The sequence below is a fragment of the Phodopus roborovskii genome, unplaced genomic scaffold, assembly GCF_943737965.1.
Source record: "Phodopus roborovskii unplaced genomic scaffold, PHOROB, whole genome shotgun sequence".
In the NCBI taxonomy this organism is placed as follows: Eukaryota; Metazoa; Chordata; class Mammalia; order Rodentia; family Cricetidae; genus Phodopus; species Phodopus roborovskii.
In genome coordinates this window covers 17,936,095-18,038,448 of record NW_026125281.1, presented here as the reverse complement: position 1 = coordinate 18,038,448, position 102,354 = coordinate 17,936,095, and the positions used below count along the sequence as shown (strand labels likewise).

The 102,354-nt window shown below is 42.3% G+C and overlaps 1 protein-coding gene across 1 annotated transcript; it reads left to right on the top strand.

Annotated features, from left to right (window-relative positions):
* The first annotated feature begins 7,191 nt into the window (after window positions 1-7,191).
* On the top strand, window positions 7,192-97,118 carry Rgs20 (regulator of G protein signaling 20). Its single transcript, XM_051197783.1, has 6 exons — window positions 7,192-7,529; window positions 32,421-32,735; window positions 82,945-83,099; window positions 88,217-88,300; window positions 93,793-94,027; window positions 96,742-97,118. Exons 1-6 carry the CDS (start codon window positions 7,362-7,364, stop codon window positions 96,928-96,930), a joined length of 1,146 nt encoding a protein of 381 aa, XP_051053740.1. The 5' UTR covers window positions 7,192-7,361; the 3' UTR covers window positions 96,931-97,118.
* Window positions 97,119-102,354: the final 5,236 nt, after the last annotated feature.

Sequence of the window (102,354 nt, the reverse complement as noted above, 5' to 3'; positions counted from 1 at the left end):
GAGCATAAATGGCTCACAATAGCTGTAACACCAAATCCCACCCCAGCATAGATGACAGCTCACACAAGCTGGGGACCTGGATCACACTGCATCATCTGCGGGCAGCTCAACAGATTAGAGAGTAGCCTTTTCAGGTGACTCTGCTCTAAATCTGTTTTAGGCTGTGTTCTGCTTCTTTCCAACAGTGAGGCTAGTCTCAGTCTTCTCTGCAGCTTGTCTTGTCTCAGTCCTTTTGTGGCTCTGCTCCTCTGAGAGAGACTCTGAGCTTGTATTTGTTACTCAGGTGGGGAGGGGCCTCGTGAATCTGGTAAGTTTCAGGTACTTCCTGAAGTTTGCCTTCCTGTTAAGGAGCTTTTCCTATAGAATGAAATATTTCAGTCTCAAAGAAATTGTTACACAAAAGCAGATCACTATTGTGGATCAAAGGATGTGTAGCTGTGTTGGTGTTTGCCTTCCTCCTCTGGTAGTATGCACAGTACCTTCTGGCACCTTAAACTATTGCTATCTGTGGGGGTGAGCCACCAGCAGCACAGGACTTCAACAGGAATCCATGGAGTCAGTGAGGCTAAACTTTTCTATCTGGGGGAGCTAGGGGAAAAGACACTCACAAACTCTTTTGATTATTTCCTTCTTTATTCTCCTGTTTCTTTATTCTCTCTCTCTCTCTCCACTTTATTCTCTCTCTGTGTCTCTCTCTCTCTCTCTCTCTCTCTCTCTCTCTCTCTCTCTCTCTCACTCACTTTTAACAGCTTTTAAACCCCCAAAAAATCATCCAGGCAGAACAAGAGTCAAAACAGTTGTATTCCACTTCTCAAGAGAATGATTATAGGGAAAAAAAACATGTTTTTCATCTCCCTCACATGATTAAACATGTTATGTATTATACGTGAAAAACAAATTATCCCAAGAACCCACATTTATACCCAAGCAACTTGTTATAGGTTAACTGTGTGGACAAGCAAGGTGTTCTTGTCAGGTCTTTTACTGGCAGGGTGCATTTTGCAGTTACAAACAAAGGGCCAATTACTTTATTACTTATCTTGAAAGGTAATGTTTTAAGGAATCTTAAAGGAATTACAAACCTAAACTTTCATATATGAAAAAGAATTAATCAGCTCTACTTTAAATCTTTAGGGTACATAGCCATACATTAATAATTTTTGTACCAGGAGATTGAGGGCAGAAATGGTTAAAAGGAATTAATCCATCACCTTTGGTTATCAACCAAACCTAGCAAGGAGAGTATGTCAGTCAGTAATAACTGGGCTGCTTTGTTCTTGTTCCCTGACCTTAAGCAGCTCTTCATTCAACTATGTGCCTTTCTAAAACTTTAGATCATCTCCTTGGGGTTTTTCACCTCAAATTTATTTAACAAAAACATCTCAGTCTAACTTTGTTGTTTTCAAAGCTTTGTTTCAGCTGTGATGCACTCCAAGACCTGTGACCACATCCCCTGACATTAAGGTCAAAAGAATTTAAACTATCTGGGCTACTAGGACTCAACTGTTACTGCTTAACTTGAGAAACAATCCATGCAGCTCCTTAGGTGAAACTGACAGACCCTGGCTGTGAAACATATCCTTGTATTTATTTTTATTCTTCAAAACAATCACTATTATTATCAAATTAAACACTACAGCTTAGGGAGGGGTCATCTTCTTGAGAATTCATGGGTTAAAATGCCCAGTAGAATGGGATGTTTCTAAGAGATGAACACACACTAAATTACAGGCAGTGGAGATCTCCCCACATCTACTCACACCATGCTCAATACCAGAGAAAGACATCTTCAGCAAACACGTAAAGGCCCGGAAGAAACATATAAAGACATTCCAGGTTCTGGAGCCCCATGGCCTAGCATAAATGAGATTGCCATATCAGAGGATTGATTCCCTTCTGGTGGACTGATACCTGGAACTTCAATTGCAACTCACTGCTCCTCTGGCATGGCTACTGGCAGTAAACACAAGTCAGTAAAGGTGAAGGCTTGACTTCTCTATATTCAATTAGTTGTATTGTCTTCAGCAATAGGACCTTACCATCAGTTTGTAGAAAGTATATTCCCAGTAGCTGCAGCAATGGCCTGAGTTGTTGGGGGCTTTCCATGGGGTCCCTTTGGCCAACAACTCAATTAGATGTAATCTTAGCACTAGAGGTTTCATTTAGTGATGAAAGCTGTCTAGCTGTGGATTTCGCTCTCCTATTATTTGGTGACCCCATTTAAATTTGTTTTGATTTGTGCATATTTAAAAAGCTCTTACTGTAGTAGGTTTCCACACAACCTCTCAAATGGCCCTTAGTGTTAGCTGTCCCTCTCTGTACTCCCTCCCTGCCTTAGTTAGGGTTTCTATTGCTGAGAAGAGACATCATGACCACAGCAATTCTTATAAAGGAAGACATTTAATTGGGGCTGACTCGAAGGTTTAGTCCGTTATCGTCAAGGCAAGAAGCATGAGAGGATGCAGTCCAGCACGGTGCTGGAGAAGGAGCTGAGAGGATGCAGTCCAGCCCGGTGCTGGAGAAGGAGCTGAGAGGATGCAGTCCAGCTCGGTGCTGGAGAAGGAGCTGAGAGGATGCAGTCCAGCCCGGTGCTGGAGAAGGAGCTGAGAGGATGCAGTCCAGCTCGGTGCTGGAGAAGGAGCTGAGAGGATGCAGTCCAGCTCGGTGCTGGAGAAGGAGCTGAGAGGATGCAGTCCAGCTCGGTGCTGGAGAAGGAGCTGAGAGGATGCAGTCCAGCTCGGTGCTGGAGAAGGAGCTGAGAGGATGCAGTCCAGCACGGTGCTGGAGAAGGAGCTGAGAGGATGCAGTCCAGCCCGGTGCTGGAGAAGGAGCTGAGAGGATGCAGTCCAGCATGGTGCTGGAGAAGGAGCTGAGAGTTCTACATCTTGAGCCACAGGCAGCAGAAGGAGACTGCCACATTGGACTTAGTGTGAGCATATAAGGCCTCAAAGACCACCTTCCTCTAAAAGGCCATGCCTAATCTAACAAGGCCACCTCTCCTAATAGTGCCACACCCTATGGGCAAACCACCACACTTGCCCACCTCTCCTCCCCACCTTTTGATCCTCCCATTCCAGTCTCCCTCACCCCAGACCATGCATAGCTATATATTTTATTTCACCCTTCCTAAGAAGAACCTTCCCTCTGATCTAGTCCCTTACAGTATGCCTAACCTCTGTGGCTATATGGATTGTAGCCTGCTTATTGAAGACTTAACCAGCTAACATCACGTATAAGTACATATTTATCTTCTGAGTCTGGGTTACCTCACAGAGGATGATTTTTTTTTTCTAGTGCCATCCATTTACTTGTGAATTTCATTAATTCTTTTTTAATAACTGAGTAATACTCCATTGTGTAAATGTAACACATTTTCTTTATCCATTCATTGGTTGAGGGACATCTTAGGTTGTTTGCAATTTCTGTCTATTATGAATAGAGCAGAGATAACATGGTTGAGCAAGTTTCTCTGGGGTAGGATATAGAGTCCGCTGAGTATATGTCCAAAAGTGGTATAGCTGGATCTTGATGTACATTTATTCCTAGCTTCCTGAGGAACAGTTGCATTGATTTCCATAGGGGCTGTTTTACACTGCTGTGAGCAGTGGATAACTGTTTAACTGTTCCCTAGCCCACAACTTTGTCCACACAAGCTGTCATTTGTTTTGTTGATACTAGCCATTCTGACTAGTGTAAGATGAAATTTTAAAGTAGTTTCGATTTGCAGTTCCCTGGCGATGAAAGATGTTGAACATGTCTTTAAGTGTTTCTCAACCATTTGAATTTCCTTGAGAATTCTATTTAGATCTCTACCCCATCCTTTTAGATTTGTGAGTATTTTATGTGTTTGTTTGTTTGATATCCCTAGCACAGTTTTTCCTCTCTTCTCTCCTCCCAGTTCCTCCCCCTCCCCTCCCTTCTGCCTCTACCCCTGCATCATTCCTCCTCTTTTTCTATTCAGAGAAGGGAAGGCCTCCCAAGGGTATCAACAAAGTTCAAGTTGTGGTAAGACTAAACACCTTGCCTTGTATTAAGACTGGGCAAGGCAATCGAAAAGTTCTAAAAACAACCTTGTTTGCTCAGCCTTGTTTGCTTGAAAGTTCTACAGTGGGGTGGGAGAAGAGAGTGTGAGGGACAAGCACTTACATTTCCCACCAGAACACCTGATGCACAAGCATCAAACAGCCCCTGCTCAACTCTTCACCTTCCACCGGAAGTCTTTTCCCTGAAGCCAATCCCCCTTCCTCCCAGTATGAAGCTAGGGACAAAGGGACCTCAAGGTATTTGTTTTCTGTCAATTGTGAATCACTGCCCTTCAGTACTGATGCCCGATATCTGGGTACTGTTGGGTTTTTGTTTGTTTGTTTGTTTTTATAGATATCAAGCTTTTTGTTTGCTTCTGTGTGGAGAGTAAATCAGGCTACTGTCATTTTGTCTTGACCAGAAGTAGAAATCTGAATGTTCTTTTGAAAAGAAATCTAAGGGAAAAGTTTTTGTGTAGGAGAAGGAGAAAGTGACTGTGTACTAGTAACAAACTCCCCAGAAAACTAAAATAAAGTTAACTTAAATATTTTAAAGAGTCAAGAAAATAAGCCTGTTGTATGGAGTACATGCATATAATCTCTGTGCTCTGGGGGTGGAGGCAGGGGGAACCAGAGTCCAAGGTTAGCCTTTGTTACATAGCACATTAAAGGCCACCCTTTGCCTTTAATAAATACAGCTAGCAAAAAAGAAGAAGGAGGAGGAGGAGGAGAAGAAGGAAAGCCTGCTTTATTCCCAGGGAACAACTGACAAATTAGATTCTCATCTAAATATCTAAACATATTCCTCATCTTTGTTCCAGTCCTCAACCAGCCTTCACCCTGCCTTTTCCAGCATCATTCACACCCCACACTTAACAAGATACTGAGATTTTAATACTCCAGCTCCTGCTACTGTTGGAGTCCATGTCATAGTGGGTGCCTTGACAACAACAAACAGATGCAGATGGCCAAGATGTGTGCATCCTAATAAAAACCATGAGGGTAGAGATTTGAAGCCAATACCTGAGAAAGCAAATATGGGAATCCTTTCTTCCTGTAACTTCCATTAATAACTTAGCAGCTGTGGCCTACGGGTTGACTGTGAGTGAACTGAAGTGGGTGACATTAGAAGAGGTGCTCTGTCCGTCCTAATGTCCCTCCTTCTACTCACATGAAGGGTCTTTCCTCAGTCAGCTTGAATTCAAGCCTTGGCCTACTATATCACATAAGAGCATTTTATACACATTGTTATGCATTTGAGCAAAAACTGAATTACTGTTCACTGAGCTTATCTAAGTCCTCGGTGAAAGAGGGGAACAAGGGAAGCAGAAGGACATGGAAAACTCGCAGTTTACAAAGAAGGAGCTTGAGTGACTTTTGAGCTGCAGGCAAGAAAAGTTCAAAAATAGCCGTATGATGGTGAATATTGTCAGTTTGACACGAGAAATACACAGAAGATGACCTTGGCTGCTGGAGAGACGGCTCCGTGATTAAGAACACTGACTGCTCTTCCAGAGGACCTGGGTCAGTTCCCAGAAGAGCTCACAACTATCCGTAACTCCAGTGGCAAAACACCAATACACATAAAACAAATGATGGAGATGATGAACCTCTTGGCATGTCTAAGAGGGAGTTTCTAAATTGGGCTAAATGAGATGGGAAGACATCCTAAATGTGGGTGATACTGTACTATGGTCTGGAGTCCTGAACTAAAGAATAATTCAGCCTCAAGTTCTTTGGACACAGGCAGAATACAGTCAATTCTTTGCTTGCTGATCTTCAGGAATATCCTCAGGCAGCAATTTAGGCCTAGCTGATTCCTACTGTAAGCCTTCAATTCTTCTCTATACTGTCATGTTGCTACTGACACTCATACACTATTTGAGGACACGTCTATGTGTCTCATGCCATAAGACAAAACATAACTTCTACAGCAGAAGGAAAGTAAGTGGGCCAAGAAAGTGATCTATATGTCACAGAAGTCTCCAGAACACTGGGCCGTAGAACTGTGTTCAAGTGATAAGAAGCTCACAAAGGGCAAGTGAGTATGTTGCGAATGCCACAGATCAGGAAAGCCAGGGTGCTTCTGTACAACTCAGGTTACACTTCCAGATACTACTGCCTTGCCCAGGGCTGGCCGAGGAGCTGGTCACTTCAGAGCACAGTGGCACTATGCCTCAGCATCTGCAGACAGGTTAAAACCAAACATCACGAATCATGCTCCTCAGTCAGTTCTCAGAGCTTACAGATCCCAGGATTTTCCTGTTTCAAAGAAGGAAGTTTCTGTTGTGTGGGTTACACATAGAACATCAACGACTTTTCATTAATCTCACATTGTCTATAAATCCATTAATAAAAACAAAATGGTGCCACCTACTCAAATTAACCAATAGTGAACAGGGAGAAGAAAGTACCTGAATGCCAATAAGCTTGTGTACATTTCACCATCAATAAAAGACTAAAGGGCACTATGGCCTGTTACCCCAAAAGGCATGTGTCATGAGCAAACACAAAATGCACGTTTATTTGTACTTCCAACTCATGGGTTCTGTAGCCATGGTTTTAATCAACTACTGGCTGAAAATGTATGCCGTAGGGCTAGAGAGTTGACTTAATTGTTAAGAGTGTTTGGTGCTCTTCCGGAGCACAGAAGTTCAATTCCCAGCACCCACATCAGGTGGCTCACAACCACCAGTACCTCCCACTCTAGGGGAATCAGCTATCTATGGTCACAGTGGGTACATACACAGGTGCATACCCACATACAAACCAACTACACATTCATAATTAAAAACAATAACTGCTAAAAAAAAAAAAAAACTTTCTTTTTCTTCTTCCTTTACTTGAGCTACTTGCATGCCGATGTATCCAAGTTTCACTTTAGGGCATGACTCTCTATCGAGGCTCCTCCCCGTACCGGCACAACCACTGAGCAGCAGCTGCACTGGTTTCATGGAAGCTTTAGTTTCAGAGAGACACAAATGCATGAGGCAAAATCAGAAGGGTGCCCTGAGCAGAGGGGACCTCCCAGGTCCCCTCAGATGGCATTCACCACACATTCCCTTGCCTTGGCTTATAGAGAAGAAAATTTAGTTACTCACCTACAGAGGGCAGTCATGACATACGCACTCTACCTGGAATAAAAAGCTAAGATACATGGATAAGCCACTACTGATCCACATGAAGGATCAGCCTTTTGCTTTGCTCAGTGTAAATTTGCAGAAGCTCCATAGCCTACTCAGACATGGCCCAGCATTAGCCAACAGAAGAACAGAGAGGATCCACTGGTGTTGGTAAAACTAGATGACAAGATCCCCATGAAGCACTTGTTGGGAAAATATGCCCAGCCTTTCCCAAGAAAACCAAGAGATCCCCGAGGAGCATCTTCCCAGGCAGGCTACATGGACACCATTGCTGCCTCTGTCCAGAGCAGAGGGGGATTATAATCTCAGTATTCATCAAGCCACAGAAAATAGAGGAGACTATCAGGCTGTGACTGCTGTCAAGGTAAGGTGATCTTCACAATCCCCACGGATGTTGGCAGGGAAAAGTTCAATCCATAAAGAATATAAAGCCACCAGCCAGTTTCAGTATCGTTCACAGTAGATTAGTGGAGATTAAACAAGAATATTTTTGAAACAATCTACAGGAAACCTAAAAACTTGAAAATCACCTGGTGTCCAGTTTTCTCCATCCCAAACAGCTTTCCTTTGCCATTCCTTTCTTGTTTTTTGTTTTATTTAATGATTTGTGGTGTTTACTTTTGTGCTTTTACGCTTGAGTCTGAAGGCATGGCCTCTGCCATGCTAAGCTGGGGCTCGGCCACTGAGCCACATGGCCACAGCTTTGGCTGTTGGTTTGCTTTTAGGAGACAGCGTTTTTAAAAGCAGAAGACCTATACTTAGCTTGTAAAGCTATTGCTATTAGCTCTTGCATATTTTTCTCTGCTATAAATACTATATGTCAGACAATTGTGAAAGAAAAATAGAGGTTTCTTTCTAAAAACATTGCTACAGAATAATGATACATTTCTATAGGGCTATGAATATTAAAGAATGAAGAGGTGCTGTTTTTAAAAATGTATGGCTTCCTAAAGTGAGTTTCCTAAGTTTCTGCCATTCGGCTGTTTTACTGTCTAGAGTGACGGTTCTCCTATTCAGTGCCATATGTTACTCTGCAGAATGTACAGTGTAAGACTGCAAATCCTCTTAACTATTTATAGAAGTATCTCTTAAAGGTTACTGGTGTGGAGAGGAATGGGCATGTGTCAATGCTGAAGAAATAACTGACAGAGCTCAGGAATAAATGACGCAAACCCAGACCACAAAAAAACCTGTCCAAATATGTGAGGGAGCACTGGAAAACTCAGCTGTCTATCAGTCATGGTTCATATCCCCATCATTATGTGTCAGACTCTGCACTTAATTCTCTGCATCATTCCTCTGATGTTACTTTAACTAGTTAACACAAACAGAAGAAAAATGAAAAGAAAAATCAATTCATTGTGAGTCTTTTCCTGTAGAAATAATTTTCTTTTCTGATGTAGGTTACCAGTATAAATTTCTGGCATTCCTATCATCAGCATCATCAACTCAGCACAAGGGTTTTTTGTCATTTTTGGTGTTCTCAGATAGGATTTCACTATGTAGTGAAAACTGGCCTCAAACTCAAAATCCTTCAGCATCAGTATCCTGTCATTAAAAACTTGCACCCGCAACTGGCTAAGCAATGTCACTAAATTGAAACTAAAATGAAAGTATATCATGGGTAGTAATTCTTTTCAATAAATATTTGATCAATTCTTTGAGAATTTCATGTAATATATATTTTGACCAAATTAAACACAAACTCCTCTACTTAACTCCTCCCAGATCTATGCCCAGCCCCAATTTTGTGACTTTTATGTCTGTCTTCTTTTCCCTTTATTTAATAGCCCTCCAACTAGGAGTTCTTCATTAGCAAGTATCTAAAAGTTAACAACATTCAGAGTTCGAGACCAGCCTGGTCTACAGAGTGAGTTCCAGGATAGCCAGGACTACACAGAGAAACCCTGTCTCAAAAAACAAACAAACAAAAAAGTAAACAATATTCAAAAGAGATTTCTACAACTAAAGATTGGATGATACTCTGAAAAAATAGCAAAGCATCTTTAATTACCAACCAATGAGAACATACATTCACAGTGTACAGAAGAACATCCCCCACCCCCAGCTTCCCACCATGATGATCATGAACTAACCCTCTGTCTTAGTTAGGGTTTCTATTGCTGTGAAGAGACACAGCAGCTCTCACAGAGCAAACATTTGATTGGGGTGGCTCACTTACAGTTTCAGAGGTTCAGTCCATTGTCATCCTGATGGGGATCATGGAGGCATGCAGGCAGATGTAGTGTTGTAGTAGCTGAAAGACCTACATCTTGCAGGTGACAGGGAGTCAACTGACTGTGACACTGAGCGGCGTTTAAGCAAAAGCCCACCCCCACAGTGACACACTTCCACCAAGGCCATACACACTCCAACAAAGCCACATATCTAGAAAACTGAACCTGAGGGCCAGAGAAATGGCTCAGAGGTTAAAAGCACTGGCTGCTCTTCCAGACATCCTGAGTTCAATTCCAGGCAACCACATGGTGGCTCACAACCATCTGTAATGAGGTCTGATGCCCTCTTCTGGCCTGAAGGCATACATGCAGACAGAACACTGTACATAATAAATAAATAAATCTTTTTTAAAAAAGAAAAGAACATACCTCTTCCTGTACTTTACTACTAGGCATGCGTTCATACACATCTTGTGCAATTCTACAGCAGCTTTATTTGCAATACTCCCCAAATCCTTTAAAAATGAATGAGGGAACAGACTGTGACACATCAGTATATCACATCTTTGAATATTGTGAGGAAGCCAGAATGAAGCAACTTTCTTTTTTTTTAACTTTAAACACAAGTTTATTACACAAAGGTTGATGCACAATTGGAGGCTTTTCTACTTTGTACACAATTAATCTCACTCTCCACAGAAAGGCTGATTCTGAACTTCTCATCTGATGACACAAGAAGAGTAGAAATGCCTCTGTGACTTAAGCTGAAAGCAAGACACTGGTATATGACAATGGCACTCAGTATCAAGAATGTACAAACATCTTTATTTAAAAATATAAAATACAAATGATATGACAGAGTTTGAAGACTCCTCGTGGAAGGCCTCACCCTCCCTGGGAAGCAGAAAGGGGATGGGATGGGGGTTGGTGGGGGCAACAGGGGAGGACAGGAGGGTGTGGGAACTGGGATTGATATGTAAAACAAGCTTGTTTCTAATTTAAATAAAAATTATATATATATATATATGTATATATATATATATATATAATCTGTAGGTATGAACAATGGCAGCAATAAACCATTATATATTGCCAATGAAAACCATTAACTGATGGTTCCAGTGATCAGTCAGCCAACCTTCTCTCCAGTCATTCTCTTCAGGAGACTTCTCTGATGTTATCAGTGAGGAATCTCCCTTAAGCTTCCCATCACAGTTCATTGCTAAGGGCAAAGCACTATTCTAGGAATTGAACATGCCACCTCCCATACCCCCTCCCATTCCACCCATGCCAGGGTCCTTCTATTCTGTAAAAATTTCTGTCACTACAACTTCTACTGCAGTTAGCCAGGAGGCCATCCCAGCAGCAGCCAGTAAAGCAGTTCCTACAACCTTTGTTAGATCAATGATTCCCTTTTCTACAGTATTCACAAAATCTCCAAGCATAGCATCAAACCCAACTTTTATCAACAATCAAACACCTTCAACACTTGCATTCTCAGCAACAGTTACTGAAGGAATTTTGAATGCTTCTTGAATAATTTCTATACCTATTTTCTGATCTTTATTTGGGATACACCAAAACAGAGAGCAATCCACTCCTAGAACAAAGCCTCCTTCAACAGCTGCTCTCGTGGCATTGAGGGCATCTATAACTACCTTTCTTCTCATTCCCTTCAACATCACTTATCCATCCAAACTTCAGCACAACAGCCTTATGTTCAAGCTGGTTCTTCCTATTGTCCCCAACCCCAGGAGCTTTGACTGCTACTGCCTGAAGATCAACTTTTAGCCTGCTCAAAGCCACTGTGCTTAGAGTTTCTGCATCATCATCTTCAGCAATTATGACCAAGGGCTTCTGGTGAGCACTGGCAATTTCAAGAGCTGGTACGATGGACTAGACACTAGAATTTTCTTTTCACTCACAGAACATAGCATCTTAGAATTCCACATTTTTACATTTTGGAATGTTAATAAAATATTGGGAAATATATCTTCTATCAAACGTCATTCCTTCAATAATTTCCAATTTATCATTCAGGGTTTTTCATACTTTTCTGTGATGATGCCCTTTCTTTCAACCATTTTCATTGCATCAGAAATGTGTCTAATGTCTTTGTCTCCAATTGTAGAATCCCAAGAAATTTCTTCAGTGGTTGTCACAGGTTCAGGCTATTTTTTTTTAAGTTCAGCAATTTTATAGCATCAACAGCCAACATCACACCTCTCTGATCTCCTGCCTAGCTAGCACCTTTACTGATCTTCTCAAAGTCCTCCTTGGCAATAGAACAGGCCAAATCAGGAGCAATGGTAGTACCATGCCCAGCTTCTTCATTTGTGCTATTGGCAACACCTTGAGCAAGTTTAGCATCAGTGATTTTGTATCTAGTCTTTAAATCAATTGACTTTCCAACAGTCACCCCATCCTTTGTTACTGTGGTACTTCCCCGACTCTGTTCAGTAATCACTGTTCTTCCCCCATGGGTAACAGCTACAGCACTGGCTGAAAGGTCTACACATTAAAGAATGAAGGCTCAGGGATCCACAACAAATTTTACATGTTTGGCATAGGGCCAGGTGAGATGAGGAGCCAGTGCCCAGGACACTGGTCTCATCTGGAAAAAGATGATTGGTACTGGAAGTGTTTCTTGGGGACTGCAGCAGGAGTACAGGAGGCTGTCAGTGGCGAGTGAGGGGAGGAAGCAACACCTGATACAATGTATTACAAGTCATACAGAAATCAAGGCAATGCTAAACAACAAGAAGTTAATTCCCAAAGATCGTACCATATTATTCCATTTACATACCATTCTTGAAACAAAATCATAGAAATGGAGAAGACGGTAGATGTTGCCCAAGATTAGAGATGAAGGGCAAGTGGTGGGTAGGGTATAGCTAGAAAAAATGAAGAATGGTTTAGTGGGAGCCTCGTAGTGACAAATCTTGAGTGTCGTGGCTGGTCTACAAATCTAGCATTCGATAAAACCTCACATAACTACATGTACATATTCAAAAACACACAAGTGCATATAATACGTGGAAAATCTGAGTAGCCACTATGAATTGTGCCCATGTGAATTTCCTGGTTTTGATATTGAACTGTAGTTGTGCATTCTTCATAAGGATAAACTGAGTAACAACAATGCATTTTTTAAATAGCAATTTCCTGCACATTTATACTGATTGCAGGATAAAAGGTTAAAAAATAAATCCCACAGACAAGTTAGGTTGATGTTACCAACATGCTAATTGCTTATATTTATCATTGTGGCTTTTCTGGTTATTCCTTTCATTTGAATCCTTGCCCAACTTCATTAAGTCAGTAGATTGAGGCTGTCAGACCAGGTTTAAAAGTTAAAAAACAAGTTTGGAAATACTGTCGGTTACATATGGGAAATCAGGAGTCTGATGAGTGGTGACATGAACCTGGGTTTTTTGACTGATTTCAGTGCTAAACTGATGGTTGTCAAAAGCAATGCAGAAAGTAAATGGGTGCAAGCATGAAACTATGCATTAGAACCCCTAATATACACCTAAAAGCTGAACATGGTTCCATATGCCTGTAACCTCATCATTAGCTGACAAAGATGGGCAGACCCCAGGAATTCACTGCTCAGCCAGCCTATCTGAAACTGACGAGTTTCTCGTTCAGTGATAGACCCTGTCTCAAGGGAATGGAATAGATGGCAATTGATGTCCTTCTCTGACCTCCACATCACATGTAGAGGGGTCCGTACAGGAGCAGGAACAGCTCACACACAGCAGCATCACCAGAACCCTACTCCAGCATGAATGACAGCTTGTGAAGTCTGGACCTCTTCCAGCTTACTGAAGGACTTGCAGGCAACTCAACAGATTGGGGGGGTGTTTCCCTCAGGCAGCTTAACTGGTCTCTGAGCATCGACCCTGCTCCTCTTGCTGTTTATATACCCTTAAATTGGGAAGGCCTTAGTATGGCTGGTAAATTTCAGGTATCTCCTAGGACTTCTGAATTTTATCTTCCAGAATCTTAATGAGGCTCCCTTTAGAATTTACAGGAACATTTCTGTTTCTTTCTTTCCTTTCCTTTTCTCTTCCATCTCTCCTATGTCCCTCTCCCCCACTCTCCCTTCTCCTCCTCCTTTTAAACAGGTTCTTACTGTGTAGTCCTTGGTGCCCTAAAACTCACTGTGTAGATAAGGATGGCCTGGAAGTCGTAGAAATTTGTCCGCTTCTGTTTACTGAGTATTGTAATCAAAAGGTGTAGGGTACCATGCCTGGCCAACTGCCAAGACTCTACAGCCTCAGAGGAAAATGCTAAGCAACTGTGAAGCCAGCACTTGATAGAGGTGGAGAGGTAAGAGCTCAAGACCACCCTTGACTACATAACAAGCTCAAGACCCTGTTTCAAAAGAAGAAAAGTGAAGAGATCTTATGCTTTTGAATACAGCATTCTCATGTTTTTGGTTGTGAGCCTAGCCTTTAATGGCTGAGCCATCTCTCCAGCCCTGAATACAACATTCTCAATGAATCTTTCTCCATGAATTAATTACAAGTTTTCTAACAGGGCACTACCTCCCAAGACCACAAGTAGGTAAGATGAAGCACGTTAATAACCTTGTTGATTCAACAGTTTAACATGTGTTTACACATAAAAATATCATCCTGCACCTCATGATTACATAAAATTGATATAGTTTAAGTAAAAAAAAAACTAAAATAGAAAACAGAGTAAAGGATAAGACATATTAAGCAAAAATAAAGTCAAATAATACTTTTGTTCATCCTAAAAAATTTTTTGTCATATCTCTGAGACTTTTGCTCCACAGCTATCTAGACAATTCTTTAAGTTGGTGTGATATCTAATACATCAGCCAATGCTTTGCAGTGATAATGAAAACAGTGATCAATTCAAAAGTGATTGGCAAATGACAACCTTCTCAATGTCTCATAAAGTGATTTTGTCATGAATCACGAAGATATTTCACCTTTACTGACAAACAGCACGTGCCAGATGTTGAATCGTTGAGTTAGCTTGCTGCTATAGTGTGGGTGTATTCCCCAAACCACGTGTCGGAGGCTTGATCCCTGGGGTGACACTGTTAGGACATGGGGCTTAAGCAGAAGTGATTGATCATGAAGGTGTAGCCATCACAGTCAATGTCCTTGTCACAGGAGCGAGTTAATTATCACAAGAGAGGCTTGTTACAATAGTACCTGTGACTCTCCTCCTCTCTTGCCAGCTTGCTCTCTCCTTTTTGCATCTTTTACCATAACACAGCACAGCACACCAGATGACGGGGCCACAGCCTTGAACTTACTGGTTTCTGAGATCATGAGCCAAAATAAACTCCCTTTCTTTTTAAAATATCTAGTCCACAGTACTCTGTGTTAGCAGTAGATGTGTAATAAGTAGCCCGATTCAGGCAGCTTGTCTGTGTCAGCCAAGGAGGCCATACTGTGCTACAGTAGCAAACATGACATAAACTATCACAGGGAGGTAAGAACCATGGCCTCACTCAGGTATTCCATGATCAGAACTAGGCCCTTAGCCAATCTAATTGTAGAATCGGCTGGAAATGTAGAGAAGACCAAGGTACAGTAAACATTAATACATACACAAACATGCACCGCACCCTCCAGTGAAATCATAATCTGAGCATCTATAAATCCCATTTGAAATTCTGATTGGGACACTGTGAGGGTTAATCTTCACTATCTGTTTGACTAGACTTAGAATCACCAAAGAGACACATCTTTGTGCTTGTCTGAGAGGGTTTCTGGACAGGACCAACTGATTGTGAGTGGTGTCATCCCATGGGCTGAGTTGCCAAACACAAGAAGAAAGAACAAGGAAAAAGCTAGCTGAATGCCAGCATGGCCTTTTCACTGTGTCCTGATCCCCTCAGATATAAGAAGGAGTCTCATGCCCTTGCTACTACAGCTAGGGAAGGCTTCATAAAACCATGAACCCAAAAAGAAACCTGGAAATACAGTTCAGTAGTAGAGTACTTGTCTAGAGACCTTTAGGTTCAGTCTTGCGATAAAATCAATGTAAACACCTTAGAAAACTCATGGTGTGATACAGGTAAATTTTTACTGGGAATTTCATGAATAAATTTTATATAGGTTACAGAAAAGCCATTCCATCTCATTCAGTGAATAAACATAATTCAGATCAAATTTAAACCACTCAGGAATTTCTTTTCAAAACTTCCACAGAATAGTTCATTTTAGGGGAATAGTGAGTCAGGCTCTCCTGTAGCCCAGTCTGGCCTCAAATTCTCTATGTCATTGAAAATAACCTTGAATAACTGATCATTCTGCCTCCATTTCTTAAGTGCTAGGATGCTAGATATATGCCATATTCTATCTGCAAGATGATTTTTATAGCAACTTTACTAAAATGACGGGAAAGGGAATTTTTAAGGTTAAGCAAATATGTTGCCAAATAATAGACACATGGAACTCAAATCGTAGACAGTATTATTGATTTAACTTGGCATTGCTTTATAGCAAACAATACTTTTCCATAGAATATATTTTTCTTATATTATTTTGAATTTGTAACAATAAAAATTTCCAGCATTCATTTTCTAGAGACAGATCCATCGAAATAAAAACTGCAAATGAACTAGAATCATGGATATATAATCTATAAATATTCTTAATTACCTGTTTAAAATGCATATGAATGGCAAGACAGAGTGATGCACAACTTCAGTCCTGCTGTTTAGGAGGCAAAGGCAGAAGCAGGTGGATCTCTGGGATTTTATGGCCACCCTGGTCTTTATAGGGAGTTTCAGGACAGTGAGGGCTACACAATGAAACCTTGTCTCAAAAATAAAATAAAATAAAAGGTATTAGGATATAAAAAATAAAACTTCAACTGCTCCACCCAGTGTTCTTACCTCAGATCCCCAAGAGAAAAAATCTTGTCCAGAGGGGGTGGTTTCTAGTCCTGGGTCAATTATTGATTCAAATTCTATACATTTTGGGTACCTTAAAATTGTTTTGCTCATATCCTACCAAGTCCTGCCTTGGTGTTTGATTTCTTGTATTTTGACTCTATTGTTCATAAGCTCTATAATCATAACTAAAAGAAAAATTCACATGCCTTCCTTGTCTACACTGTATTTAGCAAAGAATGTGTGGATGGGTCTAGAGTCATAGACCATCCCCTCCTTATAGGACATGCATGGGTTATGGGGTTTTGTGTAAGTCTTTCTGTTCTCTTTTGACAAGAGAGGTAGGCAGATCCAGCAGGATATCTCAACACCCAGGAACATAGATACATAGAGAGCAACTTGGAGTTTGGAGTTATTTTCAGCCCTTCCATAGAACCAAATCTCAGTTGCACCTTCAGAAGCAAGGAAAGTTGGCATCAGACACTGATCTTTTCTTTCATTGGTCATATTTTACTTAGCTGTTCTTATACATTGTCACAGTCTTTGCACTTTACTAATAATGTCCATCACTGGCTTCTGTTGATGACAAATTCTATTGGTGAGGCTGTGTCCCCTCTCTACTTCTCAAGGTCCTCACTTTCTAAGCAGTCTTGGTCAAAAGCCAAGTTACAACTTTGCCTTGGACTAAAACCCCAAGCATTGGAGGAAAAACAACACAGTAAACTTTAAAGATGCAGACTCTTCAACTGTTCTTAGAGAACCTGCACCTGTGTGTCCCAAGTCCCATGAGTTCCTGAGAACCTGTAGAAGCCAATATGCTTGGTTTGTAACCAGTTTATATCCAGAAACTGCTGAGTTTATTATCTCTATCTACAAGTGGGTCTCATGCTTACTGAGCACATAGTAGGAACCAAATCAATGCTGATTGATCAATATATTAGTAGATTAAAACATGTTTCCCTGCTTCAACCCCACTGTGGTGCATAGTTTTGTTATTTATTGACTTCTTCAAATTAAAATTGCTTTAAAAAAACTTCTTTCAGACACTCATGTGCCCTGAAAGAAGTTGATGTTAGTTATGAAATCTGAATAGCTCCCAAAAGATGTCATTTCAAAACAGTGTCAATCTCCAACTTCACCAAAAAAAAAAAAAAAAAAAAAAAAAAAACAACTCTTTAAAATGCTAAGCAAAGCAGTCTATTTCAGTCACATCCAACTCAAAGAAATCAATGACTGCTTACAAAATTTTCCAGCATTCAGGCCAGAAAAGGAAGAAAAGCAGAGAATAACAGGCATCTACACAGCCAAGCAAGGCTCCACAGAGCTCACTTCATTGGAAACCACTGGAAAAACTACAAAGCTCATGCATCCTTTCTGAGCCCTGCCTCAAATTGCCCACTTGGAACACAAGAATATCTTCTCTTGTTCTTTCCACCTTGTTTGTTGATTTTTCTGGATCTACCAGCATGAAATTGGAAGATCTGGGACTGTGGGGACAAGTAGGTGTTCCCTTTGGCCTCAGACCTTTTCTGAATACCCATTATGATAAACCTCTTACCTGTGAGGTTTGCCCATGCAACTGTGACAGTTTCTATCCAATATGCTGCAACTAAGAAAAAAAAAGATGAAATGCAGTGCTTTAAAACATATCTACTAAAGGATTACATGCCTGTAATCCAAGCCCTCTTGATGCTGAAACAGGACAGTGAGTGTGTGAGTGTGAGGCCAGTCTGTGGTTACATGTTGATACGGCTCACATGTTCTGATTCTAAATAAAAAGCTTCACCTTTGACCTTTCCCTTTTCACTAGCTTCCTTCCTTCCTTCTTTCCTTCCTCCTCCTCCCCACCAGCCCCCCCCCGTATTATTCAAATGGCTCAATTAGTGAAGTATTTGACATGAGGCCCTGAGCATTCATGCCCAACTCCTATGTAAAGCAAAGACAAAGTGGGCCTCTTGGACCACTCCTGTAATCCCAGTATTGAGGAAGTGGAGAGGAGAGAATCTCTAGGACTCGCTGATCAGTCAGTCTGGCCAATTGGTGAGCTCCAGATTCAGTGAGATACTCTCTCTCAGAAATAAGGTAGAGAAACTACTGGGGAAAACACTCAATTCAAACAAACAAGACGATTTCTTTTCTTTTTTTTAATTATTTTTTCTTATTTTACATATTGATCCCAGTTCCCTCTCCTTCACTCCTTCCCATGCCCCCCTGCCCTCTACCATCCCATTTCACACACCCACCACTCCACAAGGAGGGTGAGGCCTTCCAGGAGGGATCAACAAAATCTGTCAAGTCATTTGGAGTAGGGTCTAGGCCCTCCCTCCTGCCTCTGGTTAAGGGAGTATCCCTCCATGGGGAATGAGCTCCCAAAGTCCTTTCACCAGGGATACATCCTGATTCCACTGTCAGAGGTCCCTTAGTCTGTCCAGGCCTTCTAACTGAGACCCATGTTCAGGGGGACTGAGTCGGTCCAATGCCAGTTTCGCAGCTATCAGTCTGGGGGTCCATTAGCTCCCCCTTGTTCAGGTCAGCTGTCTCTGTGGGTTTCTGTAGCTTAGTCTTGCTCCCATTTTCTTATTACTCCTCCCTCTCTGCAACTGGATTCCAGGAGTTCAGCTCAGAAACAAGAAATTTCAAACATCTCTTAGCATAATGGAACTTTATCTGCCCATTATACTAGCCAACAATTATCAACTTCTTATCATAACATTTCTAAGCTCAATCAGTTAACAAATATTCAATACATAAACAGTTCATTCTACTGTTATTTAAGTTTTTAAGACATGAGGCTGAATTAGCAAAATCTTAGCACTGTTAGAACTTATAATCCAATTGGGAAACTGAGCTCTAACACACAACAGTTAATGCTGTGGTAAGACAAAGCCCAGAAGACAGCTAACCAATCCAGGAGCACTTCCCTGAAGGAAATGAACTAAGCTAATAGGAAAGAGCCCAGAGAAAGGTGATGATGAGTAGACTTCTCAGTCCAGGAGAAGGAACAGAGAAATTCCCGGGAGTGAGAACAGACAAAATTTAGGAACTGAAGGAGTATTAACCAGACTGGAGTTTCACATTCAAAGGAGCAGTGAAAGAAAAAATGGCTCCAAATCAAGCCACTACAGCTCTTGCATGCCACAAAACACTTAGCTAACTTGATCTTAGAAAGAAACAAGAGTTGGGAGTCACAGGATGATTAAAGAAGATAATAGCAAAAAGATCACCATGGGTAGCCGTGGGAAGGGCGAGGATGGACAGCAATGCTGTTAGGCCAGAACCAGGGACCAGCAAGAAGGCTACCGTGATTCCAGCAGAAGGTCTGCAGAAGTCCTAGAGGAGGCGTTCTGCGGAACATGCCCAAGGAGGCAGGTTGGCCTTAAGGGTTCTGTTCCACTTCTCCAAACAAGGCCTAGGCTTTGGGGTATGAGTGTGTTTGGGGTATGGAGAATGGCATGGTGGGAAATGAGTGCTGTGTTGAACCTCAAAATTGAGCTGGTTAGAAGTCATCCTTCCTGAGTGCTTTGTTATTTGGAAGAGGAAACCAATATGTCTGTCTTAGACAGGGTTTCTGTTACTGTGTCAGGAGGAAAGGGCTTCTATCACCAATGGGAGCCGGGTTACATACCTAGAGGTAGTGTGGTCCAGATGAGAAAGTTACCGACTACCAAGCCAAATCATAGTCCTTTATTTGATCCAGATACTGAGAGCAGGCTCTTGCCTCAAAGAAACTGAGCACGGAATCTCAGGGGTACCGTGTTTATAAAAGCAGAAACCACAGTGGCTAGGGAAACCTGGCAACATTTGTTTTGACTGTACATTCAGCAGATACTTTGGGTTAGGGATCTGGGCTATGGAAATTCCCAAATACATTGCCTGGGTGGATGTAACCATTCCTGGGTTTAAGGGCTAAAAGGTGCCTGAGCAGACACAAAATGGAATAAGATCAGAACATTACCTCAGGCACTTTAGAAGCAGGGACTGAATCAGAGGCTGTGGAGGAACAGTGCTTACTGCCTACCTCATCAGGGCAGAAGCCTAGATTCTTGTACACCTCAAGATCAAATCCATGAATCATAAGTGAAGAGAAAGGAGAGGAAACCCAGGTCAAAGACACAGAAAATATTTTTAACAAAATTGTAGGGGAAAATGTGTTCCCTGATTTAAAGGCATGCCTGTGAAGGTACAAGAAGGATACAGAAACTGGAATGGTGGTGGTGCATGCCTTTACTCCTAGTGATCAGAAGGCTGGAGCAGGTGGGTCCCTGTGAGTTCTAGGCCAGCCTTGGCCATAGAGTTGGTTCCAGAATAGCCAGGGCTATGCAGAGAAACTCTGTCTCAAAAAAACAAAGATGGAAGAAAAGGAGGAAGAGGAGAAAAGAAGAATACAGAACATCAAATAGACAATACCAGAAAAGAAATTCCCCCATCATATAAGAATCAAAACACAGGCTAGAGAGATGACGTAACAGTTAAGATCACATGACTGTTCTTCAGGAGGACCCAGATTCAATTCCCAGTACCCACATGGTAGCCAACAACTATAATTCCAAGATCTGATACCCTCACATGGACAATCATACAGATAAACACCAATGTACATAAAATAAAAATAAAAATTATAAAAAAGAATCATAACACTACATGTACAGAACAGAGGATTTAAAAACCACACATACACACAAAGAAATTATATGTAAAGGCATTGCTGTGGAACAATCCTTTTCTACACTATGAATATGTATTACTCTTTGCTTAATAAAAAGCTGACAGGCCAGTAAGTGGGCAGGGAGTTAGGCAGGAAAGTCAAACTGAAAAGGATGGGAAGAAGGAGGCAGAGGCAGATCACTGGAGTTCAAGGCCAGCCTTGTCTACAGAGTGAGTTCCAGGGCTGTTACACAGAGAAACCCTGTGAAGACAGTTTCTGTTCCCCCTGGTCCCACAGCCATTTAGTTCCAAATAAACACACAAAGGCTTATATTAATCATAAATTGTTTGACTGATGGCTCAGGCTTCTTATTGGCTAGCTCTCTGTCAATTATTAACTCTTTCTATTGAACTATGTATTGCTATCAGGCTGTGACCTGCCCATAATGCTCTAGCATGTACAGGCAGCTACAGGGCATCTCCCTGGCAGCTCCTCTCCGCCTTCCTCTTCCCAGCATTCTTTTAGTCTGGTAGTCCCTCCTATACTTCCTGCCTGGCTAAAGGAAAATCAGCATTTATTCACCAACCAATAAGAGAAACATATATTCACAGCATGCAGAAGAACATCCCCCATCAATCTGTCTCAAAACAACAACAAAAATTACAAACCAAATCCAAGAATACATCAAAGTGATTATCTACCATAATCAAGTAGGCATCATCTCAGGGAGGCAGGGATAGTTCAACATAAGTACATCAATAAATTTAATTCAATAATAAACTGAAAGACAAAAAACAAATGACCAGATGTAGAAAAGGTTTTTGACAAAACCCAACATCCTTTCATGATAAAAGTCATGAAAAGAATAGAATAGGATACCTCAACATAATAAAGGCAACTTACAGCAACATCAACCTAAATGGAAAGAAACCCTAAGCATTTACACTAAAACCAAGAACAAGTCAAAGATATCTACTCTCTCCATACCTATTTACAGTCATTTCAATAAGACAACTGAAAGAAATCAAGGAGAATCAAATAGGAGAGGAAAAAGTCAAAGTACCTTTATTTGTAGATGATACGATTTTATACATATAGAAGACCCTAAAAATTATACCAAGAAACATGGTAAGCACTTTCAGCAAAGTAGCAAGATACAATATTAATGTACAAAAATAAGTAGCCTTCCTCCCCCAAACAACAAGCATACTGAAAAATACACCAGGAAAATAGTACCTTTCACAGTAGCATCAAAACCAAAACAAGTACACCAATAAAAATATAGGATAGCTCCAGCCCATCAAGTGAAAAACTTATGTAAGTAAAAACTCTAAGATGTTGAAAAAGAAATTGAAGAAGGTACCAGAAAAAGTATTCACATACTCATGAATTGGTACAATTAATACAGTGAAAATGGCCATCCTACCAAGAGCAGTTTACAGATTCAGTGCAATCCCTATCAAAATCCCAACAGAATTCTTCACGGAAATTGAAAAGAAAATCTTCAACTTCATATGAAAACACAAAAACATCCAGGATAGCTAAAAACCATCTAATTTATACACCTATGATCACCTGAGTTTTGACAAAGAAGTCAAGACTGGAGAAGAGACAGCATCTTCAACAAATGATACAGGTCAAACTAGACAGCTGCCTGTAGAAGAATGTAAATAGAACCATATTTCTCAACCCACACAAAACTCAACTCCAAATGACTCAAGAACCTCAACTTCAGACCACAAATCCTGAACCTGAAAAAAGAGAAGATGAGTAATGGGTTCGAACTCAATGGCATGGGAAAGAATTTTCTGAACAGTACACTGGCATTAAGACCAAACATTAATAAAGCCGAGAAGCTTCTGTGTAGTAGAGAACACCATCATTGCTTGTGGGAGAGCAAACTGGTACATCCACTATGAAAACCAGTGTGCAGGAAGCTAAGAATGACTCTACATCACGAACCAGTTATACGACTCTTTGGCAAAGGATTCTACATCCTACTATAGAAATACTTGCTCACCCATCTTCATTGCTGGCCTATTCATGATAGCCACAAAATGGAAATATCCTAGATGTTCATCAGCTGATGAAAGGGTAATGAAAACGTGGTACATACACAATGGGACATTAATCAGCTTTTAAGAAAAAATTGAAAGTTGCAGGCAAATGGATTGAGCTAGGAAAAAAAAATCATCCTAACTGGAGTAACCCAGACACAAATAGTGCATGTTTTATTTTATGTTAGCTTTTAAGATTGGTATGTGGTTACAATCTAGATAACCATAGAGGTTAGGTGCCCAGTAAGGGACTGGGGGCAGGAAAGGCTCTCCCAAGGAAGGGGAAATCCAATTTAGTATTATGGAACAATAAAAGGGAAACTAAGATGATTAAGTGGGGGGGAGAAGGATAAATTGGGGAGTGGGTGGAAGGACAACAGGCATTAAAGGCCATTTGAAAAACCTATTAGTTCTTGACTTGACTATGTATCAGGTATCAGATGATAGGTTAGTGTGAGACTGTTGTTATCACAGATAGGTCAGTCTTCCCCAGGTGAGGGAGTTGTACTCTTCCCTTGGTCTGTAGTGTTTTATAAACTCCTGGGCCTGATTTCCCTGATATGAATACATGTCATGGGAAAAAATATATATAAATATGAATCTATATATTCAATGTGCTTGCACCTATCCTTTCCATCTTCCACTCTCCCTACTCCCCAGGGGCCCATGGCTTTCAACACTATATAATATATATATATATATATATATATATATATATATATATATATATGTATATACATAGTGTGTATATATATATTATAAATATATATGTATGACCTGTCCAGTCCATATAATGTGACTTGTATGTATATTCCTAAAAGTGCCCTGAACAAGGATGATACCAATAGACATGCTAACATGGAAGGGGAAAAGTCAAGGGGCCTCAATCTTAGAACTACAGGCAACTAAAGAGCTGAGAGTGGGAGAAATAATCTTCTCCACGGTTTGTCAGCCACTCTTGAAACCTCCTGAACTCTTGTATTCATTCTGTAAACTACAGAGAGAGAGACAGAGACAGAGACAGAGACAGAGAGAGATTAGATCAAAAGAACCTGCACTTGCCTTGTCCACATTACTAAGGTAGGTGGAACTATCTGGTGAGTTGCTTGTCATTATAATTACTGTGCCTTGTGAAATTATGTGGAAGGATCCAAATATATTCATTTACATTTCCTACATAATGCATCTGCAACACCTCTTCATTTATTTCCATCCACTTAACACTTATGGATCAGGTCACGATCATATGTCAAAAAAAAAAAAATTATTGCAACAGCGTCCAATTTGGTTTCCTCTTTCCAGAGTATACTTGTTTCTAAGTAACACCAGAGGGGAAGAGAACTTTCTGAAATACAGTCATGATCATATTGCCTTCCTGACTAAATTTTATCAGTGGCTCACTTATAGCTGGACATCCTTCAGGCTCCATACACTGATTCAGTGGCTTGTGTACCGCACCCCCTCCCCACTCTCCAAGAGGCCCAATGACTTTCAATCCTGTTTTGTACTAATGATCCATTTATATCTTCTTCCTACTGGAATTCTGCTTTGAGTTCAACTCTCTCTTGGGACAAACTTCTTGACACTTCTATTGCAGTGACTCAAAGGCATCTCTCAAAAAACCCATCTTTCACAATTTCTTCACTTCAGGAAGCCACCCAGCTGCTTCCTGGGTGGCTAGAAATTAACCTTTATTCCTCTTTGACCATCCTGTTCATTTGATCCACCCAAAGTTCTATTAATTCTACCTCTAAAAGTTGCACTAAATTTATTTTTCCACGTTTTACTAGCCTTCCCTGCCTGGACCATTGTCTCTCATATAGACCAGTGCAAAGCCTGCTCTTTTCTCCAGCCCCCTTTGCCTCATCCCTCCAGTCAGTCTAGTACACAGAATCTCAATCATACCCTGTAATTTGCTTCCTTCAGCTTTTTAGCAACTTCCTATAGCTTTTTTTTTTAAAAAAATCTTTCAAATGATCCCCTTACTTTGTTTATTCTATATAGATTCTTCCTATCCTCTAACTCACCACACCATCATGAAAGATGCCCATTTCCTTTCTTACTCACTTTGACTTCCAAGCCCTTAAGAAAAAATATAGAAGACATACAATAAATAGTGTTGAAAGAATGACTAATGTGGGGTATGGTGGTATAAGTTGATAATACTAGCATTTGGAAGGCCGAGGCTATCGGGGTCTAAGTCAGAGACTAGCCTAGGCTATTCATGGAGAACTTGTGTTTTAGTCAGTGTTCTATTGCTGTGAAGAGACACCATGACCACAGCAACTCATACAAAGGAAAGCAGTTAGCTGGGGCTGCCTTACAGGTTAAGAGGTTAGGCCATTTATCATCATGGTGGGAAGCAGCACACAGCCAGACATGGTGCTGGATAAGGATATGAGAGTTCCAAATCTGGATCCACATGTAGCAGGAAAAGAGACACTGGGCTAGCTTGGACTTTTGAAACCCAACAGGGCCATCTCTCTTAATCCTTTAAATAGTGCCACTCACTAAGCATTGAAATACATGAGCCTGTAGGGGCCATTCTTACTCAAATCACCACATCTTGTCATTGAAGAGAAAATGCAGTGAAAGTGTAGTAGCATGAAACACACCTCTACCCCTCTTACCCACTCCTTGCTTCTGTGTCTGTTTCAGATATTTCTTTCTATGTCCCTGTGCTATGATCCATCTTTCAGCAAATACTAGGGGGAGAATTGTAGTAGGCAGTGTGTGCCCTAAAAACACTCTGCATAGTGACAGCATACATCAAAGTGAGAGAACCCAGGAAAGAGAGAGAACGCAGTGACAGAATGAACATTAATCCCTCCCTTTGTGACTGGAAGTTCATACCTGGAAGAGATCGTTTGTTTCCTTGCTTGTTTGGATTTTTGAAACTAGGAATGGATTCATGCTTTGCATATCCTAGCAAGTGGCTCTGCCACTGAGCTTTATATCCACCCCCTTGCTTTTTAGAGGTGATTTTGTTCATTGCAGTGAAATAGAAGCAACACACAATTCACAGTATTAGCCATTTTTAGCTAAATGATTCAGTGGCATTAGGTGCATTTATCATGTTTTATACCCATCACCATTGGAACCTTTTTTGTTTCCAAACAAACAATAACTTAAGTCTCACTTCTCTCCAGCCCCTAGTAACCTCTGTTCTACTTTCTGTCTCTAAATTTGCCTGTTCTTGGTACCTCATATGAATGGATTCTTGCAGCATTTGTCTTCCTGTATCTGGTTTCTTTCACTTAGCATAAATTGTTCAAGATTCATTCATGTTGTAGCACTTAAGAATCCTGTACCCTCTCTGGTTGAAGGAGTTTTATTTATTTGTAATTCATTTGTTCACTATTTGGTGAGCCCTTTATTAAGGGGCAAGCACTGTTTTGGGTACTATCAAGACATAGCTGGGCAATGGTGGCACATGCCTTTAATCCCAACACTCATGAAGCAGAGGCAGTAAGATGTCTGTGAGTTTGAGGCCAGCCTGGTCTACAAAGGAAGTTCCAGGGCAGCTAAGGCTACACAGAGATACCCTGTCTTCAAAAACCAAGGGAGAAAAAAAACAATAAACACAAGAAAGAAGATTCTTACTACTTTCACAAGTACTTACATATAACATATACATGTGAATGTATGTGAGGTGTGTGTATGGGAGGGTGTGGGTGTGTGATGGACAGATTTATTTTAAGGTTCAGGAAGTTAAGAACACTGGCAACTCTAAAGTCTGAAACAACAGCTTCAAATTTAAATAAGAACCGATGCTGCAGTCTTGATTCTGAAATCTTTAGGACAGGAAAAGCAGACTGGAAACTCCGGGTTTCTGTGTTGCAATCTGGTGGCAAAATTACTTCCTAGGGAGTCTCTCCTAGGCATCTTCTGAATGCATGCATTTTGCTAAGAATTTTTGGCATTGCTTGGGTTGTAGAACCATCACTCTGATCTCTGTCTCCAAGCCTGTACAGTATTCTCCCTGTGTGCAAAGATAGGTCCACATTCCCCCTTTTTATAGAGACCACTCAGCAGAATATGGCCATTCTTCTCCAGAGTGACCTCACCTTGAGTCATTTACAATGACTCTACTTCCAAGTAAGGTCATATCCTGAGGTGCTCAGGATTCAAATTTCAAAATAAAAACTGGGAAGGGTCAGGTCAGCTGATCTGTGATCTGTGAATATGAAAAGTTATTGGACAGTGAGTTTAAAACATCCACAACCAGAGGGGGGGTAGGGCTCAGTGGTAGTGTACTAGTGTAGCATGTAACATGCCTGTGTTCAATTTCCTGCATCAAGGAGGTGGAGGAGGGACCTAAAAGTTGGTGACATGAGATTGTATTTTACTTGAACAAAAATAATCAAGTTGTGGAGACTGTTCCTTAGGAAGTCCACATATATGCTCTACATAAACTTCCACTCTGCTTCAAAAATAATAACCAGTAGGCATTCACTGGTCTGATGAAGACTAGGCCATAAGGGTTAGGAGTTTATTTTGGATGTTGTCTTATTCTATCTTGATTTCCATAACAAAACAAAACAAAAAAAGAAGAAGAATCAGCATTTATTGGCAACTGAAAAGTCCATGAGCTTAGTGCTAGCATCCACCCTGTATCTAGCTAGAGTCTCCCTGCTGTATCACATGACAGAGCATCACATGACAAGATAGAGCCAGTAAGCTAGAATGAGCTCAATGTTGCAACTCAAGCAGTCCAGAGATGCCAGAACCTTCATGATCAAATCACTTTCTGAAGTTCCCACCTCTGAACACTGGTATACCGGGTACCAAATCACTAACACATATACTTTGGAGTGGCACATTCAAACCATAAAAGATATGGAAAATACTCAAACAAAGGCCTCACTTTATCTGTCCTCAGCCCCGCCTTCCTCATCATCATTATTTCCATTATACAACATCTCCACAGCTTCTCCACATAGGCCTTAGGCATGCATACATTTCGAAAATCATCAAATAATATGTGAAGTCAAAACTAATTATGAACTGTAGAAATATTGTTTCAAACCGTTGTGCTTCCAGAGAGAACATGGAGATTTTAAGCAAATGCAAATAGAAGTATGTTATTAATAGTTGAGTGGTCCTTGAATTAATAATAATCTGTGGCTCTATTAGCCATGTTTTATTTCAAGCATCACCTCCCCATCTGCCCAATTATATCAGCACAGGCAAACTCTGCCTTTTTACTTCTTGACTGCTGCCTACTAGATCCTTGGATCCTAGAGGAAGGATGACTTTGATGTCTCCAATACCAGAAAATTTAAAAATGCAACACAGTTAAGCCACAACAAGAAAGAATTTTAAACAAAAGGTTTTGTAGAAAATAGATCACTTCATAAATTTAAAACTAATTTTAAATTCTGTGTTAACTGTTATTTTTAACTCTACAGGTGATTAGCCTATTTTGGGAAAGGGGTAGTTTAATTTGCATTGGATGTTTCCTTTGTGAAATTGTTTAAATGTAAAGAACCTCAGTTTGTCTGGGAATCAGGAAAGTACTGTTTACATTGATTTGAGTCTGTCTTGTCCACTGTGCAGAAAGTCATTTTGATGATTTTCAGCACACAATATGATTAATTAGGTAAGTCAATAGCCAGTCAGCATAGAGCTTCTAAGTTGTCTGATTGATAAAGACCAGTGCTTTCAGGAGTAAGGATTTCATGATGATTCCACTTTTCGACTAATGCTACCTACACTTCAGACTGATGCTTTGAATCTAGCTGAAAAGGCAAACAGGGGCCTCTGCAGTGGGTGATGGGGGTGGGTACAGACAGTAGGGGCCTCTGCAGAGCAGGGGGCAGACAGAAAGGGTCTTTGCAATGTGGTGAAAGCAGATAGGGGCCTCTGCAATAATGGGGGGCAAACAGTGGCCTCTGCAGTGCACGGAGGCAGACAGGGGTCTCTGAAGTGTAGGGGGCAGACAGGAGGGGCCTCTGCAGTGTCCACGAGTGGAGAGTCAGGAGTGGGGAGCAGGCAGACAGCTGAAGGTCTTTTCTGAGAAAGCTTTTCTCAGATCGAATTTTGTGATTGCATCAATACTCCATGGCTCCCTCTGTTCTTGCTGTTGGAGCCTGTAGATCACTATCACCAACACCCACCATACTTATACCTGGGTCCCACCCAGGCTCCCAAATCAAGAGGCTTCAGACCAGGACTAGTGGGCAGGCTAGTCTAGGGAACCCAAGGTGAGTGTCTCAGGATGAGTAAGTGAGTACAAAATTTGTTTCTCTGGGATCTGCTAGGACTTTTATTCTGCCAAAAATTCTTCCACAGCTCCCTCAAAAGAGTTTCTGTGTTGAAGCAGGGGACCGGAGCAAAATGCCTAATGAAGCATGCCGAGGGAAGGGGACTTGAGAGAGACTGGGGAGAGACTGGCTGGGAATACAAGGAGGAAAAGGGAGGCTCGGATTTTCCCAAATCTACAAAAGGCTCTAAACTTTGGAAGCAGTCCAAACAGTCTCGGAAGTGTGCCGCCCAGTGCTGTCAGCATTTTGACTGCATTCTAACTTTCTCTGGTGTGGGCAAGTAGCAATGGTTGACGCTGGGCTCTGTCCAGGTGTAGGTTGCTGGGAAGGAGCCAGACCTGTTTACCCAGCTGCTGAGTACTGCAGTCTAGAGAAGGGTTCTGGGACTGCCCTATGGCCACTCTACACCTGGGGCTCAGGAGCGATGAGCAGGTATGGCCCAAGCATAGTCAGGGTAGCTGCACCCATAAGAACCGCCCAGGTCCTGCAACAAGTGTGTTGGCATGTGTTGAACAACCCCCTCCCATCAACACACACACACACACACACACACACACACACACACACACACACACACACACACGCCTGGAGGGCTATGTCCACTGCCCCTCCCAGGGCAAGGCAACTCTCCGTCTCTGAGTGAGGTGGTGGGTCTGAGTTTCCCAAATAGCTCATTTGCCCTCCACAAGTGAGCTGTTGGCATTTCTCCAGAAACTTCCAGCGCTCATAGTCCAATCCACAAAAGTAAATGCACCATGGAGAAGGCAGGTGCGGGAGCCTGTGAATCTAGTGTTGAAAATCCTAGAATGACCCCATTCCCCCACGAAACGGTAGTGAAGGAAAGCGACACTGTGTGTACTTAAACGGAAATGCAAACTCAGATCAACTCTCTCCCGCGCATACAAACGATAGAGACAAATCAGACAGGGCTGGGCGGCTTCCCAGAAAAGGCCTCATGAATGAGAACGGGGTTGCTAGGTTTCCCTGCCCCCACCCCCATCGCCCGACAATCCCTTCCCACAAGGTTTCCACCGACAAAAGAAAACAGGCTGGCCGAGTGAGTACCCATTCCGGGAATCCAGCCAGGCCCGGGAGTGCCCGCGGCCGCTCCCGCCTTCAGGACCCTGGAGAGCGCCCGCGCCTCGCCCCTGGGACCCGAGCCCAGCTGTCCCTGGCGCTGTCCCCATTGGAGCCCCAACACACTGTCACTTTTATTCCTTGCTTTCCGCCTCCACTTTCATTTTTCTTGGCAACCACTACTCTTTTTAAAACAAGAAAGATTGAACTGTTTTTGTGTTTTGCTTGAGGGTAGTGTTTGGATTGGCAGAGTTAGGTCGGTTTGTAACGACACTACATATTACTGCCCAAGAAGCTAAGAAGGACTTAAAGATGCAGGGTGGCACTCAACTACAGTCCTTATATCCAGGAAACTGAAGTCAGAAAATGGATGGAGTTTAAGACTGGCCTGAGCTACTCAGCAAGGCCTTGTCTCAAAAAAGAAAAAAGAAACAAAGAGAAAGAAGAGAAAAGAAAAGAAAGAAAAAACACAATTTTAAAAAGCAATGAAACTTATTTACAAATAGTTCTTTTTGGCAACCCTACTGTGTATCTTCTCTTTCTTTCCTTCCTCCTTCCCTTTCTCTTCCACCCCCCACCTCCTCCTCTTGTTTGAAACAGATTCTTGGGTTCTCAAATACCTTGTATTGTCCTCAAATTTACTAAGTTGAGAATGATGGATGATGGTGTTCCCACTTACTAACATATGAGAAGTTTTGCTAAGCTGAACCCAGGGCTAGGTAAGCATGCTAGGAAAGCAACATACCAAATGAGCTACATTCCCAGCCTTAGCTGCTGTGCATCCTAACACTCCTACAAAGGCAAGAAGCATTAAAGTTTAAAGATTCTTTAAAGCAAGCAAAACAAACTAAGATCTCTCTGTACTCTTTAGATAGCTCTGGCTGTCCTGGAACTCACTTTGTAGACCAGGCTGGCCTTGAACTCACAGAGAAATGCCTACCCAAATGCTAGGATTAGAGTCACACCTCACCAACTCCAGCCAAAGGTTCTTTTTAAAGACTAACTTCATTCTTTCATTTTACAAAAAAAAAAAAAAAAAAGAGTAAATAAATTCTAAAGTTTCAGTTCCATTCCCACAGTTGTTTGTTGGTGGGAAGGCTATTTCTAGGACCCTGTGCTCCTGAGTGCCACACTAAACATACCCAAGAATGCTATTTGTTAACTACACACACACACACACAGAGAGAGAGAGAGAGAGAGAGAGAGAGAGAGAGAGAGAGAGAGCATGTTTACTTTCAGCCCTTTAATGCCTAAATCTCCTAGGAACACATAGAAAGTGTACGAACTCTAAGAATACTCAGATGTACACACAGACTTCAGGAAAGAGGCCTGCAGTAGGAATGCTTACAAAACCAAACCTCTATTCCACAGAATGATAAGGCCAAGTTGGCTAGCTAGCTCTTTCTCCCAAAAGCCTAAGGCGGGTCTGGCATTCTTCAGCCTCCTGCATCTACCATCCAGGTCTCACTTAACAGCAACCCCAGTAGGACCTGGTAACCAAGTGTATCAGTGCCTTGGATATATAGTGTTTTATTGGAAAAGGACACATCGAGAAGGATTCCGATGACCGAAGAAAGGGAAGAACTGTAAAAATACACCTGTGAACATAAACCTTCTTACACAGGCATGCCACGTTGAACGTGTATACAAACTTCACGGGAGCAGATTCTGATGCACTAAGCAGAAGCTCAAGTTTTGCATTTCTTTCTTTCCTCCTACTCTTTCTTCTCCTTCTTTCTTTTTTGTATTGTTTAGTTTTCAAGACAGGGTTTCTCTGTACTACTTTGGAACTTGCTCTGTAGACCAGGCTGGCCTTGAACTCAGAGATCCACCTGCTTCTGCCTCCCGAGTGCTGGGATTAAAGGCATGGGCCACCAACGCCTGGCTAAGTTTTGCATTCTTTTGGCAACAGCTGCTGGTCCAGGGGCCACAGCGTTGAACAGCATCATTTTAAAGAAGGGGAAAGGTGAAGGGAGACTGGCCTCTCCCTCTTTCTTTTGCTTTCACCGACTTTCTCTTGCATCCTCAAAGTAAATTCTTAAAATGCCCCAGCAAGCGGTCTCAAGCAGGTCACTGGACAAGATCCTAATGTGTTGGGTTTGTTTCTGTCGTTCGCCCACAACCTTCCCACCGTTCGCCCTGCACAGCTCCCAGACTCTCCCGCGGTCCGGACGACGCTCCACCACCTTTCTACCCCGCTCGTCAGCTTCAGGCGATTCTTCTCGGATCTTCTGCGGTGTCCCCATCCTGCTGCTCGCCCGCCACGCTGGGACTTCTCCTCTCAGCTTCCTGCCTGGCCCGCCTCCTGGCTCTCTCCAGTGTCGCTTCGCCTCCAGCTCCTACTCGCGGCCTCAATGGCACTGCCAGGCCAACCTCCTAGGGGTCGTCGTCTGAAACTGACAAGTCCAAACACAGAGTCCAGAGAAGAGGACCCCTGCTCTGGGAGGATTTCGCCGGAGTCCGTAAGTACTGGGGACACCACCAAACCCACCCTCGGCCTCCGGCGGCCCCAGGCTTTCCCATTCCTTCTACCCCCTACTGACTCAACCCGGCACAATGCTGGGCTTACTGGGCTCCCTGACACTCCCACGTCCGCAGAGGCACTAGAAGCTACTTTCTCCCAAGCCATTCATTCCTTGTCTACAGTTGCTAGCAACGGGAGGAAGCCCTCTGACGCCTCCGAGGATCTTTTCCAACTGTGGCTGCAGCTCCCTCCCGCAGCCTGGCTCGCAGAGCATCCCAGCGCGTCGCCACCGCCCGCGGTTGAGTTGGCGCTCGCACTCCTCTGCCCTCTCTGCAGGATCAGGGAGGAAATGACGTGGTGTTATTTTTGTCTCAGGTCACTTTGCTGCTTTAATTTACCCTCCGAGCTCAGGCGTACTGCCCCAGGGGCCCTCTGCAAGGCTTACTCCAGAGCGGGCGGCGACCCTCCCTCCTCCTCTGACTCCTAAGGGAAAGGGGGTTGCTGAGGGACTGCGTGAGACCCGAGTCCAGGCTTAGGTCCTGCCATCCCAGTCGCCAGGTGGGGCAATCCGACTCTGGCTGACCGAACCAGGTGGGACCACCGTCTAGAAAGAGAGAACTGGAGCTAGAGGCTGCACGGAACGAGTTGGGAGCAGAGGTCGGTGGCGCTCAGGGCAGTAGGGACAGTGGCGGGCGTCTGCAGGAATTGTCCTGCAGAGATGGCAGTTCACAGGCGCGACCCAGGGTACAGAGCATCCGCTCCTCTCACGACACCTCCCTTCATCCCCGCGCTGGACCCCGAGCCTCACTTCATTCACAAGGTCCCAGCACTCATTCACTCGCTCTAAATAGACCCGCGCAAGCTAAGGCCAGAGAATAAAAAGAGAGGGCTTTGCAGGAACCCTCAAAGCTCGTTCCGCGTTTCACCCACTCTTTCGGTGCTTCTGGAAAAGAGGGGGCTCTTCTTGCGGGCATTGGGACTAAGGAGTGCCCCCAGCCTGGGAGTGGCTGACAGTAGGAGGCGAGCGGAGGGAATGCCCAGCCCTGGGAAAGAGAGCGTGGAGGCGGAGAGGAGTCAGAAAAGGGAAAGGAGGAGGAAGAAAGAAACGCTCGGGAGCTTAGACCCAGAGACGCAGCAAAGGGCGGGAGGCAGGGAGCCAGCGCGGGCGGAGTAGGAACCGTGCTAGCTAGTGAAAGAAAACTAAGGCACACTCTGGACGCATGCGCACGGCCAACGGAGGCCAGAGGGCTAGAGCTTCCCCTCCAGCTAGTCCAGTGGACCCTGGCCTGGTAAGAACCTGACGCCCTCCCGTTCTTCACTCAGACTCTTCCCTGAAGGCCTGGACCCCGCAGTGGAAGGAACCCGAGGGTGGGCTCGCTCGAGGTACCCTAGGGCGTCAGTCCCTACTTGCCCAGGGGTGAAAGCCCAGGCGAGTCATCTCCCCCTGGGGTTAGTCAGTGCCCATCGTGAGTGGGTTGTGCGTTAGAGGCATGGCAGTGTCTGAAGGAAGGCTCGAACTATCGTGAACAATTATTATCAGACCCACCAAGCAGATGGTCCCGGGTCTGAGATTCAGTGAGGGACGAGAAATGCCATCAAGGTCTAAAGTGCATATTGGCCATGCCAAACATTTTTGGGGGAGCCCAAGCGCTGTCACTGAGTTGGGGGAAGGACGCACCCAGAGTCGAGCGCCGGATGCGAGCAGTTTGAGCGCAGGTGGGAAGGAGGTGGCACTCTGGGAACGCACCACCTCCTTTTCAGAGAAGCAACCCTGGCGAGCCAGCAGAGCTAGGTGGTAAGTGGGCGCTCAGACCGCACCCCGAGGGGTCTGAGGTCTGCGTGCACCCCGGACGTCTGCATGCACCTGACAACTGAGCAGACACGACAGTTGTTTAAGGGACAGGCGCTGGGGCCTTTTCCTTAGCAGGCCTGGGCACTAGATTCTCCACATTCGGAGGAGCGTTCCCAACGTTGGAACCAACCTGGGTGCGGCGGACTGAAGGTACAGGTGGGAAGGGAGAGGCTGCGAGGAGGTGAGCGATGGCTGGGGAGTCCGGTCTTTGTCTGCTGGTGCCCTGGGCCTTGGCAGAATTGAGTTGTTTAGGGACCTCAAGGGAGCCAGCTCCCCGGGACAAGGGTGGGCTCTTTCGGAGATCTGGGTGCGTGGGGATATCCCCACCCACTGCTTACACGAGAGTAGGTAAGGGAGAGGCCTCGGCGGAGGCGGCGCGCGGAGGCGGGGTAGATGTTTGGGGAGAGGTTTGAATGCGCCTCAGGATTTCCACATCCAGGGAGTGGGCGAGCGAGCGGAGGTGGGCATTGGGGAGGGGTGTGCAGGCGCTGCAACCTACCCACCCCACGCGGGTCTGGAGGTGGGGCGCTGGGAGAGGTGGCTCTGTCGAGCTGGGATCGATCGGGAGCTTCCTGCATTCGGCAAGAAGCAGGGGAAACCTGGATGAGAGCAGCTAGCGACACACACAGCTGGTGTGTCACCAGGTGAAGGTGTTTGGGACCCAGCTAAGGAGATTCGGGAGGGAGCATCTGCTGCCTCTGCGCCCCCAGGCGGTGAACAACGCCACAGCGCACAAAAGGTTGTGGTACAGGATTTCTGTCCTGAAGGATGGTGAGGGAAGGGAAATCTCTGTTCCTTTCCAGAGACTTTGGTGAAGGCCTACCACTCTCTTGGGCTTTCCGCCTTCACAGTCACATTAGCTGTCTGGAGGGTTAGGAGACCAGTCTCCAGTCAGTGCTCTTGGTGCTGGCGAAAGCCCATAACCCACTAGCTAGCAGAAACAGTCTGGGGGTAATGGGGCTCCAAATAACCCAGGAAATGTGGGAAGGGGGTAGGGGGAAGCTTCAGCATCAATCACTTCTCACCACCACCTCTGCTTGGTCACTCTACTCTTCTTCAGGGACGCTGATGACAAGGTTCGCTCAAGGCTTACTTTCATTTGCTTCTATTACCAAACAAAGTTCCACATTCACTGAACTGCCTGACAGCCTCAAGAACATCTGTGCTAAAATGACACTTGCCTTTAAGTCAAATACACACTATTTACTGTTTTTATTAACTAGCTTTTGTACGGTTTCATCCCGTATATCTTCTGTTTGTTAATGTGCATCTTTTATATCTTAAATCAGCAAAGTTTACGACTTGAAGAGCCTTCCCTGCAATGTGTTGACTGGTCTCAAATCCCAACCAAGCTGTGTGACTTTAAGTGGTTTATCATCTGTAAAAGGGAGAGTGGCCTACATTTCATAAATAAATACAGTACAATTTCTGCGCTCATGCTATGCAAAAACTAGTCATAGGCCTGGGGAGATGGCTCATAGTTTAAGAGAAGGTGCAGCTCTTATAGAGTTCAGATCCCAGCACTGGTGCTGGCGGGCCGCTCCCAACAACTTATAACCCTAGTTCTAAGGAATCCAGCACCCCCTTGCCTCAGCAGGCGCTGGGCACACTTGTAGTATTCCCACACACGGTCAAAATAAAAAAAAAAAAAGAAATGTTTTTAAAAGTTATTCATACTATTGCTATATTGATTTAGTGGAGTTCAAAAATCTAAAGAAGCGAAAATGAGTATGCATGAATCACTAGTCCCAGCTAAGGAAGAAAAAAGTAAGCTTTGAGAGCAAGAGCGCTACATATTGCCATTCTGTCACAAAAAAAGAAATAAGATAAAAGAGAGACAGACAGACAAACAGAGAGAAATATAAAGATCAGGAACATGAGGCCTATTTTCATATGATATAAAGACAATGTTTTACACACTGAAATGGGTGTTCATTGTCAAAATCATGAAGCAGGAAACGTTTTTGTCTTGCTATTTAAATTTAAATACAATTCATTTAAATTGCAATTCATACAATTATATCACACAGGTATTTGCATATACGCATCAGATGTTAGAGCAATTAAAGGCACTTACTATGCAAGCCTGAGGACCCAGGAACCCAAGAAAACACATGAAAGTGTAAAGGAGAGAACTGACTCCACAAACTTGTCCTATGAATTCCATATGGGCCATGTCTTGAGCACCCCTCCCATGTACTGCATACAAAAAGAAAACAGTAGTGATACATATTTTAAAGAGTTGAGTTTATGGAGGCTGGAAACGTATCTCAGTTGACAGAGCACTTGCCTAAATGTGCAAAGCCCCAGCACCAATAAACCCAGTGGTACCCATGCAGGTAATCACAGCTCACAGGAGATGAAGGCAGGGCTATCAGGTCATTCTCAGCTACACAGAAAGGTCAGAGCCAGCCTAGGCTACATGAGACCTGGCCTCAAGCAAATAGAAAAAGAGTTTGTAAAACAAACACATTTAAAACTTACACAGTAAATCATGGTATTTACAACACATCCAATATTGTCACTGAAATAAGATACTTAGTCTTTTATTTAAGAAGACTTACTGTAGGTCTTACTGTAGGAACCAAACAGGTTAACTTTTCTGAGAATACTAAGAATGCACTCTAAAAGATATTTATCATATAGGATTATGATAACTCAGTTACTTACTCTAGCTTCTTCATTTTATAAACAAGGAAACATACAAAGAGTTTGGGATTTAAGCTATGGGGGGGATGAGGGGGCTGAAGGGAGATTAGAATTCTGACTCTTCTCATAGCTCTCACAAATGACACTTAATATTTATAACTCCTTTCACAAACAAGAGGCCAGGGTGTACAGAGAAGGAAAAACATACAAGAATGTGTTACCTTCTACACCAAGATGGTATTTGGTATTGTAAAGACATGATCACAGAGGTCACAGGACAAGCAGAGGTCAAGCCAGCACAGAATTAAGGTCCCACTGGAGATGTATTTAGTTACATGTTCTATTAATCCCTTTGAGCAGTTTTATATTAGAAATCATTTCAAGCTTTTCTTGCATTAAAAAAAAATCTCTTGCTGGTCTGAAGATCATTCCCATAAGAAAGCCTTTTAGCCTTTAAAATTACACAGGAGATTTTTAATTCTTTCCAATTTTGTGGATTAGCAAGTGAAAGAGAAAACCTTGCCTATTTGAAGATAGGAACTTAGCTAGTGATGTCGAATGTCGGGTCTTAAAAATTCCACTTTGTGTTCCTACTTGGGTATTCTTGTCTGCATTTCTTTGGAGGCATATTCACTATCTGTGAGGAGGATGTGGAGGACAGCTCAAAGAAGTAGCCCTCACAGGAACAGCCGAGCAACTATGTGGTGGTGTCTTCTCTTACTAAGTTATTTTAAGGAATAGGGTGTTTTCTGGGGAAGGTATTTCTAGGAATTGTGCCTACATCCTTGAAGAAGGAAACCATGGTTCTTTCTCGTATGTAAGCTGAATGGGTATGTTGCCCTTGACTTTGCATATTAGGAGGCCTATGTGTTCTTAGAAATACATATAGAGCATTAAGCAGGAGTGATTTTCTAGCATGCTCCCAAGCCAGTTCTACAGAAATGAACTTTGAAATGACATATATTAGTCAAGTCAGGCCACAGTGTGATTATCGTGTGAATCACTGTCCAGGTGGAATTATAAAGGATGGTTTTTGGGACAGCAGCAGGTGACTCACAATGTGAGCATCTATTCAAGTAATCTCAGTGCCATTCAACAGTTAATGGATTCACTCTGAGTCACAGTTTAGCATTTTGTACAATAAGTGTGAGTCACTGGCTACCAGCACTGTCTGAAATGTTCCCTGAATGTTCCCTTGAGCTGAGAGTTTGGGGTTTGGACGTGGCTGCATGGGTTCAGTCCCAGCACAATTGAATGGGCTCTGGCAGAGGCTGTTTACACTCAACTTTGATGACCCTCCAGTTGAAATGCACAAGGTGATATTCTAGTGTTAGGGATTCACAGAATGGACTGCCTTGATTCTAGTCTGTTGATTTGATTGTTTGTACTGGGGATCATTTGTGAAATACGGGTAAGGTGCTACATTGCCCAGCAGTTCTATTTTGCCTCTCCCAGGTTATTAAAGCCAGTTGACTGTTCTGATTTGTAGAGTAATTAATTTAACTCTAAATTGTAAAATGCTTTCAAATTCATATTACTATTTGCATTTAAGAACATTACTAAATTACACAGCAATTAGACTTAACGTGGAGCTATGCCATATGTTTCTCTATCTACAGTGAGGAAACGGGCCTGGGATCTGGCTTGTCTTGGCTTATGTCCCTGAGTGAACCGCCCAGAGCTACATCACACGCTGTGTCAAGAATAACAACATCTGACTGACACTGTGTCTGTACGCATGCACATATGTGTGTGTGGAGTGGTGTATGCATGCTTGTGTGTGTATGTGCGCACATGCATGTGTATGTGTGAGTACATTCATGCTTGGGATGAAAGGCAAGGCCTCAAATGTATTCAGTTGTGATCATCACTAAACTACATCTCCAGTCCCAAATATGAAGCACATTTAACTCCTTTGAGGCTATATGCCCAGATAAAAAGACAATAGAAATAAGCACATTCCTCTCTAACCCTATAAATGACTGGTGACTGATAGTGAGGCAATGAGATTTAACAAGCTAAAAGATTTCTTAATTTCTCTATAGGTTTTGTTGATAATTAGCAATGAAGGGAATAAGATTAGACAAGTGTTTAAAGGTGCATTTAACATTTAAGGGGCTGGGACATTAGCATATTGGTAGGGTACTCACCTAGCAAGTGTAAGGCTCTGGATTTGATTTCCAACACAGAAAAAAATATGAAATTACATTGATGTTTTCTTCATTCATCCTATTCGATTTTTTAAGAGTAGCACCTGAAGTTTTTCATCCTCTGTCCCTGGTGTCCTGAGTGTTGGGATTACAGGCCTGTAGCACTATGCCCATCTGCTTTGTCTGTTTTCTACCGCTTAAAAAGAAATTCAGACCCACAAGCTCTATGGGTTCCCCTTTCCGGGAAGAAACAGGCGCTCACCTGACGCACAGGCATGCCGTCTTCTAATTGCCATGTAGGCCAGAGCTCCCAACCTCAGGACCCCTACATTCCAAATAGCTACTTTCTGTGAAGGCCTTTTCCATGGGATGTACAACACTATTCCCAACATCTACCTTTGTGTGTCTGTAGAACTCTCCTAGCTGTGACAATCAAAACATCTCTAGGTTTTGTCAGGTTTCCCTGAGGGTAGGCAAGAAATCACCCCTGCTCAAGATCAAAATATAGAATATTTCAGTCACCCACACATTAAGTTGCCATCTTGCTTTCTCCGAGTCTATGTTCCTACAGCTAACCACATTCACAGTCTCTTATGTCAGTTGTGCTGAATTCTTAACTTCATATGGAAATTCAAATGGTCAGCTATGGAAAGTTTCTTTTTTTTTTTTTTTTTTTTTTTTTTTTTCTCTGCCTTGGAGTCACTTTATTTATTTATTTATTTATTTATTTATTTATTTATTTATTTATTTGGGTTTTCTTTTTTGAGATAGGATTTCTGTCTGTATTCTCGGCTTTCCTGGAACTCATTTTGTAGACCAGGCTGGCCACAACCTCACAGAGATTAACCTGCCTCTGCCTCCCAAGTGCTAGGATTAAAGGCTGCACCACCAATACTTGGCTACATTACAGTTTTATCTTTGTATTATATCACTTGTTTTCTGTGAAACTCAGAAAATGCAAACTACACATTTATAATATTTGCAACTATGTATAAGATATACATGCATCTGATTTTAAAATGATGGAGATACATGTAATCTCGACAGCTCTTAGGCTTCATTTTATAGCTCTGTGATTAAAAATATGAGGATTGGATGAAAGAAAATTGGGTTTCAAATTTGGTTGTACTTATTACATTGCAAACCTCTAAGTCTGAATGCATATAATTCTCATAACATTTAGTAAGCATATAGACCATGGTCTGTGAAAGCTACTAAAGACTTAGGCTTCCAGCATGTATTTATAATTGTTTTGGCATTGGATCATGCATGACTTTAAACATTTGTGCTTTGACTTAATTCTGATTTGTGAAAATTTTTAAATTTTGTACCATTTAAACATGGTTCTGAGAAAGGTTTTGAAATATAAAAGTCTGTATCCACGATCTTATATCTAGGAAAATGTTTCTGAATAAATTCATAAATTTTGTCAAATAATTGGTCGTTTATAATTTAAAAAATACCCTGAATCTGAAGAATTCAGATAAAATTTAGTTATGGGAAATTACATTGATAATAGTCACTATTTATTGTTTTATGACAAAACTACTTAGAAGCTGGTTGTTGGTGGTGCATGCCTTTAGTCCCAGCACTTGGGAGGTAGAGGCAAGCATATCTCTCTAAGTCCAAGGCCAGCCTGGTCTAAAGAGCTAGTTCTAGGACAGACTCCAAAGCAATACAGAGAAACCCTGTCTCGAAAAAAACAAAAACCAAAACAAAACTTCTTGGAGAAATGCAACACACATATATGTTTATGACCCCAGATAGGAAGACCTTGACAGATCACAGTATGGATACCACCGAAGTTCAATGAACCCTGAGTTATTGAGATCACTTACAGGAATATGGATGGGGCTTACTTACAGAAGCAAAAATGACACAAAGACAGCTGTATCACCAAAGCCCATCTCAGCATGGTGACAGTTCACAAAGCTAGGTATGTACCTGGAGTACACTACACAGTGGGTGATCAACAAGTTTGACCCTGTAGGTCTTAGGCAGCTGGGCTGATATTTTGCTTCTTTCAGACACCTGTCTGTTCTCCAGAGTCATCTGTATAGCTTGGCTTATCTAGGAATCTTTGGAGCTTTTACTGCTTACTCTGGCCTAGTGAATCTGCCCAGTTTCGGGACTTCCTGAGCTCTTTTGTATTGTTTACCTTCCTGCTTAAGGAGCTTCCCTGAACCATGGAATGTTTCAATCTCAGAGGAGACTATTAACACAATATCAGCAAAGCCTTCTTGTTACTGTTGCCTCATGTTGTAGCCAATGTTTATAAGAAAACAGAGTAAAGAAACATTAAGAAAACACTGTGCTTTCTCGAAAGAATATTTCTTTGTCCTTTACAAAGAAGCATCAGTGGGAACCATAAGTTATTTAAATATTATCTTCACTAATTATATAGATACACTTAACTATACATTCAGTTTCCTATTACCAAGATGCTCCGTCCCATCATTCCCTTCTAGTCTTTTGAATAAATTGTGTGACCAAAGAACAAAACAAAAATCACTATGGCGTCATACCTCAACCCTACACATAAATTTAGTGTAAAGGGTATAAAAGAAGTGTGAAAGGGGAACCAAAACTATTCCATATACTCCCTAGGCATATCAAACCAGAACATTCCATTGTCTCAGCCCACAGCAAGGCCTTGGGAACAATGAGGCTTTGGAGGGATCAGGTCATACACTGGGGTTTCCATTCTCCAGTTCTAAGAAACTGCACATCTGCTAAGGAGAGGATGACACGGATGCTAACTGCCAGCCACCTAAAAATAACCCAAATCTATCTAACTGTGGCCCGTGTATACCTGTGACACGACTAGCATCCTGTGCAATGGTGATGTGCTCCCAAATGTCAAGCTAAAATACTCATGTCTGCTTGTAGGCTGACTTATAGATATCAGGGACCTTGTGGAGTTCTGGGAGTCTGGAGATGGTGGTGCATGCCTTTGATCCTAGCATGTAGGAGACAGAGGCAGTCAGATGGAGCTCTGAGTTTGAGGCTAGCCTGGTCTAAACAGAGTGTTCCAGAACAGCCCGGCTAGTCAGAGAAACCCTGTCTTGAAAACAACAACAATAATAATATTTGAAGAATGTTTGTGTCTTAAATTTCCATTGCTATGATAAAACAATAACCAAAAGCAACTTGGGAGAGGAACGAATTTATTTGGCTTACATATCCCAGGTCACAGTCCATTGAGGGAAGCCAGGACAGAAACCTCAAGGCAAGGACTGAAGCAGAAGCCATGGGGGAACACTGCTTTCTTGCTTTCCATGGCTTGCTTAGCTTAGCTTGCTTTGTTATGTATCTGAGGTCTAACTGTCCAAAGACCACCTACAGCACTCTAGGCTGTCCCAAACCAATCACTAATCAAGAAAACTCAGTTAGTCCTAGAGCAGTGGAGTTTACAATTAACCGATCATAACCAGTTACAGATTTCTTTGTCAGGTATGGTGATATACACCTTTAATCGCAGAACTTGAAAGGCAGAAGCAGGCAGATTGCTGTGAGTTTGAGGCCACCCTGGTCTAAATGGTGAGTTCCAGGACAGCCAGAGCTGTGTAGAGAGACCCTACCTCCCCCCAAAAGAAAACAAATGGAAATAAAATAAAAAGGAAGTACCTGACAGACTTGCCTGCAGCCAATCTGATGGATGCATTTTCCCAACTGAGGTTTCTTCTTTCCAAATAATGTAGCTTGTGTTAAGTTGACAAAAGCTAACTAGGACAATATAATACATTTGCACTTGTAGACAAGGAAGTGTGTGTGCATTCATTGGAAATTTCTAGTGGAAAAAAGGAGGCTCTAATAAGAAATGTAGGTTTATTCTAATGTCATGGATTGGCGCTGAAGGTCCCAGGAAGATTAGCATAAGCTAGCCCACACCTTAAGTCAATAAGTTTTTATAGTTTGCGGGCCATTGCCCTTGTATTAGGTTATACCATGCTACAAAATATCTAAGGGAGGCTCAAGAGCATGACATTGGCATTGATTGTGGGCTGGGCAGTGTCAGATGTGGGCCTCAAGTTGGACCAATCATAGGTTGGCCCCTCCTACAAATTCTGTGCAGCCATTACTCCCGCACATCTTTCAGGCAGAACAGATTGTAGGTCAAAGTTTTTATGGCTGATTTGATGTCCCAGTCACACTTCTGGGAGGCTATAGAAGATGGCCAGTTTGGGCTCCATAGCCCCCAATACTAGGAGACTTCACTAGGGCCATTCTCAATGAATTTAGGGAGTTTCCACTGCAGTAGGTTTCTACATTGACCCCCAAGAGGCCCCCCAACTCCAGAAGTCTCTCCCAGTACTCTCTCCCTCTGCCGCCCCCACTATCTGAACCCTTCTGTTCCCATCCCTACCTGCCGCCCCAGTTCACCTTCAAAAGTTATTCTATTTCCCTTCCCAGGGAGATCCATGTGTTCCTCCTTGAGCCCTCCGTAAGTTACTTAGCATTTCTGGGTCAGTGACTTGTAGCACGATTGCCCTTTGCTTAACAAGCTAATGTCTACTTATAAATGAGTACATACCTCGTTTGTCTTTCTGAGTCTGGGATACCTCACTCAGAATGATTTTTTTTTCTAGTTCCATCTATTTGTTCACAAATTTCATGACATTTTTAATAGTTGAGTAGTACTCCATTGTGTAGATATATCACATTTTCTTTACCCATTCTTATGCTGAGGGACATCCAGTTGTTTCCAGGATCTGGCTATTATGAAATAAGTTTCTATGAACATAGTTGAGCAAGTGTCCTTGTGGTATGATTGAACATCCTTTTGGTATATGCACAAGAGTGATATTGCTGGATCTGGTGGTAGGTTGATTTCCAGTTTTCTGAGAAACCGCTATAATGATTTCCAAAGTGGCTGTACAAGTTTGCACTCCCACAAGCAATGGAGAAATGTTCACCTTGCTCTGTATCCTCTCCAGCACAAGCTGTCATTTGTGTTTTTGGTCTTGGCCATTCTGACAGGTCTTGGCCCTCTCTCAGATGTGGAGTTGGTGCAGATCTTTTCCCATTCTGTAGGCTGCTGTTTTGTCCTGTTGATAGTATCCTTTGTCTTACAGAAGCTTTTCAGTTTCATGAGGTCCCATTTATTGATCACGAATCTTAGTGCCTGTGCTATCAGTGTTCTCTTCAGGAAGTTGTCTCCTGTGCTAATGTGTTCCAGTCCATTCCCCACTTTCTCTTCCATTAAGTTTAGTGTATTTCATTTTATGTTGAGGCCTTTCATCAACTTGGACTTGGGTTTTGTACACAGTAATTGATATGAATCTGTTTGCATTTTTCTACATGTCAGCATCCAGTATGATGAGCCCCATTAGTTGAAGATACTTTTTTTCATTGTGTATTTCTAGCCTATTAAAAATCAAGTATCTATGGGTGTGTGGATTTATGTATGAGTCTTCTATTCCATTTATTAACCTGTCTGTTTTTATGACAATACCATGCAGTTTTTATTACTATAGCTCTGTAGTACATCTTGAAATCAGGGATGATGATGCCTTTGGAAGTTCTTTTATTGTACAGGATTATCTTAGCTATCCTGGATTTCTTGTTTTTCCATATGAAATTGAGTATTGTACTTTCAAAGTCTGGAAAGAATTGTATTGGAATTTTAATGGAGATTGCTGAATCTGTAGATTACTTTTGGCAAGATAGACATTTTTACTGTGTTAATCTTCCCAATCCATGAGCATTGAATATCTTTCTACCTTCTTCAGTTTCTTTCTTCAACAACTTGAAGTTTTTGTCATATAGGTCTTTTACTTGCTTGGTTATAATTACCCCCAGATATGTTATGTTATTTGTGGCTGTTGTGAAGGATGTTGTTTCCTTGATTTCTTTCTCAGTTCACTTGTCTTTTGTGTATAGGAGGCCTACTAATTTTTTTTTTAGTTACTCTAATATGCAGCCACTTCACTTAAGTTGCTTATAATATGTAGAAGTTCCCTGGTAGAATTTTTGGGGGTCATTTATGTATACTATAATATTATCTGTAAATAATGATACTTTGACTTCTTCCTGTCCAATTTGTATCCCGGTGATCTTCAGTTCTACTATTTATCCAGCTAGAATGTCAATTAGTATATAGGATGCAAAGGGTTATTTTAATTTTCTTATATCTGTTGAGACTTTCTTTGTGACAGAGTATATAGTCAAATTTTCAGAGTGATACTGACAAGTAGGTGTATTAGTGATCAATGATTATTAATTCCTGTAATTTTGTTGGTGGTGTTGGTGGTGGTGATTCTGGTTGTATGTATGTGTTTCCCTTCTTTTGGTTTTGTTGGTGTGAAGTTATGTATTTCCTGTGTTTTCATGGGTATAGTTAATCTCTTTGAGTTGAAGTTTTCTTTCTAGTATTTTCTATAGGGCTGGATTTATAGATAGAAGTTGTTTAAATTGACTTTATCATAGAATATCTTTTTCCCCTGGCTATGGTGATTCAAAGTTTTGCTGGGTATAATAGTCTGTGGTCTCTTGGAGACTTCAGGACACCTTCTGGCTTTGAGAGTTTCCATTGAGACTTTTTTTTTTAAATCATATCTTCAATTCCCGAGAGTCTCTGTTCTATCCCTTGCATTCTGTTGGCGATGCTTGCATGTGTAATTCCTGTTCAGTCACCTAGTTTTCCATATCCAGAATTCCCTCAGTTTGTATTTTCTTTATTGGTTCTATTTCTGTTTTCAAGGCATGAACAGTTTTATTCATTTCCTTCAGTTGTTTCTTGGCTTCCTTAACTTCAAGGGATTTATTCACTTCCTCCAATTTTTGTCTTTTCCTGTTTGTTTAAGGGATTTTTTAAAATCATTTTTGTCTTTAAGGACCTCTATCTTCATAAAATTGGTTTTAAGGTCTTTTTTTTTTTTTTCTGTGCTTCAGCTATGTTGATTGAGGTCTCACTGTAGTAGCATAGCTGGGCTTTTTGTGTGTGTGTGTGTGTGTGTGTGTGTGTGTGTGTGTGTGTGTGTGTGTGTGTGCCAGATTGCCCTGGCTGTTGTTGATTGAGTTCTTACATCTAGGTGTTTTGGTTTGGAATGATTATAAATCTAGGTGCCAATTTCTGCATTTGCTCAGTTGGGTGGATGTGTTTCTTGGCTTCTGTTTCCAATCTGGTCTTCTGGTCAGAGTTGAGGATCTTCACCCAAGTTGGCGACTGGACTTCTGATGGCTGTGGTGGTATCTGGTTGAACAGGGGGTTTCCTATGAGTTGGAGGCTGAAGTTCCAGTGGCCAGCCTCTGATCTAGCCAGGGGTCCTCCACAGGGATATGGTGATGGGGACAGGGATATGGTGACTGATGGGGGGAGTGAGGTAACTGGAGGCAGGCTGAGCGGGGACAGTGTGGGCAGGCAGACTATCTGTGGTTCTGGTGGCCAGCATGGCCTCTGCTCTAGCGGGGGGGGGGGGGCGGCATTCACTGGAGCTAGAGGATGGAATACCACAACAGGGGAGGGATGATTGGGAATAGGCTGGGTGGACACTGAGGGAGTGGTGGCAGTCTGTGGGGCAGGGGCCTTACCTGGAGCGCTGGCTGCCTGTGTGTCCTCCAGTGGAGTAGGAGCAATTTCATTTTGTTAACAGCTGTATAAATGTTCTGCTATTCTTTATCATTCATCTCTTAAGGTGCTTCTAGTTTCTTTGCAATTTCTGCCTATAATAAATGGTGCAACAATGAACATGGTTCTCTGAAGCAGATGTGGAGCCTGTCTTAGGGTTTCTATTGCTGTGAAGGTACACCATGACCATGGCGTTTAATTGAGGTGGCAGCTTACAGTTTCAGAGGTTTTGTCCCTCATCGTGGCAGGGAGCATGGCAGCATTCAAACAGACATGATGCTGGCTGCAGCTTTGGAGTGGACTAACTGTCCCCCAGATGAAGCTTGGGCAAAAGAGACCTCAAAGCCCACCCGCACAGTGACACACTTCCTCCAACAAGGCCCCACTTCCCAATGGTACCACTCCCTATGGGGGCCATTTTCTTTCAGACCACCAATGTCCTTTGGGTGTATGTCCAAGAGTGGTATAGTCGATCTTGAGGTAGATGTATTCCCAGCTTCCTGAGGAACTGCCACGTTGATTTTCATAGTGGCTGTACAAGTTTGCACTCCCACCAGCAATGGAGGAGTGTTCCCCTATTCCACATCATCACCAGCTTGAGCTATCACTTGTTTTATTGATCTTAACCATTATGGCAGGCGTACAATGAAATCTCAAAGTAGTTTTGATTTGCATTTGCCTGTTAACTAAGGACAGTGAGTGTTTCTTTAAGTGTTTCTCAGCCATTTAATTTCCTCTATTGAGGATTTTCTGTACCACATTTTCGGGTTTTTTGTTTTGTTTTGTTTTGTTTTGTTTTTTTGTTTTGTTTGGTTTTGTTTTGTTTTTGCTATTTAGTTTTTTGAGTTCTTTATATACTTTGGAGATTAGCCCTCTGTCACATAGGTAGTTGGTAAATAGGAAGTTGGTAAAGCTTTCTTTCCTCATTCTGTGGCCTATCCTTTTGTTTGAATGATGGCGTCCTTTGCCATGCAGAAGCTTCTCAGATTCTTGAAGCCCCATTTATTAATTATTATTCTTAATGCCTGTGATAATGATGTTCTGTCAGAAAGTCTTTTCCTGTGGCAATGAGTTCAAAGCTATTTTCCACTCTATCTTCTATCCGGTTCAGTGTATCTGGATTTATGTTGAGGCCTTTGAACTATTTGGGGTTGAGTTTTGTGTATTTTTTTTTTTTTTGCTTCTTTATCAAAAATCATGTGTCCATAGGTGTTTAGATTTCTTTCTGGATCTTCAGTTTGATTCCATCAACATGTCTGTCTTTATAGTAACAACATTCTCTTTTTATTACAGTAGCTGTGTACTATGATTTGAGAATGAGGGTGGTCATACCTCCAGCAGTACTTTTATTAGTCAAAAATGTTTTAGATGTCCTGGAGTTTTTGTGTGTGTGTGTGTGTGTGTGTGTGTGTGTGTGTGTGTGTGTGTGTTTATGTGTGTTCCTATATGAAGCTGTATATTGTCTTTTCAAGATCTGGAAAGAATTGTGTTATGTTTTGGTGAACATTTCAAAAATCTGTGGATTGCTTTTGTTAGGATGGCCATTTTTACTGTTAATCCTACTAACATGGGAGAGCTTACCATCTTCTAATATGTTCTTCAATTTCTTCAGTCTCCCATTTCTTAAAGGACCAATTACCATACAATGCTATGTGCTGGGGCCAGATTACAAACACTTGACTCTTGGGGAAAACACTGTCTGAACCTAGAGGCTTTCCAAGGTGATTTCTTAACTCTGCCACCATAGCTAGAAACCTGTGAACAGAAGCAAGTGAGTGTATCAAGTTTTCATTATAACCGTGTAGGCAAGAGTCAGGACCCACCTTCGTTAAGGATGGGACAGGATGGATGCAATGTGCAGACCTGACATACAATCCTAAAATGCAACCAGCTGGTCAAAAGAAAGAATCATAGCAACTCCTTAGATGTAGGTAGATTCCCACTGTGCGTCTCTGACCGTGAACAAAATAGAAGGAGGAGCAGAAAACAATTCAGGAGTCTATTTTAGATCCTTAGGTTGGTGATCCCCACTAGAGCCCCAGTTATGGTATGGGGTAGGCAGCTGGAAGCTGTTGAACACAAACCTCAAAGATTTAGTGCTCTCCTATCCCTCACAGCAAGAATTTGACTAACCCTGACCTGTTATGCAAATGCTGAAGGAAGGCCCAAGAGTCAGATAGTATGAAAGAACAAAACATTTATTACTATACCAGCATGCAGGGGTTGACACCTGTACAAGATGGCAACAATCCTGAGAGAAATGTGCAGGCTAGAGGAATTTTAGGAACAGGTCATCTCAAACATAATTGGTCAAGCAAGCAGAAATTACATTAGTATACTTTTAATTGGCTGAGGTTTAGTTTTACCATTTTTGGACATACTTGAGTAAGTCCGGACATGACTCAGATGGGGCGGGCACAACACAGGATTTGTCCTTGTGCACTGTGGGGCTGACCCAGACCTCGGATGTGCTCTCTTCCTTATCTCTGAATAAGGGGGTATTGTTGATAAATAGCTCTTTGTTGGGAGAGACACGTGTTTTTCCCCTCTCAGAGAACTGAAACTTAATTCAGCTGTAAAATTTAAATCCTTCAAATTAAAGCCACATAATACTATGAGGCTTCTAAAAAAAAAAAATCAATTCAAAAGTGAATGTGAAGTTCAAACAATAATATTCTTTCTTACAGAGATTGAATACTTTCAAATAAGTCACTGCTGTTTTCCAAGGCCAGGCATGAGGCAGAGGCAGACAGTTCTCTGTGAGTCCAGCCTGGTCTAAAAGGTCAGCCAGGGATACAATGGGAGACTCTTGTTTCAATTTTTTTTCTTTTTTTGAAAGACAGACTGGCATTCTAAGAGGTGGCTTGGTGGTTAAGAGTACTTGCTTCTCCCCAGAGGACCTGAACTGAGGACCTGAACTGAGCTCCTATCACCCTCTTTGGGCAGGTCACAACGGCCTGTAACTCCAGTTCCAGAGAGATCCAGTATCATCTGACCTATGCAAGCATCATGTGCACTTGGTACCCATACAGACAAGCAGACTACTACATGCACACATAATAAAAATAAATGAAAGGGTTAAAAAAAAAGACAGGCTGTCCTAATTAGCTTTAATTATCAAATTGACACAGCCTTGAGTCTTATGAGAGGAAATCCTTGCTTGAGGAACTGCCTACATCAGATTGGTCTGTGGGGGATTATCTTGGTTATCAATTAATGAGGGTCCAGGCTACTGTGGGTGGCACCATCCCTGGACAGATGGTCCTGAGCTGATAAGAAAGCTATCAAAGCATGAGCCCAGGAGCAAGCCAGGGAGAGAGTCACCAAGCAGTGTTACTCCATGGTTCCTTTCTTGGGTTCCTGCTTGAGGTCCTGTCCTGACTTCCTCGGTAATGGACTGTGGTCTCTGGAAGTGTAATCCAGATAAACCTTTTGGTCCAAAAGTTGCTTTTTGTCATAGAGTTTTACTTTTGCAACAGAAAGGAAATTAAAACGAAGATCAAGATTCCAAAAGTGCCCAAACTTTCCCTTGAGAATCCAGTTTCAACACTCAACATTTTCACATTATCAAGAAAACTTAATGGCAATTACCAAGCCCCCAAAGTACTAATGGAGAAAGACCATGGGGAAATAAAATGCACAGAGGTTTTGCACATAAGAGCTCCCACAGTTTTCATAGGAGCAAATTGCAGTCTGAGAGCTTTAGATAGGATGGTAGCCCACTATTTCTCACCGTCTATAACAGAGCACAGTGGATGCAATGTCACGTTAGAGGGGCCAAGCTGCTATCCACAGGCATCACAGAGAATTTCCTACAGGGATTAATGTAATTTGTGGGGGGAGAACTATAAAGAAAGCTAGGTAGTTATGCCAAAACTTTGTGTTCATTTTTATTATGCTGGATTTCTATGTAACGTAACACATTCCACAGTCCATCCGCTATGAGTCATGGAGACGTTCTGTGGTACAGACAAAAGGGCACCGGCAGAGGGAACCAAAAAGACGTCTTTCTGCAGGACAAGCGAGACCGCTATGTGAGCTGTTGGGGAAGAAAGGCATGGGCCATCTTATCTAGCTGTGACTCCTATGAACCACAGTATCAACCTGCCAAGTAAGGCCTATTCACTGACACAACAGTGGCACAACTGTTCCATGAGAGGGAATTCAGGCCTGGGACTACAAACCCAAAAAAAAAAACCCAACAAACAAAATACTACAGCTAAGGCAGTCTTAGCCCTAGCAGCGAACTTAGTACTGTGGTTTAGCTAATTCTCCTGGCACCAGACCATCTTCTAAATACGTTTAAACCAATACACTTACCCTTCAATTTTCACCAGAGAAAACTGCCTTTGCAATAAATTCAGAAACACATCACTGCTCCCATTGTTAAGACAAAGTGTCAGTTAAGTGATAAGATGTTTCCACCGTTCCCTCTAAGTCTCAGGGATCATTGTGGAAAGGCAGTCATAAGAGCGAGAAGAAAGGGGGAAGGGCTATGAAATGCTGGCCTCTGGGCACAGCTCAAACAATGGAGTCATGGTCTCATAACACCTGTGGCTACCTGCACTAGTCATACACAACACTGGCCCTATAACAGCCAATCATGGGTCAGAGAGGGGCTCACAGGGAGCCAACCATTCCCACTGTTGGATTTAAGGAAGCATTCTTTGTCTTTAGTTGTCTCCCCATTGAGGAGGCCACCAGGCTCCAATGGATAGTTGTAAACACACGTTATCAAAGTAGATACTAGTTAAACTCAATAAAGATGTGAATTTGGGAAAGAGAGTGGGTAATTAGGATGGGAGGACCACAGTAATCAGGATGCATTTTATACATGTGTAAAATTGTCAAAAACAAATTCAATCAAATATGTAAAAAGCACATATGATTCTATGATAGAAATTTTAAATAATACTGTCCATATAGAAGCTGCAATACTTTGTCATATCCAGCAAAATTAATGACCATTTGGGTTAATCTAATAGCTAAGCAGGCCACATTCTTCCTCAGTCTCTTTGTTACCCCTCCCTTACCCACAATCTTCTTTGCCCCAGAGAGTTTGTTGTTGTTGTTGTTTTCTGGTGCTGACTTGTTTTCTTTTGGTCCTTAAATTCCTGCAAACTAGGTTTTAGAGCTAAAGTCTCCAGGGAGTTTGGGATCAGCAGCTGAGTGAGAAGCCCCATTGAGGGTGTTTGTTTTTCCTGCTGCATCAGGGCCTCTTTTGTTACATATGGAATTTTATTCCCAAGAGCTGGGTGACTAAAGGGCTGATGCATCCAAAACGTGCCCCAAAGGTATTGGCAGTGACTTCCAAGCTGCCTTGGAAGCCCTGATCCTCAGTAGGCCTGGGGGATGGGTCCCACATCCTCCCTTTATTTCACCACAAACCATTCCTTCTCTTTGCCCTGGCTGTAACTCCCTGCTGGCATGGGGGTCAGAAGTGGGTGATGATAATGAAACCTCTACAGTATTAAATTTGGAAAAGGTTCTAGATAAGTAAAGTGTGTCCTCTTTAGAAGTATATCTGTGGCTTGCAGATGTTGCCTGGCCCCTTTCCCTGGGTACCCAGTGTACTGAGGTATAGTAATTTATGGAGCCCAGAAGCTCTTCGTTGTCTTGGAAGGCCACGCTCCTTGTAGCACTTCAGAGCTGGAGAAGATGCTGGCTTCGTTGCCTTCATCTTCACTCCAAGCACTTTATTAGAAGTAGGGATTTGTGTGGGATTTAAATTCACATGAGACTTCAATTCTCATTCTTTGGGTTATGTGAAGCATGCATAACCCATAATACCCTGTGAGCTCTAGATTTACTTAAACTTCCAAACCAGAGATGAAAATGAAATGTGTGCAAGAACGAGCACAGCAAAGCGTCAGGTGGCACTAGTTTCACACATTCGTGGTATCCGCTATTAAATAAAGCAAAGTGTAATTCGTTCAGCCTTATGCATTGTTGTCTCTCCAGATGCACTGTGTAAAGGAGGGAAAGTCTGGATGCCATCACTGGCACGCATGGCAGGTGCTTTTCTCCAAGAAAAGAGCTTACAGTTTCTCATCTTCGCAGACTGAGGTCTGTAAAAGAAAGTGTTAAAATGCCATAGCATGATGCTCCGTAAAGGTATTTCCTGGCACATTTCTTGTCAAATACATTTAAGTATCTGATAAATATTACGATCTGTGGTGTCCTGGACTTGAGTTGGCATTTCCTTCTGGGTTGGGCAACTCCTCCCTGACTGTGGAGAATGCTGGAAGATGCTGATGGCTGCCTATGTGATTCCCCTGGGTCCCTCCCTACTCCAGGAGGACATGCTGCATAGGCCACTGAGATTTGTTAGTCTGTTCCACAGCTTACCGTATCTGTCTTTTGTATCTCCTTGGTTTTCCTCCTTGTATATTTTTCCTGTATCTCCTGTGCTGTGTCTCAGCACACAGTCACAGAGTCTTAAATTCCTGGGATAGAACTGAAGATGTCCCGGGAACCAGCTGCCCATAGAGCACAGATAGCTCATGAGATCAGCAAATGGGTGCAAGAAGCAAATTTGCAATCTGTGCTCCTGTGGATGCTTTACTATTCCCCTGACTTGCAGTAATTAAAATACAGGCATGGGAAAGCTGTGTTATTCCCACGTGACTAACATGCCGTATGACACACCCTTAAACAGATTTAAGCAGATTCCCAACCACAATGTGCTTTAGAACATGTATCATCCCAAGAAGAAACCCGGTTCCCATTAGCCATCACCCACAGACTCTTTCCCGTAACCCCTGGCCTGTTTATGTCAACTTGCATGGGCCAAGTATTCCATATTGGTGAGTTTACGTGCTGTGTGGCCTGTAACTGGCTTCTCCCATGTTTGAACAGTTAAACCATGCTAGACCCTATAGGGGGAGAAAACTTGATCATCATGCTCCACCAGTTTGCAGACTAGATAAATCTGGGCACGAGGAGATGACTTCACTGCCAAGGTCACAGAACCTGTCAGTTCAGGGGACAAGGACACCAAACTGAAGCCTTCCCAACTCATTCCTCCTGGCAGATTTCCTGGTATTCGAAAACTGGCGAAGTGACATTCCTCTTCTTCAGGGAGTTTGCAGTGCTACTGATTTCCCTGCTTACATGTGCACTCTGAGTTACTAGTTCTAGTCTGTGAATGGTATGGGTACCAGATGCCTGAGTGGGGTTCCTGTGGTAACATCTTGTTTGTACAAGCTTGTCCGAAGATCAGAGAGATGAAGGAGCAAGCCACAGCCACACCTTACCTCGCCAACTTTCCAATTGAAAAAAAGACCAAGTTCTTGTTTCCTCCCATCTATATTCCTCTCTGCCCAGCCATCTCACTTCCTGTTGGCTGGCTAGTGGCGAGCTCTATCCTCTGATCTTCACACATGGGTTATTGGTACAAACAAGATGTCACCACCATCCCCAATCTGTCACTCTGCCTTAAAAGAATGCAGAAATACTTAGAACAGAAATACTTAGACTAGAAATGTTCGGGGTTTTAGATTTTTTTTCAGATCCCCACTGAGCCATCACCCCAGCTCATCTGCTTTAAAAAAAAAAAAAAAAAAAAAATCACAATCTAGCCCATGAAGTCAGCTAAGGACATTTCTATTTTTGATGTATATTGGTTCTCAAGTTCAGATTTCAAAGCATTTATTTCAGAGTTTTGGATAAGGATGTTCAACCTGTGAGGTGTCTTCATATTTCATATTTTCCAGTCGTCTTTTCACAACAAACAACAATAGGTACTAAGTGCAAGTAAGAGTGCTAGAACAGCACTTAGATTTAGGTTAGTGCCATCATTGTGTGTGTGTGTGTGTGTGTGTGTGTGTGTGTAAGAGAGAGAGCACAGACAGACAGAAACAGAGAGGCAGATAGACACAGAAAGATAGAGACAGAGGTGTGTGTGTGTGAGAGAGAGAGACAGATAGAGAGAGAGCACAGACAGACACAGAGACAGACAGACACAGAAAGAGACAGAGGTAGGGGTGTGTGTGTGTGTGTGTGTGTGTGTGTGTGTGTGTGTGTGTGTAAGAGAGAGAGCACAGACAGACAGAAACAGAGAGGCAGATAGACACAGAAAGATAGACAGAGACAGAGGTGTGTGTGTGAGAGAGAGACAGATAGAGAGAGAGCACAGACAGACACAGAGACAGACAGACACAGAAAGAGACAGAGGTAGGGGTGTGTGTGTGTGTATGTGTGTTTTTAGGTGTAATTGCTAGTACAGACACACGCGGAAGCAAGAGACTGGAGTTCAGAGTCACTGGATTTCTAGCTTAAATGCAGCATCAGTCATTATCATCTAAAAGGGGGGGCAGGGAATAAGCAACAAAGACAAGAAATAGAGAATGATGGAGAAGAGTAAAGGAACAAGGGAGAGGGGACAGGGATATTTGTCCCTGAGGGACAAAGGACTACCTCTAGATAGAGAGGAGGCAGAAGTAGCCCTTAGGCAAGGGCAAAAGGGGAAAACCCTGTGTTAGGATGCGGTGTTTAATTTTAACTGGGCATGTTAATTAGGTGAGCTGAAGCTTGCTGGACTTCAATACTTTGATAGCTGTACTGTGGCAGTCAGCCTCAGGAGGAGGAAGTGGCCAAGTAAGGGAACTGACCTTGGCTTGCCATGCTCAGGCCTGCTAGAACCCTTCAGTTGCCACTGGAGTTTTCCTCATCATTTTAGATGCTGTGTATAGGTATGGCTGTGTGTACATGCATACTCTCTGTGTATTAATGGGTCTCTCTTTACACCATTGCATTACACTATCAGTCTATAGTTACTGCTATGGAAATTAAGAAAAAGAAAGGATTTAACTTTGAAAACAAAATGACTGACTGCTATGATTTCTTCTGTCTATCAACTGCTATATTTTGGAAACTAAATCTCTTTCCTCTAAATCAGAATGAACAGGTTGGTTTATTACGCAGGCACATATCAACATTATGCATGTATTTGTGGATGCCTGTGTTATATGCACATTGGCATGCACACACAGCTCACTCCACACAGAATTCCGTGTCCACTGTATGCCAAGTACTGGACTACCACCCCAAAAGTCAGAGCACTCCGCCAGTGTCTCCATGGAGACTTCTTTTTATTCTGTTGAATCAATACTGAGATTTTCACAGCTGTTACGGGGCAAGTTCAAACTTGGAGAAATATATTTGATTGACTAATCCAGAGTGCTAGAGTTTGTTCTTACCCTACTGTGGCCACATCTGTTTCCTGCTAGCCACTTTCCCTAGCAGTAAAGTCCCCCAGGGGCAGCATTATAGAGACTACAAGAAAACAAACCTCAAAAACACTGACGGCTTTCTTCCTGTAAGCTTCCCAGCCTCTTCCAACTCTAGGACCTGGGTTAGACTACCAGCCATCTGGATGCTTCTCCCCTGAGTTCAGAATCTAAGCAAATCAACCTAAGTCAGCCCAGCCTTCTCCTCTGTCCTGCCACAATGAAGGTGCTTCTCAGAACACACTTGCCCCCAAACCACTCACCTTCCTAGTTAAGTTCCATCACAGCTGCTTCTGGGGAAGGAAGACAGAGTATGGTGCTCTCCAAGCTCACCAGATTTTATATCATCTTTAATTGGTCAAATGGGGAATGGAGACAAAATTACAGAGAAAATCGCATCAAAATCTAGGTCCAAAATGTAGAGCCAAGAAAAACACAAAAGGCCTCTGAGAGATAGAAACTTCTTTTGGTTTTGCTGTGAGTTAGAGGTGAAGAAGCTGAAGGAAATTGCCCCAACAAGCTCTACCACTGGTTTTTGTTTGTTTGTTAGTTTGTTTGGTGCCCTGTTTTGTTTTGTTTGAGGCAGGGACTTATTATGCAAATCAGGCTGATTTTTGAGCCCAAGAGACCCCTGTCTCAGCTACCCCTAAGGAAATTACAGAAATTCACCACCATGACTACTTGAACTGCTAAACAAAGAGCAATGACCCTTACCAAGGTAGGAGAAATGGGTATGTTTATCCAGTGAGATGCTGTTTGATTTTACAAACTGATCTTCCGTGTTGTAAGTATCTTGTTCTTTTTTTTTTAATATTAATTTGCAAAGATTGTTCTACAGTTCTCAAAGGAGACTCCTTTCTTGCTGGGAACCTAAAAAACTGACAGACATGCTCACACAAACCATTAAGGATTACCCGGCATGGGCTTCAGCAGTTAACTGAAGAGCCTGGAGGCTCTCCCTCAGACAAAAGGTTTGATATGTGCCAAATGCTTTCAGAAGTACCCAGGGCTAGCTTATCATTGAAGTTACAACCTACCCTGCATTCTCCCCAACAAACTCCCTTTAGTTCTGGGAGTACAGAAAGCCAGGCAGGGTTCATTCAGTGTTGGTGAGTTCCTTGGTCATTTGCTGCTGCTAAGAAATGCAGCCAGTTGATAGTTAATGCCTTTAAAGGAAGAACCCCAAAGGCAAAAAGAGGTGTTGAAGGCCAGCATCAGTGAGGCTTCATGAAACCCTGCCTGGAAAAGCACGGAGAGAAGAAAAAAGATACATAGTTTGTTAATACCCTGCACATCATGTTATTTCTCAGATTTGCTCCCAATAATAAGAGTTGTCTTCTTCAGTATTTGCTCAGAAGAAGCAGGAGAGAAGAAACCATGGCTACAGCCAGACTTTTCTGTGGCTTCAGACCTACAGTGGCTTACAAAGTTGGCAACAGCTATATAAACAAAAGTGTAAAAATTTCTATCTAAGACCCTGCAATACAGTAACATGCTTAATTGACTTTCCAAATGTGGGGACATGTGTGAGCAGCCACCCAGTGACAAAAACTTAGAGCAGTCTTTTGTTCCTAAGCTCTAGGCAGACTTCTACATGAATAACATGGAGACAACCTTTTCTTCACATTCATCCCAGGCTATTCAGACAATAAATCACGGGCAGCACTTTTAAAATTTCATTGTACTGTTACTCACGTAGAAGGGCCACTAACACCCACTTATTACCAAAGGCTGGCTGCCTTGCAGTATCTTTGTGGTCAAAGACAAAGCTTTTACTAGATCTGTGGTCTACTTATTCTGAAGTCCTTTTCATTCTAGGCGTCATTAATATTCATGAGCTGGAGCTAAATGGTTTTTTTGTTTTGTTTTGTTTTTACGAAATCAGTTCATTTCAGCATCCTACTAAACAAAACAGAAACCACTGTTGACCAGGAGTCACTTATTTCCCAGCAGCTCATAATAACAGATAGCAGCCTTGGGCAGGCAGAGTGCCTGTTTGTGACTTAATTAGCATCAGGTGATCCTGCAGTATGCTGGGAGGAGAAGATTCATGGAATCTTCTTTCACCTGTTGCTATTTTCAGAGTAGGCAGCTAACCCCATGGAGAGATTAGCATTCAATCTGCCCTGCTGCTGATGGGGGATGTTTTCCAGCTTCATCATGAGGACTCTTGAATGAGAGAAAATGAACCATCTACAGAAGACATCCTGTAGGCTGAACAGCCTGGAAGCCTGTCATATCTTCTTGGACTTTCCTTGGGTTCTAGATGCTAATGGCCATACATCTGATGTATCTCACTCCAACATACTTGAGTCTCTTGTATGGGCACGTTGACTTTTGCTTCCTTTTCTCAATCCCGGCTCATCTGATCGCTTGCAGTTCTGCCCAAAGTGAGAGGCACAGACTAAGAGGGGTGGGCTGGTAGCTCCCTTCTCCTTCACCCACAAGGAAGCACTCAGTTTTAGAAACATACATGATGCTCATGCCCAACCCTCTGCCACTTTGCCCATCCATACTTGTTCACTACCTTACGCTTCATTCACATTGGGACATACTAGCAATTGTAGATCTATGAGAAACAAGCAGTGTCCATGGCCATGCAGCAGGAAAAGCTTTCCAGGGGCAAGGCAAACCTAGAAGGCAGGAAAACCAACAGGAGGTAAAATTGGGAGTGAATTGGAACATATTGTGCTAAACTACTCAGAAATGTGGCTTCAGAGAACAAGAAAATGAGGGTGTCTCTGAAGGTCACAGGATGGAGATATTCCTGGAATCTCTGTGCTTTTCACGCACTGAAGTACCTCAATCCCCGGGGGCCTCCGTAAGCAGGAAAATTAACTGGGATAGGACTCAGGAGGAAAGCATCTTTGTTTCAGATAGGGAACAACACCCGATTATTGTGACCCACTCAAACCTGAAGCGCTGAGGAAATGAGGTAAAATGATAGCATCCTGCCCTGGTGCGAGTCATCCACCTGTGACGGGGAGAGAGCCTGTTGGTTCATAGCAAGTCCTGGATGCTTTTATTAGAAACAGTATCTGAAAATACAGCTGTGAACATGGGACTGGCGTTTGGTTTGCTTCCTTGAAATGGAGGAACTTGAGGGCGTGAGCCTCCTGGCTCTGCTTTCACCCCGCCAGCCAGCTGGAAACTGGCTGAAAGTGAACAGACAAGCATGGAATGATAAGAAGCAAAGCTGTAACCAGTGACCAAAGTGGGGCTGAGCCATAAGACGTCAAGGCAGTTCTGTGATAAGCAGGGTCGGCAAAGCATCAGGGATGATTTGTGGCACACAGCCAGAAACGGGAAACCAAATATAAATAATGTGTGCAAGTGTAGACTGTGCCCAGGCCCACAGGGGTTTATCCCAAATAAACTCAGAGAGTCCTATATTAATTATAAACTGTTTGGCCGATGGCTATGGCTCTATCTTAAGAGTTATCCATTTCTGTTAATCTGTGTATCTCCCCTTGGTCTTGGCTTACCGGTGATGCCAGGATCTCTTTCTCCTTTGGCAGCTGCATGGCGTCTCCCTGGAGACGCACTGCCTACCTCCGCTCATGGTCCTCCTAGTCTGGTAGACCTGCCGATACTTCCTACCTGGCTACATCCTGCCTGTCTATTGGCTGAAACAGCTTTATTCATCAACCAATAAGAGAAACATATACTCACAGCACCCAGGAGGACATCCCTCATCTTGCAAGTTTATACCAATATATTTGAAAATATTACATTAATGAATACTTGTCTAAGAAAATATATTTAAAATGTTGGTATAGCATGGGGGGGTTATAGTTTAGTAGTACAGGTTTTTATCTACTTTTACAAGGCCCTGGGTTCTATCCTCATAAATACACACACACACACACACACACACACACACACACACACACACACACACCACAGCAAAAGCAAACAAAAACAGCAGCAAAAACTGAGTTATCTTGAAGTTGGAAATCCTTAATCACATGAAAATTCTGTGCAGATAAACTGAAATGGTGTCAATAAATTTGATAAGGTCATTTCACACCCAAATCATAGTAAGTATTAAGAAATCTGACTCTAAAAAAGGCATCAGACCCAGAATTCATGGGCTGAGTCATCTCTTCAAGGAACAGGTGATTCTAACATACCAGCGTATAATATCCCAACTACACCCTCCAACCTCAGTTTGCCACAGAACAATCTAAAAAGACTTAAATCAGATAAGGGTGGCCTGAACAAGAATATTCTCAAGGGGACGTCCTATTCATAGAAGACACAATTCAGAAGGTTGCAATCCCAGCACATGGAAATGACTGCTTAGTGAGCGTTCACTGAGTGCCACTGGATGTTACCAGCATAGCTCAGTTGCTGCAATGGTGTGTTCACACTTAATCCTCACTTCTCATTCTGGTTCTGTGGTTAAGAGAGGCGGGGCTCTAGAGACACAACAACTTCAGGTGATCAGCCTTGAACTAGAGGTTAAATCACTTTCCTCAAAGCCCAACTTTTATCAATGTGTGAGGGATATTTTACTTTTTATAAATCTGACAGGTAAAATGGGATCCCTGGCTTTAAATTGAAACCTCCATGTCCCAGAACTTTCTTCCTTACAAGTTTTATTTCTTATATTTGAATCACTTTTATTTATTTTGTATCACTAATTCTTAGGAAATGCTTTAGTGCACACATTTCTAGTCCTGTAGCAGGTTCACCGTGTTGTTTACCTGTTGAGCTATTTGGACACTCTGCTGGGGGTGCCAGGAGCTTTGAAATATGGCAAAATTAATCTTCTTTTATAGATGATATAATTACACACAATTGGCTGTGTTGCTGGAAGTTCTTTCCTGCTAGGCCCCACCTCTTCAGCACCAAATGAACACATGGATGCTATATTAATTATTACACTATTGGCTGTTAGCTAGAGCTTCTTTTGGGGGGAGTTCAAGACAGGGTTTCTCTGTGGCTTTGGAGACTGTCCTGGAACTAGTTCTTGTAGACCAGTCTGGTCTTGAACTCACAGAGATCCACCTGCCTCTGCCTCCCAAGTGCTGGGATTAAAAGCATGAGCTACCAACACCCGGCTTAGCTGGGGCTTCTTACTAGCTAGCTCTCTCTTAATTATTAACCCATTTCTATTAATATAAGTGTTTCCACATGATCTTGGCTTACTGGACCTGTTACTCCTTCCTCTGCTAGATGGCGTCCCTTTGCAGTCTCTTTCTGCTTACCTTTCCCAGAATTCTCCTCATCTCCTAGTCCCGCCCATCTTCCTGCCCCTATTAGCCAAACAGTGTTTTATTCATCAACCAACAAGAGAAACATGTATACAGAAGGATATTCCCCATCATTGCTGTTTACATGGGAAAAGCACAATTATGATTCCTCTCCCTTGTTTGCCAGCATTCTAGAAATGATCAGTGAGATATTTTAGTATTATTCAGGGCATTGTTGTTAATGTATTCTTTAAAAATTTTTATGTGCATGGGCGTTTTGATTGCATGTGTGTTAGTGCCCTCAGAGAGCAAAATAGAGAACTGGGTCCCCCAGAATTGGAATTATAGGTAATTATGAGCCACGCTGTGGATGCCGGGGCTTGAACCAGGTCCTCTGAAAGAGTAGCCCGTGCTTTTAACCATTGAGCTTCTTCAGTTTGCCCATTCTTGACCCACAGCAGCCTTGTTTGTATTTATCTCTTGTGAATCAGAAATTTAACATTCACATATAGCCAATCTGCCAATTTATTATATATGGTCACTAGAAACCATTATGCATGTTTACTCTTTAGATCAAAACATCTTAACTATAAAAATACTACCCAGCTGTTAAGATGAATATAACAAAGAATATAAACCTTCAAAGAAGACTTTTGAGTCATTTTAAAAATGAAAGTAATCAAGGAGTGGCCCTAGGTGGTAGAGTGTTTAGAGGTGTCAGGCTTAATCTCTAGCTCCAGAGCAAAGGTCCTATAAACATAACCATGTAGGTGAGAAACAAGTTTGAGGTTAAAAGGACCTCCATAGACCACCACTCCACTTAAAGTGTCTCTGCAAATAAAACTTGAATTCTTATCAGAACCATGTCCTGCATTCAGCAGCAGAAGCAAACGTATACTGGGGCAGGGTGTGCACTTAGTTTTTGTTATAAATCAAGTGGTGACTGTGTCTTTCCCCATTGGCTGAGGGTTGACCTCATGGTCTTTTGAGATTGGCTTACTTTAAAGAACAAGCCCAGAGGAAAAGAACAGAAGGGGACAGCTACCTGCTGCCTAAATCACTCAAGATCAGAGTGTGTGGCAAGCCTCTGTGAAAACAAAGTATATATACATAAACTCTGATGGCATTTAGATAACTGCACTAAAACTGTTTTAAACTAAAGTTATTTATGTTTTTAAATTCATAGAAATGGCTCTGAAAAGGTTCACATTAAAACCTACTGTCACTACTTCTGGGACTAAAGAAAAGCATTCATAAGTGTTTGGGGCAGAGATTGAGAAACGTTAAGCATCGGGCATTCATTTTGCATTAGGGATAGTGTTCTTTGAAACAAGTTGTTCTTTTTTTAAAATCCAATTTATTACAGTATGTATTTATTGTGTGTGAATATGTGGAGGGAAGGGATGGTCAGAAGACAACTTGCAGGAATCGGTTTTCCTGGGATTAAACTCAGATCATCAGGATTGGCAGCAAGTACCTTTATTGCCTGACCCATCTCTCCAGCACCAAACTTAAGTGTAAATTGTTTTTCTTTTGAACAGATCTTACAAGTATCAGTTTCACTTGGTTTCTGTTTTTGAGACAAAATAATTCCAAAAACTCGGTTAGAGTATCAAAAGACAAAAGTGTGTTAATGTTTATAAAGACTTGTAGTTTCATGGTAAACTGATGTTTGGAAAAGAATGGTAGTGTGTGTGTATAGTGTGGGAAGTAAGTAAGCCTATAGGATTGCACTTTTAACTAGTTGAGTAACTATCGACAAAACCCTTGGCCTAAGTCTGATTTGGTGTCACACATTATCAATACTTGAGTTCCATGCCAGCCTGGGCTGCAGATCATGATCCTGTCTCAAGAATGGGCATGGCTGTGGATGCCATCACTCATGAGGAAGAGAGAGGAAGATCTTCGAGACTTTGAGGCTAGCCTCATCTACATAAAGTTCTAGGACAGCTAGGGTTCTGTATAAAGAGCCTGTCTCAACCCTTGCCCCAGCCAAAAAAGATTCTGTCTCAAAACAAAGCAATGAAACAAAGCTCTTCCAGGCTTTAAAAAAAAAAGAAAGAAAGAAAGAAAGAATTAGTGTGTTAAGTAAAGGTAACTCCTAGTTCATGAGTGCTTTGAGGTGAATATGCCTGTAATGAGCCAATGAGCAGGTTAAAAAGGAGCACTAATTGTCACCTTGGTGACAAGGTTAAAGGCATACCATGTCACATCAGGGAGATGAGTTAAGCCTCCTTAATCCTTGTTAGGTCATACTTAAGAGTCATAGGAAGGGCAAAGTGAGATAATACATATAAAACTTTCTTATAAAATATAAAAATATAAAATAGAAAGTATTATTTTTTTAATCAATCTTGAAGGTTGTGCATCAAATTGGGGCCTTCAAATATAACATTAAAGATTTTCTCCTATATAGAGTACAGAAAAGGCCTAGAAAAATATTGCAGTATAGCAAAAAATATAATCATAGCGCAAGCATGCTTACCTGTGATGCAATGGTCACTGACTGGTGAGTCGCAGATCTTAACTTTGGAGCAATCCCTGATACCATCAGTAACTGCATAAGAAAATACCTTGAATGGTAGGATAACCTTCAGAGACTGATTTTGATATGGTTGGGCACTGCATTAGTTACTGTTCTATTGCTGGGAAGAGACGCCATGACCAGGAAAAAGTATAAAAGAAAGTGTTGGCTTGGTGTTTTAGACAGTTAGAGCCCTTGATGGCTGAGCAGACTGATGGTGACAGAAATAGCTGAGAGCTCATGTCCTGATCCACAAGCTCAAGGAGAGAGAGCTAACTTTAAATATCAAGAGCCTTTTGAAACCTCAGGTCTGTCCAGTGACGTACTTCCAACGAGGCCGGACCTCCTAATCCTTCCCAAACATGTCCACCAACTGAGGACCAATTATTCAAACATATTAGCTTTATTCAAACTACCATATTCCACTTCCTCTACCCCATAGACTCTAGCTATGTCATAATGCAAAATGAAACATCAAAATCTCCCTAGTCTTTTACAGTCTCAACTCTGTTTTAAAATTCAGAGTCCAAGTCTCTCCTGAAACTTAATTCAATCTCTTCATTGTAACCCCCTGTAAAATCAAAAAGCAAACCCCATGCTCCCAACATAGAAGGGCACTGAATATACATTACCATTCGTAAAGAGTGGAATGAGGATGTAGTTAGGAAATACTGGATCAAAGCAAGACCAAAACCTAGCAAGGCAAATTGCAAATCCTGTAGCTCCTTGTCCAGTTTCAAAGGGTTAAGCTGGCTCTACCCTTCCAGCTTTGCTGCCTAAAACACACACTTCTCTTGGGCATCTTGCGCTCTGTGTGTACAGTTCTTGCTGGCAAACGTCTCATGATTCTGGCATTTCCAATATGTTGGTGTCTCAAACAAAACCCAGGTTTCACTTTCAGAGCTTCATTCAATGGCCTATCAGGGCCTTCATGCAAGGACTGCCCTGACATACATTGCCTGGCTTCCAAGGCTCTCCTTCACTATGGAGAAAGATTCCATAACTGCTTACTCATTATCCCTTCATGACTCTAAAGCCAGATCCTTGAGGACAATGTTGCCAAGTTCAATTTTCCACTGATGATGGAGATTGCCCCACTTGAATCACATTTGCTGCTGGTTTTCAGGCCTTTACCTTTCACATGATGGAAGTTTTGTTGTGTGGGGTCGTGTCCTAAAGACACCCTTCCCTTTATTCCAATGCTTATCAAGGAGCTCCATAATCTCAGCTCAGCTCAAGCCTTGGCTCCAGAATTAAATCTTCTGGTGTTCTTTTTCTCTTCAAACTGTACATTTCATATTTCTTTTCTGTCTTACTTGCTATTTGCATTGTAGACCTACATAAGAATGATCACTAATAGTGACATCACAAAGCCAATATTAGGCTTCCTTATAATCTCTCACATGTAAATCTATCTATTGTTTTTGCTTTTCAGTTTAGCTTCAGGCAAATTTCTTAGGAAAAGAGCAGAAAGCAGTCACATTCTTTGCCAAAATATCACAGTAATTGTCTCTAGCCCCATTGCTATCGTTCCTGTATGAAACCTCTTGAGCTGGGCCTCCATAGTCCACATATCTCTTTGTATTGTCTTCCAGGCTTCTACTAGGATGGCCTATGAAGCCCTGCTTACATAATTCAAGCACTTCTGTAGTCCAGAGTCCCAAAGTCTCCTACATTCTTTCAAAAAACACCATAGTCAATCCTGTCACATCAAAACTTCTGTCTTACTTAATTTTCTATTGCTATGAAAAACAAAAACAAACAAACAAACAAAAAAAAAAACACCATGACCAAGGCAATTTACAAAAGAAGGTATTTAATTGGGCTTAGGGTTTTAGAGAGTTAGAGCCCAAGATGGCTGAGCAAATGCATGGTGGCAGGTATATCTGGGAGTTCACATCTTGTTCTGTAAGCAGGAGGCCAAGAGAGCCTGCTGGGAATGGAAGGAGGCTTGTCCAGCCCTCAAAGCCCACTCCCAGTGACACACTTCTTCCAACAAGCTACACTTTCTAATCTTTCCCAAGCAATTCTACCAACTGGGAACCACATATTCACACATATGCGCATAGAGAGGCCATTCTCAGTCAAACGTCAAGATAACCAAATCCACATACACTCACATTTTGATTATGTTTGTTCTTTCTGAGACACAAAACTGATGGACTGCCATAAGTTGATGAAAACTCTAACATCATGTAAACATGACTCTGCCTGCACTAATGTGGGAAGGGTTCCACTTCCCTGCCAGCTGCATAAAGAGGCATACAGCTACAGTACATACTCATGCTTTCTCATGACTGTGTGTGTGTGTGTGTGTGTGTGTGTGGACACCGGTAGAGACAAGAAACTTCATGATGATGTTTTCTTCTGCAAAACAGCTTTCTTGTAAATACCTAAGTTTGGTATGTTTTTTCCTATAATGTGTATATGCTGTTTTCATCTTTTTAAATGACTTTTGAAAGACTCTCTAACCAATAACCACAGTTTTAGGCTACTCAGCCCTAGGCTATAGAGTATGGAATCATTGTGATGCTAATGTGCACAGCAGTACCTACAGAAACATTGACTAACTTCATAGGAGTTCCCTCATTCCATAGATCCTACTATAGTGGAGTCATGTCATCCATGTTCTACTTTCTGTTGCTGTGATAAAACAGCCTGATGAAGAGCAACTTAAGAAAGACTTTATTTGTCTTATACTTCCAGGCTACCATTCATCACTAAAGGCAGTCAGGGCAAGAAGTCCAAGGCAGAAACCATGGATGAATGCTGATTGCTGGATTGATCATGGCTCAGGCTCACCATTACTTTTCTTATACTTCCCAGGAACACCTGCCCAATGAATGGTGCCATCCACAGCGGGATGTGCCCTCCTACATCAATTAGTAATCAAGACAATCCCTCAAGGACATGCCTCACAGGCTGGTCTTATCGAGGTAATCCCCCAATTGAGGGTGCCTTCTCAGGTGGCTCTAGGCTGTAGAAAGTTGACAGTTAAAGGTAACTAGGCCATCCCCCAAACAGAGTACCCCAACCCCCATCTACAGCTTTCCTTTTCTCGGGTTCAGTTACCCAGAATCAAACATAGTTCAAATGTGTTACATGGGAAAGTTCAGAAATAAACAATTAAGAAATGTTAAATTCTACTCCATCTGAGTAGCATGATGAAATGCCCTGCCCAGACATGATTCACCCCTTTATCCCCTCATCCACATTGCAGGAAATACACCCAGTCATCACTTAGGTGTCACAGTTATCAGATTGGCCATTGCAGTACAGTCAGGACACCACACATGAGGAGGTCAGGAAGCAACTGTGGTAGTTGATTCTCTCCTGTGGTAGTTTGAATGGACTGACCACCATAAGCTCTTGGGAGGATCACTATTAAGAGATGTGGCTTTGCTGGAGTGAGGATGGGTTTTTAGAGGAACTGTGTCACCGTAGGGGCAGGCTTTCAAATTTCCTGTGCTCAGCATACCACCTAGTGTCTCAGCAGACTTCCTGTTGCCCGCAAGATGTAGAACTCTCAGCTCCTTCTCCAGCACCATGTCTACCTGCCATGCTCCCCGCCATGATGATAATGGACTAAACCCTTGAAACTGTAAATGAGCCACCCCAGCTTAATGTTTTCATTTATGAGAATTGCTATGGTCATGCTGTCTCTTCCCAGCAATAGAAACCCTAACTAAGACAGAAGTTGGTACCGGGACTGGATATTGTTGTGATAGACCTGACCATGTTTTTGTTTGGAGTAATAAGGACTTTGAGAGTTTGGGTTTGGAAAGCATTAAGTGCTGTTTAATGAGTTATACTAGTAGGAGCATGAAGCTAGAAGTGCTATGTGTGATCTGATGAAATGTGGGGAAGAAGAGGTTTCAGAGGAGAAGAATGTTGGCATGTTGCCTAGAAATTGTTATTGTGATATTTTAGTGAAGAAAGAGGCTGCTTTTTGCCCTTGTCTATAGAGTTGCCTGAGGCTAAAGTGAAGAGATTTGAGTTAATTCCACTGGCAGAAGAAATCTCAGGACAGCCTAGTATAGACTCTACTGTGTGGTTACTAGTGTTAACTCTGAAGAAGATGTATAATGAAAGGGAACAAGCTGAGCAAGGAAAAATGTGTGAAGAGTAAAAGAGCAGCAGAAAGTGGAATGGAGCTAAGTTCTGTGTTCAAGGAGATAAACAGAAGAAGAAATGAAATAAAGGCAGTGGTGACCCCAGGACAAGATCCCACCCAGGTAAATTCCCAACTTGTGAAAAGGAATTAAAGAAAAATTAGAGTTGGGTCTGGTGGTGCACACCTTTAACCCCAGCAACTGGAAGTCAGAAGTCTCTGAGTTTGAGGCCAGCCTTGTCTACAGAGTAAGTTCCAGATCAGCCAAGTTTAGGCAATAAAGAACAGAAAGCTGGTGAAGATCTAATTGAAAGATCTGTGAGTTCAAGGCCTTCCTGGTCATGAAAGATCCCGTTTCAAGATGGCCAAGCTCAGGCAGTGAAGAGAACAATCAAAAACCCAAAGTTGGTAAAGTCGTAATTGAACTAGAGGGGCATGTTCCAGATCCAGCAAGCAGCAAAACCTGGCGGGTTTGGCCACATGCTTCTGGCTTTAGAGTTAAGGATAGAAGAAATGGGCTATGGAATTTATCTCCACACACAAGGAAAGATGCTGGAGCCAGGCATGTGTCAGGGGTGTCCCTGAATGGAGGTCTAGGGAGACCGCTTCGTGAATCTGTGAAGTTGAAGCCTGGATTGCTTTGGAGATTCCTAGTTGTTAGAGATGCCAGAGACATGTGATGTGTGCCAAAGAGAGCTGCTGACAGGGAGTGGAGCCAGCCCAAAAGAAAGAAGTGTGTGGCAGTCAACAAAGCTGAACAGAGTTCTGAAGAACCTTTTACATCAGACACAGAGATACAGAGTTTAGAATTTGCCCGGCTGGTTTTCAGTCTCGTTTAGTTCAGTATTTCCTCACCATGAATGGTATATATCCTGTGCCATTATATGTTGGAAGCATGTGACCTGCTTTTTGATTTTTACAGGTGATTTAAGTTAAGGGATTGCATGAGTCTCAGAAGATTCTTTCAACTGTGAACTTTAAAATATTGTTGAGACTATGAAAGACTATGGGGACTTTTGAAGTTGGACTAAGTGCATTTTGCATTATGATATTGTTACAAACTATGGAAGCTTGGGAGCGGAATGTGGTAGTTTGAATGTAATTGGCCTCCATAATCTCATAGGGAATGGCACTGTTATGGGGATTTGGGCTTTGTTGCAGTAGGTGTGGTGTTTTTTGGAGGAAGTGTGTCACTGTGTGGGCAGGCTTTGAGGTTTCCTATGCTCAGGATACAGCCAGTGTCTCAGTCAACTTCCCTGTTGCCTGCAAGATGTAGGGCTCTCAGCTACTTCTCCAGCATGATGTTTGCTTTCACACTTCTGTGCTTCCCATCATGATGATAATAGACTGAACCTCTGAAACTGTAATTGAGCCATTCCAATTAAATTTTTCTTTTAAAGCGTTGCCATGGTAACGCTTTTCCCAGCAATAGAACACTGACTAAGACATCTCTTTTACCACCTTTCACCTCAGGGATGACAGTCAGGTCTACAGGCTTCAGGCTTGACTGTAAGTATCTTTACCCACTGAGCAATCCCCAAATCTTTTACTCTATTACTTCTGTTTTTGATGCCATTTTTATTCTTCAGTTTTCTCCCAAGTATTTTACAGTTTCCATTCTTAGATCTTCAGATCTGGTATGCTTGAGCTAATTTTTGTGCAGCGTGTAAGCAAAGGGTTTGATTTCATTCTTTTGTTGTATGTATCCATTTGTGTTAGAAGCATTTGTTGAAGTATTTCCTGCCAGTGGCTTGCCTTTGCCTTTTGTCAGTCATCGGTGGCCTTGGTGTCAGTGTTTACTTCTGCACATGCAGGTTGTGGGTGTGGCTGCTCTTAGTATTGCAGTTTGATATCTGTCACTTTGTGGAAAGATTCGAAATCAGGGTGTGACCTTCGCCAATATTTTTTTGAGAGTTACTATGATCTGGATTTCATTTATTTATATATGAATTTTAGGTTCAGCTTGGCAATTTACACAAAAATGTTGGCTGGGATTTTGATAAGAACTATATAAATTATTTTTTTTGATGTATCAAAATATTCCCAGTGGGATGGTTTCCCATTTATAAAGACCTTCATGTTGAGCCATGTTTTCTAGTTTTGTACATTTGTTAAATTTATTCCAGTTATTTTATTCTTTTTGATAGTATTGTAATTCAAATTATTTTAATATCATAACTAGTGTATAGAAATACAACGGTTGTTTTTATTCATTTTGTGTCCTTTCAGTTTGGTTTGGAGACAAGGTCTTCTGTAGCCCAGGCTGACCTAGAATTTGCTATGTATTTCAGGCTGGTCCGGAACTCATAATTCCCCTGCCTAGCCTTCTGAGTGTGGGGATTACAGATATATACCACCATGCCTGTCTTTACAATCAGGTTTTGTATATTTACGTTGTACCTTGTAACTTTCCTGAACTCGTTAGGGTTTTCTCTAGAGGGCTTCTTAGAACTTTTTTATTTAAGAGTATGTCACTATTACAAGTAGTTTCACCTAGGCTGAGAAGATGGGTTCCTGGACAAGTGCTTTCTTCACACACACAACCTGAGTTCAAATCTCTACCACTTGTATTTGGCAAAGTCTATAACCTCAACACTGGGGATACCGGGCAGATGGATTTCTGGGACTTGCTGTCTGTAGAGTTGAGCTACTAGGTGAACTCCTGATTCAGCAAGAGAGCCTGTCTCAGAAATAATGTAGAGAGCTCTCAAGAAAGGCTCCTGCCTTCACCCTCTGGCTCCAGGCATGGACACGTACACATTTACTTCATTTCCAATTCTGGAGCTTTTCATTTATTTTTCTCATCTCAGCACCCTAGATGGAATTCCAATGCAATATTGCATAAACATTGTAAGCTCTGATGTTCTTTTTCCTACTCTCAGTATTAGGAAGAAAGCCTTAGCCTTCTGGTATCTGGTGTAATAGTAGTAATTTGACTGTGGCTTCTCAGCTTACAGTTGCTCCTGTGTCAAATATATGTTAGCTGTCTTCACGAATATTGGGAAGGTAACAACCATTTTCTTCCATTTTTGTTTGTTTCCTCAGAAAGGGTCTCAATGTGTAGCCCAGGCTAACCTAGAGCTCAATATGTAGGCCAGGTTATCTTTGAAGTCACATAGATCTTCCTGTGTTCTGAGATTAAAGGCGCATGCCACCATGCCCAGCCAAATATATTTTTCTGTTCCTGTACTGAAGTTAATTAACACAAAAAAAACTCCAGGCTGCTATCTTTAGAATCTTTCCTGTTCTGCTTGCAATAGTGGCTCCTGGCTGGCATCTGGGGACTCGGCTTGCAGTGAGGTTAAGTGATAGCAGTTGTTCCCTGGTGGGTTGCACAAACAATGTGACCTGTGCTGAACACCTGCTTTCACGTTAGGACTCTGATTTTTGTTTTTTATGAGCCCAGAGTGCTAATGTCCCAGTGCTCAGCCAAAATCTTGAGCACCAAGACTTCACTGGGCTTCCTGGGCAGAGGCTGCACACACTTGTTGCTGGGGATGTGTTCTCTGTGATTATCATGACTTGGAGAGGGCCTAGGGAATCCTTCACACGCGCGCGCACACACACACACACACCCTTTGCCCAACCATGTCTTTCAGCCTTGCAGATGTTATTAAACATGGATCTATCTGCCTTTTGTGTATTGCTGCTAGTGTCAAGGAGTACTAGCCCTGCCTTAACTGATTGCCACTACAAGCATCACTTTCTCTCAGTTTCTTCAGTCATTTACTCTTTCATTAAAGTTGTGGTTCCTTTAGCTTGAAAAACCTGGAACTTGTGAACAAGAAGCTACCATACACACAGCATACTTCCCAGTAGCTACATCTCTACTGTGAGAATATGGGTGGACAGCCTAGGTCTTCCCAGCTGGCTCCTCTCACTGTAGGATTTTTATAGATTTTGTTTATTGTTTTGCCTGAGTGTATGTCTTGGCAATACATATGTGCAGCACAAACTAAGGTCAGAAAAGGCACCAGGTCCCTTGCAATGAGGATGTGGGTGTTGTGAGCCACCGTATGGACACTAGGAAGCACCCTGAGTCCTCTGTGAGTGCTGAAAGTGCTCCTAATCACTAACTTATCTCTCCAGCCCCTGTGGAATCTTTGCTTGCAATCTAGAGTGTCTTTCTGTCCTAGGAGTGGGAACTATAGCAGGAAGGAAGCCCTGATGCTCTGGCCACAGTCGGTGTCTTAATTACTTTTCAAATATTGTGACAAAACACCATTACCAGCTGGGCACGGTGGCACAGACCTTTAATCCCAGCGCTTGGGAGGTAGAACCCACTCTGTAGATGAGGCTGGCCTCAAACTCCAGAAAATCACCAGCCTTTGCCTTCCAAATGCTGGGATTAAAGGTGTGCACCACACACCTAAACTTTTCTTTAATTCCTTTTCACAAGTGGGGTCTTGTCTTGAGACCACCACTCCCTTTATTCCATTTCTTAATCTGTTTACCTCATTGCTCAGCCTGCTCCTTTCCATTATAAATCTTCATTAGAGTTAACACTAATATCCACATGACAGAGTCTATACTCGGCTGCTTTGAGATTTCCTCTGTCGATGGAATTAATGCAAAAATCCTCACTTTACCCTCAAGCAGACTTTTCAAATAAGGGCAAAAAGCAGCCACATTCTTAACCAAATATCACAAGAACAATCTCTAGGCAACATACTAAAATCCCCCTCCTCTGAAACATCTTGCGGTAGCCCCCACAGTTCAAATCACATTCAGCAGCAGTGTCTTTCATGTTCCTACTAGGATAACCCATTAACAGTTCTGCCTGCTGAGCGCTAGGTGTGTTCAACTGGGTCTGCCTATTCTCCAGTTCATAACAACTACTCAGTTCTGATTAGGAAAAAAATTACAGAATCACCTTTATTAACATATTACATTTGGTACCATAAAAAACGTTGTCAGAAAGCCTTATTACCCATATGTATATTTATAGACATTTCATGAATATAATCATTATTCTGAAAAAATACATTATTCTAAAGATGAAAAGTGTTCGCCACAGACTACTTACATTTTCATCCTTCTAAGTATCTGGAACATTATTACATATACCGCTGTTGTCAGTGTAGCTTGTTTAACCCCAAAATTCCTGTTTCTCCCCATTTGTTGGAAATAAGTCCAGTAGAAATCGTGCTTGTGAACTACACATTCCTTCTCCTTGCATAATAGGAAATACCATCCTTTCTTTTCTCTTTTCTTTTCTTTTTTTTCCAATTCACCATTTGGTTCCAGATTTTCTTTTTTAACTTCCCTAACAATATTCTCATTTTCAAAGGGTTTTCCAGAAAGCAAATTATTTGTTCTTGATATCACCTTCATTGGGCTTCTGGGGACTCAGGGTGGAGCTCTGAGCTCTGCAGGAGTTCTTCTGGCGTGTGTACTGTTATCAGGCCCAAATCCCCAGCAGAAACTGAGTGAAGGTCCTTTTCCTTCAGATCTTTCTCTTGTATTCCACATGCAGAAATGTCCTTTGCTCGGGACCCTTGTGGCCTTGGGATTCTCTTGGCTTTGGTCCATGGCAGCCACCAACACCCAAGTACAGACTAGTGCTTTACTCTATGGCTACAAAGCTGCCCCTTCCTCCACGTTGGCATGAGCGGGCATCAGGGGGGCTGGGCTTCAAAGCACACAGAAGGATGGACAAAAACCCCGGGGCAGTCCTAACTGACAATTTTCATATGCTGTGCACTTTAGGCTTACAGGTTCATTTCAGTGAATTAGCTATTCACATTTTATTTCCTTGTTGACAGTCACTTTTCATTTGTCATAGTTGCACTGTTTTTTTTTTTTATTTTGTTTTGTTTTGTTTGCCTAGAAAAATTAACACTCCCTGCACTGTGCATGACAGCATCCTATTGAGGGCCCGGTGATGTTATGGAAACTGTTAGAGTCAGACCCTGGGCCTGACAGCCCTAATAAGCAAATTCAACTACACAGCCTGAGTAGACCGGTTAAAGAGAGAGAGTAATAGCAAAAACCCTAAGAAGGTTTATTTGATATGGGTACATTGGGAGGAGGAAGAAAGAGGTCTGGTGAACCACCCCCAAGTGGGTACAAACATGGACTTGGGTTTAAATCGATGCAAGAAGTGTACACAGCTAAGCAGTGCTGTTACCGTGTAGGCTCTTGATGGGTCCTCTTTTTCTGTCGGCCAAAAATTGAAAAGGCAGAAAAATGCTGACCACAACAGGCAGCAGCAGGGGAACCACAGACCTGCAGCCAGCAGTAGACAGACAGTCATCCCCTGAGAGTCAGGCCTTTGACTAATTACAGACTAAATGGGGACACAACCCAGAAGACTGCAAAGCAGAGGTGGGCCCTGGAGACAGAAGCCTAGTCTGTTCTCAGGGGCTGGAGAAGTTTAAGACTCTTTGAGGGGTCTTTTCCCCTAATTTAGCATTTGTCTGTTTGAACAAAGAGAGGGAGATAGGCCTTCAATTTGGGGGTAAACATGTCCTAATAAGGCCTTGAATTGATGAGGCCAGTTCATCAGCAAGCTAGCCTTGGAAACAAGAAAGGCCCTTTGTTTGCTGTGTTGTTGTTGTTTTGTTTTTGTTTGTTTGTTTGGTTGGTTGGGGTTTTTTTGTTGTTGTTGTTGTTTGGTCTGGTTTTTTGAGAGAGGATTTCTTAGTATTGCTTTGGAGCCTGTCCTGGAACTAGCGCTTGTAGATTAAGTTGCTCTCAACTCACAGGGATCCGCCTGCCTCTGCCTCCTGAGTGCTGGGATTAAAGGCATGAGCATCCCTTTGGTTTTAGGTGCCAGGCTTTTGTCTTAGGCCGGGAAGGTGAGGAAGAGGCCAGAAGCTTTACATTTTGCTGCCTAGCTGTGGCCCACCCCACCTCCTTTCTGTCTGCCTGTCAGGGATCTATCTAATTTTGGTCCCTAAGTTCTGCCTAGGATATCACCATCGCTGTCTAGGTTCCTCACTCTCCAACAAAGTGGACTGGCCAGTCACCAGCACTAGGTGGAATATCCTCCTGGGACACAAGCTCTCTTTCTCTGCCAGGCCTTTTCCTTCTCCAGTGCAAGAGGAATTTGTGAAAATGCTAATTCCACTGGCTTTATTGTCTCAATAGTCTGATAGCCAAAAACTGTGAGAAATGATAGAAATAGCTAGCTGCCTCGACAGTCACCCAAGGGTTATCTGCAACATTGGGGCATCCATCTTTGGCCTACAGGCCTAGCACATCTGACAGACTTTTCTGTGAAGCAGGCTGTTGTGAAAGGCTGCCCAACCTTGTCTTGGCAAAGTCTGGCAGTCCTTTCCTTTGTGTCCTGCTTGTCCAATTTGGACAGCACACTGTCAGCAGTTGAGGCAAGAACACTTTCTTGTCCCAGTGGCTAACATTTGTCACAAAGAAAGTAAACTCCAAGTGGAGGTTCTTTGATGCCCTTCATCTTCCCTGAAGTAAACTGGCACTGCCAGGAGAAGACATGTCTCATTGTCATGAAGAAAAGAACCTATGTTATGACTGGCTGTGGTGGTGCATGCCTTTAATCCCAGCACTTGGGAGGCAGAGGCAGGTGAGTCTCTGTGAATTTGATGCCAGTCTGGTCTCCAGAGCTAGTTTCAGGACAGCAAGAACTGTTCGATAGAGAAACCCTATCTTGAAAACAAAACAAAACAAAAGCCCTATGTTATTAAAACACCTTAAATGCCCTATTCTGCAGATCTCTGAAGTGCTTGAAGATGACCTATCTAAAATATGTGTTTGACTTTGAAAACATACCTAGTATGACTACAAGTTCAGTTGTAGTAAGTGACTTTGCTGACCTGCATTTCCTTATTATACTAAATAGTTGGTAATAATAATTTTTAAGGCATAAAAATTTGCATGACATTGTCAAATGAGTTGCATAGGTATAATACCTTGAACAATATTAGAAATGTATGTATAGTATGTTGTAATAAAAATGATCTCAATTTTGTATCCATAGACCAAATAATAATAATAATAATAATAATAATAATAATAATAATAATCTAAACCAATGTAAAATATTTAAAACTACTAGTTACTTTTATGGGTTAGAAATAGATTCAATAATCTACCTTTTTTTATAATTTTTTAATTTACATTTGAAACAAGCTTGTCAATTCCAGTTTCCGTACCCTCCTGTCCTCCCGTTACCCCCACCAACCCCCATCCCATCCAAAGGGATGAGGCCTTCCATGGGGAGTCGTCAAAGCTGGTCATTTCATTTGGACAAGGACCTAGGCCCTCCCAATAATCTACCTTTTTATCCTATTTCTGTATCCACCTTTTTTCTTTTCAAAAGAAGAACTCTGATTCTAGTCTCCTTTGCTCAACTTTTTTCCTGACCATTACCAATACCAGCTTGTAACCAACCCCTCTAAACAATGACACATATCCATAACCCATTGAATGACCAAAAAACATCCACCCCACCCCTTGGGAATATGGGCATTATAGTCTTACATTTATTTCTGCTGTCTGGGGACAATGGCATCTTCAGGGGATTCTGAAAAGAAAAAAATGTCAAATCTGGGAGAGGTAGCTGTATCATTTTGTCTAATCTCTGCATAATGGAAAGTGCAGGGCTTGTCTCAAGTCCTGGCCAGAATAGTCTATGAGGCTGGATCTTCTCAGCTAGCCACCTTGAAATTGTCCTGAGCAGTTTGTAGTTCAAAGCCGATCTTTAGGTGGTGTTTTTCAGCTTAGTGGTGTTATCATAGTCCTGGTGGACTCAAATCGGTTAAAGGATCAATATTTGTTATGTATATCCAGAGTACAAAAATTTAATTACATGTTACCCAATAAAGACTCAAATCCAAAATCATGTACAGGAAGCTAGATGAAGCCTTTATCTAGAATTAATTAGTACTCTATATGACCATTAATATCATGACAAAAACTTTAAATAGATAGATATTATGAATTTTTAGATGATATTTATACCTCATTAAAAGCCTCAAAGACTCAAAATAGAACCAAATGATTATGAGGTTAGTGGCAATAAAATAATCCCTAATTTTTTGTTTTTCTTTTGTTCCTTATCAGATGGCTTTTCTGATATGAGACAGAGATTTTGGATTTTACTTTAACAAACATGATTGGGTTTAGAGAAGGAGAGTCATACTCCAACTCCAAAGCCAGCTTTAATTTTTAATTGAATTGGGACTATTAAAAAGACCATTTGCATTATATGTCTGTAGAGAACAGTAGAGACAAACTTTTAAAAAGATTTATGAAATTGTGTCCTGTTGGAGATGTGGTATAGTAATAGGCCAAATTACTCTTTTTCTTGGAACGTTTTTTTCTGGATGAAAAATGTTCAGATGTTTTCATTTGTCCAATGGTCTTCAGATTCCTTAGTTGGATGCCTTCACTCTCCTGAAAAGACAAAGACAAAACCCTCTACAACCCTAATTTTTGGGGAGGTTCCCTTATGGCAAGTTTTATCGGATCAAATGAAAAGCATTTCTTAGTTTTAAAGTTAGTTTATTTTGAATGGCAATGCTGTTTGCTTAACTATCACCTCTTCTAGTCAAGGGGTGTCTCTTGTAAAAATCAAATCTTGATCAAATTTGATGGTATCCATAACTTTTCTTCTCCTATGTAAACAAAAGCAAAACCCTTTCCCCAACATAACACATATCCTGGTTTTCATTCTGAGGTCAGCACATCTTTAAAGTGTACAGGCTGATATAATTCTGTAGATTTTCTATTATCCATTGTCTCTCCACAGCTGTCATACCTTTGTCAATAGCATTCAGAAAATTCAAAATTAATAAAGCATTATGCAGTCTATTTCTGTGGGTCTTTATTACCCCTTTCTATTTATTTAGCTTATCCTTAGAGTTTGATTTGATCTCTTGCCCTGTAGGATTGTGTGGTATACCTGTAATATGCTTCATATTGTAATAAGCAAAAAAAAAAAAAAAAGCTTTCATTTTACTAGCGACATATGCTGGAGCATTGTCAGTCTTAATGTGTACAGGTATTCCCATGATGGCCATAACTTCTAACAAATGTGTGATTACAGAATAAGCCTTTTCTGAATTCAAAGCAATTGAACATTGAAACCCAGAATATGAATCAATGGTGTGGTGTACATGTTTTAAGTTTCCAATTTCCACAAAATGAAACACATCCATCTGCCAGATTTCACTCCCTTGAGTACCCTTTGGGTTACTTCCTGCAGATAGTGGAGTTTGGTTGTATAAACAACAAGGAGGACATTTCCTTATAATTTCCTTGGCTTGTTGTCATGTGATGGAAAAAAATATTTTCAAACCTTTGCTATTGACATGATCTTTTATTTTATGAAATTCTGAGACCTCCAGCACATTTCCTATCAATAGTTGATCAATTTCATCATTACCTTGTGCTAGATGGCCCGGCAGGCCCATATAGGTTTAAATGTGTGAGGTGTATATGTGTGTGTACATACATATGTAAATATATATATATATATGATGATTCCTATTCCTGATTATTTCTTATAACTGAATAAATAACAAAGTCAATTCTGTATCATCTGTATAAATTCAGCAGTTTCAATATGCAAAACAGCCCTTTCTGCATATTGCAAATCAGTAACTATGTTGAGAGGTTCCGTAAAATCCATTAATACCACGAGAATAGCATATAATTCTGACTTTTGGAAAGAATCAAAAGGGCTTTGAGCCACTTTACTTAAATTTTCTAATTTGTAACCTGCCTTTCCTGATTTAAAAATTTTGCATCACTATAGAATGTAGGAGCCCCAGATATTAGTGTTCACCATACAATACAAGGAGAGATCTGGTTAGTTCTTTTTATCAATTGAATTCTCTTGGTTTTGGAATATTTGTTTTTAATCACTCCTAAAGGATTGCCTCGTGCTCTTTGCCAGGGTTCACTTTCTGCCCATAATTTGTTTCTTTCATTAGTAAAAGGTACCTCATTATCATTGTGCATTAGCATTTTCAAAATCCAGAGATTCTGGATTACTCCTGGAGTCAGTCTTTGCAAGAAATCCTTGGAGGCTTCCTTTGGGCTCTGTTATAACTTTAATAAATGACTCAGTTTTCTTTCACACTTCTCCAATTCTCTCCCAAGCATTCAAAGCTGCTGTGTGGCATAAATCCAGGGCATAGTTATCACACAGAGATTGCCTTTGTACATCAGCATAATCTCCCTCTCCAAGAAGTTGGTCTTGGGAGATTTCCATACCTCTAGCCCTACTTTGTTGTTCAATGATCTTAGCCTCATCTTTCCACCAGGTTTTCCGTTGTAATTAAGGACTAGCCTCTAAAAGAGTTTTAACCAAGTCTCTCTAGTCTTGAGGGATAATTCTATTACAAGTTGTCCATGAGTTTAACATCTGCTTCACAAAAGGTGAATTCAAGCCATATGAGACCTTGAATCTCCTTAAATCTAACATTTCCACAGGAGTCCATTTAACTCATGCACAGCCTTGGAGATACCTGTCATTTGGCAGCTCCTGTAACGTGACTGGATAAATTAAAGCTGGCTGTTCAAAAACCATAGACTATTTTTCTTTAACTTTGTAATGCAATGCTAAAATTGGCTCTCCATTAAACTCCTCTATATGAATCTGAATATCTCTATGATCTGTTTTATTAAGTTTCTCTAAAACTTGTATCTTAACACTCATATTAATCAATGTTTTTAATGATAAAACAAAATTCATAAAGCTGATCATGTTTATAATTGATATTACATAAGTCCCATCTAAATTAGTGATCATCTCATTAAATTGTTCCATTTTCAAACTGTCCAGCGTATAAATAAATAAAAATTTCCCATTTTTTAATGTGGAAAAAAACCTTTCCTATTTTTTGTTTGTTTAACTAATTCATTCTTTTAAGAATTACCAATTGTCTTAACCAAATCTGCTGAGGAAGATGGTGGAGCTTAAAGCTGTGTAACACATCTGATCAGACAATGCAAGCAGAGTACAGCCCTCCTGAGGACAGCTGCAGTTGCTAGCATGTACCTATGAAATTAGAGTGGCAGCCCAAGGAGAGGGGTCTAAGACAAGCCCACATCCCATGGTGTGAGGAGAGGGGAGCTGTCTGTCTGAAAATGCACATGGGATTGTGCAGAAGACACATGTGTGGCCGGAGCTGCCTGAAGGCAGAGCCAGCAGGTGTAGAGCAGGTAAGTCTTGTGGCATTTGGAATGCAAGTGCTTCTGGAGTTTGGATGGCAGCTAAAAACTGTTTTTGATGAGCTACAACAGGAAAATCCCAAACTTGCTCAGAGGCTCAGGGAATAAAAGAAAAGAAAACCTGGCTGGACAGGGTGGTGACTCCAGTGGGAGCCCCGCGTGCAGCTCCAGCCCAGCCACCAACAAGTGGTATTTCATGAATTCCTGCCTTTGAGTGACAATATGTAACATGAGTTCTAATAAGTCTTAATAATAAAATTTCGTAGTCAGATATAGTGGGAAATGCTGAGAGATCAGAGAGACTAAGGAGCAAAATCCAGCTGCCTTACCTACTCATCTTCCCAGTCAAAGAGAGACTTATCACTTCCCTCTCTGCCCAGCCATATCATTTCCTATCTGTCTATATAGACCTCCAGACACCTATGAATAATTAGGAGCTAGCTCCACTCTATGATCTTCAGGCAAGCTTTATTTGTTGGAGTATAAACAAGATATCACTACAGGTTACTCTTGTAAATTGAAGGATTTATAGCTAGGTTGGTGTTTACCTTTCTCCTTTGGTCGTGTGCAGAGTATATTCCAACACCATATAGGGGTGAAATCTTTAGGCAGTTGCCAGCTCAACTTCTCTGTGTTCAGTGTATTAAGCAAGTGTTGTCTTCAACAATAGGCCTTTACCATCAGTTTGTGGAAAGCAACCTATAGCCTGGGCTTTTTGTCCAACAACTAACTCAATTAGATATAACCCAATCCTAATACTGGTAGCTTCATTTTGTGACAAGAAATGTCCAGTTGCTGCTCCATCTTCCCCATTATTTGGCAATTTCATTTAGGTCAGCTTCATATATGTATATATCATAGGAAGCGTCTACTGTATTAGGTTTATCTTTTAAATTATTGTGCAATAATGCAAAACACATTGTTTTGCCAATTACTACTAGTCATGATGAGTACCAATAAATTTGAAAACAAGACAAAAATAGTTTCTAAAAAGTAAAAACGTCACATTGTTTTAAAAAGTGGAATAAGCTAATAAAAGCCTAGGTACCAAGGAATAAATTGTGGTCTTGAGAGCTGGCTCAGTAATGGAGAGTGCTTGCTGAGTTTCCATAGGAGCTGAGTTCAATTCCCAGCATCCACCTCAGCATGCTCTCAACTTCATATAACTCTATCCACAAGAGATCCACCCCCCCCACTTCTGATCTCTGCTGATACCTGCACACATATGACAAACATGCATGCACATAACCACAAATAAAAAATTAAAAAGTAGAAGACATTGAATTAGAATTCCAATAATTTTTATAAACACATTCTACCAAATCTTCGGAGAATAAATAATTGCCTTATAAAAGATGATAGGTAGGCAGAGAGGTGGGTAGGCAGGTGGGTGATGTGGGGTCCATTCAATTCAGTCCAACTCAGGCACCACGTCCAGACAAAAGTAAAAAGTGTATTGTAATCAAAACCTTGACTGAGGGGATCAGGGATGCAGAGCAGACTCAGGAGCTGAACTGCGACTCTGCCTCCAGTTTTCACAGAGTTTTTAAGCAAATCAGATAAAAACCAACCTATGCTTATGTGCACTTATTTACAGAAGCTTTAAATGACTTAAGATGTCAGAATTGTCAAACCACTGTACAAATTCTGGGAAACGGTAGAAGAAGTGCTAATAACACTGAGGGAAAATTAAGTAGGTCACAGGGGATTGGGGTGCGTGATGTGAAATTCCCCCCAAAAATCAATAAAAATTTGTTTTTAAAAAGGAAATAACAGACTTCTAGGAGATAACAACCAAACATACATAAGATGAAAATGAACTATAATAAGAAGAAGCAAAATCCATCACATCAAAGTTGGATGAGGCAACCCTACAGAAGGAAAAGGTCCTCAAGAGCAGGCACCGGAATCATAGTTCCACTCATTCTCGCATCCAAGGATCCCATGAAAATACTAAGCTGAAAGCTATAATGTATGCAGAGGACCCGGTGCAGGCCGGTGCAGGCCCGTGCTTGCTGTTTCAGTCTCTGTGAACTTATACGATCGCCGTTGACTCAGAGAACCATGTTTTCCTGGTGCCCTCCTCTTGTCTTGACACTATTTCCATCTCCTCTTCCATGGATGTGGAAGCTCTGAGGACAGGGATGTGATGAAGATATCCCAACTAGAGCTACTTGTTCCAAGGACTCTCTTTGACGTCTGGCTGTGGGTCTCTGCTCCCGTCTGCTGCAGGAGGAAGCTTCTCTGATAATGGCTGAATATGGCACTGATCTATGAGTATAGCAGAATATCATTAGGAATCATTTTATTGAAACTCTTTTTTAAAAAGCATCAATAGTGTTTGCTTTTACCCCAGGTCTCTAGGCTATCTAGCCTCTTGATCACCCAAAAACTGTTGGGTATGGGTTCCTGTAAATGATTCTTTTACCATTTATCAATAAACAAATCCCATGCACAAATATTAAAGGAAAAAGAAAACTGCTCAGCTGAGGTTCAGTTCAGAGGGAACCTGAAGCTGAGAAAGGCTTCTGGGGTCATAACTTACCAGTATACTCATTTGTCTCCCTTAGTAAACTACTTAAGGGCAAGCCTGCTCTCCATTTTACCCCTGGAGCTTACACCATGTTCAATTAACTCTGCTAAATCGGAGTATAAACACATTAAACCAGTTTGCAAAAATGGCTTGGGTATTACCATGTGGAGCCCTCTCTGTGAGCCAAACAGAGGAACACAGGGCTTGAATTACAACGGTTGTTTACTTTTGCAGCCTGTGGGATCCGAGAGGACTGAGATGCGTGTACAGCAGATGTGCAGCGGAAGCGGAAGCGAGACCCAGGGTTCCATCCCCAGCCAGCCCGGCACGGGTGACCGCGGTTCCAATGCCTGCTGCTTTTGCTGGTGCTGCTGCTGCAGCTGCTCATGGTAAGGCTTTTCACTAAGGCACTGACGCGGAGGGGGCTTTTGACCACAGCCTATTTACAACACATCTATAAAATGACATTTGGTTTGGCTTGTTGGTAGCTCAGGCTGCCCTTCCAAATTACTTACTCTAGGTTCAATTCACAGCACCCACATGGCAATTCACAATTGTCTGTAACTCCAGTTCCAGGGGATCTGACACCCTCACACAGACATACGTGCAGACAAAACACCAATGCAGATAAAATAAAGATATATAAATTAAAATATGCTTTAAAAGAGATTTTTAAAAGAAGGAAGATAGAAAAAAAAAAAACAAATTAGTCATGGTGGATGTGAGACAGGGGCAAACAGGTCTTTAGTGCTTACTGGTCCGCCAGCCTAGCTTGAACCAACGAGAGCCTTGTCTCAGAAAACCCAAACAAACAAAAGCCTTAGGAAAGCCACTTGATTTTGCCCTCTGGCCTCCACATGCATAGGTACCCAACAAACATACAATCTCACACAATTGAATAAGCAATAAAACTCAAAAGAAAAAATGAAAAGGTGAAACTTAGACAAGATAATTACAATGACCTTAATAAAGGATTTATATCCATAATATCCTGATGTGGGATGTCTTTCTGCATGATGTGAATGTGTGTTGCTTTTATAGGTTGACAAATAAAGCTGATTGGGCCAATGGCTAGGCAGAATAGAGCCAGGCCAGAAATCCAAACAGAGTTACAGAAAGAAAGTAGGCAGAGTCAGGGAGATGCCATGTAGCCTCTGGAGAAGCAAGATGTGCGATAACAAGTCATTGTGGTAAAATATAGAATATTAGAAATGGGTTAATTTATATGTAGAGCTAGCCAGTAAGAAGCCTAAGCCATCAGCCAAACAATTATAATTAATATCAAGCCTCTGAGTGTTTATTTGGGAACTGGTAGGCCAGACAAGAAAAAACAAACCTCCAACTACAACAAACAAAGAGTTTCAGGACATAAAATGACCAAATGAAAACTAGCATCAAATGGCACAGAAAAGGTAAGCTATATGTGCTCCTGCCAACAAGATTAAGATAAATGCAAGTTGGTAGACTGATATGGTGGTGCACACCTTTAATCCCAGCACTCAGGAGGCAGAGACAGGCAGATCTCTGTGAGTTCAAGGCTAACTTGATTACTACATAGTGTGTTCCAGGACAGGAGGGGTACAGAGAGACCCTGCCTCAAAAAAAAAAAAAAAAAAAAAAAAAAAAAGTTGAATGCACACTCTTCTAAATGTGTACTTAAAAGCCCCCTACGAAACAGTACATCGAATGCAGAAAACATATTGATGAGAAAATGGAATGGGGTTCCATAGTTCACAAACTTGGTGTCTTCAGGCTATTGTCACTTAGACCCATGTGCTACAGGAGGAAAGCAATTACAGAGTAATGGATATAGTAAAAGAATGCTTGTATATTGTGCATAGTAGCATAATCATGAGCAAGAATGATGGACAAATTAAGCTTGATGGTTATCTCTCAGGTAGAGAACAGGCAGACCACACAACAAAGTGTATGTAGTTTGAGAAGAATTTTCCCCCAAATTAACAGATTCATAATTGTCCTGAAATATAATGCATTGATTTCTCGTCAGTGGAAATCAATTCAATTTCCTTGATTTTTCCCCCTCAGCATTGTTTTAAGCTGTTTGTATACATTGTAGTAACAGTATAACTAGCAATATTTTCCTAAGCTCCAATGACATCCTTCCAGAATTCCAATCCATGGCCTTCTGATACAAAGGGAAGCACTCAGATTTTTATCCTCTAAAATACAAACATTTTAACCACTGTGAGTTGTTCCTGCTTCTGTAAATAACACCTCACTCACGCTCATGTAAGCAAAACTAACTCATTGGGCCAACGACAAGAAAGAAAAGGGGGCATAAAAGTAGAAGGACCGGCTGGAGAGAGGAAGGGGGTCAGTGGAACAAGGGGACAAGGGAGGGTAATAAATGAATGTGACCAAAACACACTATATTCATGTGTTGTGGTGGTATTGTGTTTATGATGTAATAAAGCTTACCTGAAGATCAGAATGCAAAGCTAGCCACAGCCATAGAGCCAGGCAGTGGTGGCACACACCTTTAATCTATCAGGAGATAGAAGCAGATGGATCTCTGTGAGTTCAAGGCCACCCTGGGCTACACAAGAGTAAATCAGTCTAAAAGAAACTGAGCTCACAGATTCCAGCAGTAGGGAGGTAGAGAGAGGAATGATATGGCTAGGTGGACAGAGGAATATAAGGCAGGAGGAGACAGGAATGCATTGCAGTGTGTTAGTATTCAGGCATCTGTACCGACCTGTCCTTGGGGTTCTGACAGGATACGCCCTCAGCAGCAGCCACTAACAGCACCACCTGTGCACATTCACTACATTACCTTTTAAAAGGCCCTGCCCACCTCCCCTCCTTCCCATCCTTCTCTCTTTCTTTCCTTTCTGCCTGTTGCTTGCTCTCTCTCTCCTCCTCCTCTTCCTCCTCTCCCCCCTTTCTCCCTCCTCTTTCCTGCTGCTCCTGTCTCTGGAGGTCTATTCCCCGCTTCCCCTTTCTCCTTTTAATGATCTCTTTCCCTAGTTAAAAACAAAAACAAAAAAACCAAAGCAAACCCTTACGCTTGAACCCTTTGCCTGTCACATGGCGGCCTCCTCTCAAGCGCTGCTTTCCCTAAATTAACACGGTGAGTCTGAGCAGCAGTGCAGCTGGGGGCAGTCTGAAGTCCACTGGGTCATCTCTGCAGTTGAGCATTGGTAGAGGTGAGACCTCTTTAGTGGCTGACTGCTTTGCTCATCTCATGTTCAGCTTGAACCCCAACATCTGTCTCTGGGTTTTCATTATTTGTGCTATGGTGAGGGAAATGCCATTAGCAATTATAATCAACATTTGTTAATAAAATGAACTTTAGCTTTTTCCTGCCTCACTGGAAAGGGAAGCCCCTGAGTCTTACACGGCACTGCTGAAGTGTGGCGAGCAGGGCCTTGGCTTGTGTTCATCATCCTCTACTGGGAAAACAGCCACAGAAGACCCTACAAACATGGGGAACCAAGAATAGCCTGCATATTTTTGTCCAGAGGACACTGTCCCCTTTAAAACATTTCTGTTTTTGCAAAATAAGGTGGAAAAAATGTCAAAGTTCACAATAGAGCATCCAATTCTCTTTGCTGCCTTGTCTCAAATTCACGGTTCCTTTTTCTCTTTGCTTTTGCATTCCCACTGTGCAGTCATGTGTTCTGCTTACAAAGAAGCCAGGAAGTCAGGCAGGATGAATGCTCATCCAGATAGGATGCCACCCCAGAGCCTCTCAAGTGTTTTGCTTTTGTTTTGTTTTATTTTTAAAACCCATTATTTATTGAAAAGTTTTAGCCTTAGCTTCATAAAAGAAGTAAGTCAAAAAGATTACTGCATTTTTAATGATCTTGCCTTTATGTCAAAATAGATATCTCTGTCTGTCTGTCTCTCTCTCTCTCTCTCTCTCTCTCTCTCACACACACACACACACACACACACACACACACACAAATCACTTACCAAACTGATTGCTAAAAGCAGGCTAAAACACAAACACTTTCCTAAGATAAAATGTTAAGAAAAAACATAGGAAAATGAACAGAAGCACTAATAATACATACTAGCAAAACAAAAAGCCTCAATCATCAATCACACAAATTCATTTGTAGGGGATAAGAGGGTTGCTCAGCATTCACAAAGCATCAAAAAGAAAAAAAATAAGTTGTTGGGATTCTGAAACTTTCCTGCTAAAGTTAAGAATAAGAGAAAGACATGGCAGTCTCTCCCACTGTCTGACATTGTGTGGGAGGCATCAGCCCAGAGAAAGCATATAGATAGACCCTAGGATTTGGAATAGAATGGAGAAAATCCTCCCATTTTTAGATGATGTAAAATGCCATGAAAGTCCAAAAGAACCTCTATTAGACAGATGAATAAAGAAAAAGAATATAAAATCCATAAAAATAACTATGATTAGCGCTTGTATCTAAACTATATAAAGATACTACAGGTAAGAGCACTGGCTGCTCTTGCAGAGGATGTGGGCTCAGTTCTCAGCATCCACACAGTGGTTCGCAAACACTTGTAACACCAGTTGGAAGGGATCCATCCAGCACCCTTTTCTGACCCCTGCAGACATCAACCATGCCTGTGGTGCACAGACATACATGCAGGCAAAACACCCATGGAAACAAAAATAAAATCTTTAAAACATGTAAAGCCGTATATCTCAAAAGTAAAAGATGAACTGATACTTAAATATCAAGGAATAGAAAAGGACATGTCTTCAGAAAAAATATGTGAGAGCTAGCAATATATGGAAAGGGTCTTGATAACATCAGTCATTAGTAAAATACAAGTCAAAATGACAGGGACATTTCATATCCACCAAGCCAACAACAGGAGGGAAAGGATCCAAGACTTGAGACCCTGCAGATGTTTGAGGAGTGTGCCCAGGAAAGGAGAGGGTTCCTCAAATGATAAGCGGGCATCGTCTGCTTTGTATCTGTGGGTATAGAGCGTTTTAGCAGTGGGTGACTTTACCCTCTGAGCCATCTCACTAGCCCCACCAAAACAAAACACAAAACTCATTTTCTTCTGTTTGTTTTGATTTTTTTTTTGGACAGGGTCTCACTGTGTACCCCTGGCTGGCCTAGAATTCATAGAGACCTGCCTCTGCCTTCTGGCTGCTGGAGTGGGGGCATGTATCACCACCTCTGGCTTGTTTACTTTTTAAAAAGATTTATTTACTTTTATTTTTTTATTTGTGTGTTCTTCCTACAAGTTAGTATCATGTATGAGACTGGTGTCCATAAAAGTCAGAAGATGTCCAGTCCCCTGGAACATGAGCCTCCCCATGGGAGCTGGGAACTGAACCCCAGTACTCTGAAGAAAGTGCTTTTTATCTCTCAGCCATCTCTCCAACCCACTTTTGGTCTTCTTAAAAATAACAATCAGGGTCACATCTTTAAAAAAAAATAGTAATTCCATTTGAGTACCTAAAATTATCTTTAAAAATATTCATTTGGGAAGTGCATTCCTTCAGATATCCCTATCAACATGCAATTAATTGTCTTGTTTCTTACAGTCTCACGGTCAGAAACCAGGAAGACCAGAGACCCAGGAGAGCCTCCCATGAGCTCAGAACAGACATCCCAGCATGTGAAGAAAGGTGAACTCTTGGTTTTATTAGTTCGCAGTACTGATCGAGATGCCAGCATCTCCCTTTTGCATTTCAACAGAACGCATATATTTTCACTTAACTACCTGTAGTAACATCAGATCTCAATGTGGCTTTCCATTTCCCCTGCAGAATTCCTTCTAACTCGTTTCAAAACGGGAAAAATCAGCCCACTCTTTGGTTCCAACGATGAATCACAAATAGAAATCCATCCTTCTTGACAACCCATAACGATGTAATTTTATTTTTACATAATATATTTTTAAGAGCAAAAACCATAAAAACCATGATGTTTGGTCTTCAGGAAAACTGAAGAATTCCATGTTTCAGTTACAAATTAATTCTAAATGGCTGAAAAAATGTTGTATGACTTTTCCTGGAAGACATGACCCAGCATCTACCCACCCTAGACAGGCACTGACAGCGGATCAAAGACTGAATGGGCCAGGGAGAGTGTGGAGTTACGCACAGGAACACAGCAAGGGGTTGCCTGCAGAAACATGGGTGACTCAGAGGCAGATTCATCCCCAAGGCCCACTCAGCACAGGTGATGGCTCACAAATGCTGCAACCCTGAATGTTCACAGGCACTGGGGGGCCAAGGGTCCCTTCCCTAGAAATCATGATTGCTTGTAAGTCTCAAGGAAGTGGCGTGAATGTCCCACCGTTCTGCTTGCTGGTGTCTGGGTCTGTAAGCCTCCCTCCTTTATTTTTATGTTTCAGTTTAACTTGGGGGTATTTGATACATGAGTTGGGAGCCCAGGTCTAATGGATCTTCCAGCTCTCTTCCTGCTTCTCCTTATGCTGGGTTTTGGTGTGCAACCTCCACGCCCAGTTTTGTACTGCTTTTCTGTTTATATTTCTTTGTTGGAGGAAGCTTCTGTCCACCTGGTCCTGCAGCTGTTCAGTCCCAAATAAACACACAGAGGCTTATATTAATTATAAACTGTTTGGCTCGGGCTTCTTACTGGCTAGCTCTCTCTTTATTATTAACCCATTTCTACTAGTTTATGTATCGCCACATGGCCTTAGGCTTACCAGAAATGCCCATCATGCTATCTTCCCAGGAGTTACATGGCGTCTCTCTCTCAACTTACTCTCTGTGTTCCTCTTCCCAGAATTCTCCTAGCCTGGTAGCTCCTCCTACACTTCCTGCCTGGCAATATGAATACATATATATACATATATATGTGTGTGTGTGTGTGTGTGTGTGTGTGTGTATATATAGCATACAGAAAGACATCCCTCATCATTTCATCCCTTAACTCGTTTCTTTTATCAAATTTCCTAATGATTTGTCTTCCTTTAACTATTCTTACATCTGGTTTTTATCTTATTCTTTCTTAAATTTTTATGTAAGTATTTTGCATGCATATATATATATATATATATGCATGCCTGGTACCTATGAATCAGAAAGGGCTGTTAGGTCCCCTGGGACTGGACTTACAGAAGTCTGTGAGCCACCACATGGGTGCTGGGAATGAATTTCTAGTCGTCTACAAGAACAGGCTGTGCTACTGACTGCTGAGTCATCACTCCAGCCCCTTTATGCCTATTCTGAATGTTATGCACTTATAGCTGCAGACATTGGGCAAATATCCTGACAGCATTGTTCAGATAATTTTCTATTCACTTGTCTGTCTTTGCAGATAGAATAGCAGTCCATCCCAGTTATGTAAACTTCTTTTCGTCTTTACATTATGTGCATTTGCCCACATTTTTAAAGTCTGGGAGATACAACAGCAGCCCTGCCCACTTCCCACAGTATATGAATTTGTTGGAAACAGCAGGGTATCTCACAGACCCTAGGGCGCTGGATTCTGTGCCACAGCTCCCAAGCACTAGGGCAGGGTAGAGAAAGCTGATTTTCCTGCTGTGTGACCTTCAGCCTTGGCTTAATAATGGCCACCTTCTGCCTTCATTCCTGCCTGTGTAAAGCAAGGATGACGATAGTTCGTTGTAGCTAAGCCAGTCAAGGGTGGTTGTGAATACTGAGTAGGGAAGTGAGCTTGGCCAAAGGCAAGTAGGTATCCCGTGTAGCTTGACCTGGCTTTGTTCTGAGTCACATCCAACTAACAAAACACAGCGATAAAGGTCTGCTTTCTGGTGCAGATGCTCATAGTGCTAAGTGGGTGCTTCACCATGGAGTCACACCCCCAGGCCTAGAACATGGGCTGACTGTGACTGAAGATCTGCTTGGGTGCTAGGTATGCATACATTTGACTGCACTTGATGTCATCTGCTCTAGTACTAGTTATACATAATTAGTTGCATTTGACTTGTGTGACTCTAATTGTTGTGACTTTTTTTTGGTAAACATTACATAGCCTTTGGAGTCTGTCTTTAAGTGAGCATTTGAATTTAATGATATTGGCAGTCATCTTGATCATTATTAATATATTTAGTCTTTCAGTCAGTGTTGCGCCTGACTTCTTATGGGAAGAAAGGGGTTCCTTGGCTCATGCTTCCAAGCCACGGTTAATCAGTAAGGGAAATCAGGACAGAACCTGAAGTAGCGGCTTGAAAGAATACCCACTTGCTATTTCATGCAGCATCACCTCTAGCCAGGGACCTTGCAGTCCAGGACGTACCACAGGAACTGTGGAGGATCACTGCTAAATGTCTCACTCACACTCAGATAGCTCCTTACACAGCCTAAGACTGTCTGCCCAGGAAATGTACAGGCCACAGTGGACTGCGCTCTCCTATTTCAATTAACAATCAAGAGCTACATTTGGCCATCTGAAAAAAAAAATGTTCTCAAGCATACAGAAAACATTTGTAACAGTTGACCAAGCTTTTTCTCATAAGGTTTGGTTTTGCTTTTTGTACTTGTTTGTGTTGTTTGTTTGATTGATCTTTGCTTGTATTGTTTGGGTTTGGGACAATGCCAGAGATGGAATCCACAGTCTCGCACATGCTGAACACTCTTCTGCCACTGGCCTACCACGTGACATAGAACAGGCTGGCCTCAGACTTACAATCTTCCTTCCATAACCTCCGGGGTAGTGGAGTTAGGGGCGGGTACCCCATCCAGGTCTGGCTTTTGTAAACTGTCTGAATATTTACTCTAGAATCGTTATTGATCAGACTGTACTACTAGTCCCAAAACAATTAAAACAACAGTCAGGAGTTTTAAAAAAACATACACAGCAAAATCCTCTTCGGTTTGATATTTCTAAGATCCCTTTCAATTCAGTACCTCCTCAACAAATAAAAAATAACCATATGAAAATGTAACTTTATCAAGAATGGGGCACAGAGAATGCAATAAATAGAGCAAACATAAATCTTAATAGTTTTTTATTTACTTACTCTCTTTTTTCTTTTTTGAGACAAATTTTCTTTATGTAGCCCTAGCTGTCTAGCTGTCTTAGAACTCACTATGTAGAGAAGGCCAATCTCAGTTCAAACTCACAGAGCTCTGCCTGACTCTGTCTCCAGCTACACCTGGAAAAAAACCTTAGTATCTATAAGAAAAGAAACTGATCATTAGTGAGTCAAGTCCAACTTCCGCACAAGAGGGAGGTATTAACATACATAGAAGCTTAAAGGGTACAAATAGCTCCACACTGTTAAACTGAGTGAGCAATTGATAACTCTCTAAATTTATTTGCATTAAAAAGTATTCAAGCCCTGGTAGCTTAAAACATATAAAATCTCTTACATCGAAGTTCCAAGGCCAGAAACCCAAGATCCAGAGTGTCAGCAGGGCCAGGGTTTCTCTGTACCGAGTCCCTGGAGCAGACTCCCTTCCTGTGTCCTCTGGCCCTGGGCAGCTGCCTGCACCTCTGGTGTACACTGGCTTGTACACATGGTGCTCCAGTCATATGGCCACCTTCTCCATGTGTCCCCGGAGATCTCTCTCTGCTCACGTCTGTACCAAATTTCCTCTGCCAATAAGAGTTTCAGTTTTATTTCAGATTAAGCCCGGACTAGTGACCTGACCTCACCCTAACACGGTTAAGTCTGCAAGTGTCCATTCTTTTTCTTTATAATAATTTCTTTTTAGATGTACAGGTGGATGCTTTGCGTGCATGTATGTCTGTGTACTACACGAGCGCCTGGTGTTCTAGCAGCCACCATGTAGATGCTAGGAATTGCACGCGGGGCCCCTGGAAGAGAAACCAGTGCTCTTAATAGTTGAACCATCTCTCCAGCCCAAGGACCCTCTTGTAAATAAATAAGCCCATATTCTGAGATTCTGGCAATTGAACTGCCTATGGGTGACAAAAATCCAACCCCATGGCTTTGCAAAAGTCTCTTTATTGTTACACAAAAGACAATTTCCAAATGCCAAAGCCTCTCTGGGAGCTGTCTGAAGGAACCATCATCACCTAAGCAGCTCTCCTCCCATTCCAGACGTCCTGGTTTGCCGGGTTTGTCTACAAAGTTGTGCAAAGGCTGTGAATCCTTCAGGAAGAGCAACTCAGGCAACAGTCCCTGACTATTTACAAAAGTTACTGCAGAGTCCCATCCCATCACTGGGGAACTTATATGGCAGGTACAATGTATATGGATTCAGGCTGACCCTGCCCCCAACAACTGGCAGGGTGTGCACACTGGCATTCAGGCAGATACTTAGACAGCTCAAAGGGCCCTGTGTTGTGTGTGTGGCTATGTCATGCAGTATGTGTTCCGTGGCTTTGTAAGGACTCTGTATGCATGTGCAAGCTTTCCCATTTAAGCGAGCGCTTCCCATCTGTTCGCCCCTTCTTCCCCCTTCCTTCTCCCCCTTCCGTCTCTGTTCCCCATTGGCCAACACCTACCCCTCCCCTTGTTCCCTTTCCCCAATAAACTCAGTGTGGGTTCTGTTGAGTTTTGTGGTTCATTGCCCACAGCTGAAGCAAAACACCACCACAATGGATCTGGTGAATCCCTACACCATCCCTCATAATTTGGGATTATAGCCTGTATGTTCTTTTCTCTTCCTCAAATACAGTATGAATCGTAAAATATATTCTGTGGACATTGCCCATTAACGTTCTGTTGGGCCAGTGTTAATTGTGACTTAGCGGTCTGAGATAATTAAGAAATTTGAGGCTGGATGGTGGCAGGATTCTTCACTTCTGTACCCAGATGTGAACAAAGTGTGGTTGTAAGGTTGGTCAAGAAGTTACAGTGTGCTGGGCATTGGTGGCGGATGCCTTTGTTCCCAGCAGAAGCAGGCAGATCTCTGTGAGTTTGGGGCCAGCCTCATCTATGAAGCTAGTTCCTGGGTAGTCAGGCAGTTACACAGGGAAACCTAGTCTTGAAAAACAAACAAACAAACAAAAATGAAGAAGTCACAACATATTCCATCAGAGCCACTTGCCACAGCTTGTAAATAGCTTTGTTCAAGGCTTAAGGAGATAGAGAATGATGCTCTCTTCCTAAAAGAGCCAACCATGTGTGTACTTTAAAGCAGAGACAGAAGGCTTTGTGACAAACCTGGATGCACCAGCAGTAATATCTCCCTTTGTTCCTTTGACCACTGCCCAGCCCTACCCCCACTCTGGAAGAAGTCTGTGCCTGGGCCCAGTCATTTGACAACCTGATGGTCACTCCAGCTGGAAGGAACGCATTCCGGGAATTCCTTCGGACAGAATTCAGTGAAGAAAACATGCTTTTCTGGATGGCCTGTGAAGAGTTGAAAAGGGAAGCTAATAAAAGCACTATTGAGGAAAAAGCCAAGATAATATATGAAGACTACATTTCTATTCTCTCTCCTAAAGAGGTGTGTGTCTGCAAAACTGTCTCCTTAGAGCTGTTGCTAAATCGCCTACTTCTAAGTTTGGTCATGTGGTGTTTGCACACGTAGGGATATTCCAACACACAGCCATAGCAATCGGATCCAGGGGACCCAGAAAAAAGTGGGAAGCATTTTTCAGGGTTTTTTTTCCCCCTTGGGAAAAACATCTGCTTCCCAGCAGCTTTGTTGCAGAGGAGTGCAGGCCCTCACACTGACACTGGCTTTTTTTCTGGGGTGTCTTTCTAGTCACAGCGGTGCTCAACGGTGCTGAGACTGTGAAGATTTTCCCCATGGCATCTTTAATATCACATCCTTAATATCACAAAATATGTATGGGAGTGAGGTTAAGCAGGTTCCCATCTCTTAGCATTTGTTCCTTCAAATCTGCATCCTGAAAGAGGTTGTTTTTTAATTGAGGTGCCTTGTATCACCAATTTCACAATCACTGTTATCTCCTATTGTGTTCGGCTAAAGCAGTGGTTCGTTATAAGACAGCAGCTCTGCTCTTCTGGGCCAGGGACTTCACAGAGGCAGGAAGAGCCATGAGCATCCATGTATGATAATGGCCCAACATCCTCAGGGTGGGGCAGTACAGCAAGTCATAGGAAGACAGGATGAAGATGGAGAAGGAAGTTGCTAGAAGCACAAGGGAATGGGGACATCCTGGAGCTGAGGCCAGTTAAGCCGATGATGTTTTGGTATATGAGCAGTGAACATGGCAGCAGCAGGTGCCCTGAAGTGCCAGTAGCAGCAAATTATCAGAGCTGTGGTAAACAACGGCAGACCTAGAGAAGGGAGATTCTGCATGGCAGAGCTATACAAAACGGGGTTCCATTTGTGCCTTGTTTTAGAACTAAAAATGTTTTAGTTTTCTGCTATTAAAAACTACCAGCTTGACCCTATGACAGGACTCCCCTCTAGATAGTGGTCTGCTCACTATAAGAATCTTCTAGTGGACTTCATCAGGCAGAGCAGACGGAAAAGCTGTCCTAGGCAGAAGAAACAAAAGACGACCATTCTAGATTCTTCCTTCCTTCCTTCCTTCCTCCTTCCTTCCTTCCTTCCTTCCTTCCTTCCTTCCTTCCTTCCTTCTTTCCTTCCCTCCTTAAGTTCCTGGGGGTTCAGACACCTTTTGAGCTAATAACATGGAGCTAGAAATGAGAGCTTCCGAACTGGGAAGCCCTGACAGAAATCCGGCAACACAGGGTGTGGCAGAGGGGAAGGAGACAGACAACTGTGTTAAAGAACTCGTAGGATAGTGGTGCTCACCTGTAATCCGAACGCCTTGGACACCAAGTTCAAAGTTACTTAGTGGGAACTGCCCAGAAAGGAGGGGGAGGGGGAGGGGATGGGTGGGGGGAGAAAGAAAAAGAAAATAAGAGATACACAAGGCACTAAATTGTGGGAATGGATGGGTCCATTGAAAGAGCTTGCTGGTTTTCAAGCACTTTATTTCTAATAAAAATACAGCCGGGCAGCAGTGGCACACACCCTTAATCCTAATTCTCAGGATGCAGAGGCGGGCAGATCTCTGAGTTCTGGGTCAGCCAGGGCTATTATACAGAGAAACCCTGTCTCGAGAAATCAAGCAAAGAAAAAAAACTTTATAAACAAACAAGCCTAGAAACAACTGTCATTTCACTTTGCTAGATGAGTTCATTGATAGGAATTCACACTTAGCTTAGATACAGCAGTGACAGCTGGGATAGTGAAAGAAGAGGTATTAGCTCAGGACCTCCCAGGCCAAGTTCTCAGCACAAAGCAGACTGATGCCCCCCAGAGGGACAGAGCTCAGGGATGGGGGACACAGAGAGAAGATAGAGGGGGAAGGGAAAGGGGGAGGGGCATTTGTCGCCTGCCTCTGGATAGAGGAGACAGGTGGGACTCGTAAGCAAATGATGTTTATAGAGGTGAAAGGAGAGAGCCTGTGTTAGAGTGGGGTGTTTAATTTACATTGGGGTGGTAATTAGATGAACCAAAGGGGGTGTTTGATTGCTGGTGTTCAATACTTTGCTAGGTGGACCTTGGGAGTCAGCCTCAAAACGAGGGAGTGGCCACATAAGGGGATCGACCTTGGGGACTAGCTTCAGGAATAGCATCTACAGTTTTTAGCAAGGTAGAGGGGACTGGGGAGGAGGGCAAGGCCTGCCAGAGCCACATGCTCAGGTGGGCAGAGTCCCTTCAGAAAGAAGCCTGGGTGTCACTTCCAGGCCTGTGACTTCAGCCCTTCACTTTATAGACGCCTTCCTGTGGGCCTGGACTGGCGCCAGAAGCCTACACCCAGTTCCTGGCTGGGCAGGAGCCTGCAACTCCCAGGTTTTCCCTTCATTACCAGGGCTAATCTTCTATCTTCAAAGGCCATCTGATAGTCGTTTAAAAGAAGCAGTGTGTAGTTTTCGAAAGCAGCCAGAGTTCCTTACAACTTGTGAGAAATACGAAGCCTGACCCCTCAGTGTGACCTGCTGAGTCCTCTGGCATTGGGCCAGCAATCTGCTCCATAGGCCTTCTCCAGGCCAACGATGCCACTCCTGGGGCCACTGAATTCCCAGAGTTCCCTTCCTCCACCTTTCGTTTCTCCCAGCAGTTCAGACTTTTGGAAGATCTTGTTTGGGTTGGTGTCTTTGGTAAGATAAACAATTATGGGAGTACGGATAGATTTACAAGAGAAATAATGGAGACAACTGCCTCTCTGTCCACAGGTCAGCTTGGACTCCCGAGTGCGGGAAGGCATCAACAGAAACATGGTGGATCCATCCCAGCACATCTTCGATGATGCTCAGCTTCAGATTTACACCCTGATGCACAGAGACTCCTATCCCCGCTTCATGAACTCCACAGTCTACAAGGACTTGCTGACGTCCTTAACTGAGAAAGCAGTTGAAGCATAGGTGGCTTTGAATATATTTATTGTTACTAAATCCAGAAAATAACTCATGGACTGCATCCAGCACAGGGAATCTAGAGGTAGGATGTTCTCTGCTAGAGTGATTCTCGGACTATTGTAGCGACAAATTCTTCCTCCGCAGAGAGCTACACAGTGTAACTGCAGCCTCCTGTAGTAATACTTGTCAGAAAAAGGGGGGTGGTGTGACAGCCTTAGGAAGGCAGTACACTCACACTCAGTAACAGTAGCGTGTTCTCAGGGCGGGGCATGCTGTAGCCTCTGTTCTGCCTGCAGCTCAGACACACAGAGCAAATGGGGGTACTTTTGTTTTGCATGAGTTAATACCCTGTTACCCTCCAAAGATGAGGCATTCAAGTCTTTCTAGGCTAACCCTTTCTTCAGTCTGAATATTTCACTTAGCGCCATGCCAGGATTGACACATTTCATGAAGATGTGACTATTCCTTGTAAAAATCCGGTGACCGAGTGCATGCATTATGGCGGTGGAGCCCACGGTGCTCAAGGTGATCAGTGTCGGGTGTCTGGTAAGGAAAGTGATACTTAAATGATTCTCCGGTCAGAAGGGGTGGCCATGTAATCAGCATCTACCAACCTGAGTAATGAATTTTCATGTTCATCGCTTGTTGTGTTCACAAAGCTTCAAATCAGCATATTTTAATTTTTGTATTGAAAGATGTGGGCATTTTCACTCTGAAAAATAAAACATAAGTTTTCTCTCGTTCTTGAATTATTTCATATGGAGTTCCTGGGGAATATGGCTCGTGTAAGATGCATACAATCTATCTTTTACCTTTCAGGTGAGTATTCCGTCTTTACATGCCAGGATTTTTTTTTTTTTTTCAATCAAAGCAAATGGAATGACTCCATAGTTTTGATAAGTTGTTGTAGACCTAAGCCACTGTCAGAGTTTCTGGTGCTGCAACAAAACACCATGATGAAAAAGCAAGTTGGGGAGGAAAGGGTTTATTTGGCTTAGACATCCACGTTGCTGTTCGTCATTGAAGGAAAAACAGGACAGGAGCTCAAACAGGACAGGATCCTGGAGGCAGGAGCTGATGCGGAGGCCATGGAGCAGATCTGTTCACTAGCTTGCTGCTCATGGCATGCTCATAACTACTTTCTTATAGATCACCTCCCCCATTGATCACTAATTGAGAAAATGCCTTACTGTTGGATCTCATGGAGCCATTTCCTCAAAATGGAGGCTCCTTCCTTCCTCTCTGATGACTCTAGCTTGTGTCAAGTGGACTCACAAAATCAGCCAGTATAGCCACCCTGATGAATTCCACATCTGCCATAGATGGGAAATATCACAGACTGGATGGTTTTTGGGAGCAGGTTAGACATTTAATCTATGTAGGCCAGGCCAGCTCCAGCCCTTGTACAAGGAGCCTTGGCCTCCCCTTGCCTGGTCCTGCAACAGCCTGGCTGGCTTTATTACTCAGTCCAACCCCAAATAGAAACCCCTTTCCCTCCCTCTCAACAAGTCGTCTCACTTCTAACTTTCCATGAAGATTGCCCTTCAGCCCTTCCACTGTCCATGAGCCCATGATTATGCATGGGCCAGCATCTCTCCTCAGCTCCTGCAGTACGTCTCAGAAAATGATCTACCATTTTGTACCTTTCTTGGTGCCAATGCCTTGCATATGCTTTTGATCCCATTTCTTCCGACCATTATTTTTACTGAACAGAGGCTGTCTTAGTTTGGGTTTCTATTGCTGTCAAGAGACACCATGACCACGGCAACTCTTACAAAGGAAAAACATTTAATCAGAGCTGACTTACACTTTCAGAGGTTTAGACAATAATCATCATAGTGCAACATAGTGGCATGCAGGCAGATATGATGCTGGAGAAGTAGCTAAGAGCCCTACATCTTGATATGCTGGCAACAGGAAGTGATCTAAGATGCTAGGTTGGTTTCTGCATATATGATACCTCAAATACTGCCTCCACAGTGACACACTTCCTCCAAGGCAACATCTCCAAATAGTGACGCTCCTTTTGGGGGCCATTTTCTTTCAAAGTACCACAGAGGCTGTAACTGTGGTTCTCCAATGGGTTACAAAGCAATGGCACCTACAATTACTACCATAAGTTTCTAAAAAGGAGTAACACAGCTCAAAGAAATTTGAAGGTTATATAAAGACTTTGGCAGAAGTCTCACCAGAGTTTAACCCTATAGAATAAGATTGTGTATGTCCTGCCAACAGTTATTACAGATGATGAAGGTATTTGAGTGACTACACAGTCAAGGACATCTGTGAGGTAATTGTAAAACATGTAAAGGGACACTAGAGAGTTTGTGTGCAGGGACCTGAATGGCCAAGAGTCTAGATTTGGAGCTGAGTGTGGTGGCACATACCGGCAATCCCAGCACTCAGGAGGCTAGAACAGGGTTTTGAGTTTGAAGCCTGGATTAGCTCTACAGAAAGACTCTGCATTAACTGTTACAACACAGATTCCAGACTAGAGGACTGGTTGGGGGGAGGGGGGGCGAGGTTTCAGCAACAGACATTTGAGAATCTCCGGGAAGGTAAAGCATGAAGATTGTTGATAAGCCCTTATGTGGATGAGAAGAGATGAGTCTCAAAGGCCTGGAAGAATTTGCCTCAATGTATGTAATAAGGAGGTGGGGACATGTTCAGAAGGACAGATGTCCCAAGCAGAGCCAATGCACCATTTCCTAGGGGTCAGCCAAGCTTTGTCCACTCTTCCACACCACTGCCCTCACCTGGACTCTTCCCCGCATTGCAGGCTTGCCTCATTTCCACAAAGAACAAGCCCATGTCCATTAGCACAACGAGCCTGTGTCCATTAGCACAGCTGACACTCCTCCCTCACAGCAGTCCCCTCCTGCCTCCATCTCATGTCCCCATCTGTACTCACACAGAGGGAGCTCTTACTATTCCAAGAAGGCATCTGTGGCTATAAAGTCATTTCCCATCACCCTTTCAGTGTGGGGGATTCCTGCCTGGAAACAATACTCTTCTGTCTTCTATGGGGCTCTCTGTATAGTCCCCACATCCTTCTCTGTTCCACATTAGGCAGCAGAACACAGTAGTACAGATAGAAGTTTCTGTCCTGCCCACTCCCACAGCTGTTTAGTTCCCAAAAAACACATCGAGGCGTATATTAATTATAAACTGTTTGGCGATTGCTCAGGCTTTATACTGCCTAGTTCTGTCTTAATTATTACCCTATATCTATTAATCTGTGTATCTCAATGTAGTCTTGGCTTACTGGTGATGCCCAGGTCTTTTGCTTCCTTGGCAGCTACCATGTCTCTCTGACTCTGCCTACCACCTTTCTCTGTCCCTGTTTGCATTTCCCACCTGGCTAAACCATGCTGTCCATTGGTCAAAACACCTTTATTCATCAGCCAATCTCTTATGAGACAAATTCGCACCATACAGAAAGACATTTTCCCATTACAGTAGCCAAACACAGGGGCTCCCCAGTCAGCATTCCCCCCACAACTCCACAGGCATGCCAGTGATGGTGCATAGTAACCCCTTTGGGGCTCTTCTCCTCCTTTGTAGGACTGGGAATAATAATAATGGCACTCTGGAAGGACTTAGACAAATCCATGTAGACTACAGTAAATACAACATGCTCATCACTGCCATCATGGCCCCTGAAATTTGAGTTTTGACTTACTTTCCCCAATTTCTTCCTGTTCACTTAAAATGTACTTACTGAATATCTACCAAATCAGGGTCTGCTCTGAAATGCTGCCCGAATTTAAGTGAACTTCTATTTGGACATCTGGTATATCTCATAGATGAGGGATACTCAGCCTGTCTTAATCATGACTCAATGCCCCACTACTAACCTTCTAAGCCCACTACACACATTCTAGTCAGTCTTTTAAGTTCTCAGTTGGTATCAACGTTGGGTCAGCTCTTCTTGTGTATTCTTCCCAAGGCCATCATGGATACCTAGACATTTCTCAGGTGTCTCTTTTTTCTCTTTCCTTCTCTGACTCAGTACTTCTCACTGTATCACTGTTAAGAAGAATCCCATGGCTGGGTGGTTGTGGCACATGCTTTTGATCCCAGCACCTGGGAGGAAGAGACAGGTGGACTTCAATTCAAGGCCAACCTGGTCTACAGAGTGAGTTCCAGGACAGCCAGCACTACACAGAGAAATGCTGTATTGAAAAAAATCAAAAGTCCCACAAACTAGTCTCCTGTGTCAACTCATGGCAACTAAGAAAAGAGAAAGACAGTTAACTGTCTGCAAACATTATCCTGCCTGGGGCAGGAAGCAAATGACGCAGTCCCTTGTACTCACTGTCCCCTTTACAGTGGGATCTAAGAGTACTCATCCAGTGGTTCTCAGACCCCCAATCCATAAAACACTTAAAATCTACCTAATTTCTATACACTGCCACTACGATGACAATTAAAATCCTTTCAGAAACTCCTACTTTGTGATTAGGAATTGTAGTTGCAGATACAGAAAACGCAGCCCTGCTCCAGAACTTCCTGAATCCAACCTTCACGGAGCTACAGCTACTCGTCACTGAAGCCAGTCTTGAGATGTGTCACTCAACACTGCTCAACATCCATCAGTTATCCTCCTGTTAGACTTGGCTCTTTACTTCTCCATATGTAGTGTTCACCTTTTAGTCCCCTGCACTGATTAATGCATCACATTTCCTGGTGGGACACTATTTTTAACCATTTTTGGAGATAGGATCTCACGTAGCCCAGGTTGGCTTTGGACTCCATGTGTAACCAAGGAGGAGTTCCTGACACTCTACCTCTAAACTCTCAGATTAAAGTATGCATCTCAATTCCTCTCAAATGATTAATTTCCCTTGGATAAATAAGGGTAAAAATGCAGGGAATAGCTGTTGATTAAAAATTCTCTAATGTGGGAGCTGGAGTACTGGCTTTTCTTCCACAGGACCCAGGTCCAATTCCCAGCACCCACATGGCAGCTCACAGCTGTCTCTAAATCCTGTTCCAGGGGACCTGACACCTTCACACACCTTTCACCATATATATGCAAGTGAAGCATCACTGTAAATAAAATACAAATAAATTATTTAAAACAACAACAAAAAAGCCTTCTCAAATGAAGCTGGGCATAATGGCACCTTTGATCCCAGCACTTGGGAGACAGAGGCAGATGGATCTCTGTTTGAGCCAGTCAGGACAGCAAGAGCTAGAGACTCCGTCTCAAAGGAAACAACAAAAAACTAAACATTTCTCAAATGACAACTCTTTTAGTTTTTATTTTTAAATTAAATCTCCAAATCACACTTTTGGGTTTTCCTCTTTTACTGTCCCCATCCCTTTACCCCTCTCTGAAGCAGAGTCTCTCTACATAGCCCAGGGTGGCCTGACTGGAACTTGCCATGTAGAACAGACTGTTTAGTGCTGGGACTTGCAGGCATG

What these genes read in the sequence shown, in the direction of transcription:
- Rgs20 (XM_051197783.1), top strand. Translation starts at nt 7,362, where the DNA reads ATGCCCAGCCTTTCCCAAGAAAACCAAGAGATCCCCGAGGAGCATCTT. An exon ending in AGGCTGTGACTGCTGTCAAG is followed by an intron (nt 7,530 to 32,420) that starts GTAAGGTGATCT and finishes CGCCCTGCACAG; the next exon opens with CTCCCAGACTCTCCCGCGGT. An exon ending in ATCCCAGCATGTGAAGAAAG is followed by an intron (nt 88,301 to 93,792) that starts GTGAACTCTTGG and finishes ACCACTGCCCAG; the next exon opens with CCCTACCCCCACTCTGGAAG.